The following is a 144,179-nucleotide window of genomic DNA, read 5'->3' as shown; positions in this document are numbered from 1 at the left end:
GTTGAAAAGCTTGATTGATTTATTGGTGCTTGCAGCCAAACAATAACCAAGTCCATGTTTCAAATCACTGTAGATGACCAGAATCTGGGGCTCATCATGACTCTATACTTTGCTATAAGACTGGTGCCAAGAAAATTTCTTTCCAGCTCAGTAATCCTTCTTCCTTTCTGGATAAATTCTACATAGCTTTCCCTTTGCTCCTGCCTTGGGGTAACATTTCTTGCAGCAGCCATGTAAAATGACTTCTGTCTTTGGAAGATTTCTTAGAAAACACAGTGTCCCTGATCCTCACCCTTTGAAAATTTCCACTTTTTACCCAAACAATACCTTTCACAGAAGTCTCAGCACAGCATCAATGCCCCCAGGAAGGCCTTGCAGATCCTTTCATCACTAGATAAGGTTAGGTTCTCCTGCCCTGTGTTCTTACAGTACTTTGTTTCCCCAATACAACATCTTCACACTTTATTTTTAATTTCTATTCAATTGTCTATCTTTCCAACTGGACTATAAGACTATGAGGAAACAGCAGGCCCTGGGTACCTGGTGATTGTTGAGTAAATGATGACTTCCAAATTTTATCAGGCCTTATATTTCCAATCTCATTCCTTCTCATGAGAGAGAGTGCAGAAGCCCCAGAACATGGCCACACAGCTAGAGATGTTTCCAGCTTCTCTTGCGGCTAGGCTCTGGCCAATTGGATGTGAGTTGAAGACATATTTGCAGCTTCCAGGTCGTGTCATTAAAAAGGAAGCTTCTTTTCCATTTGCTATTTCCCCCTTCCTAAAGGCTGCAAAGTAAACAAAACGGTGGTGAGCCAGCTTCAACAAGGGAGATGAGGACAGCAACCTAAGGCATGGCAGAACCACAAAACAAAAGAAATCTAGTTCCTGGGTAAACTTAGGGAGCAGGGCCACCTCTCCACTCTGGACTGCTCATCTGTCTATACACTGTTACATCAGAAAAACCTTTGTCACCAGCCACAGTGGCTCACACCTATAATCCCAGCACTTGGGGAAGCCAAGGCTGGCAGAACACTTGAGCCCAAGAGTTGGAGAAGAGCCTGACAAACATGACAAAACTCTGTCTCTACAAAAAAATACAAAAATTTGCTGGGTTTATTGTATGTGTCTGTAGTCCCAGCTACTCAGGAGACTGAGGTGGGAGGATGGCTTTAGCCCAGGAAGTGGAGGTTGCAGTGAGCCAAGATGGCATCACTGCACTCCAGCATTGGTGACAGAATGAGACCCTGCCTCAAAAAAAAAAAAAAAAAGAAAAGAAAGGAAAAGAAAAAAGAAAAAACATACATTTGTCTTTTGTTTATGCTTCTGAGTTTGGGGTCCTCTCTCATCTTTTTTTTTAGGTATGAACTTAAACCCTACCTAACAACTTACATCAATTGCAAATTCCTCTAACTTAACTTTGCCTACAGAGGGGACATTTTTAAGTTTCCTATTCAAGTGTCCAAGCATTTATCATTACAACCACAATGTATGTAGGAAACTTACACTTACAATTCATGTAGCTACTATCCAGCAGCAATAATGTAGTACAATATAACCATGTTTACCAACTGCACTGCAGTAAATGGTTTACTTTACTTAACTAATGGCTGGTGTTTTAGTTTGGAATTGCATAAAAAATTTGTACTACATAGTACAAACTGGCAAAGTGACAAATTGTCATTCTTGACATCATTTTGGAGCATGAAGAGTCCTTATTGTAAACAGCATCTTCAACTAGGTCTAAACATTGTACAATATCAGTTGTCCATCCCTAAGAACTTGTGAGGCTACAACTAGAAGCTGTACAACTTATTTTCATGGGGTACTTACGGGATCAGTCTTGGGCCTTCACACACTTCATACAAGTCACATCTTGTATATTTGGGTGTTTTAGAAAGTCAATATTTTGCTGTTAAAAATAATTAACCTCAGGGGACATTACAGACTTGGTCCTTCTCATCCATTTTCACAGTACTGAAACCCTGAAGTCAGACAGAATACTCGTAAGAGCTGGCAAGGATTGTCTCAGCTTTTAAAGCCACATTTAGCCTGTCATTGGCTATGAATTGGATTCAACCTTTACCATGACTAGTTTTCTGTAGATGCAGTGATTTGTAGAGTTTTCTAGCTGGCCCAGATGGACCAAGTGAAAATAAACCAAATTCCCTTCCAAACATAAAAGCTGCTACTTATAAGCCCGTAGAGTAGACAGAGAGCCTCTCCTCCATGAATAAGCTTTTCTCGCTTTTCACCCATTTTATGCATCCAGTTAGACCCAGAATGGATACCATGTTCCCATTAAGACTCACCTACATGAATAACTATATCACTTCCTTTGGGATGACATTTGAAAGCAATTTCATCTTCCCAGTGAGGCCTACTTTACCCACACTATTTAAAATTCCAAGTCTCCCTGATATTTCCTATTCCTGTAGCATTATCTAATATACTCTACATTTCACTGATTTCTCTTGTCTATTATCTGTCTCCCCTATCAGAATTTAAGTTTCCTGAGGGAAGGGCAGTGTGTCGTTTTTGATTAGTGTTGTATTCCCAGTGCCTAGAACAGTTCCTGACACATGGGGAGGAGAGGATTTCAGGAAATACCTGTTGAGTCAATGAATGAAAGGAGGCTCTTTCTAAAACCTTTACTGAGTACCTTAGCAATACATATGCTGACTCTGGTGCTTGCTCCCACATTCTGATGATGCCAGCCACGGGAACTCTCAGCAAAAAAGTGCCTCACTTGCTTCGGGTTTTTTTGTTTTGCTTCATTCATAAGCAAAGGTCAAGGAATTGGTATGCAAGATGTCACTGCAGGCAATGGGAAGTCTCCACCAAAATGCCTTTAAACCAAAAATAGATTTGCTCTCCTATCATGGTTAAATAGTTTTGGCTTCTGTGATGGGTTGAATTTTGTCCCCAAAACACATTTGTTGAAGTCCTACCTTTTAATACTTCATAAGGTGACCTTTTCTGGAAGTGAGGTCTTGATGGAGGTGATCAAGGTAAAATGAAGTCATTAGGGTGGACCCTAATTCAATCTGATTGGTGTCCTTATAAAAAGTGGAAACATGAGGCCAGGTGCGGTGACTCACGCCTACAATCCTAGCACTTTGAGAGGCCGAGGCGGGTGGATTGCCTGAGCTGAGGAGTTCGAGACCAGCCTGGGCAACACAGTGAAACCCCATCTCTAGTAAAATACAAAATAAATCAGCTGGGTGTGGTGGCACGCGCCTGTAATCCCAGCAACTCAGGAGGCTGAGGCATGAGAATTGCTTGAACCCAGGAGTCAGAGGTTGCAGTGAGCCGAGATCGCACCACAGCACTCTACAGCGGGGGTGAAAGAAAAAGACTGTTCCTTAAAAAAAAAAAAAAAAAAAAAAAGTGGAAACATGGACACAGAGACAGACAGACACAGAAGGAAGACAACTTGAAGATGCACCAGCAGAAGACAGCCATATGATTAGAACGATGCATCTACAAGCCAAGAAACTCCAAGGATCGCCAGCAAGCACCAGAAGTTGGAAGAGGCAGGAAGGTCTCTCCTAGGCCATCAGAGAGAGCATGGTTCTGACAACCCCCTGCCTCCACAACTGTGAGACAATAAATGCCTATTGTTTTAAGCCACCTAGTTTTGGGTACTGTGTTACAACAGCCCTGGGAAACAAAGCTCAAATTCTATGATTGGGACCATTTCTGTATCTCCAGTTTTGGCTACGAGTCAGCAGGCTCACGTGGTGCCTCTAGTGTGTTTCCAAGATGGCCACTAGCGATTTCCAGCCTCCATGCATCTTCATATCTAATGGGGAAGACAGAGATGACTTTTGGAAGACCACTTAAAGTCTGGGATTTGAGTGTCCTTCCTGATAGAGACTGATTTGAGTCACATGCCCAAATAACAAATCAGTGGCAGTGTTCAAGGGGATGGACTGAGCTGATTGCTTTAAGCCAATCGAAGTCAGCCCCTTGGGATGGGGGAGGAGTCGAGCACTGCAGCAGTAGCTGCTGGTGCCCACACATATCCTCACTGCACTCAATTTGCTCACCCAAGCAACATGTTTGGCCCATGAACAGGACAAGCTAGAAGTTCCAGAACCAATGCCCTCGGAGGCAATCCTCACTAATGCTTAACAGACATAAATATTTCAGCAATCTCACTCTTCAGCTGGGATAATTCTGAGGTGTATTCTACAGAGTATTCCAGAGTTTCCCCAGGGGCTCTGAGTTCCAGTGGCTCATAGAGGTTGGTTAACACACTAAGTCCGTTCAGACTGCTAGATCAAAATATCAAAGACTGGGTGGATTCTAAACAATAGAATTTTATTTTTCAAAGTTCTAGAGTTTGAGAAGACCAAAGCATGGGTGGATCCAGTGTCTCGCGAGGACCTGCTTCCTCATAGACAGCCGTCCTCTTGCTGTGTCCTCACATTCTGGGGCCTCTTTTATAAGGGCACTAACCCCATTTATGAGGACTCCACCATCATGACCTAATCACCTCCCAAAGGCCTACCTCCTAACTCCAACCCCTTGGGAGTTAGGATTTTCACATATGAATTTTGGAAGTACACAAATATTCAGACCATAGCACACACTCTTTATTGACTTTCTCCTCTCCCTGTCTCACTTCCCTAATCCCCACCAGTATTTCTGCCAAATAAACTACTTTTACTTGAATCCATGTGTCAGATTTGCTTCCAGAAGTATCCAGATCAGGACAAGACCAAGTAAGTTGCAAGGAAGGAAATTCAGAGTTCTGTTAGGAAAAAGAAAGGGTAAAACTAGAAAGTACTGTAAAATCAACCAATGAGTGTCCACTATAGTCAATTACTGTTCCCTCTTTCTCAGTTGGATAAGCCAACCATGTTTTTTTTCTACAGTATTGTTAAACAGACAGGAGCACAGAATTGCCTAACAAGCCAGGAAACATACACATTGAGTTTCATTTCTGCTGTTCCTTCTCCTACCTGCTGTGTTTCCATTTGCAGGTTATTTCTCTTCAATATATCTCAAGTTCCTACTTAAGGAATAATGAGAATGATGAGTCTTGTTCCCAAAATGTATGACCCCAGGAGAGCAGAGCACAGCATAAAGCAAGTCCACCTTAAACTTCTTTCCAAGTGAGTCTGTTGCTAAAAGTATCAGAAGGGCATAACACCATCATTCCCCATCACTTGGTTGCAGAGGACAGCATTAGAGGTTAGGGAAGACCGGAACAAAGATCCAAGTGAGTATTCTCCACTCTCTTGAAACCAGCTCCTCTTATTTTAATAAACTAACTTAAAAATATAATCTTTAACTATTCTGGAGGAGTTCAGAAATGGTTCCCTTCATGATGTCAATCTTGCTGAGCCCCCAGCCCAAGTGGCCTATGTTAAGCTTTTTCTGAACATTATGCCATTGTCCCTGGATGGCAGAAAAATAATCCTTGGGAAAATCCACCCTATGTCTCCAGCAAGTAAAGGCAATGTTTTGTAAGTGTTGCCGGATGCATCCTTCCATTTCTGCTTTGTTCTCTGAGTATAAGCAGATGTTAGGCATTCTTCTCATTATCTCAGGATGCTGTATAATATTATGGGGTCAGGCTGTTAGAGGCAACAAACGCTATACAACAACAGCCTTAATTGAGGCTTAGAGCTGAATTGTAAGTATGTAACCTTACTTCAGGGTGTTTGCAAATGCTTTCTGGAAACAGTTAAAAAAGATGTTTTCAATTGTTCAAACACTGTTCGCCCTGCCAAGATCAAGTAAAAACTTCTTAAGATATGGGCACAATAAACATATTTCTTAAGATTTCATATTTTTTTTCAGCCAGAAGCATAGCAAATCTGTGAGCCAGAAAGCCTCATGCATGCCACTTCCTGGACTATTCCAGGGGAAAACTAATGAAACGCTGCAAAAGTTGCACTCAGATCTACGGTGATCTCACAGCCACAGAATTCCACTCTATCTTTGAAGTTACTTTACTGTGATAATAATTGTCTGTCCATGAGTCTGGACCTGGCCACTAGCCTATCCCCAGGGATGGGGCTTTGGGTACATGCAACAACAGCTGATTCTCAGCAAGGAAGCTCCTAACATAGAAGGCTGTCCGTCAATCTTAGCAGAGACGTTTGTCACTGCACACGTGAAGTTACTGGTCTTGTGCTCCTGCGGTGGATTATAGCTCTCAGACGTTTGGTGGAGGCACGGTATGATTCTGATGTACATGATAAAAGACAGAAAAACCTGGGTCATTTAAGATTGGTTCCAGGCATGAACTGTTAAATGGCAGTTTGGTTCTCCTTTACTGGATAGAGTAAAAGAAAACAGAAACTGAACACTTTGAAAAGTACATTCAGAACAGAATCCGAAGTGTAGAGGCATATTACCCAGGCTACGTGTTATGCAGGCCACTTTTTCCAAAGTCTGCTCCCAAAGAATTGACTCCAGTGGGTTTTTGGGCTTTTTAATGACTTGTTACCATGTGTATCAGAAAGGGGCAAGCTTAACATGTTCGTTTTGTTGCTTGTTGGTGACTATTATCAACCAGTTGGATGGGAAAATCCGGATGAATGAAGGAATTGTAAAATCTCAGTAAAACGGATCCTAGAATTCAGAATTTAGGATTCATTCTATCATTGTTGTCTTTCCAAGGAACTTAACAATGAAAAAAACTAGAGGCTGGGTTTAAGCAATTTATTACATTATAATTCCATATACTTTAGCAGGGGATAGGGAAGAGGTAAAGGCTAAATATAACTTATTATCTTATATTTGCTCAGTAGGATTTATAAACAACAATTTTTGCCATGGAAATATTCTTTACCTAATAAAACTACATTTCTTTGAAAAATAAATCCATAGCAAATGCTGTAAGTTCAGTTAGGTTTTTTCCCCAACTTTATCCTTATACCCAATAATAAGTCTGGTTTAATAACATGTTTACTATATTAAATAAATGAGATTTAGCCATTACAGTTTCCCTTTATCTTCATTTCTCATGACCAAACTGATGCATATACACAGGATTTTAATGTCAAAGTACCTTTAGCAGGTAACAGGAGATACCCAGGACTTGACGCAGGCCACATTTTTTTCTCCACTACATCCTTTCCTGCCCTGCTAATATTATTTATATTTCTGAATTTATTTTTTTAAATTTACTTGAGGCAAAAGTTCAACTTAGGACAAAATCTCCAAAAGAAGGATAAAATGGCAAAGATGCTATGGCCGTGTAATAGAGTGATTATAAACATGGTCAGCTCTGGGTTCATAAAGTTGGCTCTGTCACTTACTAACTGTGATATTATGCAAGTTACTTAGCTTCTCTGAGCCTTGGTATTCATATCTACTAAATAGGTGTCATATGATCTACTTCACTGAGTTACTGAAGGGCTAGAGAGAGATCACTTGTGTATACACTTGCCACAGAACTGGCAACATAGCGTTTTATTTAACGTGCTTACAGTGCTTCCTAGTTGCCAGGCACTATTATTAAGTTAAAAGAGCTCAAAATTGGGGTTTGAATCTCAGGTAGTTTGGCTCCAGAGCCTAGAACCTAAACCACTATGCTGAAAAGCCTGAATGTGCACTCAAATGGGGAATCACAAGTAGTGAAAGTTATTATTGCAATTGAAGTTGTATCAGTTAGCTATTGCTATGTAACAAAACATCCCAAAGCATAGTGGCTTAAAACAACAACAATTTACTATTTCTCATTAGTCTATGGGTCAGCTAGGTAGTTCTTCTGATGTGGGCCTTGCTCAGCTCCATTATGTCTTTGCTCACTTTGTGTCTGGGGTCACCTGGCAGGGTGGCTGCAGGCTGACTCTTCTTGGATGGCCTCAAAGAACCTGAATCTTTTCCATGGGTCTTTCACAGTCTTTTAGCAGCTAGGCTGGTCATGTTTTTTAGGTTATGGCAAAGAAGCAATGGTGGCAAGAGGCTGAGTCCAGAGTGCGTGATTTGCACCACTTTTGTTAACATCCCACTTAGTGCAGGGGGCCCCTCACCAATGCTATCTTGTTGTTTAAGAGGACTGATCCAATTCAGTGACTGTCTGAATTAGAAAATATTATTGAAGGAATAATTTTATAGGAATATATACTAAGGTGTAGCAAAATATGGTCCCGATAACTACTTTAAATATAATTTGTAATTAGTCTATTGTTTATATGCAACAGGATTAAACTGATGTCACTGGAAGAATCCTTTAAAAGTTTGTTCTTTCAAATAATCTCAATGTCTCTCCCTGGGATCCATTTTTATATAGCATTTGCATAGAGTTCTGAGTGTCATGGTTATAGTTTGGTTGTTTGACATTTGTGTCTGTGTGGTTTGATAAGAAAGCAAAAGTAAACATAAGCCCAGCTCATGTCTATTATCCTGAATTCCTTTTCAGTGGGATCTGAGTTGAAGAGATTTTAGCTTAGTAAAAGGTACCTGATGATAATGCACAGATGTAGTTCTGAATAAAGGAAAAACAAAGAAAGTAGTGAGAAGGGAGGAGAAAAGCAGGGAAAGGGAATGGAGAAAGAAAAAGATTAAGTGATCCAATACTGAGTGTTCAGAGCTTTCCATCCAATGGATGGAGTTGAGTCATCCATTCCAGGAAAATGAAACTTCTAATTCCAAATATATAGGAAACATTTTAGTCATTAATTGACATTTAAGTAACATTTATTGAGAACCTAATATTCACCAAGTATTGTGCTAAGCACTGAAACAAAACCAAGAGCAGGATTATCAGGCCCCTTGTCCTCCAAGAGCCCTCGCTAGTGGGGAATATAAACACATAAAGCAGTAATGACGATCCACAATACGTCAGGTTACGCTGGCTGCTGTAACAAACCACCCCCCACCAGATCTCAGTGACTTAATGTAGTTAATGTTGATTTCTAGTGTACGTAACAAAATGATGCAGGCGTTTCTGATCAGTTGGTAGGTTTTTGCCAAAAGGTGATCCAAGGACCTAGGTTCATTGCATCTTGTGGCTTCAACATCTTCCGCACTTGGTTTCCAAAGTTACATTAAGAACACAACCAATCTCAGGAATGGAAGAAAGGTTATTACCACAGATTCTACAAACATCAAAAAACACAAAATGAAGTAAAAATTTTGAATAGCCTTGTAGCTATTAAGTAAATTAAATATATTATTTAAACCCTTCTCACAAACAAAACTCCAGGCCCAGAGGGTTTCACTGGTGAATTCTACCAAATATTTATGGAATAAATAATTCCAGTCTTAGACAAACTCTTTTAGAAAATAGAGGGAAAGGGAATACTTCTCAACTCATTTTATGAGACCAGCCTAACCTTAGTATCAAAACTAAATAAAGACATTTTAAAAAAAGAAAATTAAAAAATTTCATCAGGCATTTTATTCATTCCAGCCAGCTGGAAGAAAAGTGCACATATAATTTTACATGAGAGGTTTTCTTATGGGTCAGGCTGTATGTGGAATACACTACATCCACTCGTATTCCTTTTGACAGAACTCTAGCAAAAGAGGTAGTTAGTCTAGTTGTGTGCCCTCAAGAAGAAAAGCAATGAGATCTGGTGGAGCTAACAATATAATGTGATAAACACTGTTTAAGAAAAATATATACAGAATGCAGCTCTAGCACAAAGAAAAGACTGTGACTGGAGGAATGAATGAATTAATGAATCAGCAGTTAACTACTGATTCAAGCCCCCTTAAAATTGCCTCTACCTAGCTCCAGATGAGATAGTAACCGTACCAGTAGAAATACTGATTTACAAATCACTAATGGGCTGTTTCAGTGTTAACTTGTGGCTAAAACATTGGGTGTGCATTTGCTTTCTGTGGGACTTGGCAGCCAGCCTGGCCTAGAATTAAATGTCACAGTTCCAGTTCCCCGTTCAGTTAGTGGTATTCTTCTGTAGTCATGTTGCCTACCAGCCCCCAAATTTGGCTTCCTTTTTGTTTCTTTGAGAGGGTGGGAACAGGAGGAAGTGGGGATCTCCAGAAATACATTCTAGTTGAATTTTATAACAAACACTGTGTGGTCTCCTTGTATATATAAAAAGTTGGTAGAATTTGTCTTAAAAGCTAGAAAACTGTCTCATTTAAATGTATGCCACATGCCTCCCTGCTTATTAATCCTCTTCTATTTTCTGTAAATCTGTTTTCCCTTATTTCCATTCTCTGTGCTACTATTTTTCTTGCCTCAGTTCCTGACCTACCACCATATATTCTGTTGCCCTCTGCTGAACAGAAGGGAAGAAATGCCTGCTAGCAGTTTCCGAGCATGGCTCAATCCAGATTGCCATTCTCTGAAAATCAGAATTGTTGTTTCCTCCAAACACCAGCAGTACCATATCAAGAGAAAGTATATGATCGTGGTAAAGAAACCTGGCTATTTAAATAAAATGAAGTTCAATGACATCTGCCATGTCCTTACATCTCCTTTATAATTTCCTCAGTCATCTGATTGCATCTGCAAAAGCATAATGAGTTAGAAGTTTTACCAGTTTTCCCCATTCACCACCACTGCCACTTTTACCCTAAACATCTCTCAGTCACAGCTTCCCTGAGATCTTGCAACCATTCCTACTATACAAGCAGAACTAAGCATCTTGAAGGGACAAGGCTGGTGGCAGAAGAATAACCTTCCAGCTTTCCCTTATGTTTTTTCCTGGTGGTGAATCTACCTTGCTTCATGAGACGCCTTGTGTTCAAAATCAACAGTTTAGTTTTAAACTTGTATTTTGTTGCTCCATGGAGCAAAAGAGGTAGGGAAAGTTAGTCTAGCTGTGTGCCCTCAAGAAGAAAAGATATGAGATCTGGTGAATCTCCATGGAGCAAAAAAATACAGTTTAAAACTAAACTGTCGATTTTGAACACAGGGCATTCAAATATTAGGTTCTTCTATTCAGCTAAAATGTAAGTTCCTTGGGGACAAGTCACGTCTACTGCTGATTTCACATTTCTATAGCCCTCCTCACTGCCTTGCACATAATAGGTACTCAATAAATATATGTTGGTTTGACTTAGGTGAAACAAGGACATAGTCACTAGTTACAATACAAACATTCCTAAGAAAGAAAACACTATATACCTTTCGCATCACTGAATACCTGCATGTGAATGGTGTTTCTTGTTAGGATGTTTGGATTAGGACTAACAGAGAGAAGATCCAGAAGTAAGTTCAATACTGAGAAGAGGTGGTGGAGTAAAAGGGAACCCTTCCCCAAGTGGGGGAAATGGAAAGTTGAAGAAGGTTGGGAGTGTTCTTTGCACTGATTGTAAGACTATCAGAGTTCAAAGAACAAATTGGTCCTTAACGGCTAGAGTGGCCAGAAAAGGCTTTGTGGGAGGAGGAAAAGGGAAGCTAAACCTCGAGGAAATGTGATCTGATTAGGTGGAAAAGTCAAAGAGACTTTGCTGCTGTTGTTGTTGTTGTTGTTGTTGTTGTTGTTGTTGGAACAGCATAGCCAAGCAAAACAAGGAAGAATGCTGGAGTTTTGATAAATCGAGATCTTGAAGAGAATGGAGTTGGCTTAGGCCAAAAATGTTGAAAAATTTTGGGAAATATTGTGGGACAGTTATCATGAGGTCTATTTACGGGGAGCTTTGAAAGACAGGCATGGGAATAGGAAGCCATTATAGATTTTCATGTTCTGGAAGGTCCTAATGAAAGTGTTATTTGGGGAATATTCCCAGACATAAGGAACTGTGACTTCACCTCTAATATTGCTCACTATTTTCATATGCAGTTTTCTTGTGAGAGCAAGTGTAGTTTGATCTGTCAGGGTCCTGATCTTTGTAAGCTCAACCTGAGCCAGAGACCTTATTGACCTTTCTCTCCTCTTGACCTCCAGACTAACCTGTTCCACATAGTCCAGTGTAACTTTTAGAGCACTCCACAGCTTAACCTACTTATTCATTATTTGTGCGGGTTTTTTTTTTTTTTTCTCATTTTACAGTACCTGGGCAAGTAGATGAAGTCCAGGTTAAAACTTCTCATATAGCTATGAGAAGATTCCTTAACTATTGACATACTAGTGCTGTCCAAAAACTGCGCCAGCCACTGGGATAAAAGGACAGCTAACCTATCATAAGAATGTTCATCACAAAGAAGTGACATCTGGGCTTCAGAAGGTAGATCCTCAGAAACTTTACCATTCTACCGAGGCCTCTTAGAACATCTGCTCTGGGAACTCACCCACCATGCTCTGAGGAAGCCAAAGTCAAAGGGCCCATTTGGAGAGGAACCAAGGACAGTGAACGGCCCCAGCGGAGCACAAACCTGCCAGCCATGTGAGAGCAATTTTGGAAGCATATTCTCCAGCCTCATTTGGCCGACATAGCTGACACTATGTGATGAGCAGAGACAAGCTTTCCTCACCAAGCTCAGCCCAAGCAATAGACTTATGAGTAAAAATTAGTGATTGTTGTTTTAAGTTACCAAGTCTCGTGGTAGTTTGATATATAGCAACACATAACCATAATATATGTGTGAAAATCAACTTTGTCTACCCTCACACAATTTATACACAAACCACTAACTACCCTGAAATTTCTGCCAATGTGCTTATTCTGGGTGAATGTGCATGCATGCATGCGTGCGTGCGTGTGTGCATCTGTGTGTCTGTGTGAGCATGGTGCCATAGGTTGCCACTGTATATCAGGTAAGATCGGCAAGCCTTTTGCAGACTTCCCTAAGGAGCCCATATGTCACAGTCCCAAGATTCACTGTATGCTAATTTATTAATCAGATAACAATCAGTGCCTCAGTGTGACACCTAAATGTCTTACTCCTGTTAAAAACCTATGCTTCTTTTAAAAAGTGAAGCCAATGAGAACTTCAGGCATGATGGCAATCTTTAGAGAAGATATGTTTCTTTTAGTTGAGAAATCTTAAATTTCAGGACATGAACAGTTTTCTTTTGAATCCATACTTAAAGCTGACTCGAGACCCTGGAGTTTAGGCCACATAACCATCACTTGTCAACTAAAAACTGACCCTTCTTATCTTATATACAGCTAAGGGTTGAGATTCCCTCATGGGAGGAGTAGGGGCAGGAATATGGGGCCGCAAAGGCGACAGGTAAGTTTGTGGCTATTTCTCCTTTAGACCAGTGCTTTGGTAACTTTAATGTGCATACGAATCACCTGCGAATGTTGTTAAAATACATATTCTTCTTCAGTTGGTCTGAGATGGAGCCTGAGCTTTTATATTTCTAACTAAATCTTGGGTGGTGGCCAATGCCACTGGTCTGTGGGCCACACTTTAAACAGTAAGATTTTGACCATCATCACTAACAGCAGGCCTTCAGTGCCTCTTACATGTAACTCCCTCTAAAGACTGAGCCTGGAAAACTAGTCTCACCACCCCATCACCCCCTCTTCTACCACCATCCTTTCAACTATCACTACCATCCCCATGACTACCACTCTCATCACCACCTATATCAACACCATCATCAACACCTCTACCACCACCTTTAACACCATCATCAGCACCACCAGACCACTACCACCTCTAAACTCAAAATTGTTCACTGTAGACCATCAGAATTACTTAAGCAATAGATTTGTTACTTTTTCAAATAGACTTTCTTGGCGTTCAAGAGATGATTCAACCAACGGATGTGAGCACTGAAATCAAAGACTTTGATCTCCAATCAAACACTAACGATTATAATAACTGAAGGTTGGTAGTTCCTCAAGCAGTCATAATACTAGGGAGCACCAGCTCCTTCTGAAATATGGAGGCCCATTTGATCAAAACAGCTGAAGCACAGAATAGGATCCAAGAGCAAGACAAATCTTAATGAAAATACCCAGGCTACCAAGAGACATTTGCCAAAATAGCTGCCTTTACATATGCACATTTGGACCTGAAGATGAATTCATACGCTTGGAAGCGTTAAAAAAAAAATGTAACTAGGTGGGCTTAGCTTACAGCTGAAACAGGTAACTCCTCTGTTACCTAAAATTAGAAACAGAAAACTGGAATTTCCTTCTAATCATTCTTTCTTCTCTAAAAAGATCTGTGGGATAAGCTGCCAAATGTGTTTAACCTCTGTGTCCACCAAACTTGAATCCCTGGTGAATATAATTTTTATTTGAGAAACAAGAAATCCACCCAACCAGTAGCAGTATAAAGTTCAAAAACATCTGCACTGCTAGGTAAAGATGGTCTGTATACACAATGTGGGCAGCGACGATTTCCTTCACTAAGCTTCTGAAGTGGGAGAGGCTGGGAAGGCAGCATCTCAGCCGGTAGATGTGAACCTTCTGGGGTTTCAGAAGTGATTACAACGAAGTTCTCTAATTGCTTGTGTGTTGTATTAAGTAGATCCCATTTGAGTCTAAAATCACATGCAATGTTTAAATGTTATTTCTGTAAACGATACAAAACTATAATTTTCCAGTGAAGAAAAAAAAGAGGCTGTCAAATAAGAGATATGAAATGAGATCGTTCCCCTTCTTTGTGAGACAGATGTTATTTTTGGCTCTTCTGTATAATGCATTCCATATTATACTCTCTTTTTAACCAAATACTAGGACTAGTACACGCTTGCACACAGTGCACCAAAGCCATTCTCAGGAAAACTTATTTTTATTAACACTGACAACTTTTTCGGTCCCCAGTGCAAAAACCTCAAGTTGTAGGCTACAAACAGTACCCAGGATGCCAAGGCAGGACTTTTTTTTTCATCCAGCAAATATATTCCTGCCATAGAAATAAAGCTGTACATTCTCCCTCAGAACCTGCTCCGAGATTTGGCAAATGATTTTTTTTCTCTTATCTATCTTGTAAAGGTCTTGTCCTTTTATGCTGATAGATTTTTATAAGATTTGAGTTTTCTTTATCAGCCTCTGCAGAAAAATGTAATAAGAGAAGATAGTAAAGATGGCACAAACTTACACAGAAAAAAAACAGACTCCATCACACCAACTGGCTAGTCAACTTGTATTTATCTCCAAAAAGTTTGATGCTGAGTAAATATCAGCTGCAACTAATTAGCTCCAGGCCAAAAAAAAAAAAAAAATCCATATTGAACTGGGATGACAAGAATGCAACCAGAAATGAATAAAATGTCCTGGTTGGAAGCAGACGGAAGTTTTGCCAACCAGTATGTGCAGAGGGAGAAACAAATGGTTATTATTAGGCTGATTTAATTTTCAGTTCTTCCTCATGATGGAGAAGCTGATATTCGTTTAAATAATTTGACCTCTGCCAACTGCTACAGCTTTCTTGGTTTGCCGAGGTATTTCTTCTATTTTGTATTTTTTAAAGATGGCCTCTTGCCCTTCCATAGCCTGGGGCCATAGCAGGCTAAGATAAAAAGTTAGCAGCTATTCCTTGAAGAGAGGAAAGGCTGAACACGTGGCCTGCATCACTGCTGTCCATAAAGTTTGACGCTCTTCACTGTGGCTGACACAAGGTGTGAGGAAGGAGTTACAGTGGCAGCACTTGGGATTTAGTGAAGCCACAGGCGTCCCTGTTTCAAAGAACATGTGAAAGTCAGGAGATTTCTGAGACCACACTTGAATTACTCTTTCCCACAAAGCACAAGTGGTGGTAGTAAGGACCCAACAGGCAGACATTCTCTCCCAAATCCACTGGGAGCATAGTCAGAAAGGAAACAGAGCGAACTAGCCAAGAGCTTCATTACTATTTCCCTTCAGTCTCCCCCACCTTGGGGTCCAGTTCCCACCCATCTCAGTACAAGACTGAAGCAGGGTGGAGTGGGGTGCCAACCTCCTCCTCATTCCCTCCAGTACAACCCTGCCAGAAGGGGAGCCGATGGGCTTGCTGTGATCTTGGAAAGGCTCTGCTACTGCAAGCAAGCCAGCCTTTTTCACTGTGGGTCAGGCCCTGCCCATGTTCCTTCAGCCCATTTGAAGGTCATTTGAAGCTTCAGTGGACAGTTCCCAGACAGGCCCAAGCTTCCTTCCTCAAGCCCCTGCATTTCTCTGTGTGTAAGGTTTTTCTCCGGACTTAGGAGCACACTTGGTTTTCACAACCAGTGAGGCATGGAGGCTGGTGAATGAATACCTTGGTGTTCTTATTCCTTGATGGAAAACCTCAATCCTTGGTGTGTTCCACCCAGACCCTCAGAAGGCCTGCAAGAAGACTAACTGCGTAAGTGGCAACGCACCATTAATGTTCCTTTTATTTGCATTTCTCCCTTGTCTCTTCCCACTCCCTATCCTCTTGGGATGATCTCCCAAATAAACTAATGACACTGAAATCCTCGTCTCAGAGTTGCTTCACAGGGGAATCTAAAGTAAAACACCTGCTCTAAGCAATTCCCTGTTACATAAAGTTACTCAGCATGAGAATCCGGTATCCAGATCACGCCCAACCACATGGTAAAATGTTCCTGGAGTATCAGCAGTCTAGTGGCCTACTGAGGTCTCAGAGATCCTCTCTAACCACAGGGCTGATTTCCAAAGATTGGAAACATGTATTCATTAAACAAATATTTATCAAAGGCATTGTAAGTTGGCCTAAACAATTTTGCATGCACAACTATTATGTCCTTTTTGGTAGTTCTCAGTAGCAGGCCGTAGTTAGAAGGGGAAGGTTAGTTGTTCCCCCAACTTCTCTGCCTCCAGACTACTTATTACCTAGCCTTTTAGTTAAGCCTTATTTGGTTAAGCCACTGCATTTGTGCTTCTATTACATACTAAAATACAATCCCCCATACCGCACTATGTATCAGTGATTTCCCCCCAAGAGAACAGACCTGCTGAGAAAAGCACGTTGGAATCAGGGTAGGGGCACTCCTACATCCTCATTGTTTTATTTACAAACACTACAAAAAATAAAATTCTACAAAAGCCTCCTGACTAGTAGGACTGTTCCAAAGATGGAGGTGAGAAAGGTCTCTGTTTAAATTTAGTGTACAGATTTAAAGTAGTTGAAGACAGTGAATTTGATTATTTCTCAGGCTCCTTTAAAACCCAGGAATTCTACATTCAGATCATTTTAGCTAATTAGTTATCAGCACCTTGGAGATATAAGGTCATGAGACTATTAATTCAGATGGGGGAGGAAGTGGTAAGAATTTAAGTTCCCATCCTACATCAGTGGGATCAAAGTGGGAAGTGTTAGGTACTTCACTCGTACTAAAAGGGCTGGGAATGTGACCACATGCAACAGTGACCTTCACGAATGTTCCTAGGGCCTATTGTTTTATAGAGCAAGAAGTGGAGGTGAGACACAACATGCCTAGGAAAAAAATAAAAGCAAGAGTGCCCACCTCACCTCAGCACGTGTGGCCACACTGGCAGGGCTTCACAGACTGAAGCAATGCACATTCCTCCCTTGGGCCTCCCCCACAAAAGAAATGGGGAGCTTTGGGAGGCTGAGGCTGGCAGATCATGAGGTCAGGAGATTGAGACCATCTTGGTTAACACAGTGAAACCCCCAACTCTACTAAAAATACAAAAAATTAGCCAGGTGTGGTGGCATGCACCTGTAGTCCCAGCTACTCGGGAGGCTGAGGCAGCAGAATCGCTTGAACCTGAGAAGTGGAGGTTTTAGTGAGCCGAGATTGCGCCACGCCCCCCCCCCCGGGGGAAAGGGGGGAGCCCCCAAAAAAAAAAAAAAAAAAAAAAAAAAAAAGAAATGGGAAAGTCCATGGAATTCTTCTGTTTATAAGTACTGGATTTTTGATAATAGGTTCAGAAAGGGTCCAGATTGCTGAGATTTGTACACAATCTCTAGTGTGTACAGTTCCGCAGGCTGTATTCACATTTCCTAACGTGGCATGTGTAGCATTTAATAGAATAAACCAATAAATGCCACCTGCTACAAGCATATGAAATATGTTAAGTACAGGGCCTCTGAGCAGAGATGTAAAGGATATCCACTGCATTTCAGCATTAGTAACTGAGGTTGATGGGGTGGGGTTGGAAGGAGAAAGGATGGACACAGAGGGAAAGGCTGGAAGACAAAACCAGAATGCAAAGGCCTTTGCAAAAAAAAAAAAAAAAAAAAGGCTTTTGGTTGCACAGAGTAATTCCACTGTTACTTATTTTTAAATTTCTGCATTATTAATTCTTACTTTTATCTTTATTAATTCCATCACCCCACATTCTTTTAGTTTATTTTTCTCAGATGTATTCCAGTGTCTTGATTTCAAAGATTAGTTCATTTATTTTTTGTCTTCCTTGTTTTTCCTGATAAATATAATTATGATAATAAATATTTCTCCAAGTACTGTCCTGGCCATATCATTGGTTCTAACATGGTGTACTTGCTAAATTGTTTCTTATTTCCTCTTTAACCCAAGTGTTACAAAGAAGTGATTTTTTTTTTAATTTCTAAGAGTATAGTTGACTTTTGTTGACATATTGCCCATGTGATTTCTTTTTTAAAATTTGTTAACATATTATAATATATGATCATTTTCTGAAAGTTTAATGTGCTTTTGAAAAAAAATGGATGCTGTTTGTTGACTACATACGTATGTCAAATTTATCCATTGTGTATGCAAATCCCACACATCTGTATTTATCTTTTGTGTACTTGATTTATTAATTTTTAAAACATGTATGTTAAAGTTCATTGTGATAGTGGAGCTATCCATTTATCCTCATATTTTCTATGTGGTTTTGCTCTCTATATTTAGAAGCTATGTTGTCAGAGTAATGAAGGCTCATTTGATTGGCATAACCTTCTATCACTCTGAAACATTTTTCTTTGGCCTTCTTAATAATATCTGCCTTGAATTTCCTTTTGTCTGATAATAGTATTGCCAAATTTGTTCTATTTTGGTTAGCATTTTCCTTTTTATATGTTTTTCCATTCCTTTCATTTCAACCTCTGTATGGCTTCAGCCTACTTGGAGACAGCAGGACATGCTGTTCAGGGCAGTGTGACCCCTAGCCTGTCTACGGTGATTTGGGTAAGGAACAGAATGTGCTATTCCTCAGAGCAGGCATTCAGTCAGTCTCCTGATGTTGGGCTCATTGGTTCACCTGGTGTCACGGTCACCAAAGGCCCCATCTAGCCTCTGCTCACTGACTGTTCCTACCTAAAAGCAGACACATTGGTTGCTGATTGCTGGGCATGAAAGAAATAGAGGAGAGGGAGGGTGCAGATGGTCAGTGAACCTAGATTCTTCCACTGCAGAACACCAACTAATCACCCAGTCAGTTGCTCCAGGGGACTTCTTGCCAGACCTCTGGGAGACACAAATTTCTGAACTAGAAGCATCCCTGGAGCCCTGTACACTTGTAGATGTTCTCTCCTGTATGAGTATTAGGTTATGATTTCCTTCTTCAATCTGATCTCAACTATTTTCCAGCTTTCTGAAATTCATCAAATTTTTGGCCAACTGAGACTCCTTTATTGTTTTCCAACATGATTTTAAAGACAGTATTTTTCCAATTTCTAGGGATTTGGGGTGAGAGGGAGAGGTTGTACGGCTACCTATAATACTTGTTTTGTCTTTTCTATTATTTCTTTAGGCCAGATTGCCAAAAATTAGATTCTGGGGCAAAGCATATAAACATTTTTAGAGACCTTGACATATTGCCATATTCCTTTCTACAGGATTATAATAATTTACACCACTATCAGCAGTTCCCTCATTAGAAATTTTGCTCATTGTTTAGAACAGAAAGAGAAGTTATATTTCAAGTAGTCTAATGGTAAAAGGTTTTTTTGAACAGTTTTATAAAGGTATAATTGACGTACAACAAACTGTACCTATTTAAAGTATATGACTTGATACGTTTTGACATATGTTTACACCTGTGAAATCCTCAGCACAACCAAGAGAGTTAACATATTCAATAATCCTACAAGTTTCCTTATATCCTTTTACAGTTCCTCCTTCCCACTCCTGCCTGCCTCACTCTGTCAATTTCTAGGTGACCATTGATTTAATTTATGTCACTGTTGAATAATTTGTACTTTCTAGGATTTTGTATAAATTAAATACTATAGTATATACACTATTTTTCTGGTCTTTCACTCAGCACGATTGTTTTGAAATTTATCCATGTTGTTCCATGTATCAATTGTTATTCCTGCTTATTGATGAGTAGTATTTACTGTAAGGATATACCACAATTTATCTACTAACTCTTCTTTCTCTGACTTGGGTTCATTTCTTTTTTATTTAAAAATTTGTATTGTGGTAAAAAACACATAATATAAAATTTACCATCTTAAACATTTTTAAGTGTATAGCTCAGTATTGTTAAGTATATTTACATTGTTGTGAAATAGATCTCCAGAACTTCATCTTGCAAATGTGAAATTCTAAACCCATTAAAAAACAATCTCCCTTTTGTTCCCAGATCCTGGTGACCATCATTTTACCTTCTGTTTTTATAATCTGACTATTCTAGTGCCTCATATAAGTAGAATCATACAATATTTGCCCTTTTATGACTGGTTTATTTCACTTAGCACAGTGTCCTCAAGGTTCATCCATGTTGCAGCATGTGACAGGATTTCCTTCCTTTTTAAGACTGAATAATATTCTAATGTATGTGTGTGCTACATTCTGTTTATCCATTCATTTATCAATGGCTATTTAGGTTTCTTCATCTCTTGGCTATTGTGAATAATGTAGCTATAAACATGGCTGTGCAAATATCTCTTCAAGACTCTACTGTCATTTCTTTTGAATATATTCCCAGAAGTGGAATTGATGGATCATATGGTAATTATATTTTTAATTTTTGAGGAACCTCTATACTGTTTTCCATAGTAGTTGCACCATGTTACAATCACACAAACAAGGCACAAGTGTTCCAGTTTCTCCATATCCTCACCAACACTTGTTAGTTTCTATTTTTTTTTTGATAGTAGTCATATTGAGTGTGAGACAATATCTCACGATGGCTTATTTCTCTGATGATTAGTGATGTTGAGCATCTTTTCATATGCTCATTGGCTACTTACAAGTATCATTTTTCGAGAAATCTCTCTCCAAGTTCTTTGCCCAGAATGGGTAATTTCTTTTTAAGAATTTCAAACTTACAGAAAATTTGCCAGAATGAACAAAAAACACCCATATAACCTTTACCCAGATTGACCTACTATCCACATTTTGCTTGATTTGTTTTGTAATTTGTGTGCTCTCTTTACATATGTATTTTCCTTAACTCTTTGAGAGTAAGTTTCATGTACCCTTAAGTTTCACTCTCAAACACTCCAGCAATATCTTGTGAGTATAAGATCATTCTCCTATACAACTATTATACAGCCATCATCTTGGATTAATTATTTTTTATGATTCCATTTGACCTTCTTCATTGGATTTTTAGCTATAAATCTTTGGTTTATTATTTTAGTGGTTGCTTTAGGATATAGTGTACTTCTTTATCATAATCTACCTTCAAGTGATATTATACCATCTCAAGTACTGCATAAGAACCATAACAATGACATACTTCCATGTTTCACTTTTGGCCTTTGAGCTACTGCTGTCACATTACCTTTACATATTTTATGTGTAATGGCATTATTATTTTTCACAATTTTCTTTAGAAAAGATTAACAATAAGGAGAAATTCTTCCATATTTATTCATGTAATTACCACTGGTGCTCTTCACTCCCAGGTGTAGATCCATCTGGTATCACTTTCCATCTGAAGGACTTTAACATTTCTTGTTGTGAAGTTCTGCTGGTAATGAATGCTTTCAGCTTCCATCTGAAGATGTCTATTTGTTTTTATTTTCTGCTGAGACCAGCTCAGTCGGGGAGACCCTAACCCAGCAGTGCTAGAGGAATTAAAGACACACACACAGAAATATAGAGGTGTGGAGTGGAAAATCAGGGGTCTCACAGCCTTCAGAGTTGAGAGCCTCGAACAGAGATTTACCCACATATTTACTGACAGCAAGCCAGTGATAAGCATTGTTTCTATAGATTATAGATTAACTAAAAGTATTCCTTATGGGAAACAAAGGGATGGGCCAAAATAAAGGGATGGGTTTGGCTAGTTATCTGCAGCAGGAGCATGTCCTTAAGGCACAGATCGCTCATGCTATTGTTTGTGGTTTAAGAACACCTTTAAGCGATTTTCTGCCCTAGGTGGGCCAGGTGTTCCTTGCCCTCATTCTGGTAAACCCACAACCTTCCAGCATGGGCATCATGGCCACCATGAACATGTCACAGTGCTGCAGAGATTTTGTTTATGGCCAGTTTTGGGAACAGTTTATGGCCAGATTTTGGAGGACAATTCCCAACAATTTTCAAAGGGCATTTTTACTAGGTATAGAATTCAAGGTTGACAGCTTTTTTTTCAGTACTTTAAAGATGTTCCACTGTCTTCTCACTTGCATTGTTACTGACGAGAAATCAGCTGTTATTCTTCTTTGTTCCTCTGTATTTAGGCCTCTTTTCTCTGGCTGCTCTTATGATTTTTCTCTTTATTGATGATTTTTGACAATGTAATTCTGATGTGCCTTTGTGTAATTTTTTTTCAAATTTATGCTCTCGTAGTTCTGGAGGCTAGAACTACCAACATCAAGGGTGCTGGTGGGGCTAGGCTCCCACCGAAACCTCTAGGGTATGATCCTTCCTTGCCTCGTCCAGCTTCTGGTGGCACTTGGTATTCCTTGACTTTGGCAGCATAACTCCAACCTCTGCCACACTGCCATCTTCCCGTCTGTGTCTGTGTTTTCACATGGTATTCTCCTCTCTTTGTGTTTCCCTTCTCTCTCATAAGGACACCAGTCATATTGGATTAAGGATTCACTTTACTCCAGGTTGGCCTCATCTTAATTTACGTTAGTTGTATCTGCAAAGACCCTATTTCCAAATAAGGTCACATTCACAAGGGCCACAGGTTAGTGCTTCAACATATCCTTTTGTGAGGCACATTTCAACCCATAATATCTAAGAATACATTACCATACATCACAAAAGGGAGTTTTGTGGGTGTGGTTAGGTTAAGGATCTTGAGATGGGAAGAGTATCCAGCCTTATCTAGTGAAACCAGTGTAATCACAAGAGTCCTTCTAAGAGGGAGGCAAGAGGTCAGAGTCTGAAAAGGAGATGTGACAATAGAAAAAGAAATTAGAGCGATGCAGACACAAGCCAAGGATGGCACGCAGCCTTGAAAGGCTAGGATAGGCAAAGGACAGATTCTCCTCTAGAGCCTATAAAAGGGATGTAGCTATGCTGAACTTACATGCTGACTAGCTTGTAAGAACCATATCAGCCTTCTGAACTCCAGAACTATATGATAATGAATTTGTGTTGTTTTAAGTCACTACATTTTTGGTATAGCAACAACAGGAAACTAATACATGTGGGTTTATAGTCTGTATCAAATATGGAAATTTTTCAGCCATTATTTCTTCAAATACTTTCTGTTCTTCTCTCTTTTCTCTTCTAATAATACTCCAATTTCATACATATGAGGCCTCCAAGTTGTCCCATAGCTCACTGATCCTCGGCTTATTTTTTAAAATTCTTTTTTCTCTGTGTGTTTCACTTTTGGTAGTTTCTATTGCTATGTCTTCAAATTCACTAATCTTTTCTTCTGCAATGTCTAATTGCCATTAATCTCATGTAACATATTTTTCACCTTTGACATTATAGCTTTCACCTCTAGCAGTTTGATGTGAACTTTTTTTTCTCTTTTTAATATCTTCCATGTCTCTACTTTATTTTTTAAACATGTGGAATATAGTTATAATGAATGTCCTTGTTTACCAATTCTAACATCTGTATAAATTATAGGTTGACTTTAATTTTTTTTCCTCATTGTGGGTTATATTTTCCTGCTGTTTTGCAAGCCTGGTAATTTTTTATTGGATTGTAGTCATTATAAACTGCACCATGTTTGTTACTGGACATTTTTGTATTCCTATAAATATTTTAAGCTTTATTCTGAGATACAGTTAAACTACAAAGAAACAGTTTGGTCCTTTTTGTTCTTGCTTTCAAGTCTTGTTAGGCAGGACTAGAGCAGTGTTTAGCCTAGGGCTATTTCCCTCCACTGAGACAAGACTTTTCTAAGTAATCTACCCAATGCTTCATGAATTGTAAGGTTTTCCAGTCTGACTGACGGGAAGAGGCACTATTCCAGGCCCAGTGTGAGTACCAGCTGTCATTCTTTCTAACTCTTTTGGGTGGTTATTTCCCTAGCCTCTGTTCATTTCCTCATATGCATGGGCTAATGTCCACTGTCTTGAAAACTGTTACAGTCATGAGTGCTTAATAATAATGGAAATACCTTCTGAGAAATGAGCCATCAGGTGACTTCATCATTGTGTAAACATCATAGTGTACTTACACAAACCTAGGCAATATAGCCTACTACATACCTAGTCTCTGTGGTATAACCTATTGCTCCTAGGCTACAAACCTGTACAGTATGTCACCGTACTAAAGACTTCAGGCAATTGTAACACAGTGGTAAGTATTTATGTATCTAAACATATCTAACATAGAAAAGGTACTATGAAAACACTTTATAAAGATAAAAAAGGGCAAACCTGTTAGGACACTTACCATGAATGGAAATTGCATGACAAGAAGTTTCTCTGGTTTAGTCAGTGAGTGGTGAGTAAACGTAAAGGCCTCAGACACTACTGTACACTACCATCGACTTTAGAAACACTGTGCACTGAGGCTACACTAAGTTTATTTTTTAAATAGTTTTCATTTGTAATAATAAATTAACCTTGGCTTGTGGTAACTTTATTTCATAAACTTTTAAATTTTTTTAACTTCTTTTGTATTAACATGTAGCTTAAAACACAAACATTGTGCCAGGCATGGTGGCTCATGCCTGTAATCCCAGCACTTTGGGAGGTTGAGGTGGGTGGATCAGCTGAGTTCAGGAGTTTAAGACCAGCCTGACCAACATGGAGAAATCCTGTCTCCACTAAAAATACAAAATTAGCCAGGCATGGTGGCACATGCCTGCAATCCCAGCTACTCGGGAGGCTGAGGCAGGAGAATCACTTAAACCTGGGAGGCAGAGGTTGCAGTGAGCCGAGATCATGCCATTGCACTCCAGCCTGGGTGATAAGAGTGAAATTCCATCTCAAAAAAAAAAAAAAAAAATGACCACAAACGTTGTATAGCTATACTAAAATATTTTCTTTCTTTATATTCTTATTTTATAAGCTTTATTTACTTTAAAATTTTGGTATTGTTTTTACTTTTTAAATTTTTTATTAAAAACTAAGACACAAACACACATTAGCCTAGGCCTACACAGGGTCAGGATTATCAATATAACAGTCTTCAAATTCCACATCTTGTCCCACTAGAAAGTCTTCAAGGACAATTAACATGCATGGAACTGTCATCTCCTATGATAACAATGCCTTCTTCTGGAACACCTTCTAAAGGACCAGCTGTTTTACAGTTAATGAGTATAATACAATAAACCAGTAACATAGTTTATTATCAAGTATTATGTATTCTACATAACTTTATGTGCTAGACTTTTATGCAACTGGTAGTGCAGTAAGTTTGTTTACATCAGCATCAACACAAACCTGTGAGTAATACATTGTACTATGACATTACGAACGATGTCACCAGGTCATCGGAATTTTTCAGCTCTATTATATTCTATGAGACCACCGTCATATATGTGGTCCATCATTGACTGAAATGTCATTAGGTGGCTCACGACTGTATTTTGTATATTATGTGTTTGTTTTAGGTAGAAGGATAAATCTAGTCTCTTTTTATACCATCTTGACAGAAGTAAAGCTAAACTTTTTTAGCATGAGAAGCTTTTTTTTCAAATAACTCCACTATCTGACACAGATAAAAAGCAAAGCTTCTGTGATTGAGAGTAAGGGAAGGGATTGCTAGCTTGAGGAGACCTGCCTATGCAGCTGTTTCTTTGACGCACTCAGTAATTCCTAAGGGTTCTCCCCTGATCCTTAGAGATTCACAGGGCCCAATTTGAAAACCACTATATCTAGTCAAATCCCTCCTTTTTGATATTTGATAAAACTGAGAACCAGAGTGGTTATATAACTTGCCCAAGGTCACACAGTTAAAACCTAGATTGTAAGATGAAAGGGAGTAATGACTGCACACAAGTAAAGACCTCAAGAATGGCAGCAATTATTACTAGGTCTGTCCTTGTATTTCAAATTTCTAAAAGTCTGTGATAGTAACAGGAGAAGAGAGAAAAACTGTGTTTTTATAGAAAGGATCTGGCAATAAAGGACTCAGTTACACCTTCCCTTATAAGCCAGGGTCATTTCCTGAGGCCCCATCTCCTGAGGAAGGTCCTCATGTTCCCAACTCAGCTCCCAGGCAAAACTTATATAAGTGCCTCAGGGCTGAAGACTAGAACCCAGGTTCCTGAATTACAGGCAAGTGTCTAATCCACTGCACCCCATCACCTCCCTTCATTGGTAAAATTCAAAAATCCAGTGAAACATTATTCTTTGCTAACCACAAAATATTGTAAAAAGATTCACCTGGAACTGTATATTTGCAATTTTGGCAAAATTTCCTGGGAGCACAGAAAGAGGTCTCAATCTCTCACTAAAACAGCACAGATTCCACATTGCCTGGAACTTCGTGTAGTGGAGTGTGGTGTGGTGGTGTTTTGGAAGCAAGCTAGAAAGAAGAGATTGATCAAATAGGAGTCTAGGCTCCCACTGAAAACCACAAAACAGGAAGGACATGGGTGCCAAGAGTGTCTAACTCAGATGCTGACACACTGGATGAGTCTGGATTTGCCACTCAAAGAATCTCAAACTCCTTGAGTTAAGTAGTATTCATAGAACTTGTTCCTGCTTGCTTTCTAGAGAATCTGCGAGCTATAACCATATTTAAAAACAATTTGTAAATTACTAAGAGCTCCTTGGAGATAGGATGATATATAAATATATGTATTACTGTTATGTTAACCACACTTAAGTATGGTTAACCATACTTAAGAATGCTAACCATACTTAAATATTTACAATATTACTTTAAGAGAGATTATCTGCAAAATTCTTAGTGTTTTCTCCAATTAATTTTCCAAACTATAGAGAAGTTAATTACCCTGTGGTCTTGATATATTTCAATCTACTAGAGTTCAAAACTTGTAATACATTTAGAACTATTTTCATATCAGTGAGAACTGAAAGAATTTCAACATAGCATCGCTATTCTTACACCATCACATCACAGCATGTCCTCTGAGGCAACACCAATAAGGAGAATTAAGTATCTTTCCTCAGGATTCAGTCTTGTCATTTTGCCTAATTCTAGAAGAAAAAATTACCAATTAGTTTGATTCATATTTTTGATCCAATTGGTATATATATACACACACATATATGTGTATACATACACACACACACACACACACACACATTTGCAAGTTCAGCCCTCAAAAGATGGTTCATTTTGCCTAAAGCTACCCTTTCAGATTAGGACAGCAAGATGCCATCAGATGAATGGTAGCTTCGTGATTTGAACTGCAAGGCTGCTGTGCATGGCTGCAGAGGTAGAAATGAGTCCTTGAAAATTGCGCTGTGTACACCCTGCTCCACAATACATGGTTGCCTTTATTCTACTTTAATACTAGAAGAAAACAATGAATCAGGAAAGGGAATATGGAAATTGAGCACATATGGGAATATAAAGAAGCCAGACAACAGAATGCCTCCAAAATATATGTCTATACAAAAACAAATCTGTTATATATTCTAAATTTGTGTATCTACATACCAAATAGATTACATTTACCTATATAAACATATTACATTTACCCATATTAATAATAAATATTTAACACAAACACGTTATATGGGTAAATTTATTGAACCCCTAGTACTAGTCATATAACAGACTATCCATAAATATTTCAAATACATGAATGAAAATATACGTACTCTCATAGCTGCATGCTGTGGCAATTAAATTAAGATGAACTGCTGCTAATTTTCATCAGGTTGAACATGGACTTTTGCTAATTTTCATCCAGTCAGAAATGCCCGGCAGGCTCAGAAGACTCCAGAAGAACCCATAACCTAGAGTCACAAGCATAGGTGTGACCTAAGTGTTTTCTAACCAGGACAAATCAACTGAATTCCCTATGACATGTACCTGAAACTATTTAGTTCTAAAAAGTCTGTTCCTGAAACTCAAAGACAATTGTTTTGCTTTGTCCCTATTGTTACAGGTAAGATCACGTTCTAAGAATGGTCATTATGGAATGGAGGAATGAATTATTTGTCTAAGAATCAGAAGGAAGAACTGCTTTTCCCACCCAGCTTTGGAACTAACAAGCTGATGACACTTAGTCCAGTCCCTTCTCTGCAGACCTTAACTGCTTAATCTGTAAACTACATAGTTGGATTTCACAATCCACAAGGTTCCTTCAAGCTATGCAGAAATTCATTTATTGTATAATAAATAATACTTATTATTTATTTAGATTTGACCCTGACTGTCAAATCAGTAAGGTTAATAAAATTAAAAATTGTGACCAAAAGAAAATATGTTAAAAATAAGTGCTAACATACTTGCCAATTAAATTTTATATTTAGTTCTGAGTACTCAGGGAAAAGTGAGAAATGTAAGTTTCACTACTTTCATTTTTGGAAAGGGAGAAGCTTTCCTTTTTCTTGACGAATGACCTTCTGTGGTACTAATCCGTGCCCTAATTGAGAAGATAAAATGTGACCCCAGCTTCACAGGATCATTCCCAGGCAAAAAACCCCCCCTCATACTTCTAGGTAAAGACTAAACATTCAGATGGCGCCATTTTTCGTAGGTAGTGTAATGTCATCATGAGGTCACTGGGTACCACACAACTGAGGAAATCAGAACCCAGAGACATTAAGTAATATTTCAGAGGCCACCCAGGTAGCCATGAACGGCAGAGAGATTAAATACTCAAGAGTTCCTGACCTGGAGGTCAGCGCGTGGTTTTAGGTAACACGCCCCGGGACAGACGCGGCCCTCTGTGCATGTGCGCAGAGCTGAGTGTCCTTGGAATGTGACACGAGCTGCACAAAGCGCAAAAGAAGCTGAAAGGCAGCGATGCCCTGGGGTCTTCTGGGGCATGTGGGTGTTCCTTTCACTCCGCCCCATTCCTTTCACCACAGCTCAGTTTGAACTTGATGAATTAAGTGTGAAGTTTCCTTCCACTTCAGTGTGGAGCGCTCTTCCAGGCTGGGCGCCCGCGGTCCGGAAACATCAGCGCGTCTACAAGATGGCGCTGGGTGTGTGGAAAAGTCGCACTGGAGACGTTGAGCTAAGAAACCACAGCAGGTTAAGGACTGGGAAAACATCTGGCTCCAATGGAGACAGCGATGGCCTCCCACGAGCCCAGACACAACACAGGGCTGTCAGTTCCCCCTCTGAAGGCATTCTATCGCCCCCAGGAGGAGCCTCCAGGGACTGAGGTCACCAAAACACATATTAAGAATACATTTTGACAGCAATTTGTAGGAACAGGTCCCTCATTTCCTGGTCTGAGGAGAGTCTTCAGGCTCTTTGCTGCAAGAATGAATTCGGGGGCCCTTCCTCTGATGTCCTGAGGGGGAGTGTGGGGGGAGTCTGAGAAAGGTGATGGAACACAGGTTCCAGAGAAAATCTGGGAATAGTACATCACCCAGAAGAGCGATTTTTGTTTTAAAAACACAAAATAACTTGCCAATCAGTGCTCCCTACTCCCACCCAAGTCTTTTCCCCATTCACCAGCATGAACAAGACTTCCAATAAGCATCCAAAAATCATCACTTTACTTTTGCAATATCTGCACAGGGTTTTAGAAATGAAAGAATCCTGAGCTGGGCATGGTGGCTGACGTCTGCAATCCCAACTACTCCAAAGCTGAGGCAGGAGTATCGCCTGAACCCGACAGTTCAAGACTAGCCTGGGCAACATAGCAAGACCCTCCCCCGTTTCAAAAAAGCAAAGAAATCTTAAGAATCATTTATGCACTTTGGGAGCCCAAGGCTGGCAGATCACTTGAGGTCAGGAATTCCAGACCAGCCTGGCCAATTTGGTGAAACAAGGTCTCTACTAAAAATATAAAAATTAGCCAGGTATGGTAGTGTGTGCCCGTAATCCCAGCTACTTGGGAGGCTGAGGCAGGAGAATCGCTTGAACCCGGGAGGTGGAGGTTGCAGTGAGCAGAGACTGTGCCACTGCACTCCAGCCTGGGTGACAGAGGGAGACTCCATTTCAAAATAACAAAGAACCATTTATGGCCAGTAGAGTAGCAAAATGATTATGCCACAGCTAGTTAGTGGAAACTCTGGGAATAGGCCTTAGCTAACCCAGCTCCTAATTGGGGCTCTTTCCTTTTATTCATCTTTTTTCAACAAACATTTATTGCATGCCTACAAAGGCAAGAGAAAACATGGCCAACCATGCAAGGCTCTGAAAACTTTTGGCTCAGAAGTGACACATATCCTTTCTGCTCACATTTTATTAGACAACCAAGCAAGTCATTGTCCGTGCCCAATTTCAACAGGCAGGGATAGATTATCTTCCCATGGAAGAGGCAAAGTATTTGTGAACAGGAAAACAGTCCTCCACAAAAGCCCAGGGTCTAGGACAAGGGTTGGTTTCCCTATATTAGCTAAGAAGTTAGGAGCTCAGCAGATGACTCAGCCAATAAAAGGAGACAACCACAGTTCCTCATTCCTCAACCAAAACTAGAGACATCCAAGAGACATGGACACTGATGAGGAGCATAGGCTAGAAGCACTATTTGGAAGTTCTTTGGGGGAGAAAATAGTTTTTTCCATCCCTGGGAAGTCAAGGACATATATTCATGAGCTCCTTTTAACAAATGACCTAAAATTTTCCATATATACACAAATATTTGACCAGATGGGTCTCAGGTCCTGAAGATGAAACACATCACCAAGATGGCGTCTGTTCTTGGCTCCTTCCAGCATTCCAGACCCTGAAACCAGATGATCTTTTTAAAACAAAAATCTGGTTGTGTTTTCCACTCTTCTTCTACCTTCCCATGTACAACTTTCCATTGCTTAAAACATATCAATGGCTTTCTGTTGTTTTTACTCTGAAGCTTAAAATCCTAACTAATGGCTCCAGGCTCTCTCTGTTCCATGTACACAGACCTGCTTTTAGTTATTTAGGATCTCTATGCTTCTTCCTATCCACAGAGCCATTCCACATGCTATTCCTGCTATCTAGAATGCTTTTCCTTAACCCCTTCATCCAGGTAATTCCTTCTGTCTTTAGATCTTGGCTTATTGCTATTGCCTTAAGAAAGTTTTCCCTGACCTCACCAAGTCAATCTCTCTCGATTACTCATACATCAAGTATTTATCGAATACCTACTAAGTTCCAGGCATTGACCTAGTTGGTAGGAACATAAAGGCAATGAGACAATTGACATGCCAGGGAGGGACAAAAAATAAACAATAAAAATACCTTTGTCAGGTATGACAGGTGCTATGAACAAGAAATGAACAAAGTAAAGGGTGAAAGGGCCAAGCACAATTTTAGATAAAGTGGTCAAAGTTAAGTGGTTTCTGAAGCTCCTCTGAAGAGGGGACCATGTAACTACACCCTAAATACAGAGAAAAACTAAGCTGTGCTACCTGTAAGAAAAATTTTCCTGATAGAGGGAATGACAATTCCCAATGCCCTGAAGACAGGGTGTTGGAAGAATAGCCAATGTATTATGACTTATTTCAGTACTTTGTAGCTTATCATAGCATTATCACTATATGATTTAAAAATTCATTTCTGTTACTTGATTAATGTTCATTGCTCCTCTAGACTATTACTTCAAAAGGCATAAAGGCAGGAGCTGTATCCACTTTTTGCTCATCATTGGACATTGAATCTCCTATGTTGTGCCTGGCACCTAGCACACAGTAGGTCCTTAATAAACATTTGTAGAATGGTGAAGAAATGATGGCTAAATCAATGAATGATAAAGCAGATCCCCAAATGACTACAATCTTAGGTGTTTTCTCTGCCCCACTCATATACATTCAGAACTCTCCTCTAAATGCCAAGAGCTGTTTTCCTGAAAATCTTGACCTGAATACTTTTCTTCTGATGAAAATAGCATGCCTGGTCAATGAATTCCAGAGGGTCAGTGCCCCCAAGAAATAGCCTGCTACCAGTGGCAGACAGGGAGTCAGAGGATAAATATGCCCCAGCATCCTTGTCCCTTAAATGGGATAACTCTAAGGCAGTGGTTTCTCAGTCCTTCACAAATGATTCCCCCAGGGGACATTTGACAATGTTCAGAGACCTTTTAGGTTGTCACAACAGGTGGGAGGAGGGGTGGGGAGGAGATGCGACTTGCATCTAATGGGTACGGTTCCAGATGCTACTAACCATCTGACAGCACAAAGGACAATCCCCTAAACCAAGAATTATCCAGCCCCAGATATCAACAGTGCCAAGTTTGTGAAACCCTGCTCTAAGGTATCTGTTCCACATGGTCTCCTTAAATTCCCTAGCAGAACCGAGGTTCAGTTGCCCATGGTGGTGACTGGTTTGATAACACATCATTTATTGGTTTCCTCCCTCCTCTTCCCTGTCTCACTTTCCAGGTGGTGTTTCCTAGGATCACCTACCAAATAAACGACTTTCCCTCAATTCCTCATTTCAGATTCTGCTTCGAGGGAAATCTAAACCACAAACTATCCCTCAAATCTTATATTTCTCAGCAACTAGTCTCTCCAACTCTTGGCCTGGCTGTGTAATAAACTACGGGACTGGCCTAGGAGACCCCAAGGAGTAAGCAGCTACCACTGGCATCTGAAACTGGCTCGTGAGCTACAGCTCTTAAGGAAAGGCTGTACCACCTGAAAAAGTGTCTGGTTTGGGGAAAAGAAGCTTACTTCCCACTGGTACCCTTGGAGAGTCATTCAATTTGGAATAGAGACAGGAGAAAGAATGGCTAGGTTGGAAATGGAAAACCTGTTCAAATCCTTCCTCTGTTGCTAACTGGATCCTTTTTCCTGGTCAAGTCTCTAACTTGTTGTATACTCCATTTTCCCATATTTCAAATGAGTTTGTTGGGTTGGAAGATCTCTGAGGACTCTTGGAGGCCTACCATTCTAGAATTATAAGAAGAAAACACTCACCTTCTATGTCCCCTCCACCATAATCCAAGCATTGTCTTCTTTGTTCAGAGGCCTCTTCTCCTGGGGTCACCTGGGACTCCTCCACCCCCGAGCTGACACACCTCCCACCATAGCACTTCATGGCAGGTCTCTCTTCTCTGTCTGCCTCTGTTAACACTTACATGATCCACATGCTTGCAGCTCAGTTCAACTCTTAAAAATCATCTCGTCTCTGGGCTTTCATTTCCTAGAGACAAAGGCATGAAGAAGTTGGCTCTCTTTCTCAAGATTGCAAAGTTGCAAAACCCAGCTCCAAGTCCGTGACCTTCCCACCCACCACACTTGAACAGGTGGACAAATACACCTCAGCATGCACTGGCTATATACTGGGTATGGATTTCAAGTGCAAAGGAAAAAGAAAAAATTTAACTCTTTCTCCTATTTAACAAAAATAATTAAGAAATGGAATGTTCTGATTGAAAATTACCAAGCATATGATGTATGGATGATCAATTTTTGAAGAAGTGGAAACAATTAGAAATTAGAAAACAGAAGCCCACATCCTTTGAAACCCATCCTGCAGGTAAGTGAATACTTTCTTCATGGTGCCTAAGGCATTTTGGAATGGCAAAGATAACAAGAATACCTGGCATTGGTTTATCTCCATGTCATTTGCTGTTCCGGTTTATTTTCAAAGGTTTGTGTAGCAATCAAAAGAACTAGGCAATAATTTAAGTGAGGCTGAAAGCATCAGCCAAGGGTGTGGAATTTGGGAAAATAGATTATTGCTGTGCCTCTTCCTGATAAGAAAATAAGGATGATTGTTTGCCTTTTATTTGTTTTTGACAAAACAGAGTTTTTTAATAAGTGAACATACATCAAAGGTAAATATGGTTTTATAAAGAAGTTCTGAATATTTTATTATTAAAGTAACAAACTCATTTAACTAATTTAAAAATTCTAAAGTTATAAACAGTAAGTAAAACAAATAGCATGAAAATAAAATTATAATTGCCTTTAATTTCACACTTAGAGACCACCATTATTTGTTTCATGTATTGCTATCTAATATTTTCAGACTTTTTTTTTTTTTTGAGACAGAGTCTCGCTCTGTCGCCAGGGTGGAGTGCAGTGGCATCATCTCGGCTCACTGCAACCTCCACCTCCCAGGTTCAAGTGATTCTCCTGTCTCAGCCTCCTGAGTAGTTGGGACTACAGGCACACACCATCACACCCGGCTAATTTCTGTACTTTCAGTAGAAATGGGGTTTCACCATGTTGGCCAGGATGGTCTCCATCTCTTGACCTTGTGCTCTGCCCACCTCGGCCTCCCAAAGTGCTGGGATTACAGGCATGAGCCACCATGCCCGATCCAGACATTTTTAACAAAAATAAAATTCATATTGCCTAATATGTGTACAATTCTTATATCTTTCCATTTCACTTTTCACTGTGTCATGAACATTTAAGCATGGGTTCTGATTTTTTAACAATTGTGTAATATTCCATTTATCTATCAGTCAGTGGAAAACAGATTTAACCAAGCCCTCATTGCTGGGTACTTAGGTTGAATCCAATTTCTGTCTCCCACCGAAATCTCTGAATCTCCGCTAGACTCCAAAAAACAAAATCACTGGGTCGAAGGATATAAACATTATTTAAGGTTTAGAGAAGGTTTTAAAGCAATAAAGGCAAGGAAATATTTAGTACTTGTTTCATTTATTCCTAACTTGCCTAACAAAGATTAATGACCCTGGCCTTATCCACAGATTTGACTATAATTTTTCATTTTCACCTTGAGACCTGATTTTGGAATTATCTCTTTAGACACTGGCTCTTTAGGCAGAGTCTAGCATCAAAGTTTTTAGAGGATGATGTTTTCTGGGGTACTGGAAATATTCTACTTCTTTATCTGGATGGGAGTTACATAGATATATTCAGTTTGTGAAGATTCATTGAACTGTACACTTATGATTTATGCACTTTTCTGTATGTTTGCTTCACTTAATAAAAATTATGCTTACAAAAATAGTGCTTCATTAAATCATGAAATGTAAATTTCCTCAAGTAAGCCCTAAACAGCCATGAAGTCCTTGTGGTTTTGGAGATCAAATAATATGAGTATTTGAAACCACTAGATGTTTTACAAATAATTGTTATCATCATCATCTGAATGAAGTCATTCTTGCTAAATATATGATAAGGTAACACTCTCAGAAGGCATTTTTATTTTACAATCCAATTAATTCTGAAATTGGTGAGTTGACAGGTATGGAGAGGGTGTCTTTGGACAGGCAGTTTTTCCCCATGCATACTTCCTCTGATTCCCTCGCCCAGGGAGTAAGGTACATGTAGCATGGGTAGTCAGGCCACTCAGACTCTAATTTTAGAATCTAGGATTCCCAATTAAAGATTACCCAGGACACACAATTCAGCAAGTTCATCAATATCCAGGCTCAGGTTCTCATCTAAGAAATGTGGCTTGGCTCTCTCTGGATAAGGCCAACACGTACAGCTGGGAGGGCTGTTCGCTGCACGAGGACACCTGGCTAAGGTATTTTAGGGGGATGATGTCCAGGGCTCGCCAAGTCATACATCCTGGCTGGGGATTAATCCACTCAGAAGAAGGGGGGCCTTTTAAAAATATAGACAAAGATGCCAAATGGAGCTCCCATGCTCCATCTCTCCCACTTTTAGGCCAAGCCCCATGGATTAACTAGGCTGATCCACCATGACAGTGGGCATTATTTAGGCAAGAAGTCATCATCAGGCAGGGTATGCTCCCACAACTGCACAACATGGGTTTGCCTTTAGTTCTAAAACAGACCCTGTCAGCCCTCTGCTCTGGATGAAATCCCCAGAAACTCCTGGGCTCCTGACACCTGTGATGGCTCATTCATTTGTGAAAGTGGCTGAGCTATGGTGCCCAATTATTTGGTCAACCACTAATCTAAATGTTGCTGTGAAGGTATTTGGTAGACATAATTAACATTTACAATCAATAGACTTTAAGTGAAGTAGATTACCCTTAATTATGATTGGACCTTATCTAATAAGTTGAAGGATTTAAGAGCAAAGACTCAAGTTTCTCAAAGAAGAAATTCTGACTCAAAACTTCAACATGGAAACCCTGCCTGAGATTCCAGCCTGCTGGCCTGCCCTACAGGTTTCAAACTTGCTGGCCACCATGATATCATGAGACAATTCCTTAATAAATCTCTTCTGTCTCTTTCTCTCTCTCCTTTTTTTTTTTTTTTTTTTTCCTAGACGGAGGAGTCTCGCTCTTGTTGCCTAGGCTAGAGTGCAGTGGCACGATCTCGATTCACTGCAACGTCTACCTCCCAGGTTCAAGTGATTCTCCTGCCTCCTGAGTAGCTGGGATTACAGACACCCACCACCACGCCCAGCTAATTTTTGTACTTTTAGTAGAGACAGGTTTTCACCATGTTGGCCAGGCTGGTCTCGAATTCCTGACCTCAGGTGATCCATCTGCCTCAGCCTCCCAAAGTGATGGGATTACAGGTGTGAGCCACCATGGCCAGCCTCTCTCCTCTCTGTCTCTCTCTCTCTCTCTCTGTGTGTGTGTGTGTGTGTGTGTGTGTGTGTGTGTAGGTGTACATGGAGAGATACATATATATCCCGCTATGTATACATATTATACCCTATCGATGTATATATACATAGATATCTTCTGGACTCTGTTCTCATCTGAGAACTGCAGCCCCTGCAGTGGAACAGAAGCTTATGAGAAGCTTCTGGATTCTCATGAGGCCTTGCACTGGAAGAAGCATCCAGGAACACAGTGGTTCAAGCCAATCCTCAAAAGCAAAAACCTACAAATGCAGAAATCCCATTTAGCCCTCATTTTAGAAGTCTTTGTAAAGCTTCTACTTACAAATACATGCTCATAGCAGACAATTTTAAGAAAATAATTAAACAGGATAAGATTTCAGGTATCAGGATCTTAAAGTGACTTCAAGTTTTCATCATTTAGAATGGGCTTTTCCATGCATGATTTCACTTGATCTGGCCGTACCTCTCATGGAATCCAATTCCATTAAATTCTGGACACGTGAAATAAATGGCATAAAACATGGGAAGAGCCAGGTTGTGTTCTGCCACTGAAGCCCATATGACTGCAGAGGGGTTTTTCTAGGTCCCTTGGGCATTGTGTTTTTTAAATAAACTACGTCATTCAACGGATATTAAAAGCAAAGTGAATGTCTAAAAGTAGTTCAAACAAGGACATCTCCCCTGGATTTTCATGAGCAGGCCCCAAGTCTGAAATGACATATAATGTCTACTAAAAAAAAAAAAAAATCTACTTAGAAATTGCAATCAATCATTTTCTTTCCTCCCCTCCTTATTTTCCTTTATCTCTTTGGTAGATTAATCTGAAGAACTTGGCCCAATCACCTCTTTTCCTGTGTGCACACACCCTTTAGACACCTACAAGCAGATCACTATCACCCTGGGAATGATCATGGACTGAACACCATTTTCCCCTTCACCAGCTTTGCACTTTCTCATTCGGAAGCCTCTGGCTGTCAGTCAGTCTACATCTTGCTCATGTTTTTTTGTTTGTTTGTTTTGTTTTGTTTTGTTTTTTGGCACTATTTCCTTTCAGGTCTGCCTTTCTTCTGTCAGAATTCCTCTGACTAGGACATAGTTGCCTTCTAGCTTTTTCCACCTTCAGCAGGTAGTGTTCACTGGAAGGAAAAATTCTTAAGAAGCCTTGGTAGAGTAGCCCCAGTCATCTGCTATGTGTGCCAATGATGATGAAAATAAGGGGGAGAGGGGTAAGAGAAAGAAGAGGTGGAGAAAGTTGAGATGAAGCAAAGATACTTGCAAATTTCTTGCAGATAGGATCTGAGTCTTGCTCATCTTCAAATCCTTACCACTTAACATCTATGTGCCTAGCACATAGCAAGTGCTTACTCAATGGCTGGAGAATCTAATAATAGAAAAAAAGAATGAATAGACATGGAAAAGAACAAAGTCTGTAGGGAGGAAGACAGGGAGGGAAAGAAAAGAAGGAAGGAAGGAAGGAAGGAAGGAAGGAAGGAAGGAAGGAAGGAAGGAAGGAAGGAAGGAAGGAAGGAAGGAAAGAAAGGAGGGAGGGAGGGAGGGAGGCAGGCAGGGAGGGAGGTGGGCAGGGAGGGAGGGAGAGAGGGAAAGAAAGAAAGAAGGAAGAAAATAGGTGACGATTCCTGGCAGTATAAGAAAACTAAATAAGGCTGGCACGGTGGCCATGCTGGTAATCCCAACACTTTGGGAGGCCAATGTGGGTGGATCCCTTGAGCCCAGGGGTTCAAGACCAGCCTAGGTATTATGGTGAAACTCTGTCTCTACAAAAAATACAAAAATTAGCTGGGCATGGTGGCACACGTCTGTAGTCCCAGCTACTAAGAAGGCTGAGGTGGGAGGATAGCTTGAGCCTGGAAAGCAAAGGTTGCAGTGAGCCGAGATTGCCCCACTGTACTCCAGCCTGGGCAACAGAGCCAGACCCTGATTCAGAAAATAATAATAAAATAAAAATAAAGAAAACTAAATAAGGTACAGTTTCTTGAATGATTGGTGGTTTGAATCTCAATTTTGGAACTCACTAGCTGGGTCACCTTGGGCAAGTTTGTTAAGCTTTCTAAGCCCCAGTTTCCTGATTAGTATAATGAGGACTATTATAGCACCTACCTCATTGGGTTGTCATGAGGATTAAAGGTGGTAATATGTGTATATAACGCTCCATAAATGTGAATTATTTTATTTTCTTTATCATCATCATATCATCATAGCAGAGTGAGGACACCATCTCACAATGTTACTACTCCCTATTGATCTTTAAACTGGGTCTCTTGTTCTAGAAATATCCTGATTTAGTAACCAGTGAAATATTAAGAAGCCTATTTTGAGGATGTTTGTTGGCTGTTACTCAGGAGGCGATTTAACATGTCAATTTTGTGTTCTGACAGTGCTTAAGGACATGGTGGAGTACATTAAGAACTGTTAAATTTTTATATTTTCATCAATGAATTTAACATTTCTTCTGAACGTTCGAAGTATCAACTAAGAATATGAAGGAAATGCATCTTTCATCACTGTATTAATCACACTATAGTGAATTTTCACTCCCCGGGTTAACAGAGGAATGTTCCCTTACATCCCGCAATATTTCCAACAGCCCAAACCCACACAAGTTTGGCAGGGGCCCAGGGCTCACGGGTGCTCACTCACCTGACAAGCAATCACACTTCATTTGCAACAAGGAGGAATTCCCTTTCTGATGACAGATGCACTTTAGGGACACACCTGCTGGGCTGGGCACTGTCTCATGACCACTCAGGGGAACTGACCCAACAAGCTTTCCAAACAGGCAGGTAAACATCAGTCCCAGCCTATCCATCCACAGCCTCAAGAAAATGAATGCAGAGAGCTCAGGGAGTTTTCCAGGGATGACAGGTGATAGGAAAGATTAGAAGGTGTAAGGGTCTATGTCTTAATCCCATGTTCATTCACTGTTTTCCCTCTCATTCACCCAACAGTAAATTAAATACTTGCTTAAAAAAAAATATGGGCTGAATCACCATCTAGTCATACATTTGTTTTACAAAATCAGTACCCTCAGGCTATAATTTTTCATAGGTCTCTGCCCCTCTTCTTGCTTCTCCTATCCCATGGACCTAATCTAATCATATAACCTTTCACCCAGACCAGATTCAGCCATATGATTATTTTCTTTAAAGTAAAAGAAATGACCACCTGTGTCATGGTACACAAGGTTTACAGATTGCAGAGAACACACTGCTATTAATGTCTGATTTAAAAAAAAAAAAAACCTTCTTCCTAAATCCTGGTTCTCATTATCCAAGAGTCTCTTTCCTTAAAACTCCAGGAAAGAAGCTGTGAACGACAGCAGCTCATCTCAGTTGCACATAATAATTAAAATGACAGCATTTATATTTGACAAGTTAAACTCCTAAGCAAGGAACTCTAGTTTCATTTACGAGAGGCTTCTTTTTTTCTTTTTTTTTTTTTTTAAGCTACCCAATAAAGAGCACCATAACAAGAGAGAATTGCCCTTGGACATAGACGGACAAGAAAAGAACTTAAAGAGAAAGTCAGGTCCTCCAGAGGATATGCTGCTCACCTGAGGCCAAGACTTGGTCAGTTAACCAGGAACTCACCAGCTGGGAGTTCCCCTGAAATGCCCATCTTTCATCCAAGCTGGACAAGCTTGGATTCAGACTCACGGCACTACAGGCTGAGTCCCCAGACCTATGAGTGCCGGGTGAACCTGAGCAGCTCATTCAAACTTGCTGTGGCCTTGTTCTCTCTATGAAATGGACAGATTGCCCACCTCATGGCACTGTTATGGGAACCAAATGATTTCATGTGTGAGAATATCTAGTAAACTGGCAAACAAGATAATTTTCAAGTGGAGCAATCAGAGAAGGCATCATGGCCACGAGAGGAGTCAAACCAAAGGGGCAGGGTCTCACTAGGTAAAGAGCAAGAGAACAATATGGCAGGTAGTGACCATCACAAGAGCAAAGCCAATCAGGTGCGGGTGGTGAATGAGACTGATGGGGGACGACAGAAGGGCAGCGTGCTAGAGTCGTGAGAAATCGGCCTTTGGTCCTTCAGTTTGGATATCCACAAGGATCTTGGGATTAACATTTTACAAAGTAGTATTTTCCATAATAGTTTGATAAAATCTTAAACTATACAAAATGCCAATTTTCCATAAGACATTCACTTTCTTGCTCACTTTTATTGACAAACAATTCTCCCAATAACTATGCACCCTCTAGGCAGTCCCTCATATCACTAAACCAGAGGTCCTCAGTGTGTGGTTCCTAGACCTTTAACATCAGTATCACCTGGTGTGACAGGCACAATAATGACCCTTGCCAAAAGATGTCCTCATCGTAATCCCTGGAATTTGTGAATATATTGTTACATGACAAGGAGGAATTAAGTTTGCAGATGACATTAAGGCTGTTAGTAATTTTGCTTTAAAATAAAGATAGTATTCTGTATTATCCAGGTGAGCCCAGTGTAAAGATAAGGATTGTTAAATGAGGAAGAGGGAGGCAGACAGTCTGAACCAGAGAGACGGCATCTGAAAAAGACTCAGTCAGCCTTTGCTGGTTTTGAAGATGAAAAGGGGCCATGAGCCAAAGAATTCAGGCAGCGTCTAGAAGCCAGCAAATGTAAGGAAATGGATTCTCCCCTAGAGCCTCCAGAAAGGAATTCTGTCCAGCCAACACCTTGATTTTAGCCCGGTGAGACCCATTTTGGACTTCTGCCCTCCTCCGGAACTGTAGAATAATAAATTTGTGTTGTTTTAAACCACAGAGTTTGTGGTAATTTGTTTCAGCAGTAATTGAAAACTAATATACCTGGAAATCTGCTAAAAAGGTAAATTATCTGGCTGCACCCCAGACCCACTGAATCAGAAAATCTGAGGGTGGAGCCCAGCAGTCTGTCTTGAAACAAGCCCTCAGGGCGATTCTTATGCCTGCAAAAGTTTGAGAACCACTCACTAGACTAAGCAATCACAGTTATTCCCCTGAAGCAAACACATTCAGACACAGATGGCCAAGAAAACTCAACACTGACAGTTAATGACTTGATTAACCATGATAAAATCTACCAGGCCCATGTCCTGCCTTGACAAGCACACAGTAGGAAACCAACCAAGTCACTGGTGATTCAGACTCCTCTGGGCTTAGGGTCCTCGCTGAGAACATCAGTGGTGAGTATGCCCTAGTCCCAAAACCTATTCTGGAAGCTCCTTTTTGAACTCCTATCTGATTCCAGCTAGACTTTTGGCAATGGGAGTCGTTTGCCTCTTTCTCACTAAACTTGAGTAGCAGGAGAAATGTGAGTAGGTGAGAGTCCAAGTAAATCAGAGATTTCTGATGGCCCATTCCAGAAAGGAGAGGCAGAATTGACTTTATAGACTCAGACATGGAGGGTAAGAGTTCTCATAGATCATAAACTGGTTCCCCTATCTCACATGTGGGTCCTGCTCGCCCCCACCACTGCAGCATTGCCACCAAGTGGTGAGTCAGCCTCAGCTTGAGTCTCTCCAAGAATGAGGACCTCACTACCTCCAGTGGTAAACTGTTCCATTTTGAGAAGGCTCCAATTACTAGACCTGAGGTCCCTTCATTGGGCATCTGGTTTTCTTTGGTGCTCATGCTTAATTTCCTTCTGGCCTCTGCTGACTTCTCTGAAGTCTCAGGTGCACACTCACATGCAAGACTGAAATACAACAAGGTTGCAGCCTCTACTACCACTACATGCACTCACTTGTTTTCTCAGCACTATTAGCCTCCACTGACCTCAAAGGGAAGCATGTGTATAAGCTGGGCAGGAGGTAGGCATGGGCCCTGTTAAAGGCAAAGTGCTTTAAAAGCCTTTGATGAAAGGCATTAAGGCTTGAAAGGGTTGTTTCTGAAATACTACACCTCCCTTTTAAGAACTCTTAAGATCTGGAGGGTGATACTCTCTCACCCCAGAAGAATTCAAGCATGAACGTTCTTAGAGCATCCAATTAGGAATCCAATTCCATCTCCCCAGATGCTCATTTCCACCAAAACTACCTAGTTGAATCTGCATTTTTGTTTCTTCCAAGGAAGAGACCAAGCTATGCTAAACAATTTATCAGAGTTAAATAACCATTGGTGGTATTGACAAGGAAGATATAAAGCCCAATAGCTCCACTTAATACACATAGCCATAAATAGAAAGAAAACTCCAAGGCACTCTTTTAGTACATAATAATTTAGTAATCCAATTATTTTGTGCATCTACTATGTGCCAGGCACTAAGCTAAATACCAGAGAGCATGACGAAGAACTAGAAAGACATAGTAGCTACCCTCCTGGGGCCTAGAGATTTCTTTTAAACATCAACTTGGCTGTATTTATAGGCTCTTGTGGCTTCAAACATTTGTAAAATAATTTACAGAAATTTGTTTGTTGGATTGGAATGCACCTGGATCCCTAATTCAGATGGCTAAGTGATGTATGTGTTTTTAGAGAATGAAGCTGGAAATCCAAGACAAAATATTCCCTGGATTTTCAGACATTGCATATTAAACATATAAAATAATCTTATTCATTGATATATTGGGTTTTTTATGGAAACAACTGAACTGGTGTGCAAGAAGGGATTTTTTAATCGAATGCATGGGGGGGGTTATTCTTTCTTACTCTATGTCTTGATGTTTATTTCATCCAGAGTTCAAACTTGGTGGCCAGTGTCACTTGGCTAGCAGCAGTGATTTGTGAGCCCACAGTATTCCCTGTAACCTCCACCAACCATGAGAAACTGGCTCCCTCATTCCACTTATTAGCAAAAAAGGATGAACTACCCACTGCTGTCATCATCACCACAAGAATAGTTTAGATTTTACCAAAAATTCAAGACCTTTATATATCTTCAACAAGAAAATGAAGAAAAGTTATGACTTGCATCATGTTACACCCTAAAGTGGAATCTAGGCTAAGAGAAATAATGGCTGAACCCCTCAATAAAACTGTCATGTAATGAAGACATTCAATAGCCCTGTGGGGAAGCCCACATGGAGAGAGGCCCGCATGGAGAGGAAGGAACTTGCCAGCCCTTGCCAGCCCCACCTTGCCAGCCATGTGAGTAAGCCACTTTGGCAGTGGATCCTACAGCTTCAGTCAGGCCTTCAGATGAGACCTCAGATATTGTGGAGCAAAGACAAGCAACCCAAATGTCCCTTCTCTGAATTCCTGACCCACAGACACTATAAGATAATAAGTGATCATTGTCATTTTAAGCTGCTAAGGCTTAATTTGTTAACATCATAATTACCACATACATATTACCACATACATCTATGTGAAAATAACTCTTTTTTAAGAAAAAATGATGAGATTCAGGATAGTGGTTACCTCCACTGAGGAAGCAAAAGCATAAGATGACACAAATAATTATTAAGTAATTGGTAAAGATCTATTCTTGGTTGAATGGTATGTTCACTAAGAAAGAAAGAAAGAAAGAAAGAAAGAAAGAAAGAAAGAAAGAAAGAAAGAAAGAAAGAAAGAAAGAAAGACAGACCAACCGACCTTGCCTGTTCCACTGATGATAGTGTGTCTAGAGCCAAGGGTTGCATTTAATGTAATTGGATTGTGTTAATCCAATTCTAAGCACACGACATCAAATAAATAGGGAGTTAGTTATTACCCGGTAAAATTTGAACATGTTCCCACGCTTTACCCAGCATGTCTACTCCTGAGTGTAAACCTTAGAGAAGTTCTTGCACCAGAAGACAGGTACACTATTAACAGAAGTATTTTGTTGGAGTAAAAAAAAGTATTTTGTTGGAGTATTTTGTTGGATAAAAAAGACAGGTACACTATTAACAGAAGTATTTTGTTGGAGTAACAGAAGTATTTTGTTGGAGTATGTTGTTGGTTATTTAACTCTGAGAAATTGTTTAGCATAGCTTGGTCCGTTCCTTGAAAAAAACAAAAATGCAGATTCAACTAGGTAATTTTAGTGGAAATGAGCATCTGGGGAGATGGAATTGGATTCCTAATTGGATGCTCTAATGGTATATTTGGATATACCAAATATCCAGCAATTATAAAATGAATAAATGCATTGTGGTTATTCAAACAGTAGAACATTATACAGCAATACATGCTAATGATCAACATCGTGGATAAATCTCCACTGAACATCACAGACGACTATCTAGAGGTATGCAGCCCAACAGAACTTTCTACAATGATATAAATGTTCTAGAATATGAAGTTGACCAAAAGAAGCAAGATAAGTGATTCCACTTCTGTGAAGTTAAATACAGACAAAACTAAACAACAGATTGATTAGAGATGCAGATATGGCGTTAAAACTATTGTGAAAAGCAAATATATATACATGCAAAATTCATCATAGTGGCTAGAGGAGGCAAGAGGATTTAATAGGACCAGGGCACACACAGGGATATTCAATATTATTGGAAATATTGTCATTCTTCAGCAGGGTGGGGGTAGATACATGGATGTTCATACTTTTATTCTTAAACTGTACACCAATGTTGCCCACACTCTTTAATATGTACAAAAAGTATAAAACATTATGAGTACCAACCAACAAAAATGAAACATCACCATTATATGAAAGCATTTCTTGTCCTCTCAATGTCCCCAGAATCAGGTCTAGAAGAAAACTCCCCATCCTAGGTTTCATCTTTCCCTCCTCTGTATACAAAAACACATACTGACTAAATATTCTGTAGCTTTACAATAGTAACACCATACTAAACCTTCACACCAGCAGTTCTCCAGCTCAGACTTGTGGACTGTTTGTCAGTTCACTATTTAATACCACATGGTGCCGTGAACACAGTGTTGAATTGAGCAGCAGCATCCATGATTCTGGGGGCTGCTGAATCACTCCCTAGGCAAATCATTTCATCCTCTTTTCTCAACTACTTCAGAAGAACCACTGGGGTTAACCACAGCTGCTCCATTTTCTAATGACTTTATGTTGGACTTTTTCATTTGGTTTCTTTTTGAAGCAAAGCTTCCACTGCTTTAAAAAGAAAAAAAAAGAAAACACTTCAAAAACCTCTGGGCCAGATGATGACTAAGAATTTTCTTTCTGTAACATTTTAGAATTCTGTGTTTTGTGAAAGCTATGTTGCTGGGCCTGGAATATTATTAGATGGGTCAATTAAAAAGGACTTAAAACTAGATCACAAACTTGGCATCTTATAGGAAAAGTCTAAAAGTGTATTACCAAGAATAACAGATTATTCTAGAAGTCCTCTAGCAAAACAATTCAGATTTTCCTTCTTTGCTCCTACTTCAGAACCCACCTAGGAATCTGATGATATTTGTGGCTAACACATTTAATCACTATTAAAGAGAAATCACGGAAGAGGGGCTGCGGTCAGGGGCGTTTTCTGCAAGGGGCAGAATCAGAAGGTAACTTTCACAAGAGCTCCTGGTGGCCCACAGCTCCCTCCTCTGACCCTGCTAGCCCTCCTGTGTGTCTAAAACTCAGGGAAGGGTTGCCCAGTCTCTCGGCCATGCTGTCCCCAGGGTCTTTCTCCTCTGCCCTCCACTCATTCTACTTGGGTTTGTCTTGCACTCTGCTTGGTCAATTATATGTCAAGTGTTCTAGATCAAACATCATCATGAAATCCCTATCTCCTGAGCATGAAGAATTCCAGGCACCAGGTAGAGTTGCCTGCATGGCCACAACCTTCTGTCTATCTGTATATAAAGTCACCCTCGCCTGTGGTCACTGAGCCTGTTACACCCAGGACTGCCTGACAGGACAGCTTGAGAGATCCATCCTGTGGCCAAGATCTCAAAATTACTGTCTTAAAGAATTAGTCATTGAATCTTCATCACACTTTGGGGCGAAAGAAGCCCTACTTTGGGCTTTGCTCCCTGCCTCAACTCATTCTAATTTTCAAATAAAACATGCCAATTGCTGCTCCAAAGAATAATAGAAGAAAATAGTAATTTTAAAAATATATGTAGGCTTGATCAAACTGATCATACTAATGAGAAACTTAAGATTCAAAATCACAAAGAGTTCTGCAAGGTGCAATTCTGATGTGCACTCATGATGAGTGCACTACTGAAATTAAAGCTGTCATTCTTTTGTATCTTTTCCCTCCTGTACTTCATCTAGGGGATCTGAACTCCCAAGAGAATCACACAGCCACATGTCAATTTCCAGCTATTCATACTGAGTTTGAAATGAGAATATTTTTAAAGTATTATCAGTAAAGGTAAGTAATATTCTCCTTGGGGGATAAAATCACCATAGGAGGATGTAAACTGTTTTGCATCAGCCAGCCCAGAAATAAGCAGTTTCTTCAAATCACACAAATAATTTCACTCCATTTGTTCCTATTGCAAAAAGCTTCATTTTTTTTTTTTTAATGGGATGGCTACTAAACATACTGGCTTGTCCCACCCATTGTCTGGAAAATAATTCTCCCGAAATTTTAAAGACAAAATTGAGTGTAAGAGGCTCAAAGCAATCCTCTCTCTCTCACAGAAGTTATACTCAGGCCCTAAACTCCAGGATGCATGAACTCAGTGGCCAAAGAATTCAAGCTAATCCATCCCATTCTTGGCAGTTGGGTCTGGTGATCCAGATGCACATGCTGAGATTTGAAGGAAACGGGCACCATCCCATTAGAAAGCTGGGTCTATACAGAGTGGAAGACTTCCATTTATCATGTTACCTTTTTTAAAAAAGAAAAAAAAGCAACAAGCAGTATTTGATGTTTCTAATTATATGGAGAACTTCAGTCCGTTCTCCTTCACCCAGCATTCCACACTCTTAAAGCAGACCTTAGCCATCCAGCCTGATCTCCCACTGCCCCCGAGGCATTTTGCCAGGACTAAGATGTTTTTAACCTCTAACTCCAAGTGCGTTTTGTGCATAATGCTGACCCTGAGAACCCTCAGAAATCCTCAAATTTAAGATTACCCAAGATGACTTTATCCATATAAACCCAAAGGGCAGAGAAGAAGCAGAACTGTCCCTCCCATCTACCAATATCTTCAGAATCCAAGGCTAGACCATACTTGATTTGCAGATGTTCAATGAGTGGCCCAGTCTCATACACCTCCTTGATGGCTTTCAAATTTGTTGCTTCATATGCCAAACAATGAATAATCTATATCCACATAATAAGTAGACAATCAATAAGTGGTGCCTATGATTATTACCTAATTTTTTTCTTTGCTATTTTAATCAGAAGCAGGGCTGATTAAAAATGATTTTGGACTCAGATGAGAGCCTCAAGATTCAAGTTCTCCAATACCCAGCATGGATATATGCCAAAGACATATCCAAAGGTATAAAATATAGATGGATATCAATATATTTATCAATAGATATCAATAGAAAGTTGCTATCTCTGTTCTTAGAAAATTACTAATTTTTATATTAAAATATTTTTCTCTTAATAAAACATTAGTCGTAGGGGATAGTAGCCATTGACTTATTTGACAAAATAAGAAGTCTGGAAGTCCTATATCAGTCTTCAAAATTATTTGAAAATGCACTCACCTATGAAATTCAAAGTCTAGGAACCACTGACTAGAGATGGGAGACCTCACCAACTTCAGCACCGCATGACGTCCTCTCTTGCCCTTTCTATTCATTCATTCATACCTTCATACCTTTCTTTTTTTTAACCATCATTTATGGAAGCACTGATTCAGTGCCTGGCACTATGCCAGAGACTGGAATTACAGGCGTGGAATATAGTTTTGGTCCTCAGGGAGCCTACAGTCTGGGAAGCGGTAGACAGGCCAATAGTTATTCTACAAAAAGTCACTGTTTTTATGTTCTAACCATGATAGATTCTAGAAAAGGAATGTCTGCTCCTCCAGAACGCAACCTCTCACCCTTTTAAAGGGCTCCTTCTATATACAAGGCATTTCTCACATTTTTTATATTCTAGAAGCCTTAAAAAAATAGAATTGGCCTTGACCTCTCTCCACCTCTGAGAGGTTCTCTTTGGATGCTCAATAAACAAGTGTTCCAGGCTCATTTTGACCTTTCAGTTGTTTCCTTCAGACCCAGTTAACATTCAATAAACCAAAACATGTCTTCCTTGGTGTCCCACGATTCACCCTGGCATATGTTAATTTTAATTGTGGTACGTTGTTCCTAAAATATTTCTCTTATTATAAAACACATCATCTTTCCCAAAGGGGAAGGAAACAATTACAGGGTTATTTAAACAAGAAATACATGGCAGGTCATAATCACAAATTAAAGTCATAAAAAGAATCATAAAATTTAATGAAGACAAAAGGTAAAAACGATAAAAGCACTTCTTGTCCACACAGGAGGTAAGAAGTTCTTCCACTTCAATTTCCAACTCACACCCCGCACCCTGTAGCTGGTGAAATTTGTTTGTGACACTTCACTTCGACACTTTATAGCCCATGAGGAGTTAGTGCAGTGATATATTGGTAAGCTCGCTCTCTGAATTAAAAATAAAGCTCTGATTTGTGGTATTTACCAATTTCCAAGGGGACAAATATTCTCACAATGAATAATTTCAAATGACCAACAGTTTAATGACCAACTCACAAAATTTCTGAATATTTAACTACCAGTTCTCATAAGCCCATGGGAGGTAGCTCCTGCACACCAGTGGATGACTGGAATTTGCGAGGTGACAGCTCCCATCCTAGATCTCCATTAGGAAGTAAGTAAGGACCAAGGGTTTTCCCATCCTAGATCTCCATTAGGAAGTAAGTAAGGACCAAGGGTTTTTAATGGGGCTAGGTAACTGCTTGAATTAGATGAAGGAAGCTAGCACATTAGCAGTGGTGTATTTATACATTACTGTGATGAATCCAGTCAAAGGCTTTGGGGCTAGAGTCAAGAAAAGATTGACGGTTCAAGGAGGAAATGGGGGAGGAGAGGATTGTCCAGACATTGGTGGGTATAGAGGGGCTGATTACAGCAAGCTGAAGGAGCAAAAGGGCATGTCGGGGGGCCTTAGGGAAGAGAGAAGGGGAGGGCCTGAGGGGAGAGCTGAGAGAAAGATGGCACCCAGAGAGGAGGCAGGTACAAAATTGACCCAATTCCCAACGGTACCTTCAACTGCTACATGTTTGCAGAACAGAGTCCCCTGAAAATTTCCACTTGATTTCCAAGGAAAATTGCCATAAATATTTTGTTTTCTGTCCTGTGGTTTGTCCCCCCAGGAATGTGATCACGAGAATGTGAACTCAAGTTGATAGCTCCTTGATACACATATGGAACAGCTTTGGGATGGGAAAAGACTTTTTTAAACTGAAAAACAAATCCCTGAAGAGCAACTTGGCTTTTGGTTAATAGATCTGATGATTTAAGGGGAACGAGAAGTGTGGCAAAAGGAGGTTTTTGAAAAACTAAGTGGCTCTTTCTTTAGAGCAGGGCTTTATCATTCTGTAGCCAGAGCACACACCTCCCATCCCTCTTCTTTCCCTAGGCTCCAGGAGCTGGGCTCTGCTTCCCCAAAGGCCCTCTTCAGAAAAGCTAGACTCCTGATTTCTTCCCAAGTGACTGTGTCCAAAATATGCACACATATCTCTTGGTTTTTTTAAAGAGGTTTACTGAATAAGAACAGAAGCATTGCTAAAAACAGGCATTGAGAAGATTGCAGAAAATATTTTTTAATTACAGAAATATGATATATATTTGTTATATATTTATAATTATAGAAATATATATTATATATTAATTTCTGTAATTAAAAATATATAAACAGAAAGAGAGTTTTTTTTTTTAATTATCCCTAGGAACCCTCATGTTCGCTCTTACGGCCTTCAACTGATTAGATGAGGTCCACCCACATTATCAAGAGTAATCTTCTTTACTTAAAGTGAAGTGATTGTATACATTAAGTACATCTACAAAAATACCTTCACAGCAACATCTGGACTGGTGTTTGACCTAACAACTGGAACTGGGCACCATACCCAGAATGAGACATAAAATTAGCCACTCCAGGTAGAACCCTAGCTCACCCTCTCTGACCCAAGGCTGAAATTTCTTCTCCAACACTTCTGTAATCTTCCCTTGGGTCCTACCCCAGAGTCTGCAGTTAGTCATGTGGTCATTACCACTTTGGTCCACATCAAGTCTGTTCCCTGTGGCTTCTGGGAACCCACTATTACCCTTGGGTTACCTTCTTTCTGGTGGGTTCTATTGTGAACAATGGCTCTAGCCTCTTTTGAGGCTCAGTCTCTTCCGTCTTTTGTCTTGAATTAATATTTGGGTCCACAGGACCAAATACCATTACCAGAGTGCCCATCTATATCAAGTCAGCTCCCTATAAGAACCCACAAGTATATGCTGCCTCCTTCAAAGGAAAGGTGTCTGTTACAGGTCAGTTATGGACTCTGGTCTGTGTCGTCCTTGCTCTGGGACCCAAAGATGTCTGCCACCTCTGGGGCCTTACCAAACACAGTGGCAGAGGGAACATGGGAAGCCCTGTACCAGCTCTTAAAGCTTCCACTTAAGAGTCATGCACTTCCACTCATACTGCACTGGCCAGAACATGCCACAGGGCCATATAAACCACAAGGCAGCCAGGAGCCACCACCCCACCATGTGCCTGGAAGTAGATCTGGAATATTTGGTGACCAGCACTGACTGTCACCACACATTCTCTCAGCTTACCTGCACAGCTGAGGGGCATGCCTCAAGCCCAGTGAGCTGTCAGTCCCTCTTGAATCAGACCCCCAGCCCCCTTCTCCCACCTCCCAGGTCCTTGTGGGTCTCCATCAGGCACACTCACAACCTTCCTTCTCTGTTTCTTTCTGTTTCTTTGCCTTTCCCACCCTGCCCACAATCAGAAATGACCTTCCAAAATCAATGCTGGAATTTTATCATGGAAACATGCATTGCACAAACAGTGTTAATTTTTTTCTAGATTTTATTTTCTTTAAGTAATAACATTAATCTTTTAATTTAAAATTTGATTTATTAAATAGACTAGATTTGCCTCAGTCCACTGAAGAGAAAAAGGATGATTTCCACACAGGTTTCCTGATCCATTACCCTGACTCCATGCTGCAAACCCATGCAAGACCAGGACCTATCTGCCCTCATACTTACCATGCTCCTGTATTTCTAAAAATATTAATAACAAGAGAGAATTCTTACGAGATAACATGTAAGCAAGACAATTTCTGTAATACAGAATAATCCCAATTTTTTGAAAAATACATATTCATATGTGCAACTTTTAATAAGTCTAAAAAGCACTTCAAAATATTAGAAGATTGTTTCTGGAATGTGGAAGGACAGTTGACTGATATTTTCCTATATTTTCAAAATAGAACTGTATGTATATTCTTCTAATTAGGAAAACTTTTTTTTTTTTTTTTTGAGATTTTTTTGAGATAGAGTCTCGCTCTGTCGCCCAGGCTGGAGTGCAGTGGTGCAATCTCAGCTAATTGCAACCTCTGCCTTCTGGGTTCAAGCAGTTCTTCTGCCTCAGCCTCCTGAGTAGCTGGGATTACAGGCACATGCCACCATGCCTGGCTAAGGAAAACTATTTTTTTTAAAGGTTCTAAAGTCATGGATGGAGACTTTTCACCCTCTCATTACCTTTTAGTCACTTTTATAGACAAGAATATTTCCTTACGTGTAATTACACTCTTTTATGTGGTCACATAAATCTGTTTCACCCTCTTAGGGTAATTGAAGGGAGAAAAATGTCGGGGTTAGGGATGGGCTAAGAGATGTAAAGTGTTCACTTAGATTATGGGAACAAGCCTAGAAAATTAGCCAGGCTCATTGCCTCCATTCCCATCTCCTCCTTTGGTTGCACAGAATCCACCCAGAGGAAGTTTTCTGCTCTTCTCCTCCCTGGGGGACCATCATTGTGCCCTCCAAGCTTCAGTGGCACTGAGAGGTAGGGGCAGGCTAGAATGGAATAGACACAGCACAAACAATAAGCCCAGCTGAGAGAAGAAGCCTCCTCAGCGCCCAGGCGCTGTCACAGGTCAGCCACCCAAGGTCCCACCAGGGCTCCTGCATGTTCACAGCTCTTGATTTATCCTGTCATATGCGAGGCCTCAGGCTCAGTGGGGAGTGAGACTGTGCAGGGAGAGAATCCATCAGAGGTTTACCAAGGTCAGAAGGTACAGTGGACATTAATACAGCTACTATATGCTCTAGGATTTTTTTTTCTAAATTTAGCTAAGAATATAAGCCCTCGGGTTCGTCTCACTTTCTATAGCCCCAGAGAAGGAGCACGAGGAAAAACAACCAATACAAAAAAGTGGAGGACACAGCAGCTTATAATGAATAATAAAAGCTAACACTTACTGAACACTTAGTCTGTGTCAAACCCGTTCTACATGCTATCCCAATACATCCCTCGGCAACCCCATGCAGCAAGGGTTATTATAACATGCATGTCTCAGATGAGGAAATGAACATGCTGCAAGCTCAAGTGCAATAGGAAAGTGTAGTGGTTGTGGTTAAGCCATGGACACAGAGGCCAGACTGCAGGAAGGAATCTGAATACTGGTTCTGCCATTTATTAGGGTCTGGCTTTTGCATGTTATGTAATCTCCTCTGCCTCAGTTTCTTTTTCAGTAAATGGAGGCAATACTCCACCTTCCTTAGAGTTGATTTTGAGGACTAGACAAGTTATTCTATGTAAAGGGCTTTGCAGATCTGTCGAGTGTTAGTTCTTATTAAGTCATTTGCCTGAGGTCACAGTCAGGAAGTGGCGATGGTAAGATTGGAAGGCCCATGGTCTAGCTCCAGAGTCCCCACACACTTCCAATCTACTTTCCTCTGGACACTGTGGCTGGTCTTGCTCCCAAAGAGCAGTCTCCCTTGGCTGGCCCTTGTTACATGACTTAAAGGCATCCTACTTGGAATGGAAGGGTGCCACTGGGCAGTCATTGAAGCAACATTATATTTTCAGCAATTCTGCTTTCAACACGCAATCTAAAATAGATAGGTAGCAAAGTTTTAAGTCTCTGGTGTATCACCCATGCACAGGAAGATGAGGGAACTGTCCATGTGGGGAAGGAAAGAAACACAGAATCAAACTGTGCTCACCCCCTCTCAAGCCAACCACACTCCTTGCCAGGGGCTGACTCCCCACTCCTGGGACCACTCTCCACTGGGTTTGGCTTGAGTGTCCAGCTACAGACACATGTCAATGGGTACAGCCTGGCCACCCCCATAACCTTGACATTGGCCTGTCAAGCAGCCTCAAGCAGCTACAAACATGTTAAATTCACAGACACACAAGGTTTCAGGCCTCGCCTTGGATTGTGATGTATGTTCAAATTGGAAGCTTAGCTTAAGATAAAAAAGTCAACCCTTCCTGCTGACACCCAGCTGAATAAAGGAAGTGCAGGGCCTGTGAGCACTAGCCCAGACATGAACTTCCTTTTCTTTGCTCAGCCTGGTCCTAAACTCAGAGACCTAATTACTGCCATTCACATTCCAAGGGCCTTAACGTCAATGCTGCCTCAAGCAGCAGATGGAGCCAAACTATCTTCTCTGTGTGCTTTAATAAACCTCAAGGTGCAGTGGCGGAACTGGAGATTAAGCCCCTAATCCCTCAGCTGCCAGCTGGCTGATTTGGGCAAGGAGGTTCAGTTTCTTCCTCTGTAAAATGGGGATAAAACCCACTTCATAGTATTGCTGGGAAGAGTAAACCAGGACTTGGTACAGGTGAAAAGCCTCTCAGAATTTTCTAGTCCAGTCTCTATAGAAATAAGTTTTTGTATTAATCATGTTTCTTATTATCTGTATTTTATGATGCTTTGATATCTTGGGGACCTTGCTGGCTGGGGGGAGACTGCCCCTGCCAGGATTAGCTAATTCCTACAGATACCAAACAACTTGTCTTTGAGCACATGTTTCTTGTGCAAACCAAGAAATCCAAAGTCCATATTCCCATCCATCTACTTTATCCAACTCTCACACACAAAGCCAATCTTTCACTGCCCTAAATCACCCCAGGGCCAGGTACCAGATAACTAAAAACCACCAAAACTATAGCTCAGAACCAGCCAATCCTAAATACTCTGCCTTGCCTGCCTTTCCTGCAGAAACCGTGATAAAGGCTGTGCTCATGCTTTCTGCCTCCTGACCGACCCTGGTGCTTCCCCAGGTGGCTCTGTATGGCAGAGTGTGTCTCCTCCTCCTGGAAACTGAAAATAATAAACTCTTCTTTCAACGGCATTGACCCATCTGTGCTGTCACTCAGTCACCTCTATAAATTAAACCCCTGTACAATTGAAACACCCTTGCTATCTTAACTCTACCAAAACACAGGAAACAACTTTGGAAAATTTGCTGTTCAAACCAGGATCTAAATGATCTAAAAATGAGCAAAGGATTATTGTATTACATATTCTGGTTCCTTAATACCCTCAGAATCAAAGATGCTGTTGGTCACTAACAGCTGTTTCACCAAAGAAGTGGCACAAATTGGGTCAGATAACAGAGCTGGAAATGTGTGAAGCTCCACACTAGATGCCTGCCCAAAGTATATAAGCCCCACTCTGTCTTCAAAAAACATATAAACTGATTGTGCAAATGACATTCAACTTCCCCAAATATGTATATGTATTATATTAAATATAATAATACATGAAAAACACCAAATGCATGTTATACACTATCAAAGTTCAGAGTAGAAAGAATGCACAAATAATGCAAATAAAATTCAATGGAGTGGCAAGAATAACAGTTAAAAGGAAATGAGAATTTTCTAGGGCCAAGCCCAACTCTGAGGGTCACATCAACCAGGAAGCCATCCCTTGAGATGCTCTCTCAAAACTTACTCCCTCCACACATGGGAAAACCCTCCATGGGGCACTTAGTGGCATGCAGCCACTTATCTCTCAGGCTGCTATTCCCTCCTTCTTGGAAGCTCTCTCTAGCCTGAGTACCAGCCCCTTAGTGGAGGTTTTTCCTTCAAAGGGTCAGGGTACTCAAAGCTATAGTTCCATGAGGCTTAGAGTATGTCTTCATTCCACTGTCAGTCTACTTCAACCCATCATCTAACAGCTGCCTAAGGACCCAGCTGACACACTCTTGAGGAAATATGTTCTGAGAATGCCATACCAGGCTAGAGGCTGGACTGTGTGACCATGCCTTGTCATTGATTGTTAGTACATGTTCACCAAGGAAATGGCTCCAGAAGTCAGCCACACCAACCAGAACAGGGCCGAACAGGCAATGCTCTGAAATTGACTTCTATACTGGGCCACAGACGGGATTCTCACTGAACACACAGGATGTGACTAGCTTTTCCTTAAGAACTGAAAAGTTATAGAAAGGATTCTCCATTTCCCATTAGATCCTAAAAATGTTTCCAATTTTTTTATTCACTTACTTGACACTCGGATTTGTTTGATGCTTGTTTAGTTGTCCAGTACAAGGTTTAGGACAGGTATGTCTGCGTGGATGGGAACCTCCTCACAGATAGCACATACTTCATCTGTTACTCCCAGGGCAGCGTGTAGCGGAATGAGTGTGAGCGGAAGAATCAGAACTACTTGGTTGGTGGCTGATTCTGTTTCTCACCAGTGGTGTGACATTGAGAAAGTCACCTCAACCCCCCTGAGCTTCTTTCTCTGTCAGTAAAATGGGAATCATGCCTACCCATAGGGTTGTTGAGGATTAAATAACATGAGTAAAATCCTTAGTACAGTGCCAGGCACATCGCAGGTGTCCAAAAATATTTTTTCTAGCATTGTACTAACAAATATTTTAAGTGCCTAATCTAAAAAGAAATGTAATAATATTGCCTTGACCTCAGAGAAATGGTAAACTGCTATTATTAAGAGATAGGGTAATGACTATGTGGAAGTATGTTTGTCAGGATAGATTAGGTTATACTGCAGTAATAAACAATCTCAACATCTCAATAGCTTAAAACAAAAAAGATTTGTTTCTTGCTCATATTATATGTCCATCATGCACAGGTCGGGGATTCTGCTCAACTTCATCCACATTTGGAGACACAGACTAACAGAGACTCCATTACATAGAATGTAACTGATTATCTTGGAAGATGGCAGAAGAAATGGAGAATTGCACTCCCACTTATAAGTATGCTTCAGCACAACAACTCCACTTATATTTTGCTGGCCAGATAAAGCCACATGGCTCTACATAATTTCAAAGAGACAAAAAAGTATGATCTTCCTGCATACCCAAAAGTAGAGTGAAACCAGAGATTGATGAAAGTACTTATGATAAAAGTACTTAAGGAGGTACAAAATGTGTAATAAGATCATAAAGAAAGGAAAGCCTAAGGTTGCCTCAAGCGTCCAGAAGAACCTCTTTCAGGAAAGTAACTCGTGATAAAATTTTAAAAATGAATAGTAACTTGTCAGGCAAAGGAACAGGAAGGTGTCCCAGGCAGAGGGACTCTAGCATATGCAAAGGCTTGCAGTCCTGATAAATTATAGCGCTCTCTGTGAACAAGTTATTCAGTGCTAATCAGTGTTAATAGGAAAAGAAAATATATCAGGTGAGTTGGGAAGAGGTAGAAAATGAAGTTGGACCAGTGCTAGATCATGTCATGATAGAGTTCAGCTTTTATTAAGCAGGTGATGAGGGAGAGGAGTAAAAACACTGAAAGGTCACAAGTAAGAAAGCGACAGGGTCAGATTTATTTGGTCATCTATTTAGTGGACAAATATTTATTGAGGGCCCACTGATATGGTTTGGCTGTGTCACCACTCAAATCTCATCTTGAATTGTAATAATCCCCACGTGTCAAGGGTGGGGCCAGGTGGAGATAATTGAATCATGAGGGCAGTTTCCCCCATACTTTTCTCATATGTGAATAAGTCTCACAAGATTTGATGGTTTTATAAATGGGAGTTCCCCTGCACAGGCTCTCTTACCTGCCTCCACGTAAGGCGTGACTTTGCTCCTCATTCACCTTCCGCCATGATTTTGAGGCCTCCCCAGCCATATGGAACTGTGAATCAATTAAACCTCTTTCCTTTATATATTACCCAGTCTTGGGTATGTCTTTATTAGCACTGTGAGAACAGAGTAATACACCTACTAAGAGCAAAGTACTGTTTTAGGAGTCGGAGATATATTGGTGAATAAAGACAAAGTTCCTGCCCTCATGGAGTTCAAATACTAATGTCAGGAAAGGCACTGTGGAAAAGTATGGAGAATGGGTTAGAAGAGATTGGTTGAGAGGAGAAGCAAAGAAATTAGGAAAGAAATTATTGCAATTGTATAGATGAGTAATAATACAGAACTAAACCACTCAGTGAGAGTGAAGAGGAAGGGACAGATAAAAGAGGCATTTGAAAGAATCAACAGAACTTGGAGATAATTCAATGTGAGAGTGAAGAAACAAGAGAAGTTAAAAATGATCCTTGTTTTTTCTGCCACTTACTGAGACTGATAACTCAGAAGGAAGAAGGGGGTAAGTAGAGATGACGCATTTTGTCATTGATGTAATTACTTGGAGGTAGTGTTTTTCCCACAGGAATTTTGATGTATCTGGAATTTAAGAGCTGGTTATACCCGGAAAAAATTAACTTGGGAATAAACAGAGGGAGCAGAAACCATGGGAGAGATTCTAGGTTAATGGCAAGTATGTCTCCTCTCCCTCCCAAGACCACACCAGCAGGATATTAAGGTATTTAATAAGATGTGAACACACAACAACAAAAAGTAGAGAGCAGTGAACAACACATTCAGAAGAAAGTGGCTGAGGGAAAACTGATTTTTAAATGAAAAGGCTCAATATAAAGTGCTTGCAGAGGAGCTGACCTGGCCCCCCAAAGAAACACTTAAGAAACTAAAATGCTCTTGGAAATTAAAAATGATAACTAATAAAACAATCAATAGGAAAGAAGTACAGTGATGTTGAAGAAATCTTCTAGAAAGTGTAGCACAAGTCAGATGGAAAACAAGAACGGAAAGGTTAAAGACTTGGACAATCAATCCTGGAGATCCAACTGCAGGCTAACAGGAATTCTAGAAACAAAACAGGGTAAGAGGATGAAGGAACTTATCAAGAAATAATACCCCCCAAAATGTTCCAGAATTGCAGAACCAGTTTTCGAATTGAAAAAACCCTCCAAGTATGTACCCAGTGACCAAATCCTGACCTATATCAAAGCTTGTAAGAGTGAAATTTCAAAACACCTAGATTAGGTTAAACACATAACCACAATCTCTCAGGGCGGGGGGGGAGGACAATGCACTTCATATACAAAGGAATGAAAATAATAATGATATCAGAAGGTGGATTATAGACCTAAATATAAAAGTAATAAAATAAGGATTCCAGAGGAAAACACAAAATATCTTTGTGACTTTGACATAACCAAAGATTTCTTAAACAGAGCACCAAATGCACTCAATATCATAAAAATGAATAAACTGGACTTAGGTAAAATTAAATTCACCACTAACAAAGTGAATAAGCAAATCATAGCCTATGAGAGGATAGTCTCCACACATATATCAAAATGACTTGCATCCAGAATATATATGAAAAGTTCTTTCAAATTAATAAGAAAAACAAGTCAATATTTTTAGTGGGCAAAACACTTGAATAGGCACTTCACAAAAGAGGATAACTTCCCAGTAAACATATGAAAAGTGTTTAACATAATTACGCATTAGGAAAATGCAAATGACAACTTAAGTGAGACATCCCTACTCACCCACAAGAATGGCTAAAATTAAACAGGCTGGTGATACCACATGTTGGGAGGAAATGGAGCAACCAGAACTCTAATACATTGTGAAAAGTGGCTCATCTACTTTGAGAAACTGCCCAACTCTCTGATAGTATCTCTGACTCTAGTATATAGCAATTCCACTCCCAGGTACTTACTTGAGAGAAACGAGTGTGTCTTCCAAAAAACATGTACAAGGGTGTTCATAGCTGCTGTATTCATAGTAGCCAAAACCTGGAAACAACCCAAAAGTCCATCAAGAGAAGAACAGATAAACTCTAGAATGGTACATGGTAAAAGAACAAATGAACAGCTAATACACACAATGATATGAATGAATCTCATAGGTACTTTATGGAGCAGAAGAAGCCAGGCACAAAAAAGTATGGCTCCATAGTTGAAGTTCAAGAACAGGTAAAGCTAATCTGTGGTGATAGAAGCCAGATAAGTGGTTATCTTTAGGATGGGGGTGGGGTGATATTGACAGGAAACAGGCACAAAGGAACCTTCTGGGTTGCTGACCTGAATGGGGTTACATGGGCAAATACATCTGTAAAAGTCCATCAAGTTATAATTTAATATTAATTGGTTTACATTTTGACCTTTTTAAAAAGATTATGCCTTTTTTAAAAAAGAAAAATAAGAAAAAAGCAAAGAGTTGCATTAGACTTGTTAAGTGCCACACTGGAACTTAAAACACCATGAAGGAATGCCTTGAAAATTCCAAGAAAAAAATGGCTTTGATTCTCGAATTTCAGATCCATCCAAACTTCCAATCAATTATGAAGGCAAATTAAAGACATTTTCAGATGAACAGGACTCAAATAATTTTAACTCCCGTGCACCTTTTCTTTGGAAGCTTTCAGACGGTATTCTTTACCAAACTTGGGAATACCCTTGCCAATGGATTCTGAGAACAAGGGATCTGGCCAGAGTAAGAGAAGGGAGGGCTATGGTGAAAGGGACTGAGGAAAAGGGGAAGAACTGAAATATAAGCAGATATGAGCAACGATTTAGAAAAAACTACTGATAGGTTTGTGACAGATATTATACAGCATTCAGAAAAAAAAAGAGGAATAATGAATAACTACCTTGAAGAATCCATGAGAATTAGAAGTGACTATTGATTGGCTCCAGGAGACATAAAAAAGATACTGGAAAGTAAATATTATCATAGTCCTCTACTTGAATTTAAAGTGAATAGTATGAATATAGTTGTGATATTATAAATGCTGATATTTGGTTTAACAAAAATATAAGCGAGATCCAAGACAGCGAAATCCTCCTCTACATTAGAAGAATTTTGTTAATTTCAGAAGTTGTCTGAAATTGATAAATAAAAAATTCACAGTAGAAAATATTATATAAATAAAGAGACAAACTATCAAAAGAAACAACCAAAATAATTAAAAATCATTATCTCCACTGAGTGAGAATAGACACAGGATAGGAGTAGTTGGTGTAGGAGACCGGTTTTCACATTTTAAGTCTTTCAGGACTATATTTAATAGAGTTTTTTAAGAAACAGGAAAAAACATAGACAAGATTATACAGGGAGGGGAAGAATGAGAAGAGAAGAGAAGAGAAGAGAAGGATACTAAGAATTCTGAGGAACATCAACATTTAAAAGGGAAATGAAGAGAAGCCTGCAAAGAAGACCGCAAAGGTAACACCAAAGTAGTAGCAGGAGAAGCAGAGAAGAGCAATGCATGGAAACCAGGGAGTGGGTGTTTACTGAGTTCTTGTTTGCAGTGGACTCAAATGTGTGTGGAGACTTTAATTATAATTGAATTATAACACAAGCTTATATCCATCTATCCTTTACACAGGTAAGCCGAGACCTAAAGGTGGTTCTGGAATGATTCGATATTGGGCAGCTGGTAAGTACACACCTGGCCCTTGGAACATGGCTTGAGCCAACAAGGTCTCAGAAATTACTCACTGCATCACCCATTCACTGACCACCTGCACTATATCTGCCTTGCCACTCCTACCCTGTAGGCAGTGACCTTGGGCTCCTGTTTCAAGGGTACAGTTCTGGGACTCTACTTCCTGGCTTTCTGTGGCTTCCATTCAGATGTCCTAATGCTTACTTAATCCTGAGCCTCTGGCCTTTCTTTGCCTCTTGGACTGGATCTGACATTCTCTAGGTGGTTGTCCACGTGCCCTCCACCTGGTCCTGGGGTTGCTACCGTGTACTGCTCCCACCTCCTGTCATAAGTGACAGGAATAGTTCACGAAGCATATGTGGCTTCACCTTTCCTGAGAGAATACCAGTCCAACACTTGTAGGGCTTGTCAATTAGCAGTCTCTAATTAAACTGCTTTACAGCTAGAAAACATGGCCATGGGTATGTTTATAAATAGGTTAATTGTCTAATTAGAAGTTAAAAACCCTTAGTTCTTTAGAATAGGAAGGAAGGTGATGAGATAGTTCATGACAGTACTTCCAGGCTGTTACTGAATGAACCAGAAAGTTCTGGAAGTACAGAAAGAGTGTCACTCAAGGAAAATGCCATCATATAAATGAAGATGAAGAACATGACCATGTGGATGATCCAACCCAATAGATGATTTGAACAGACATGTAATTATCTTGGAGAAGCAGATAGTACTGGGAGAGTCATTGATGATCAAGGGAATCTGTTTAAATGTAGGTATGGTGGGATAGTACAATCATAATGATATTTGTTGAGTGTTTGCTATGTGTTGGGTTGTAAATCCTTTACCTTTATTGGCTTACTTAATCCCAAAAAAACCCTGCGAGATCAGCAGTATTATTACTGTTCTTATTTTACAGAGGAGGAAACTGGAGCAAGGAGAGGATTTTGCTCCAAAGTCTAATGGCTAACAGAGCTGAGGTTTGAATCCAGGCAGTAGTCACCAGAGCTGCACTCACAAGCTCAAACTGTAGTGTGAGGAAGGTGGATCACATGCTTTGGAAGTATTTTAGGCTGGGAATTCTTCCAGTTTCTGTAAGAAAGATATGATAAAACCCATAACAGAGGATATGGGAGTTGACCAAGGAAGTGAAGCCATACACACGTTCCCAGCTTCTACAGAGGACCAAATCCCGATAGGAAATTCTTTACGTGTGTGGGTGCGCACGTGCGCGCGTGTGTGTATGTGTGTATGTGTGTGTAATTTTAAGTTCTGGGATACATGTGCAGTATATGCAATTTTGTTACATAGGTAAACATGTGCCATGGTGGTTTGCTGCACCTCTGATAGGAAATTATGTAGCCACACACACAGGTATAGACATGGCTACTGAGTAAGACTTATGAAAATCTAACTCTTAGTACAACTGTAAGCACCGAATGAATTTAGCAAAACTTTTCCACATCTCTGCAGACAGAGCCCTGGGTTTTTAGTACAGACAACCTGAAAGGTTACTTATCCCAATGTCAGGTGTAGCCTTGAGAAGTCCAATGATCCAACATTCAGGAAGAAAATGTGTGAAATGTATCTCAACACATTGAGCCTGCCATTTAGGAGGCTTTGCATCCATTTTTAAGGAAAATTATTCATAACTACTCAAACCCAAGCATGCAAGTCTGTAGCTAAAGAATTCCAAGGGCAAAGGGCTCTCCAGGTGAAGCCAAATGTAACCTTTAAATAATTCAGAGTAACAATATCACAGAAAAAGAACTTCAAGTTTTGTTGCTATTGTTTAGTGTCAGCATGAAAGTTTTCACCCTGAATTGCTCTTAAATCCTGATTCATTTGAAAATCAATCCAAATGTCTTCTCACCAGCTCTTCTTCCTTCTGGTAAATTTTATTAAGCAATAAATTCACATCAAACATTATTTATTGGGAAACATCAGATGAAACCATTCAAATTTTACTATACAGTAGATACACCAAAGAAGTCAGCATTCCCCCCTCAAATTTTTTCATGAGGAGGGCCACTGAGATCTTTTCTCCTCAAGACATGACTCCCAGGAAGGGGTCTTGGCACCAACATGGAGGAGGATGCTTGCAGAGCTGGGACTTGGGGATTTTAAAAGCCACGTGGCTCTAGGCGTGCTCCAAGTGTTCCTAGCTCAAGTCTTATAGTTAAGTCCAGATTTCTCAGCTGAAGTCACTGAGCTGCAACCTTCCTTGCCAAAGGCCCAAAGCAGTAAGCAGAAGGTGCCTCCTGGCCCTGACTCAACTGGTGCAGAAGGACACTCTATTGATGGTGATGCAGAAGTAGCTCTGAGCCTTCTCTGAGTGCTCCGGAAAGCACTATCCTACCCAAAGGGGAGGAAAGTCTCTTTGAAAGCGTTTCTCCTAGCCTCTCAGAGACGAAGACAAAAATCATAATGGGAAGGACAATATCCCAAACATCACGGATATTATCTGGGTGTTCTGCTTGCAAAAACATTTTGCTTATAAAAGGAAAATGTGATCCCATCACTAACTGTCCCTAAAGCAAGTCATCTGCCCTTTCATGGTCTCAAGGGGCTCATCTGTAAAATGAAGAGATGAACTAAATGATGGTTGAGGTTCCATACTGTCTAGTAATAACATACTGGAGGTTCCATACTGTTCCATACTGTCAAATGTTGAGGTTCCACACTGTCAAAAGTGGTCACATACTGTCAATTTCATATGGCGTGATGCACACACATGCACACTCACTGTGCATACACCCTCACAAACATTTATTCATTCAATAACTATTGCTACTATACACCAAGCATTCTTCTAGGCACTGAAGATATAGCAGCAAACAAAGCAAAGCCCTGCTCACTTGGAGCTTATGTTCTAGGAGTGGTAAAAGAAAAAAAAAAAAAAAAGCAAATTCACTAGTATGGCCAAGGGGGTGAAAGGGGAAAGGGAGAGAGTGAGAGAGAGAGACACCAAGTGGGGACAGTAGAAGGAGATAGAATCAGAAGGATCACCAGGGTCTGGCAAAGCCTTGCTTTTACTCTGAGATGGGAAGGCATTGGAGGGTTCTGAGCAACGTAATAGGATACACATGCTTAGAAAATGATCCTCACTGCTCTCTGTGGCAGACAGACTTGTAGGGACAAGAGTAGAAACAGTGAGACCAGTCAGGAGGCCGTTGCAATCACCCAGATGAGGGATGACGGTGGCTTGGACCTAGTGGCAATGGTAGAACTGAAAGTCCTGGCTGTTCTGTATTCTGAAGGCAAAGTCAATAGGATTTGCTACTGGATAGCATGTGGAGCATGAGTGAAAGATGACACCAAGATTTTTCACTGGAATAAGTGGAAGGATGAAGTTCTCATTTACTGATCTGGTAAAGACTATGGAAGGAACATATTTGGAGCTGGGGGGAGATAGGAATCTGGATGTTTGATTTTAAGCATGAAATATTTGAACTGGCTTTTAGATACTTTATGAAAGTGTGATGTTAATACCACAGGCATCCAGAATCTTCTTTGGAGAAAAATTTGAAATATAATCCGTCGTAAAAACACTCATATCTTTTATTTGGGAACTCCCCAGAGAATACCTGTGACATGTGGTATGGTGGTAAACATTTAACAACACGTTCTTCAAGGAGGAAAAAAAATCCTGAATTAGTAGCATTTGCTGATTTCCATGCTGTCAATACTCCCACCATGGCTAACTTCAGGCTACCAGTGTGAAGCCACTGAGGGGAAGAGGTGCTGTCCCAAACCAGCCTGAGCAGCAGTTCCAGTATGTCCCACAGCGACCTCTCCCCAAGCCCCCCACTTTCCCCTCAACAGAGAAAGAGGGGGAATCAGGAACAATCCTAGAAGGGGGGGCGGTGTGTGTGACGACCTTAGTTGTTATCCTTTAGACACCTTTGCAGGATTTTGAAAAAACAGGTTGTATGAGAAAGCCTGAGCTGTTTCTATTATAAACAGCTGCTTATTGTAACAACTAGATCCAGGATCTGACATTAATTATCGCTAATATAAAACAAATTTACTCTCAAATTTCAGTGGGGGTAGAGCAGGACACAGGAGGATGGGATCTCTAGCGCTCCTGATGGTCCTCCAAGTCACTTTTGAAAAAAAGGAAAACCTCTGTATTTCTGTTGGGTTTCTGAGCCCCATGTTCCTTTCTAAATTAGTCGGGGAAGATTTGAATCACTTGCAAATCTGTAGTAAGAAAAACAATGCTTGCTTTAGGCTTTAACACGCCCCTGGAGAGAACTGTCTTCTCAGGTCAAGGAATGACATTAGGTTTGCCTTAGCAAAATCTGTTGTCCAGTCAGCAAATTAAGAATTCTTAGGAAAGTCTCTATTTCCTCCTCCACACTGGAACAAGGGTTCTTAATCCTTTCCGCATTTTAGAATTAGATCACAAACTTGTTTAAGATATTCATACTGGGGCCCCACACCCAGAGACTCAAGTTCTGGAGTGATACCTGGGCGTGGGTATGTTTGAAACACTTGCTGATTCTAATGCGTAGCCAGGGTTGAGAACCACTGCACCAGAAATTCAAATAATGTGGTTAGAATCAACCTAATCAATTTGGTGGTGGTTAAAGGAATATTCACATACACAGAAAGTGGCTCAGTGAAGAAGAAATAGCACAGGGCTAAAAATGAACAAGTCCAGGGTTCTAGTCCTACTTCTGCCATTTGGCATACATCGTCAGAAAAGCCATTGAACAATCTGGACGTCAGAGGGTTAGAACAGATGGCCTCTGGGCTCATTCATCCCCCTGACATTCTGTGTCTACTAAAATAGGGGAGCTATGTCATAGGATTTTCATTTTGGCACCCAGTAAGGAAACCACCTGTAGGGCCTGAGGGTGTGTTTTCATAAGAATGGCAGCATGGCTGTTGTTGCTTGCAACTAACCAAAGAGCTGGTAAATATCTTGATAAGGAATGCCTAAGCAAAACAAGCCTGGGCCAAATGATTTGCCCAAAATAAAGCCTGTGTCTGGGATGGTCAGGTTGATATGCAATCCTAGCCTTTTCCAGCTCTCCCACCTGACTTCAGCTTCCTGATTTTCTCACCTCACAATAATGCAGCAGAACTAATGTTCTTTAAAACCCTGAGATTTCTCATGGTTCCTGACCAAACAATAAAGCAATCAAAGGTCAATTAAGAAATGTATTCTAAAATCAGCTGGGAGTGGTGGCTCACTCCTGTAATCCCAGCACTTTGGGAGGCTGAGGCAGGTGAATCACTTGAGGTCAAGGGTTCCAGGCCAGCCTGGCCAACATGATGAAACCCCGTCTCTACTAAAAATACAAAAATTAGCTGGACGTGATGGTGCATGCTTGTAATCCCAGCTACTCAGGAGGCTGAGGCACAAGAATCACTTGAACCCGGGAGGCAGAGGTTGCAGTGAGCTAAGATCACACCACTGTACTCCAGCTTGGGCAACAGAGTGAGACTCTGTCTCAAAAAATAAATAAATAAAAAGTATTTTAAAATCAAATAATGCTTAACCGCCTGATCTTTTGAGTTATTAACAGTAGGGGTACCTACCAAGAAGACTGACAATTAGTGGTCAGTGGCATCAAAACTCTCATTATATTGTAAGTCTATATTTTCTTCCTGTCCAGGCCCCCAATTCCAAACAACCCCATCCTCTCCCTCTGACCCCCACCTCACTCTCTACTCACACACAGACACCGGATCAGGGATCCAAAGGAACAGAGATAACACAATGGAAAACAATACATCGTGGATGAAGAATGGATGGCGTGGGCTGGCGGTCCAAGGGGAAAAAAAAGCCCAGAGAATGTCTGTCCTTCCAAAGAGAACACATTTACAGAAAAATCTTCCCAAAGAGCAAAGCCCAGACAAGCGTTCATCCTGATGGACCTCAAGGGGCAAGGCCACTAAAGGAGTCAGAACTGGCTGCAGAGGCAATCGTGGTCTCCGTGGATTGCACAAGAGACACTTCCAGCCCATCTCCCATCTCCAAGTGTGCCTCTGGGGGAAACTGGAGAGGAAGAAATGTGGAACTGCCAGTGACAGCAGAGGCTTTTGATTAAGGAAAACAAATGAAGTGGAAGCTTTGTCTTTCACATTCCCCAAAACAGTTTTCCAAAAGAATAATGTATATTAAAAAAAAAAAAAAAAGGAGTAGAAATGTTCAGTGCTTCAGCTTGGAAGGCCAGATGGGGAAGGCAAATAAATCGTGCTTTCAACAAGAAGGGCAGGGCTGTCAAGCTAGACAGGGAATGGGATTCGCTATTGTCCTTATCTCTTCTCATTCAATGACATAAGTTACAAACTGTATGGAAATAGATGGTAGAATGAATCAATTACCTCCACTTGTTAATCCTTTTCCAAATACATACCATAGCTGGTTTAGCAAATCTGGTCTCTTGCCTATGCTGGTGCCATCTGATAAGCGCCTTCTTGTTCCTCAGGGTCCAGTTCAAATGCCCCCTCCTCTGTGAGGCCTCCCTGGACTCCCCCAGGTAGTGCCTACAGCCCCTTCTCCTTTGTTCCCATGGCCTTCATCCATACTCTCCATATTGTCATCTAGTTATGTCATCTTGTCATCTAGTTATGTCATCTAGTCATCTTGTCATCTAATTATGTCATCTTGTCATCTAGTTATGTCATCTAGTCATCTTGTCATCTAGTTATGTCATCTAGTCATCTTGTCATCTAGTTATGTCATCTAGTCATCTTGTCATCTAGTTATGTCATCTTGTCATCTAGTTATGTATCTGTCTCAAGTAAACTGGAACTCCTGGAAGGTAAAAGCCAGATCTTGCTGATTTTCTCATCTATAGTACCTAAAAAAATGCCTACAAGGAAACAGGTGGATGGACAGATGCACAGATGCCAGAGGGAGCCAGAGGGGCCACTGTTCTGAAAAGGAATCTTTGTCAACAAGAGAGCTGCCCACCCATGAGACAGACTCCTATAGGCAGAGTCATCCTTTCTGGAAGCTTGGAAGGGCTGTCAGCAAGATCTCTGCCAGTCTCCTCTGTGTCTCTATTTATACCTCGGGGCCAGGAGACAGGATGAGACTGTCTGAACTCAAGGATAATGATCAGCAAATAATAGCCCCTCCATTTATTCTTGGCAAAGATCCCCCAGAGGTTAGGTTTCCTCTAGAAAGTAGCCACTGACAGAGGGAAATTCTACTTTTTAAATTCTGTTATTTTCAAAGAAATTGACAGAAGCTTTAAATATCTTCTTGGTAGTCTTTAAGTCTCCAAAACTCACCCATAAGCAAAAAGACTACAGGCACTGCAAAAGCTGCTGACTCAAAAAATTTCAGGAGGTTAATGGAAAGGAAACACCAAAACAAAAAGAAAAACTAAAGGGGTACAAGAGCGTGGATTTTTTTTTTTAATCAGGAGAGAGGATGTAAAATCATCAGCCTATTCAAGTATTTTATTTTTTGCAGGGATTTTGCTTTGTGTTTTAATTTCTAATTTTTGCGGGTATATAGGTGTATATATATTTATGGCGTACATGAGATGTTTTGATACAGGATTACAATGTCTAATAATCACATCATGAAAGATGAGGTATCCATTCCCTTAAGCATTTATCCTTGTGTTACAAACAATCCAATTATACTTTGTTATTTTTAAATGTGCAATTAAATTTTTGACTAGTCACCCTGTTGTGCTATCTAATACTAGGCCTTATTCAATTATTTTGTACCCATTAACCATCCTGCCCACCCCCACCAACTACCCTGCCCAGTCCCTGGTAACCATCCTTCTACTCTCTATCTCCACAGGTTCAATTATTTTGATTTTTAGATGCCACAAATAAGTGAGAACATGCTACATTTGTCTTTCTGTGCCTGACTTGTTCACTTAATATAATGATCTCCATTTCCATCCATGTTGTTGCAAATGACTGAATAGCCTTCTTTTTTATGGCTGAATAGTACTCCATTATGCATAAGCATATTTTCTTTATCCATTCACCTGTGGATGGACAGTTAGGTGGCTTCCAAATCTTGGCTATTATGAACAATGCTGCAACAAACATGGGAGTGCAAATCTCTCTTTAATATATTGATTTCCTTTCTTTGGGGTATGTAGACAGCAGTAGTTTGCTGGATCATATGGTAGCTCTATTTTTGGTTTTTTGAGGAATCTCCAAACTGTTCTCCATAGTGGTTGTACTAATTTACATTCCCACCAACAGTGTATGAGGGTTCCCTTCTCTCCACATCCTCACCAGCATTTATTATTGCCTGTCTTTTGGATAAAAGCTGTTTTAAGTGGGGTGAGATGATATCTCATTGCAGTTTGATCCGGAGCCAGTTCTGACTCCTTTAGTGGCCTTGCCCCTTGAGGTCCATCAGGATGAACCCTTGTCTGGGCTTTGCTCTTTGGTAAGATTTTTCTGTAAATGTGTTCTCTTTGGAAGGACAGACATTTTCTCGGGTTTTTTTTTCCCTTGGACCACCAGCCCACGCCATCTCATTTCTCTGATGATCAGTGATGTTCAGCACCTTTTCATATACCTGTTTGCTATTTGCATGTCTTTTGAGAAATGTCTATTCAAATCTTTTGCCAATTTTTTAATCAGATTATTAGATTTTTTTCTATAGAGTTGTTTGAGCTCCTTATATATCCTGGTTATTAATCCTTGTCAGACAGGTAGTTTGCAAACATTTTCTCCCATTCTGTGGGTTGTCTCTTCACTTTGTTGATTGTTTTCTTTGCAGTGCAGGGTTTTTTATTTTTTAACATGATATGATCCCTTTTGTTCATTTTTGCTTTGGTTCCCTGTGTTTTTGGGATATTACTCAAGAAATCTTTGCCCAGACCAATGTCCTGGTGAGTTTCACCAATATTTCTTATAGTAGTTTCATAGTTTGAGGTCTTAGATTTAATTATTTAATCCATTTTATTTGATTTTTTTGTATATGGTGAGAGATAGGGGTCTAGTTTCATTCTTCTGCATATGGATATTACATTTTCCCAGCGCTATTTATTGAAGAAACTGTCTTTTCCCCAGTGTATGTTCTTGGCACCTTTGTGAAAAATGAGTTCACTGTAGGTGGGTGGATTTGTTTCAATGTTCTCTATTCTGTTTCTTCAGTCTATGTGTCTCTTTTTATGCCTGTACCATGCTGTTTTGGTTACTGTAGCTCTGTTCAAGTATTTTAATTCTGTGATGGGGCAAGTAAAAAAAAGTTTAGTAAATACTTGGGCTTATATTTAATGGATCTAAATATATACACATACACATACACACATACATACACACACACACAGAGTATAAAGCAGCTCTTAACCTAAATTGCTAAAACCTCAATATGCTCCCTTTTGGGAAAAGAAGCAAAAGCTCCAATAATTAAGAGCACATGTCAGACAGACCTGAATTGATTTGCACTCCACAGCCTGCTAACTGTGAGACCCTGAGCAAGTTACTCAACCTCTCTGAGCTTCAGTTTCTTTAGCGATAAAAGGGGTTGTTGTGAGGCTTACTGAGGTGCTGCATGTAAAAGATCTCAGCACAGTGCCAGGCACGGAGAAGACATTTAGTGGTGTCAGTTTTAGTAGTAGAAGTCTTCAAATTCATTATCATCATCCTCACCATAATAGGAAAGCAAATGGATATCAGGAATTTACGAAGAAAGGAAAAAGTCCCAGTTGCATGAAGAATCTCCTTTCTTCTATAGCTTCATCTTCTGTTTATCAGATGTATTGGTCTTTCTTTTTATAGGATCCTCAATAATAAAGATCCAAGTGTGGTCACGGAATTTACCAGAAAGGGTAACACATTTGATCAAGCTTTTCAACCAAATGGTTGAGACAGGAAGGGTTTCTCTTTGAAGTATCAGTTACCAGTAAAAACCCCAAACTCTAGTAGGAGCTGAGTTCTGCAAGGTTAAATTGTTCATTGGCTTCGGGAGGCCTGAGAGACTGCTTAATCACAAGTTCCTTTCCAGAAGTCACATCGGAGAGTTCCCACTTGTTATGTCTCCTACCGTCTGGAGGGATAGAATACACACCCCAAAAGGAGACCTTTTTTGGCATTAAAAATGAAGTGCCAACCTCAATCACGAGCCCCAGTTCATGGACTTAATAGAATCCCTTACAGTACTCTGCCACCAGAGAAAACATCCTCCTCAATTTTGTTATAGGTTTTCAAGGGCTAAAAATCACACATTTAAACAGAGTGTATAGTGTGTGTGCGTGCGTGCGTGTATGCAGACACACACACAGCAAAAGTGGGTATGAGGATTATAAGCCATGACCCACACCTGACTCTGCCTGTTAGGTCAAGGATACTCCCAACTTGCCCAAGTCAGTTCATCTATGCCAGGGAAAAAAAACAACAAGAAGAATGAAACCCAGCCAACCTACAAGTATTAGTACCAATCATCAAGAAGATGCAAATAAACCAAATGACACATTTCTACAACCTTTGTTTTTATCTGACTTTAAAATGAATAATATAGGTTGACATGGGGTCAGTTGTTTTTGTTCTTTCCTTTCACAGTTAATCAATTTTTAGCACTTTGTTGGGGAGGGGGGTAAATGACAATTACAATATAATTGCATTTCATAAGCACAGATCAACTGATGATTGCTGAATTATACTTGGTAAGAAAAAGGAGCCATTCTCAGGTGAAAAACATGTTGGATAAAAAGAGGGGATAATGGTAGATAATTTGGAGTTGTCTTCTGCCTCCATATTACACGTGTGAATGTATATATACATATAAACATGTTTATGTAGCAAAGGAACTCCAATATTATGTGTGTCGAGGTACAACATTCATGTGTTAATATAAGAGTGGTCTATAATGTCTATATACAAGGAGGTTGTGTTAGTCTGTTTGTGTTGCTACATAAATATCTGAAGCTGGGTAATTTGTAAAGGAAGGTGGTTTATTTGGCTCACAGTTCTGCAGGCTGTACAAGCATGGCACTCCTATCTGCCTGGCTTCTGGCGAGGCCTCAGGAAGCTCACAACCATAGAAGCAGCAGAAAGGGAAGCCAGCATATCACATGGCGAGAGAGGGAGCAAGAGAGAAAGTGAGGAGGTGCCAGGCTCTTCTAAACAACCAGATCTCATGTGAACTCACAGAGAGCTCACTCATGACCTTGAGGATAGCACCAAGCCATTCATAAGGGATCCTCTCACAACACCCAGACACCTCCCACCAGGCACCATATTGGAAGTCACATTTCAACATACGATTTGAAGGGAACAAAACATCCAAACCATATCAGATGTATCCGTGTGGCCCTGTGCATGTCTGTGGGCACGGAGCAGTTCATGTGTGTGTACGGTACACGCATGTACTCTTGGGAAGCTTCATCCTCACAAAAGAATTTCTCATGAGCCCTATGTGCTGCTGACATACAGCCTTGTTTTAAGAAACATGTTTTCCATTTATATGGTTTATTATCCCCTTGTTTCCTTTCTCAAGTAAAGAAATGCCAAACCTTCAGCTCCTTCCCCACTCCCCACCAGATCACCTGCCATTGCTGGGAAAGGGCAGTTCTTCTGACTCTTGCAGAACCATGACTCAAACCATCCTCCTCTGGAGACATCCAAAGGCAGCCCTGTCCCAGGCCTGCATGACTGTCTCTATGGATCCAAATCCTTTCTCCTGAGGGCCCTTGTCTGCCCTAGTAGAGGGGAGATTTTGGTGGGAAGTCTCATGCAGGCAGCCTCCATGGGACGTGTGACATCTGGATCCAATAATGCCTTGTAATAAAGTACCTCCTGCAGCCAGGGATCAAGTCACAGCCCCTGTATTTGTGGTGGAAGTCATCTGTCTCCCTACATTACTGAGTCTCTTAAGAGGATATGGATTTAAGGTCTGACTTTTCTATAAACATGGCCCCGCTGCCCTTGAGAAAATGTGGGGAATTCTGCATCTGGTGACGGATTTGTGTCCTCTATATGCCCACTCTCCTGAAGCCAGGGGTGCAGTCCGCGTTGTCCTGATTCTCCATCTCTCTTTAGCCTGCAGAAGCTCTCCTGAGCACAGGGCAGAATGTTCTCTCCACCCTCTGCTTCCTTGGTTTCTTGAGAGACAAGGGGAAGAATGACTTTCCCACTGACAGTGTCACTACCTCTTTCCCAGCCACACTGAGTAAACATCAGCAGGGTACACTCTAGTCATGCCCTAGGTGGTTGTTCTTAAACGTCTCCACTGTTCCAGCTGCACTCCTGAATTTCTCCTAGGGCCCTCCCTCACACACTCAATCTCCCACCTTCAGCCCAGAGGCACTCCCCATGCTCAGTGGAGCCCCAACATCATGAATTCTCCTGAAATCTTCTCTACTCTCACTACACACATGCCAGTCTTTTCAGTCCTATGTCCCTAGAGGTGATGGGCAATGATACGTGACTCAGTTAATGTAATTATCACCTGATGCATTTGCTAGCTAAAAGGTTATCTTTTATCAAGAATAAAACCCAGCAGGGCGTGGTGGCTCAAGCTGGTGGCTCCCAGCACTTTGGGAGGCCGAGACGGGCGGATCATGAGGTCTGGAGATCGAGACTATCCTGGCTAACACAGTGAAACCCCGTCTCTACTAAAAAAATACAAAAAACTAGCCGGGTGAGGTGGCGGGCGCCTGTAGTCCCAGCTACTTGGGAGGCTGAGGCAGGAGAATGGTGTAAACCCGGGAGGCGGAGCTTGCAGTGAGCTGAGATCCGGCCACTGCACTCCAGCCTGGGCGATAGAGCGAGACTCCATCTCAACAAAAAAAAAAAAGAATAAAACCCATACAAGGTAAAATTAGAGGTGAGGTTCTAAGAATTCAGTGTAGGCCAAAAAGGAGCCATTATAGGGTACAGTAATATTTCAGTTGTCTTATGCTATCCTGTGCAAAGGGTCACCAACTCCCTCCCCAACAAAGCAGGGGGGGGATAGATGACCACAGGGACATGCTTCTCCAAAAAGGTTGAGTGTTCCTGATCCTCACCCCAACCCCTGACCCCGCTCAAAACCACACATGGAGCCTCTCTCACTCCCACATGGAGGGTGGCCTTCCTCACCCTGTGGTCAGGGAGTCCAGCAGACAAACAGCACTCCAGGGGCCAGTAAGCCTCATGTGCTTCCCCCAGGGCGCCACCAAGGAGTCAGGGTGCAGGAACTTGGAGGCCAAGCAATCAAAAACACTTTTGGCAGCAATACAAGGGCCATCAAGAAGCTAATTTAGATCCCGCCTGGCTGTATAGGGTCTGGAAGGAACAGAGAACAAGAAAATTATGCAGTGAATTGTCAGAAGGCAGCAAAGACCTGAGGCCTTGGTCTTAATCATATTCCATGTAAAGAAGTTCTGGCATGGTGCATGCATGAGACCTGCCAAATCTTGAGTAATGGGAACAACAAGGGAGGAAAGAAAAGGAGGGCTGAGATCAACTGATGGGGAGAGGGAAGTCAGTGTCTAGGTGGTGCCAAACATCTGGGTAAACTGCAAAATGTTTAAGCCAATAACCAGCCATTTTGTCTGTAGAATAGAAAATGTCTAGGTCACATCATTGTGATTTTGTTTTATTTTGTTTCAGTGTTTGTGCAGATGTTTGAACTTTCCTTGAGGGCATAACCAGGTTTGTTTATTTTCAGGTGTCTCCATCTTCCAGCACTTAATACATCTCGGGTCCCTAGTATGTACTCTTCATACGTTTAAGGAAGGAAGAGAGGGAGGGGAAAGCCACGTACAGATTATGGCAAACTCTTATATGATGACCAAAAAATTTATTATCTAAACTGGGACGACCTTGAGAGTCAAAGGGAGTGCTAATATTGGCCCACGAAAATCAGGTCAAATGGTCACCCTTCTTAATGACCAATTATGTATGAAGGAAAGGAGGCATTAGAAAGGAAATTTCCTTGTTATTTTCTAAACACTGTAAGTTAGATAAGCTTAGAGTGCAGATGGAATGGCAAGAAGGTCAATGCGGCTAGAGCAGAGAGAAGAAGGTAGAGAGTGGGAAAATGAAGTAGAAGGGTCAATAGGAACTTGGACTTCATTCTAGGTGTGATGTGGAACCATTAGGGTGTGGGGGGTTAACTGGGTGAGTGACAAATTTGATTTACATTTTAAAAGATCTGTCTGGGCCGCACGTGGTGGCTCATGCCTGTAATCCCACCACTTTGGAAGGCTCAGGCATGTGGATCACCTGAGGTCAGGAGTTCAAGATCAGCCTGACCAACATGGTGAAACCCCGTCTCCACTAAAAATACAAAAAAATTAGCTGGGCATGGTGGTGCACACCTGTAATCCCAGCTACTCAGGAGGCTGAGGCAGGAGAATTGCTTGAATCCTGGAGGCGGAGGTTGCAGTGAGCCGAGATCATCCCATTGCACTCCAGCCTGGGCAACAAGAATGAGACTCTGTCTCAAAAACAAATAAATATGTCTGGCTACAGTGTGGAGAATGAGTTGGAGGGACAAGGGTAGCATCAAACCATGTGGTTGTCCAAGTGAGAGAGGATGGTGACTTGGGCTGGTGGGTAGCAGGGAGAGTGTTGTAGAGGAGGTGGAACGAAGGGGATGGTTTCACAATAATTGGTCTAAGTTGAGTTGCAGGTCTTTGCTCATGCAATGGACATAGGTGGTAAGGTAAAGAGAGGCATCGAGGATGAGTCCTAGGTTTAGAGCCTGAGCCACCAGCTGGGTAGAAGGTGGTATCTCTTACCTACCTGGGAAAACCATGGGAGGTTGATAAGCCGGGGAGGCCTTTACTGACCTTCTTCTAAAAAAGAATTGTAGAGTTGTAACACTATCTACAAGAGCTCTGCAGAATCATGCCTTGTGTCATGGGTTAAGCCATGTCCAAAGGAAAGTCCCTGAAAGCCAGGACAGAGACCAGAGGCACAGCTTGACTCTCATAGTCCAGATGTACTGCTTGCTGATGGCTCCACTCTGTTGTTTCTCCAAACCTTGGATCCTAAACCCTGTGTCATGTCTAAAGACTAGGACTCCTCTTTTGCTCCACCTTCCTATATTCCGGACTTTTGGCTGCCAGTCTCTGGCCATACTCTGCATCTGTCCCTTGCCTGACACAGACCTTCATCTACTGCAGGCCTATGGAATCAAGGAAACCCAACCTTCACAAGCCTACCAGCTCCTTCCTGTTTACATTTTTCTCCACCTTCCCAAATGTGCAGCTTGTAACCTACCTTAGGCCCTCTCTTGACCTTTCTTAGGCTAGTTTGAATCTAGAGTTTCTTCTCATGGAACTCCTGTACCAAGGTTCTGTTGGAAGTTTGGTAAGCAGCCACACTGGTGACTGTTTTCTCTGCCAAACACATTCTCTTGGTTCCTCTGCTGCTCCTAAAGCTATTAGTATCCACCCATAAGGTCTATGCAGGCCACTCCATTTACAATTTTAACCTCCATCTAGCCATCCAATCCCCTGAACCTTGCCCTTTTGTTTTCTAAATGACATTCTAACTACTATATCATATATTTATCTAGTATACTATTTCTTTATTTCTGCCTCCTCCAATAGAATTTAACTTCCAAGAAAGCAGGAATTTTTGCCTGTCTTGTTTTTTTGATCACTCCTCAATGCCCGGAACAGTGTCTGACACATAATATTATTGAATGGATCGATTAATTAATAAGAAATTCATTGGTAGTTAAGAATCTAGTCTGTGGTCTTAGTACTAGGTTTGAATTTCAGCTTCACCTTTTACTAGCTATGTGACTTAGAGCAAGTTTATTAACTTTTTATACCTCATTTCTATCTGTAAAAACAGAAAAAAATGGCAACTACTTCACAGGATTGTGGATGAGAAAATGCATGGAATGTGCTTAGCATAGTAGCTAGAATACAGAAAGTACTGTCTGGATGGCATCTATTACCTTCAACCTTGGTGGATGAATTACACTTTGAAATAATCAAAATGCCACCTGGACCAAAAACTGGTAAATAAAGTGGTTGTAATATGTATGATTCTCTTTTGTGGTTCATAGACCAGCTTTACAAAAACAATTCTGGAAAGAAAAAAAAATAGCTACATTTATGTTTTAATCAATTCCAACATGGCCACCTGGACGGGCAACACCCACTTGGCAGCATAAATTGACATATTTGTTAAACCAATAGAGTCCCAGTAGTAGAGATAAAAAGCCCTTGGAAGTCCTCTGCTGGACCTCCTGTTTTACCAACTCACTTTGTTGCTTTTCTGCCAAGAAGAACCAAGTATTCTCTGAGTATCTGGGTCAAGAGCCTCTGGAGGGAGTGTCGAAGAGGCTTTACAGAGAGGATGTCTCAGAAAGTGATACCCTGAACCAGACCATGCAGTAACCTGAGTGCCATGAAGGTCTAGAAACCCAACCTGGGGAGCAGCAATCAGACACGGGACAGCTCATTTGCAGAACAGACTTTCTGGGGCCCAGAGGAGGAGGAAGGGCAGATTCACCCTGGATGGGCTGACCACCAGCCACCACATTAGACCTCTGCAGCCTTAATTCCTCTCCCTTCTCCTTTGACACTTCAGGGAAGAGAGGGTGAGGATAAAGCAAGGCCCAGAGTGACACATTCTACCCTACCACCCTGAAAAGATACAAAGCGCAGGATTCTTCCATTCTAGTTGTGCCCACTGTCCTTCTCCAGGGCCAAGAATATTCTTCAAACTGTATTAGAGGATCAAAAGGGACTTGGAGACTGTCCTTCCTCATTTTAGAGGGAGGGAGATGAAGCCCAGAAAGAAGGGTGTAGGGTGGCCCACCCATATCCCCTCAACTCACCCAGAAGCCTCCTGCAGACAGTTCTCATACCCACCAACGACCTCCTGCACCCTCTGCCTGAGGGTGTCCTCTGGCCCTGCAAGCATGTTCAGCCTACAGGCAGAACAGGCCAGATGTGCCTGCGAGTTAATACCCCAGAAGTGACCCTCAATCTACCAGGGAGATAATTTAAGATCCATTCCACAGAGTTTCTTAGAGGGTCCCAGCAGGACTGAGTCACAGTTTTCTGCACAAGCAAATCTGCACAGTTACATCCCCTTCATCAGCCTTCCTCCCTTCCCTTGCCCACCTCCCCAGTCCTTCACCAGTCTATCATTTGGCTATTGCCGCAACATGCTGTGTAACCAGGGGTATGCTGGAGCCAGCAGAGACCACACCCAAGAGTCAATTGTTTAAAAAGCCAATTTTATGAGCCTGTTAAGCACAGCTCCTATTAAAAATTAAATTCTATAAACTTACAAATTATATTTAAAACAAAGATACTCACTTATCACATCCTAATTATATTTTTCCGTTGTTTATGCTTTTTATGTTATTTACGTGTCTTGTGTTATGTAGGTCAAGCATCCCTAATCTGAAAATCCAAAATCCAAAATGTGCCAAGGTTCAAAACTTTTTGGAACTGGGAAGAGATGCTCCTCAGTACACAATGCTTCCATCATATACAATTCCACATTCTATGACATCACATTGGTAGCCAGAAGTCAGCTATAGTGGGAATATTATCACCATTTACACCATAGAAATCAGCGTCAGGGCTTGAGATACTGCCGTGTTAAAGTGATGGACACAATATTAGTAACATAGATTAAACTTTGTGTCATGTTTATAACCCTTACATTATAAATACCACAATGTAATAGGAAAATATTTTTTCAGTTTGTAAAAACTGTTATCTGATTCTGCAAAGAAGTCACTCACATGATTGACAAATACATCTTAGTTGTTTCATTTTCATCATACTTATTAACAAAAATAGCAATGAACATTTATGTCAGCCAGGAGGTTCTGCTGATTTGGGCCAGGCTTGGCTGATCTGTGCTGGACTGGTCATGCATCTGTGCTCAGCTGGTGGGTCTGTGCCAGCAGGGTCAGCTGGGAGTAAGAGCGTCTAGAATGGGCTCGCCAAGGTTGACTGGTTCCCCTCTAGGTGGCCTCTCACATCCACTTGTCTCCCATCTCCCTCCATCAGGCCAGCCTGGGCATATTGTCAGGGAACTCTCTAAGTACCAAGAAAGGAATCAAAAACATACAAGTGCCAGCAACTACTCCCTCCATTTGGTGCAACAAGGAAATTGTAAAAACAATAAGATATTATCTGTCACTTGTTGAGGACTTACTACATACCAAGCACAGTGCTAAGCAGTTTAAACATTTCACAGGAGATTAATTCGGGAATTTTCTGACCTAGTTCAGGCACAAAATTTTAAAATAATAGGGAGAAATACCTTCCTATTCCAAAGAGAACTGCTAAACCGGAGGCTGTAATCATGTCTGTTTCCTTGAACCCCTTTGGCAATTTAGTGAAGACTGGGGACCTCTTCTCAGGATAATTATTTTTAATGCACACAACAAAACACATAGGATTATAAAGGACATTAAATATGTTGAAGATCATTATTAAAATAATTTAATGTTGCAATGTCATCATATGCAGACTTATTAGCACAATAAAAAGATCTAAGGAAGAATCTCACAACTACCATAATGTTAAAGTTGTGATGCACATAAATAATAGTTTCTGCAGCAAGTGATATGAAAATGTGTGTGATTTCTGTTGTTGACAAAGTCACAGGCACTGCTAATACTGTGGTTTATTCCCTACATTCATAATTAAAGGAAATGGTAAGATTCAGGGGAAGTTAGAAAAAGTAAACATGTAATTTATTTCCCATCCAAGCTCGCAGATCTCCGGAATTTTATGCAATCTTTGGGGTCTGTAAACACCAGACAGATTAAGTACCCTTATGCTAGAATATTGAGGTGAGGCTTGCTAACAGGTGACTCAAAACTGGTTTAAGAGATCCTTAGTATTTTCCTTCTCTTCCTAAACAATTCAGCCCTAACATCATTAGCTGGGGTAGAGCAAGTTTAGTTCTGCAGTGGGGATGGAGGAATCCACAGGGGCTCAGGGCGGGGCATCAGATTTCATGCAGAGTGAGGAAGGTGGCCCTGTAGAAGAGCCGGTGGCACCAGATATATACAAGGGCACTGATGAAATCAATATATTAGGAATAATGGAAGCCAGGTTTCTCACTGTTGGAAAAGAGAATTACAAATACAGAAAGGGGGTGATACATCATAATTTGTGATCCTAATGTCTTTTTTTTTTTTTTTTTTTTTTTTTAGACGGAGTTTCACTCTTACTGCCTAGGCTGGAGTGCAATGGCGCGATCTCAGCTCACCACAACCTCTGCCTCTCGGGTTCAAGCAATTCTCCTGCCTCAACTTCCCAAGTAGCTGGGATTACAGGCATGCACCACCATGCCTGACTAATTTTGTGTTTTTAGTAGAGGCAGGATTTCTCCATGTTGGTCATGCTGGTCTCAAAATCCTGACCTCAGGTGATCCACCTGACTCAGCCTCCCAAAGTGCTGGGATTACAGACGTAAGCCATACTGTACCCGGTCCCTAATGTCTTAAAATGGAGTCACTCATGTCAAGTAACATTGAGCCAACAGTAAAGCTGCCCCCTTCAAAGTGATAAATATATATGTAATAGACTGAAGTGATAACACCTGCTGCTGCACAATACCACGCAAGACCTGCAGCGAACAAATAGGAAGTGAAAGGTGGCTGAGATCATGAGAACAGACCCATCTGGAAGGATCATAAAAGCAGCCAGGGGGCGAGGTGGCGGGCGCCTGTAGTCCCAGCTACTCGGGAGGCTGAGGCAGGAGAATGGCGTAAACCCGGGAGGCGGAGCTTGCAGTGAGCTGAGATCCGGCCACTGCACTCTAGCCTGGGCGACAGAGCGAGACTCCGTCTCAAAAAAAAAAAAAAAAAACAGCAGCCAGGACCCGGCTTTCTTCAAGACATCCTTGCAGGCTCTTCCTGTGAGAACACTGAGGCCTTCTCCTGACTGGAAGCTGCCAACAGAGGCTCTGCGATAGGGATGATAGGGTAGAGAGAGAGAAAAACAACAAAGCCACACCCATGTCCCCCTCCAACCCCCACCCATCTCACCTCACTCTCCCCCTACACCATGACTAGCATCCAAAAGGACCTCCAGACCCACTTGACTTGTCTGTTAGTGTGGTGGTCTCCCAAGCCATAGCTTTTCTTCATTACCCCCCTTTTACTACTGCCTGTGTGAGTATTAACTACATGATTGATGGGCCTCACAATGTACCATGAATTTGAGGATATATAATTGGCTACTGTGTCACTGTGAAACTTCACTGACTTCTATGAGAGTTAACACACCTAAGCAGCGCCAAACTAATTAACATAACAGGGAAAAGGCTCAATGAGCCCTGGGGTTGGATTAGAACTGGAGACTTGTGTGAACTCAAAGTTTTCAATAGAGAAGTTAACACATGTGTATATACATATGTATATATACACACACACACACACATACATCCCCTAGCTCTGACCATTGAATGAGCCCAAGAATAGCAACAGCTCACTAGCAACAAGCACACCTAGCACTCAAATATTGGCTCCTAAATACTACTTTCTACTAAAACAGACCAGGGCTCCTTGGAGAAATGGCTGATTCAAGGGCTGGAGTACAGAAAGTACAGATGAGCTTAGAGCCTCTTATTGTGCCAGAAAGGCAGGAAATGCTCATAAAATGATAGGGTTCATATTCACACAAAAGGAATACAGAAGCCAGCTTGAATGGGATCCCACTGGCCAAACCAGTGACAAATTTGAGCATCAAAATAATAAGAATTTAAATTCATTCAGTATAATAGGAAAACATGAGTCTGAACAGATATAAATAAATAGGTAAGTTGAATGTTTGATACTGAATGAGATGTTTATAGAGTTTCAAAATACCTCCCCATGAAATACATATCAATTACACAGGGAAAGAGTAGCTTTACAGTGGGAAAACCTAGAAGATACCAGCTTAATCAAGTAATCAAAGCTAACACCACCAGCAGTGGCATAAAGAGACATTTGTACCACTTGATAGGATGCAATGAAAAGAACATTACCTAACCTCTGTGATAATCACTGCCAAAAATGCATAATCTGAACATAACTGTGAGGAAACATCAGACAAATCTAAACTGAGGGATGTGCTACAAAATAATCAGCCTGTAAACTTCAAAGAGTCAAGGTGATAAAAATCAAAGAATGTTTCAGACTGAAGGATACCTAAGAGACATGACATCTAAATACAGTAGGTGATTCTGCAATATATCCTTTGTGCTCCAAGGATGTTATTAGGACAATTTTGCAAAACTTGAATGGGGTAGTAAGGATGAGATGATAGCAAGGTGTCAATGTTAATTTCCTGATTTTGATGATTATATTGTGGTTACACAGGAAATATCCTATACTCCCTACAGTGTTCTAGGGTGATAGAATACAGGTTAGAAATTTACTCTCAGAAGGTACAGGGGGAAACAGTTCTTTGTACTGTTTTTCCTTTTTTTTTTTTTAAGTTTGGGATTGTTTCAAAGGCTGTTTCTGTGACCTATGGTCTATCACTTACTTTTAGCCAATAAATAAAGGGAAAAATTTTGAGGGAAAATTGGGGAATAAAGATTTCTCCAAAGAGAATTGTGAGCTGGTATTTAGAGAATCCTGCTCATTTCAGTTGAGAGCAGGGACGCATGTCCCCACCTGCACATAAGCCTAGAGAATGGGTGTATCTGCCTGAAAGAGAGAGTGACATTTTGCCCCCAAGCTCGATGCCCGTGAAGGAGCAGAAACTCATACAACCACTTAGCACTGCAACCAGAGCAGGGCATATAAAGCTTTGAGCACAGCCTGCCTTCCAGAGTGGGGTGAACAGAGATACAAAATACCTCCCAGAACAGTGGGCACCGTGAAAGGCAGCTATACTTGGGTCACCTTGAAAGGATTCAATCCCAAAGAATTTTCTGGTGGGCAAAGTAACCCCAGCAGCAAGAAGCATGGGCTGCAGGATGGGGGGATGAGAAGCAGGGAGAGGAGAATTGTAAGTGGTCAGCAGGAGACTATACCCCACCCCCCAAGTCAGGGAACAGGGCAGTGGGCAGTGCCTGACATTCCTTTCAGGAAAGATGATATTCTAAGAACCTATGAAAGCACCCCAAGAGAAAGAAAGCCCGCGTTTGGCTATCTGAAACCCAGGGGGTACCAGCACCAGAGAACAAATGCTGTACCATCAGACCAAAACCACAGAGAACCCGCAGCAGCAGCACAGTCATGGGCAGAAGAGGAACAAAGGAGCAAGGAAGAGAAAGCGTAGAACAAAGCACGCCCTACCCTCGCCCATAGCAAGTCCCAAGCCTGGAAGTTTTGAGTTGGAAGAGAAAACTCCAAATTTTAATTCATATCAGTTTTTTTAAAAACCTTAAAGCGTAACTAAAATGGCTGAAAGTCACCAGACACCTGTGGACTATGCCAGGAATAGGAAAAGAGCCTGTTTAAAAAGTCATGCTGAAGAAGAAGAATGTGACTTGCTGCTTTTCCCCACCCCCTCCGGCTCATTTGATGCCCTGGTTGCACATGCATTGTCCTGTTTATTCCTCACAACACCCTAGAAATTTGGCCCCCACCATGAGTCTCTTTCATTCAGACTCATGGTGCAAGGCTATCAGCTCCCAGTCACAGCACCCAGGGTGCTGGCCTTCCAGAACAAGGCATTGCTCCTCCCCCAGCTTCACTTGGGTGGTAAACAAGTGGAGGCCCACAGGAAAGCCACTAGGTGGGCAGCAGAAACCAATAGAGGGTAATGCAAAGCACAGTTGCAGGGAATTTGTTTTGCTTGTCGTGGCTTCACAGGAAAACCACAGCTACAGGGAGGATTAGCAATCAGAGGAGGGTGGTTCTTCCGTGCAGAGGCATTGGCAGAGAACACACTGGGAAAGCGAAAAGCCCAACAAAGAAAATGCTCACACCAGGATAATCAAAAACTAAGATTCTGTTCGTGCACCCATTGCGGTGGTCCTTAACCTTGGCTGCACACACCTAGGACTTTTTAAAAATCCTCATGTGTGGGCCCCAACCTCAGTGATTGCAGGCACAGGGATTTTTTTTTTCCAAGTTCCCTAGGTGACTCAAATGTAGCCCAGGTAGAGAACCATAGCTTCATTCAAGGAACTTTGCTGCCTATCAGTTTGGGGACAAAATTTAAAAAAACGATAAAAGAAAAATATTCTATATCAATTACAAATATCAACTCCAGAATAGGTTTGACTGAGCATGAGCCTCAACCCTGAAAAGTGACTAGTATGAAATTTAAACATACTAATGAATATTCAAGCATAGCCTAATTTGCTAGATACAAGTATAGCTATACAGATATAGACACAGAGATAATAATGTAGCCATATACCTTGTGCTAGTGGTAAGATATACAATTAAAAGTGTTTTTCCTGCAGTAGAGATGATCACCAGTCCATCTTATCCACACTTACTTACCTGGTCCTCCTTGCAAAGAAACACACACTCGGGATTTAAGAAGTCACAGAAAAGAGCAAAGCCATTCGACTCACCAGAAGATTAAAATGGCAGGGGCGGGGCTGGGGGTGTGGATGGGGTTGTTTCATGTAAACTGTTCTTGAGTCAAATGAATCCCCACACTAACAGCATTTCCATCTGCTCACTGACAACACTGTTTCAATAAATGTAGAAAGCATGCAAGCAGACAAGGATTCTTTCATTTACAAGACTTTCACATTATGTAACTCCGATGGCACTTTCAACTTCCATCCCTGTTTTCAGATTATTTTTAATATTTTCCCATCACTCACATGAAAAGAAAAAGATCTGATCCCTCTGCTTGGAAGTCAGGGTCCTTCACAATCTGTTTCCGTCCTAACTTTTACCCTTATTTCCCTCTCTCCATGCCTCTCTAGAACAAATTACCTTTCACTAAGCTAGGAAGTCCACTCACTATCCCAAAACTTTCTAAAGCCACCTTTTTTTCTTCCATATCTTTTTTCTTCATTAAAAAGTATTCATTCAGGCCAGGTGCAGTGGCTCACGCCTGTAATTCCAGCACTTTGGGAGGTCGAGGTGGGTGGATCACGGGGTCAAAAGATTGAAACCATCCTGGCCAACATGGTGAAACCCCCTCTACTAAAAATACAAAAATTAGCTGGGCGTGGTGGCACGTGCCTGTAGTCCCAGCTACTTGGGAGGCTGAGGCAGGAGAATCGGTTGAACCCAGGAGGTAGAGGTTGCAGTGAGCCAAGATCATGCCACTGCACTCCAGCCTGGCGACAGAGTAACACTCCATCTCAAAAAAAAAAGTATTCATTCAAAAAGTATTTATTGGCTATTTTTCCTAGTTAGGACAATAATTAGTATTTAGTCCTCATTAAAACAATAATATATTTAAATAAACACATACAATTGTCTTTTCTACAAATAAAAAGAAAATGCCACCCATATCATCAAGTACCGTGATAGACCGATGACACCAATGGCTCCAATCTTTTATCCCTCTCTGGATCCTCAGGCTTTATAATGTGACTTGGCAGCTTCACCTATCAAAACATAGGGTATCTATCCCCACTCTTTGACTCTCAGTTTGCAACTTGCTTTGACCAGTGGGCAAGTTCGACAGAAGCCAAAGCATAAAAGGAAGCACTCAAGTGTTTCTACTTTTGCTCGTCTGTGATTGCTATGTGAACATGCCCAAGCTAGCCTACCAGAGGACGAGCAACTCATGGCCCAGTGACTCTACCCCACTCATCAGCCAGTCAACTGCCAGACTCATTTGAAGCCAGAAGAACCTCCAGCTGAGTCCATCCTAATTCAGCCAATCCTGGTGACTATCAGGCATACTAATGGGCCCAATCAAGACCAGAAGAACTTCCTAGACAGGCCAACCTAAAGTGCCCACCTGAGACCATAGCCTTAGTAAATACTCATTGCTTTCAGTCACTGCATTTCTGGGTGGTTTGTTACACAGTATTATTGTGGTAATAGATAAATGATACAAGTGTTAAAATAACCGTATAGCAATAATTTAGATGAGGTAAAAACAACTGGACAAAGACTAGACTACAAGGTCTAGTAGTAGGACAGAAACTATGTTGGATGATTCACGACTGTGTCCCCTTTGCACAGCACAGGGACAGTCACAGGTGCTCAATAACATACGCTGCCGGATGAAGGAAACATCTGGTCATGACAGATCCTGGGCTGTAACAGTCCTCAGAATGGATCATTAAATCATTAACTTCCAAACTTTTACAAATATAACTGACCGACTGCTATCATTTACTTACCTTTTTTCTTTTCCAAGTCAAAATCCTTAGCCAGTATACATAAACCACACAAGGAAAAAAATGTTTCTGTAAATGGCTTCCCCAAACACTCAGATGGCTCCTTGCCCCCACACAGAAAGCCATTTCTCTGCAGCTGCCAGGTTACTTCTGCAAGAGCTCAAGCCTAGCCAGTTACAGTAGCTGGTGTAAAAGCTAATCTTAGAAAACACACATCATTTCTCCAACCCGGTAATTAAGACCAGAAATCTGTAACCGAGACATTCATAAAACTGGGGTTTCCAAGTGCCAGCTTTCCCTTAGAGTTCTCCAGAATGGGTCACACTGGGAGAAGCCTGCCCAAAACAATTTGATGGGCAGGAGAATGGGTTCTGGATGGGCAAAGGCCAGTGGGAACAGGCCCAATCCAGTACCTTTCAAAGTCTCCTCTCCTTCTAGCTTCATGCCTCAGTACTTCTCTGTCCACCTTTGACCACTATTCAAGTGCCAGAGCTAACCAACCATTAACAAATCTACAATAAAAGAATAAACTTCTGTGGGCAAGATTAGTAATGTGTTGGTATTTTGGAGCTCTGCCTTTATTAATGTCTCCACTGGCCAGTTGTAAACAAGAAGGCTTTTAACTTCTCAGAAGGACATTGCTATTTCCCCCATTTTATCTTTCACAGAAGGGAAATAGCAGTTTCAACCAACTTTTTCCAGTCCTGACACTTGGATTCAAGTCAGAGACAGTTATTAAACTCATTTAGCCACTGCTTATTACTGAGTCCTGATTTATTCAAGTGCTTATTTACACATAGGACCAGGAACGTACAGCCTCTCCTTTTCAAAATGCAAACTTTACTTCCGACTCCAGGCCTTGCAATTTATCTGGACGAAGTGCTGATATTGGCAGGGTACCCTTGAATACACTTTAGGAGTCTGTTTCTTTGATATAGCCAGGAGGGTAAAACTGCCATATCCACAGATGTCTTCAATTGCTGGGATATTCTCTTCCCACTGTGGAGACTTTTTCAATCTCTTCAATACTAGGGAGGAGCCAGGTTGCTATTTTGGGTTTAACTATGAAATATTTATTGAGCTCTAATTTACCAAGAGTTATTTGAAACTCCGGAGCCTTAGGAATTCGATTTTTTTTTTTTTTTTACAATAAAAATGAGCCTAGAAACTGATCAAGTAACGGTAGGAGAAACAGGAAAGGCCAATCTGATTTGAAAAGGATTGGCAGACCAAGAGACTTGGATTATAAACACCTAGAGGACAGGAAGGACAGCCTTTGAGTGTTGCAAATGCTTCTGTGGGTACAGAATGAGAATGCTACACAATACCTTACAGATCATGTATTGCAAACTTTGCATTTTATATGAGGAAGCTGAGGTCCAGAGAGTGTAAGTGACCTACCTGAGATCACACAGCTAGTCAATAGCAGAATCAGAATTGATTTCTGTTTTCATTCTTTTGAAAGTTACAGGAAATGACCATGAACACCATCTGTAATGACAGGGCAGTATAAAGAACTTGGTGCTATAGCTACACACACGTCAGAGGGAAGGGTCTCTGATCTTCCTGCCTCCACTCCGGGCCCAAGCTCAGCACACTCATGTCAGTAACATTTCCCATTGTACATAAGCTCTCAAAAGTGGAGAATCTATTGTTTAGAGAAAGCTTTCTAAAACTCAGAACTATTGACATTTTGGTGCAGGAAGTTCTTTGTTGGGGGATTCTTTTTTCACAGGATTCTTGGTTCCTACACACTAGGTGCCAGTAGCATCTAGTTGGTTCTCCAGACATTGCCAAATGTCCCCTGGGTTGCAAAATTACCCTAGTTTAGAACATTGATTTAAAGCAAAGTTCATCTGATACCAACTCAAGACTCTACATAAGCATCATTGAGCTGCATGATTATTTGTCATAACCGTGAGAAAGGTGGAAGACCTAGAGATTTAAAGAGAAATAATGGATATCTGTTTAATTCATTGTTGTATTCTCTAGCACCTAGCACATTCATTAGTACAAAAAAAGTTGCCCTCTATCTTCTTAGAAATTAACATAACTAAAACATCATTTATTACTAATAAGTGTTCATTTATTAATTCATAAAAGTTTGAATGCTTTGGGTTTGCAATCAAATAACTTTCTTTCATGTTTATTCTAGTATACAGTAGGTATTCTTTCCCTAATGATCATTGTAGTCCTTCTTTTAAAAATTCACAGCCTGAAGAGTACACAAAGGACACAAATGTAGAATAAAAAGAACTCCCCCAAATAAAAAAGTTAATTTAAAAAAACAAACCTCATTCACATTTGATGCTTTACCAAATTTAAATTCGTCCTGATGAATGCACAAACATCCCAAAGTGGATTCGCCTGGATTAGCACAATCAGATTGCTTTCCTAGCACCCAGCAGTGGCTAGTGGAGAAGAAAGTGTTTGGGTGGGGTAGACAGGAGCAATAGGCCCTCAGTGCTCAGCAATCCCAGTTTCATTTCATGGCAAACTCTCATTCTGAAGCAATTCCAAAGGTCTAGGGAATGTAGCAATTTGTAATTTTGTTAAGGTACCAGGTTCCATTGTTCTCTACTTGCCGAAGATGTGTACAAAGTAGCTCTGACAAATAATTTGTTGTTGTTGTTGTTGTTGTTGTTGTCTTTGAGACAGAGTCTTGCCCAGGCTAGAGTGCAGTGGTACGATTTCAGCTCACTGCAACCTCTGCCTCCCGGGTTCAAGTGATTCTCGTGCCTCAAGCCTCCCAAGTAGCTGGGATTACAGGCACGCACCATAATGCCCAGGTGATTTTTGTATTTTTAGTAGAGACAGGGTTTCACCATGTTTGCCAGGCTGGTCTCAAACTTCTGGCCTCAAGTGATCTGCCCACCTTGGCCTCCCAAAGTGCTGGGATTACAGGCGTGAACCACCATGACTGGCCTGACAAATGATCTTTTAAAATTTGTTTCTGTGTAAAAAATAGCCATCAAATGAGGGATAAAACTTCAGGGGAAGTTGGAAAGGTAGTGAACTGTAGTTAATGAGCAAAATGAAGGTAAACACAGAGGCATTCAACTCAGTGGAAATGTGAATTAGGAGGAAACACGAACTCATGCATACATTCTCTTATTCTTTATTCTCAAGTCTTGGAGGGGTCAGAAAGATCTGAAAAGTACAGTCTTCTGGGATGTCAAAATTCTATTGTAAACTCTTGCTTATTCAGAAACATATCCAGGAAGGGGTCTGCTGAGTGAGGGTCTAGAGCAAGGGAATTTTGAGCAGCCTGAGGCTACAGGCTTGGGGAGGAAAGTGGGAAGAAGTGGAAGCCAGGCAGGGTTCAGGGCTGCCTTTCCAGGTGGCTTTCATTTAACTTCAGAGCGGGCTCCTGCCACACTGAGCTCACTCTGGGGTGGTAGGTATAAAAGAGCAGCCTAGGGTCAGAGCTGGACCTCAGGACCTCTGCCTCCTCTCAGACCTGTCGGAGTACATTGGCTATAGAAGGATGCTAAAATGTCAGGAAAACAGATCAGGCCCGGGGAGGCCCAGGCAGTGCCCTTCCAGGGGACTGCAGGAGGCTGAAAGATACCTGTTCTCCTGCAGAGTCACTGGCTGGGGGAATGGGTGTGTTTTCCGAGACTCCCCAAGCTGCTCTCATTGTCTTCCCTGCTAGAGCCACCATCAACGCCCAAAGAACCCAGACTCAGTAATGCCTTGGGCTATGCAGTTTCCTGTCACATGGCCCTTCCCTAAAACCTGGCTGAAAAGACCAGCTGTGTATCTTATTTCAAAGGGTGCCTGGGGGGTGGATCGCCTGCTTGGCTACCTTCCCAGCAGCCCCAAATCTCTGACTAACCATGACTCTGACTATCCAGCAGAAAGGTACTCACACTTGGTTCTACAACCATCCACTAAGCTGGAGAGAATCCTACAACTATCCTTCTTCAGAAAGAGTCTTTGTCCCATTATGTGCCAGGTGCTTTACACAGCTTTATTTAGACTTTGTAACAACCTTCCTCATAATAACATAGCAAAGTGCGTATTTACAAACGAGGAAACTAGGGTTTGGAGAAGTTAAGTAATTTGCCCAATGTTGCACAATCTGTAAGTGATCTGGCTGGAAGAGAATCCTGTGTTGTCTCTATGACAGCAAGGGATATCCAAAACCCAAGAAAGATACAATATTTAGGCCAAGTCCAAACAAGAGGCTCCTCTTCTGCCTGAGTTGTTACTTAGTCGGACCTGGCAAGCTTTGCCAAGGCTGTATCTCTTCATCCGCCCGCCATATTGACACTTGGGATTCTGTGGCATCCTGAGAGCCTCTCTGCAAGTGCCTATGAGCACTCCTGCCCCTGAATCTGAACTTCCTGCTACATCCAACCTAGGACCTTCTGAGATTCAGTGCAGCCAATCTCTCAAAGAAGTCAGTCCCCACATCCCGACCCAGGACCTCAGGTACAGAGACAGCAGGACACTTCTTGGAGTTGGAGACAAATGGCTAGTCTTGGTCTGACCACAGGTCCAGAGCTTCATTTACTACTTTCCAGGGGCAATTACAACAAATTCACGAATTTAGTGACTTAAACCAACACAAATGTATTATCTCTCAATTCTGTAGGTTAGAAGTCTGATAAGGTTCCTGTTGGGCTAGAATCAAGGGGTCAGCAGGGGGGCGTTCCTTGCTGGAGGCTCTAGTAGAGAATCCATTTCCTTGACTTTCCAGCTCCTAGAGGCCACCTGCATTCCTTCCTCTTGGCCCCCTCCCTCTATCTCCAGAGGCAGTTACAGCAGGTTGAACCTTGCAGGCATCACTCTTTGTCCATAGTCCCATCTTCCTCCCACTGTCTTCTGCCTCCTTTTCCACTTTTCAGAACTCTTGTGATTCACGGGGTCCTCTCAGATAATCCAGCATGAACAACCCATCTCAAGGTCCTTAACTTAATCCATCTGCAAAACTCCTTTTGCCATGATAAGTAACATAATCAGAGGTTCTAGGAATTAAGATGTGAACAACTTTGGAGGGGGTTGGGGGGCACACCCCATAAGGCCAAAAACTTTCCTCAGATCATTCTTGCACACAGAAGCACAGGCATTTTCCAGCTCTAGCCTGGAGCTGTCTTGGACTGTGAGCAAGCTGAAGGCAGGACCGCCCCTGTCTTCTTAACAAATGTCTGACGCATGGCAGGCAGTCAGTGGGAAGTGACAAATGAATATGTGCCCAAGAAATGGGCCTCTTCCAACTGCCTGGAACTCAGTGACCTGAGATTACTCACATCTGCCTTCTGCCTGATGGTTTACTCTCAAACATAACCCTCCTGGTCACGAGTGTCCACTCTTTATACCCACCCTCAGCATAGAGCGTGAGCTGCCTTTACTCACCACATTGTTCCTTGGCCTTCAGCAGGTGGTGATGAGTTTGCAAGTATGGAGCTATTGCCATAGAAGACTCTGGAAAAGCCCGAGGGATGTGACTGTGCTGACCAACCCCCTCATGCCAGGAGTTGAAACCTACAGAAGTATCCGGTTGGTGCAAAAGTAATTGAGGTTTTTTGGTTTATTTTGAGACGGAGTCTCGCTCTGTCGCCCAGGCTGGAGTTCAGTGGCGCAATCTTGACTCACTACAAGCTCTGCCTCCCAGGTTCACGCCATTCTCCTGCCTCAGCCTCCCAAGTAGTTGAGACTACAGGCACCCACCACTACGCCCGGCTAATTTTTTCGTATTTTTAGTACAGACAGGGTTTCACCGTGTTAGCCAGGATGGTCTCGATCTCCTGACCTTGTGATCCGCCACCTCAGCCTCCCAAAGTGCTGGGATTATAGGTGTAAGCCACCCCCAGCCGAGGTTTTTGCAATGGAAAGTAGATTTCCTTTGCAGAAACTGCAATTACTACTGCACCAACCTAATATCTCCCTACTCTGTGAAGCATTTGGGTGACTCTACATGTGGACGTTCTTAGAGTAAAATTCAAACTGTTCAAAATACAAAATAACTCTGGCTGACGGCTTTGTAAAGGGAGGTATATGATGCCCCTCAACATCTGGCTCCTGCCCACCTCTCTAGCATCCTCTGCAGCACATGCCCCTGCCTTCTGGTTTTAAGGCACAATGACATCACACCCTCACCTTCAACATTTGGTACAACCCTCTGGAGAGTTTACCCCAATTTTGAGATGAGCAAACTTAGAGTAGATAAAGAACTTGCTCAGCATCACAGAGCTCACACACGGGAGAGCCAAGTTTTAATCCAGCCTCTTAAAAATGAAATACTTTCTGCCTCACTACACAGCCTCCCAAAGAGTGCAATGACACAGTCCCAGGACCTTACCAGGTGACCAGAAGTGTCTACTAAACACAGGGCTGCCTGGGCCCAGCTAATGGGACGTTAATTCTGGCAGCCCTTTCCCTCCTATTTCCCGTTCTTTCTATGAACTTTGGGATCAAAAACTTTGTGATGAAAGTTATCATTTCTAAGACAGATTTCCCTCTAGGTTTGCACGTACAGTAAAAGGGATTTAGGTTAGACAGTTGGAGAACTTGCCCACACATTAAGGATTGGCTTAAATAATTGGATTAAATTTCCCAAACATAAGAAGAATGAGACACTGGAGCAGGGTTATTGAATTGTCTTTCCTAAGAATATTTCACAATGCAGGCAGCAGACCCAGTAATTAACTAATGTTATTCACAGACTTCTCTAGAAATTAAAAAAAAAGAAAAACGAAAAAAAGAAGAAGAAGAAGTAAAAAGACCGGGTCTTACTCTGTCGCCCAGGCTGGAGTGTGATGGTGCCATCACAACTCACTGCAGCCTTGACCTCCTGGACTCAAGCAATCGTCTCCCCTCAGCCTGTCCAGTAGCTGGGAGTACAGGTGTGCACCACCACGCCTGGCATTTTTTATTTATTTTTATTTTTTGTAGAGACAGGGTCTTGCCATGTTGCCCACGACGGTCTCAAGCTCCTGGGCTCAGGCAATCCTCCCGCCCTAACCTCCCAAAGTGCTGGGATTACAGGCATGACACACCACGCCCAGCCAGCCTGTGTCTTTTGCAATGACAGCACCATCATAGCACTTTGCAGACCCGAAAGCCCCGGGTGCCTGGAATGGAGGAGAGCAGAGGGAGTTCACGCTGCCACCTTTCAGAGGGAACCAAATCCCAGAGTTCACTCTGGATTTGGCTCTCAAACTTTTATGGGCATCAGAGTCATCAGGAAGGCTGATGAAAACACAGATTGCGGGCCCCACCCCAAGTTTCTGATTCAGTAGGTCTGGGGTAGGATCTGAGAATTTGCATTTCTAACAAGTTCCCATGTGATGCTGATGCTGCTGGTCTAAACTTTAGTGGCCTCAGTCCCATCTAAACACTAGGATTTAGAAGGGATCTGGGTTTCCTCCCTTCCCATAGCCTGTGAAGTGCCCCCAGGGTTGCAGGACAGCCATGTGTTTTTAGAACATCGTCTCAAGATCTTGCTGGGGCTGTGATCTTTCACAAAAGAGGAGTTAGCCCTCTCTCCCCACCACAGCTCAGATTAAGTCTTTTCTTTTCTCTGAAAAGACACTAATCCTGAGCATTCGCCAAGGATGGGAGCCGTCTGCTGACCGAGCTGCCACCAGCTTGGCACCAATATTTGCTTAACCTCTGCTCAGCCGTCTTCTGAGCATTTTCTTGTCCCGCCCTTGGTGGGGCTCATGTTTTTCAAGTTCAGTCCTGAGAAACCTCTTACTTACCAGTGTGAGGAATCCGGGTTTTCTTCCTGCACTTGCTCCTTCTGGATCCCCTACTTGGGCTGTTTGCCATCTCACAGCCTGGCCAGACTAGGGGATGGGGACGGCCCAAACCATCTGCCCCAGCAGGGAGGGGTAGTTTATCACTGACCGTTGGCACACCAGTGATAATAAAAAGCATTTTGTTTTACTTTATTTTATTAGTATTTTTAAATGTAGCCTGCACCTGGGTCAGACAGCTCCTCCCCACCCCCACCTTGGTTCTCCAAGGCCACACAAGGTTCCTATTCTAGAGGCCTTTAAGTTAAGTACCATTCCCAAAAGGGGCATAGCCGCAGGGTCTCCTGGGAGCAGGATTCAGAGTCTAGAGAATACCCCCCAGTTGTCCTAAAAGACTTCAGGCTGCAGAAGGCTTCCTCCCACCACCTGCCCACCGCCTCCCAGTCTCCAAGCCCCAGCATCACTCTCCTGTGTGCTCACTGTTCCCTTCTCCACCCATTAATCAAAACCTGCCCAGCCTCCTCCCTCAACAGATCAATGATCCGTCAAAATCATTCTCCTTAAGGTCTTCGTGGAAGAGCAAGACTTCTCCCAGACCTTGCTGCACCTAAAAAATCAAGGCCCCTAGATTGTCTGTTTGCAAAAGATCATATTGCTAATGGTGGCAATGCAGCCATTTCAGGCCCCAAAAGTGGTCAATTTGGAACAGGTAGCTTCTGACCCCTCGGATCCCCCTCTGTAGGTGAACCCTGAATATTCTATGACACCAGCCTTCTTTTAATAACCAAACAAAATGGCCCAAGCCCCTGTATTAGGTCATTCTTGCATTGCTATAAATACCTGAGAGTCAGTAATTTATAAAGAAAAGTTTCAGGCTCACAGTGCTGCAAGCTGTACAGGAAGCATGGTGCTGGCATCTGCTTAGCTTCTAGGGAGGCCTCAGGGAGCTTTTACTTATGGCAGAAGGCAAAGTGGGAGCTTGCACATCACATGGTGAAACCAAGAGCAAGACAGAGACGGGTGGGGGCAGGTGCCACACACTATTAAATGGCCAGATCTTCTGTGAACTCAGAGCCAGAGCTCACTTATTACCAAGGGGATCGCCCAAGCCATTCATGAGGGATCCACCCCCATGATCCCAACACCTTCCACCAGGCCCCACCTCCAACATCAGGGATTACATTCAACAAAGGTGGGGACATCCAAACCATATCAGCCCCTATCCCATGGGAGTACAGTGTCCTCCTGGAGACTCCTGAGGGAAGGCAAGAGTAGGGAGACATATGGTCTCCTGGGACAGGAAATCTCTTAAAATTGAGTATTAGTTATCAGTGTTCTTCAAGTTGCTATTGTGGCCTCATCTCTTCCAACCTCTTTAGGAAACCTCTTTCCTTTCTCATCTACTTCCAGTTCCCCAGGCTCTGAATCTCTGTTTCTCCCTTCTATCCCCAAATTGCTGAGGGAAAATGGAAATCTTCCATACTTTATTATACAAAGACGTTTAAGTCTGAACTCTCCCCTTTCCAGAGGCTTCAGGGCCTCTTTTACTCATCTGCTTAATAGGTTTTCCTTAACAAAGAACTAACATCCTTGGCATGAATTTCATGCTTCCAGTGCACTGTGGAACTGCAACAGTCATTTTTGGTTTGAAATAGCAATTTTTCCTTCCTTGCTACCTAGGCAATTTCCTCTTTTGCCTCTAAGCCTTACTTTGATTCCTAAACCATAAGAAACTTCTCTTAGGGCCAGTTCATTTTTTTCAATTATTTATGCATATGCATATATATATATGTACATATATATAATTTTCTTCCATAATGTAAAACCATTTCAAACATTACTGAAAAACAAAAAACATGATTCCATCACTCTAACAACCATTTGTATTTTCAAATGCTCCATTCTAGTCTCTGTCCACCCACATATATATTTTAAGGCATCTATGTTTTCCTCTTCTGCTTTTTGATTTTACATGACACAACAAACAACTTCCCATGTCTTCATTGCTATTGCTTTAATAGCTGTATAACACTCCATTGAATTATTGCCCCATAGTTTAGCTACCCATTCTCCATCACAAAAACAGGGATCTTTGTCTCTCTTATTCAGTGATGTACCCCAAACAGTGAGATACAGTGCCTGGCACACAATAGGACTTCAAAAAATATTTGTTAAATTGGCTGAATGAATGAGACACTTAGATTGTTTCTAATTTCTCACTGCTATAGACAGGATGCAATACACATTTTTATAGATATAACTTTTTTGGCTTTTTTCCCTGATATAAATTCCCAGGACTAGATTAATAAAAACAGCAGCAGCAGCAATGATGATGATAGCTAACATATATGAGCAGATACGACATTCCAGGCTATGTGCTGAGCACTCTACAACCATTATATCTTTGACTCTTCACAGTATCCCTATGAGAAAAGTACTAATTATCCCCATGTTACAGATGAAGAAACAAAGAACTGGTTATTTGCCCAAGGTTACACAGTTTGTACAGGGCAGAGATGGCCTCTGAATTAAGGTTTATACCAGTCCAGATTCTAAGTTCTTTATTATTATTATTTTTTCTTTTTTTTTGAGATGGAATCTCACTGTGTCGCCCAGGATGGAATGCAATGGCACGATCTCTGCTCACTGCAACCTCTGCCTCCCAGGTTCAAGTGATTCTCCCACCTCAGCCCCCCGAGTAGGTGGGATTACAGGTGCACGCCACCACACCCAGCTAACTTTTTGTATTTTTAGTAGAAATGGGGTTTCACCGTGTTAGCCAGGATGATCTCTATCTCCTGACCTTGTGATCTGCCCGCCTCAGCCTCCCAAAGTGCTGGGATTACAGGCATGAGCCACTGCGCCTGGCCTCTGGCTCTAAAATATTAATGGTTCCTGTTGTCCTCAAAGGAGCTCAATCTAGTACAAGCAAGTGAATCACTTGATACCCAAATTCTGATGGCCATCAGTGTAGGGACACAACCTGAGCACAGGCTGATGGCAGAGATAGCCTCAAACTCAGCTCCTGCCATACACAAAGCTCAGCCTGCCTCGTGTTGGCCTCCCAAGCCCCAGAAAGACACTCTTCTGATAAATAAAACCAGGCTTCCATGATCTGACCTAAAGTGCTCATTGTTGAAGAGAATACCTTTACACATGATATAGTAACCTTTAATTATTCATTGGAATAGAGGGCATCTAAATATCTCTTATTCTTGGCCTTTGATCAATGGTTTTATATTTATATTTGAGATGATCTCAAAACTTATAAGCATAAAATAAAACCATGTTGCAAAGTGCTGGAGCAAAAAAGGTCTTGAAAATAGCCAAAGACCTTCCTCAGCCTTCCTTCCTTCCTCCCTCTCTTCATCCTACAATGAATATATCCAGACTTTGGGGTTGGGTACCAGTTGCATAAGACCCCAGGGTATCTGTGCATGCACATCAGCAGTAAAGTACTCCAGGAATTCCTAAAAATTACCTCCCTAGCATCTCATTTGTGACCAAGGACACAAATAATGAGAATGGAAAACATCCTTGGCCAAGGAAGTCAGCTGTTTCTGTTCCCTGATTTTGAATCTGTGAGCAAAGCTTTGCTGTCTTGTCTGGAATCAGAAAGGTCAGTTTAAGGTTAAGCCTAAGTGAACGGTCCATCATGAAGTAAACACAGCACAACCCAGGGCTATGTGCAATGTTATTCTTTCACCTTCTTCCTGGAATTTCAGAGGTTGTACAAATGGAACACAAAAGTGAACAAAATAATGTAACAGTGCAAAACAATGTCAGTGGAGAAATGTTTACTTGAGGATTCAAAAAAGAAACAAAACATACTTTAACTATGAATGTGCCTATCTCTCCACCCAGCTCCCTAAATCCCTCTTTCCTCAAAAGAAAAAATTATCTTTTCTTTCTTTCTACAAGACTATATTGTTTCCAAAACCCTTTCTTTCTCCCTCTCTCTCCTAAATACACAAAGAGGAAAAACAGGACAATAGAAGTGGATGGGAAAGCTGAAAACTCAGCAAACTCAGTGCTTTTCAAACTTTTTTAAACCAAAAAATCTGATTATGGACAAAACTTCTTTGTAAGCTGTATTAGACAGCTATAGCTGTGTAACAAAACACAACAGCTCATGGCAGCATGTGTTCTTGTACTAACAGATCAACAGGTTGACTATAAGTGAATCTAGGCTGGACTCGGCTCTGTTTCAGGCTATAGGTTGCATTTAGGTCTGTTCTACACCCCTCCCCTTCTCCTTGGACCAGTGGCTCTCTATAGCATATTCTCACAGTAAACAGAAGAGTACGAGAGGTAGGCCAAACAATGCAAGTACATTTAAAGCCTCTATTCACATCACATCCTCCCACATTTCATTGGCCAAAGTTAGTCACATAGCCAAGCCCAAAGTCAGTAGAACAGGGGAGTTATGGTTTGCTCCAAGAGGAAGAAGGAAGGGAGTAATTTTTATTGCTGACCAATAATCCAATCTATCATAGAAACCAAATATATAACACAGAATAAGTGGCTTTTTGCTAGCTGAATGAGGGATGAGGCCCTCTAGACACATGCTCTTCCCCATCCCCAAATTCCCAATGAGTCCTCTGGCAACCTGGCAATCCCACAGGGCATCAAAGAACACAGAATGAAATGCAAGGCAACCTTCCCATTTTACAGATAAGAAAACTGAGGTGCAAATCATCCTAATAACTCCTCCACCATCTGAAAAGCATCAGGTGTGAGGCCACAAGTAAGGAGATCCTTTCTATGCTTTTCCGAATGTAATGACAACTGGTCATTTTCCAGTCTCTAGTCATAGTTACAGGGATTATAATGGATAAAGAGTTTACAGTTTGTGTAAATTGCTTGCAGCTGGAGAAAATGTTCACAAACCAGGTAGCATAGTAAATAAAGAAAAGGAGGAAGTGAAGAATATCATTCTGACTACTCACTGAATCTCAAACTACTCATTTCACAGTAAATAAGTGAGAACTAACTACTTCAGTCCCTGCCACCCAACTGTGATTCCATGTAAGTTACAGCAGTGACTGACAAAATAGAAGAGAACACAGTTGAGTTAAATTCTAAATGCATATCTGATGAGGAAAATTGTCAAATGAAAGAGTAAGAATAGCATCAATCACAATTCTATTTGTGGATAAATGAAGGCTTCAGAAGCCAGAGAACCAGGAAAAGGGCAGAAACTGTCGCAAGGTGGCACTTTGTCAGCACTAGAGGCACTAGGGGAGTCCCCTGGTCTAAGGAGGTCAGTCACCAGGGAGACCTGAGAAGTCCAGCTGGATAATGTAGCAGGCAGATATTAGAAACAGAGAGTAGGGTCAACACTACGAAAGACAGCCACTTGAAGAGACACCAAAGTGAGACTAGGGGCATACCAGGGTCCCAAAGATGGCCAGATGTTTCAGCCTTACTCAGCCCATGATTCCAAAGTCAAGGATTGGTAGAAGAGAGGGTCTCTTTCAGTGGTTAGAGGTTAGAGGGGAAGACCAATGTACTCCAGCATCCAGGGATGAGATGAAATGGCGAGGCTATTCCCTGACTTGAGAGTGCCAAGGCCTTCCTTGTCCAGTTCCCTGGCGTGGCCCTCAGCTCAGATCTTGTCCCCCTTGCCTCTCCAGGCTTGAAATGTCAGAGTGAGTAGACAGCACAGGCCACTACAGGTGCTGAAGCTTTTAACCTGTCCAATCCACATGGGGACCCCTCAGCAGTGACTTGTGCTGTGCCACCAGAACTAAGCAGGAACCACATTTCCCAGAGTTCCTTCCTCTACGGTTCCAGATTAAAGCTGGCAACAAGAGAAATCTGTGAGAGGATTGGAAGGCAGAAGGGAAGCAGTAGCCATTCCACTCAGGAGGTTTAATTAGGGACCCAGCGCAGCGGCAGCTCACACGCATCTCAGACCTGCTGCCTCACCTTGACGGAGCAGGGCTCCAGGATCTCTGACTCCCTGGGTCTCCTCCAGCCCAGAGCCCTGAGCCAGGTGCATGTCCAGCCCTGTGATGAGAGGCATCGGCTTTTCCTGCAGGTCACTGTGTTACCACTGCAGGAGTCAGAGACATGGTACAGTTCATTCTTGCTCTCCTGCTTCCATCCAGCTTTCTGTCCCATCTGCAAGCCCTGCTGACCTGAAGAAATGTCAAACTCAACTCCAGATACAGAGGCAACAGCCTTGCCTAGACATTTTTACTAGTTTTCATAATGGGTAAGTCTAATCCCTATGATTAATCCCCTATTCCATGTCATACAGAGTAGCTCTGATTTCCTGATCAAATGCTAATTGATACAACAAGTTACTCCCATGGCCTTAGCAAATGCAAAGACCTTCTATCTCTGCTTCCCGTGTGGTTCCTCTGATCAGAACACTGATGCTTCCTCCAGCCTTCTGCTTTCTTGATGGAACTTTTACCACTAAACCACTGCCACCATCACCACCACTGCCACCAAATCATTATCATCATTACTACAACCACCCGACTGTCATGTTCACCACCATCAAACCACCGTCATTACCATCATTACCATCATCACTACCATTACTGCTATCACCAGTATCATCACCACCACCACCACAGTCACCATTACAACTACCACCACCATCATCACCACCACCCCTATCACTATAGCCATCACCTGCCACCAAAATCAGCACTACCACCACATCAATACCCTCACCTCACCTCAACACCGCCATTACCATTATCATCATTCTCATTATCACCATCACTCCTGGTCATTCTCACCAGGCCACCGCTACCACACCATCACCCCTCCTTTATCTCTGTTCATCTGCACAGCAGTCTCACCCAGGTCAGATTATTCCTAGCTGACAAATGAGGAGAGGTTAAGTAACTTGTCAGCAATCAAGGATAGAGTTAAACCCAGGTCCAACCTCAAATTCCCTATTCTTTCACTACACTACACAGCCTCCAAAACTATGTTTGACAGAGCAAAGGGCAGTCAATGGTTAGTGGAAAAAAGGACTGAAAGCAGCAGAACTGTGCTGATCAAGAAAGGAGGGGCAGAAGAATAGTAGCTAGAAGGCATAAGGCAGGCAAAGAAGGGATGGATTCAGACAAGATCCCCCAGAGCAGAGGGGCAGAAGGGGGTTCCACATGGGTGGCAGTTCTGACCCAAAGCCTGTGTCTAGGATTCAGAGAGGAAGTGGCCTTGCTCCTGCAGACCTCACGGCAAGCCCCAGAGGAAAGCTCACCTACGCATGAAGGGCAGAAATCAGAGTCCGAGGGGCCAGTGAGTTAAAAGGGGTGAGTCAGAAACGACCAAGGGAGGCACCTGCAATGCCACTGAATGTCTTAGCCAGGGTGGTTCTCAGTCCTGGCTGCACAATAGAAGCAGCTGGAGAGTTAAAAAATGTACTAATACCCAAGCCCCACACACAACACTTCTATGATTTTTGTAATGCTTCTCAATTCATTCGAATGTGCAGGAAGGGTTCAGAAGCAATGCTTTAACCCAACGAAACCCTGAAATCATGCTTTCCTTCCACCTGAGCCCTCAGAATTCCCTCACGCTCCAGTACAAGCTAGCTGGCCTCTTAAACCAAGTGTCTCTGGGTGCTAGATGGTGGTAAACTAGAAGGGAGAAACGGATCCTTCCTAGGATAGGGAAAAGATCAGTCTAATTTTAGACCAAGGAATCTACCTTTTATTTTTGGGTCACAAAATTAGATAATTAATCTATAAGTTGAAACAATAAGAAAAAGAAGGTAAGCTGAAGGAGACTCTCACAGTTTGGGTAAGGGGCTATTCCTCTCCCCAGCCTGGAGGTGAACTTGCCTTATTTTCTACTATATTCATATACTTAATAGAACAAGAGAAATTATAAACAACAAGAGCCACTGTTAGCATTTGCTGAATACTTATTGTGTGCTGGGCACTGGGTTAAATTGTATAATTCTCAAGGTAACCCTATGTGGTGGATGCTAACATATTCCTCATTATACAGATGAAGAAACAAAAGCCCGGGGAGGCTGAAGAACTTGCCCAAGCTCACACCAGCAGCAGAGCTGGAATATGCACAGATATATGCCTCCAGGGTCCACACTCCCAACTCCACACCACACAGCATCCCAATTGCCATGGGTTCTGGGATAAGTATTACTGTCCCTATTTTACAGGTGGGGAGACTGAGGCTGCTGCATCTCACTAGCACAGCCTGGATTTGGAACCTCCACAGGTAGAATATACCAGAAGAGCTGAGCAGCAGTTTGGCCCACAGGCAGAGAGGTTGCTAAATGCCCAGTTCTTCCCCTCCACTACCCCACCCTTTATGCTCAGAGGCTACACAGAAATCACATGGCGTGACCTTTCAAAATAACTGCATTTTTAAAAATCGACTCAAGACCCAAACCAGTATTGGTATATGAGCCGAGTCTGAAAATGACACGTAAATAGATGGAAAGGGCGAATCCAACCGCGCTGTAGGTTGGGCAAAACATCTCAAATTATTTGTTTCAAATATTTTGCAATTGGCAAGACCCAAACCACATTTTTCCAAGCATTCCCTTCTCCACCCCACCCCCACGCTACCCGGTTTTACATTGTAAGCCCATGTGTATTTCCCAAAAAATGTAATCCATATGTCTCTGAGCCGTTTACACTTAACTCATCAAATTATTGTTTGCTAAGAGTTGTTTGCTGCCCATGAAGCCTTCTGAGACTGTCTGTGAGGCCTTCAAAAGCCCCTTTCTGCCTCTTTTCTTAGAAACAGGAAGCTGCATTTAGCCAAGGGCAAATGAAATTGACCATGTTGGCACTGGGAGGGAAGAGGTTCCAGGGCCAAAAAGTTTGTTCTTGTTCTCAACATGGCAGAATATCAAGGAAGGTCCCTCTGAGGTGGCATTTCAAGGCCCAGAAAACCTGCTCTCAGTGGAATACCAAGCTCGAGATTGAGTCCAGTTTTGTTTTCACCCCTCTTCACCATCCCTCTGTCTGCCATGGTCCCTATGATGGTTCAAGAAAGTCATAGAAAGCAAGCAACAAATCTGTGACCTGCTGGTGAGACTGATGGTATCAACTGCTGTGGTGGAAGTATTACCGACTTTCCACCTCAGCAGCTAAGGTCTTGCAAGTTCTGCTTTTCTATCTGCCTTTTAAAAAAGCATGCATGTACATAGGCAACAAACCAAACACTTTTCAAAACAAACCATTCCATCTGATATGGTTTAACTCATCCATGTTTTTTGGCTTTAGCAAAAGGTTTTAGTTTTTTTTTTTTTAATTGCTTAAGTTCAGCTAACTTATGTCTCTTGGGAAAACTGATCTATGTAAATGTGATTTAACTAAAGGGGTTTGAGCCACTCACATGTGTTTTACATTTTCTAATCATCCTGAGCTCTGTACATGGTGAGCAGACTGAAAAATGATGGTGGTCTCATTTCAACATCAATTTTTATCCATTCTATTTCCCAAGAATGCCAAATGATGGCTGGAGAGAATCTCACTTCCTGTTTCCAGATGATCAGAAGCTGGTATTTATGAAAAGTTGGAAGTGTGTGAAGTTGATTGCATGGCTAGAAGATCCAAAGGAAGATGGCAATTCTTTAAGATATCTACATTCATTAAATTGGCTAAAACTTTAGAAGATATTCCTTTTAAATATTATATTTCCCTGATTAAAGTAAGTTCAGCAAACATTTAAGATGCCTACTGTATTAGGCATTGTTGCATAACAAATTACCACAACCTTACCGGCTTAAAGTAATATACATTTGTTATCTCAGTTTCCACAAGTCAGGAGTCCAGGAGTCCAGGCATGGCTGAAGCAGGTCCTCTGCTCAGCTGTTCATATGTTACAGTTAAAGTGTTCATCTGGAGGCTTGACTATGGAAAAAATCCACTTCCAAGCTCATTTGGATTGTTGGTAGAATTCACTTCCTTGTGGCTATGTGGCTGAGCCACCTGTTTTCTCGCTAGCCGGTGGCTGGGAACTGCTGTCAACTTCTAAAGGCCACCCTCAGGTCCTTGCCACATGGGCCCCTCCATAGGCTCCCTTAAAACACAGCTGCTTACTGCTTCAAAGCCAGCAGTGGACTGTCTTCCTTCAGGAAGGGCACAGTCCTCTTTTAAGGGCTTTTCCCTGGTTAAGGTAGGGCCACCCAGTATAATCTCCTTTGTGAGTAACTCAAGATCAACTGATCTGGGACCTTAATTATAGCTGCAGAAGTCCTTCACCTTAGCCATATAATGTAATCTAATCAGAGAGTGACAGCCATCATATTCACAGGTCCCATTCATATTTAAGAAGAAGAGATTTTCTAGGATATGGATGCCAGAGGGGTTGGGAGTGATCTTAGAATTCTGCATACCATACCTTCTATGTGCTAGGACATGGCAATACATTAGTTATGAATCCTACCTACAAGAAACTACCAGGCTTTAAGCCAGGAGTGGTAATATGTGCCTGTAGTCCCAGCTACTCCAGAGACTGAGGCAGGAGGAGCGCTTGAGCCTGAGAAATCGAGGCTGCAGTGAGCTATGATCATACCATTGCACTTCAGCCTGGGTGACAGAGTGACACCAAAAAAAATAAAAAAGAAAAAAAAGAAAAAGAGAGAGAGAAGGAAGGAAGGAAGGAAGGGAGAGGGAGAAGGAGAGGGAGAGGGAGAGAGAGAGAGAGAAGGAAAGAAAGAAAGAGAAAGAAAGAGAGAAAGAAAGAGAAAGGAAGGAAGGAAGGAAGGAAGGAAGGAAGGAAGGAAGGAAGGAAGGAAGGAAGGAAGGAAACAAAAAAAAAAGAAAGCTCACTCACAGCCTAACAAGGGCAATGGATATGTGATAATAACTATTCCATGAGATATGTTCTACAACAGAAGTACATTTAATGTTCAGAAATAGCACAAAAGTAGTAACATAAACACTGATCTTTGTAACATAAATAGGAGTTTACCAGGGAGGCAGGCATGAGGAAGATGGAGGATGGGTTAAGTACGATTGGCTCAAAACAGGTATAGTGTGATTAACAAATTACTAGTAATTTGATTTTGCTAAGATTTCAGCAAATGTGCTGAGCATTTTTATCTGCTGTATCTTGACTTGTCTTCTTCTTTAAAACAAAGAAAGAAAAGAAATCTAGTTGTCCTAAGGACTGGTCGATGGACCTCATGTATGTGTGTGAAAATGTTGTCCATGACTCATCCACTTACAATATGATGACAACGCTAAGGGGAAAGACGCATAGTCAGTCAATGCTTCAGGCCTATGAGAAAATGTGCTCCCAGTTTCCTTCTGAATGTGTGGACCTTTTACAATGAGAAGCTTTCCTTGAAATAATGTTTCATTCCAGAATGGTAGAAGTGAGTCCATACCTACAGACATAACAACAGCAAAAGCTATGGCAATTGCAGAATTCCTGAGCATGAAGAACAGCAACCAAAGTTGGATGAAGCCAGGGAAATCACAGCGCCTGGGGTGACACATGCTGAGAGCTGCACCCCACAGGGTGGTGCTTTCGTAAGTTGCAACAAGATTCACTTTTGAAGCTTGAAGTCTTCTGACTCTTCTACCACAATATGTAAATACAAGCCAGAAAGCAAAAAGCCTCTAAAAATTACAGTAGCCTTCATGTCAACTCCAAAATACCTCTTGAGCCATGAGGAAGATGACAACATTGCAAATGAAAATGCAAGCATCTTGCACGCGGTTCAGCTCTGAGTGTTCCACTCCCACTGCCAACAGTCTGATGTGGGATTGTTTCTGGTTACTCAGACCTGCTCGAGTTAGTTTACCTCCCTGTGGCCTTCCTGACAAGCCCTATGGATAGGAACTACAAAGTACTGGGAGACCCGGATACTAGTCTCAGTTCAATTCGTTCTTTCATTTATCCAGAATTGTTGGAGGGCAAGTGAGTTCTCCACTTATTGGATAAATAAGTTTTCCAAACAACTGAAAATTTTCGCTAGCCACAAGATTTTTGCACTTTTATTGTTTAAATAGGAGAAATTCTCCTAAGATATGGAATATATTAAGAGCATCGCCCCTGGACCCTGAATGCCTGGGTTTGAATCTCAGCTCCAACGCATGCTTGCGGTGTGATGTTGGGAAAGGGACTGAACTTCTCTCCGCTTCCAGTGATAATGATAGTCCCTGCTTCAGAAAGTAGAAAGAGTAAATAAATTAACCACACAAAACAGAACAGTATCTAGCACATAAAAATTGTTTCAGTAAGTATTATTGTTATTACTGTAAACAGAATGACTAACAGAAAATATGAGGCTTTTCTTCTCAGAATCATCACTATAACCACTAAGCAAAATATTGTATATGTATATATGCATATTATTTACATATATAATATATATTTATAAGTATACAAACATTTCATGTATTTATGTATACACATACTTTATACAACCACACACTCACTAAATCTATATATATACACATATATATTTATGCATCTATACATGCATATATATGTATACACACACACTCTCTAGATGTAAATATATAAAATCATGCCCTCATAACCCTCGGGAATACATTAGGGAACTACATTTACCTTAAACGACCTCAGAAGTTTTAGCTTCTAGTTTTTCACACTTTGTGTTTGCCTGTTTTAAACATCCTGGTCTCCTCTTTCATTGGTGGAACTGCTAGCAGCCATGTCTGGCTATGTCTGACTTCTTCCCCCCCTGAGTTGTTCTTCTATTCTTCCATGACTGAGAAACCAGATTGCAAAGCTTGTTAGAATTGTGGCTAACATAAGAGCACAGAGTTCTGAATGAGAATCTCAGAGGCTCCTCTATGAATAAAACGGATAGGCTTTAATATTTGTACACCGGATCACCTGCTATGGCTGATCTGATCACCGTGTTTAGCTTGCTTTCTGATTCGTGAACTTGTTCTTAATCTGTGCTTTTCAGCTGTGCTCACAGGACCATCAGGCTGTGTGAGCAGATTTCAGGGGCTACCATGGTGTAGAAAGGGGTGGCCAAGGTGGGGTTTAATCTAGGAAGGCTCCAAGCCCTCCATTTTTGCTTCAACCAGAGAAGCTCTGAGATGTTTTATATACTGGGCTTCTGCATAGGATGCCATTTGCAAAAAGGCTTCCGCTGCTACATTAATAAATAAAGTTGGCAACTACTGTTCTACAGAGTTATGTTTGCTAGATAAATGGCATCTGGACATACACTCTTTTATGTATGTTTGAAATATTTCAAATAAAAAATGAGAGTCACAAGCCAAACCAACACTAGGGATTAAACATAACAAAAATTCATATGTAATAAATGAGACTGGGCATCTACAGAAAACATTTCCAAATAAACCACCGTAACTATGATTTGTAAATTTTGTAATGATGTTAGGTTAACCCCACATCCCACCACAGAGCCTCCACATTAAAAGTCAATAAATGTAAAATAAGTGTAATTTTAAGAAGTCTAAAATGTTAATGATGGCTACAAATAGACGGGGCTTGAGTTACATGATTGGGAAAAGGGGAATTTTAAGAATGGTTTGTCAGGGTTTTTCCAGAACTCATGAAAAGAGATTCTAACAGTTGATACTAGGTTTCTAGTCAGTAACATCCATACACTGGAAATGGACATATTAGCATGATGGAAACGATCTTCCAGTAACATTAAGCTCCCTCTTGTTCTAACTAACTCCATCTTACTAACTGTATCAGTTAGAATTGTTTTGTCTGCAAGAAACAAACAAAAACCCCCACAAAAACAGCAGTGGTTTAAACAAGACCAAAATTTATTTAGTTAGTTAGTTATTTGTTTGTTTGTTTGTTTGTTTGTTTTTTGAGATGGAGTCTTGCTCTGTATCCCAGGCTGGAGTGCAGTGGCATGATCTCGGATCACTGCAACCTCCGCCTCCCAGATTCAAGCAATTCTCCTACCTCAGCCTCCCGAGTAGCTGGGATTACAGGTGTGTGGCACCACACTCAGCTAATTTTTGTATTTCTAGTAGAGACGGGGTTTCGCCATACTGGCCATGCTGGTCTTGAACTTCTGACCTCAAGTGATCCACCTGCCTCGACCTCCCAAAGTGCTGGGAATACAGGCATCCCAGCCAAGATCAAAATTTATATTTATCAGTTGAGAAGCCTGGAGGGAGGTAGTCCAGGTCTGCCATGGCACTCAATGGTGTCAGGGGCCCAGACCTGCTCTACTTTATTGCTCTGTTATGAGCATCTGCCATTCTCAAGGTCTCTTCTGGTCCAAAATGGCTGCCAGAGTTCCAGACATTGCAGCCACTTTCCAGACAACAGGGAACAGGAAGAAGAAGAGGAAATCCCTCTTCCTTCAAGGAGACTTTTAAGAAGTTTTACAGACCCCTTCTGCTTACCTCATATTGACAACAACTTAGTCACATGGCCACACAGAACTGCACAGAAGGCTGGGAACTGTAGTCTGTATTCCAGACAGTTCTGTGCCCAGCCAAAACTCAGGTACTCCAGTACTAACAAAGAAGGAAAAATAGATATTGAATGACAACAAAAGTCTCTACCATGCCAAATTATCTCCTGATTCCTATTTCCACTTCCTGAGTGAACCCACTCACCAAGAATAGAGTGGTATCCCATTGTCTGCTTTTCTCCCAATTATATTCTTAAAAATTAATTTTCAAATCAATGTAAAGCCACAAACACTTGTTAGATGCCTATTATGATTTATACAATGGAATACTATTCAGCAATGAAATGTAGCAAATTATTAATATACAGAACTTCAATGAATCTTGAGAAAATTATGCTGAGTAAAAACAGCCAGAAAGAAAAACAGAGTACATGTTGTATGATTCCATTTATATAAAATTCCAGAAAAACACAAACTCATCTGTAGTGACAGGAAGCAGAATAGTGGTTGTTTGAGAACAATGGGAGGAAGGGGGGCGACTTGCAAAGGGACGTGAGAAACTTTAGGGCTGATGAATGTGTTCATTGTCTTGATTGCAGTGACGGTTTCATGGGTATAGACATATATCAAAACTCATCAAGTGGAAAACTTTAAACACATGCAGTTGATCCTACATCATGTATGCCTTGATAAAGCTGTAAAATACTTTTTTAAGAAGAACTTATTACATGCCTGGTGCTATACTAGGCATGGGAGGCACAAGATAAAGGTATAAGGTCCTGTCCTCAAAGGTCTCACAGCCCAGTAAGTCATCCTGATTAATGAATTAGGCTTGTGAGTATAGATAGGGTAAATAGATCCTGAGTCCCAACACACTAAGAAGGCACTCAGCCTACAGACTGAGGGTCAGACTTTGTCCCATAAGTACTCCCAGCCCCCAAACCCAGCCTGAAACAGGCTTCAGTATTTGACAATGAGGAGCACCATGTATACATGCACTGCTCTTTCAACCTACTTCTACTAAAGCTCTGGATACACATGGTGAACAATATGCTAATATCTTAAACATCCCATGGTAAATTGTATGTTTTCCACTCTTAGAAATGGGATCCAATGACATGTTCTCTTCACTTTCCACATCTGTGTTGCAGAACCAGGAAGGACCCATGACAAAGAAGTAGTTGGCACAAATGAATCTTCTGATGGAACAGTCTGGTGAGGCAGCTACTTGGAATCTGCTGTTTCCGGTGACCAATACCACTCATGTTTGACATCTCTTGGTATTGCTCCTGTGGTGTGTGCAACAGTGCAAGGGTGCAGTGTTAAGCTCTGAAGGCCCCAGATGGCAGCTCAGGGGGAAAATACTATAGAGCAAATTATTTTCTCTATTTCCTCCTCAATCTTGCCCCCCTAGTTCCTAGAGCTTATGAAGGTCCACAGAATGTATCCTTAGAACTGAAAGCTGTTGCTCCTACCTTTTTCACCTTGAGGAAAAAAAAAAATCATTAGTTGCAGTGCAGATAGTTTCATCACAAAAAAGTAACAAAACTGATCAACTGAAAATCCTTGCGGAAGAAGAGATTTTTTTGTCGTCTCCCTTAAGCCCTTTCCATGTTGGTCTGTGGAGCCTGAACATCACTGAGTAGGGAATGTCATACAGGATTGCATTAAGTGCTCCCCACAACCCAAAATACCTCCCCTTTAGCCTAGTATAACATCTGACACCCTTGCATGAATCCTTTCAGACTAAGATGCTGAGGCTGAATTGTCCTCTGAGAAAAGAAAGCAAAAACCCAACTGGCCTACATCACTAAGGAGACCTTGAAAGATTGATGTAAGATAGCCCCTGATGGAAGAGAATGGGCAGGGCCCACAGGGATGACCTGCAGAATCACTGTGGACCTGCTGGGGGGGTGACAAAGGACAATGGGAGGAGGAGGAGGTAGTGAAAATAAACTTTGGTTGTGCCAAATTTTCTGAAGAGCCAGCACTTCTTACTGTGAAAAACTGATCTGGAGCGAAGTGATGAATTATCCCATCCAAAATTACCAATTCTTTTCAAGCACTCCTTTCACTTTTATTCAATCCCCTAATAAAAGCAGACTTGCTGTCCTCATTAAGCCCAACGTATTGGCATCTGAAGTGTACTGATGTACTCATATGTTATTTCCCTAATTACACTGGAACTTGCAATGCCCAAGAACTCTGTTGATGAAAATAATCCTTCTGTAATATTTCCTTTTTGACTGGGCACCTCTGGGCATTAAAAACACATTTTCAATGAAAACTAGGAAGGGCTTTCTTAGTTCTTATCACATTAATCTTGTCATCTAAACTTTTCTACTGGAAAGCTAGCTTCTTCCATAAATCCTTTTCTCAAATTATTTTGGAAGTAACCTGAGATACTACACCAATGAGAAGGCCCAGAGCAGATGTGGGAGGAAAGAAAGAGGAATTAATGACAACCTTCAGCATTTATTCTTTGAAGACTAGCAGCTTAAACCCCCTAAATAGAACATGTGAATAATCAACTCACTCCTGAAGCTGAAGGGAATAGTTTTATCCGAAACAGAAGTCCCTCATTATAATATGGTTTTCATGATCAGATATTTCCAAAGGGGCAGAGAGGTAGGGGACAGGGAGACATCAAAATATATCCATCCAAACCCAACATTGAAAAGCCCACAAAACACATTTGGCTACAAGTTGGAGTCAGTTCTAAATCCCAGTATGTCACACAGGCGTCTCACAGCATTCACCACAACACCCCTGTGACTGTCCCAAGCACATCCACATCTTGCCCTTGGACAAGTCACACCTTGTCTCTGAGTCTCATTTCTCACCCATACAAAGGAAAGGTTTGCCTAAGGGACCTCTGCAGTCTGTCAAAATCCATCCTATAATGGATGTAGGATATATCCTACAGTGGAATTACACTGATGCTCTCCTGGTGGCCCTGCTGTGTCTTAATTTTTTGGTGCCTTAAGTCCTTACAGCATGACACTTCTCAAGACTACCCAAGGAAGCACACCTTCAGTGTTTTGCAATACCACATGTTATGGTTTGGCTGTATCCCCACCCAAATCTCATCTTCCATTGTAGCTCCCACAATTCCCATGTGTCATGGGAGGGACCCAGTGGGGGGTGACTGAATCATGGGGGCAGGACTTTCCCGTGTTGTTCTCATGATAGTGAATAAGTCTCATGAGAGCTGATGATTTTAAAAAGGGGAGTTCTCCTGCACAAGCTCTCTTGCCTGCTGCCATGTAAGATGTCCCTTTGCTCTTCCTTCATCTTCTGCCACAATTGTGAGGCCTCCCCAGCCATGTGGAACTGTGAGTCCATTAAATCTCTTTTCTTTATAAATTATCCAGTCTCGGGTATGTCTTTATTAGCAGCATGAGAACAGACCAATGCACCACATTCAAAATGCCAAGAGAGAACCTGTTTGGGTGCATATTCAGAGTGGTTCATGGAAAAGCTACCAATGGAGGCCTACTGCCTGCTGAATGGACCTTCTAAGCACTACCAATGCAGAATAGCCTAGAACTAAGGGAGATTTTGCCCCTCAGGAGACATCTAGCAAAATCTGGAGACAATTTTGGTTGTTACAACTTAGTGGGAAGGGGTTGCTCCTGGCATCTAGTGAGTAGAAACCACAGGTGCTGCTAAACATCCTACAATACACAGGACAGCCACCAATAACCAACAACCATTCTGCCCAAAATGTCAATAGTGCTGAAGTTGAGAAACCAGGCCTAAGTCCACAGAACCAGCGGTGTGGGGCAGCCAGCTCTTACTAGTGCATGAGAGTTAAATGTGTTCATCTCCTTCCAGTTCCACGTTCATGAGGTCACTCTGGCAAAAAGAAATCTGCCATGGTGGGAGGATTTACACCACAGAAATCAGCAAATCAGCTCTACAAATCAAAGCAATTTTATGTCTGCGAGCAAGTTATTAAACATTTAACAACACATCGCTAATCCAAACTTCTGAAGTAACTCGGAAGCCCAAAGTTCTTTCAGCAAGAAGGCTATCATGTAGTGAGATGACTTTACCTATGGGCAAGAAGTGGGACTTCCTAACATTACCACAACAACCATGACAAAAAGGAAGGACACAGAATGAGGGACATCGTGGGCAGGTATTGGAAGAGTCTCCTGTTCTTTGGTTCCATTTTCTTACTTATATATATGCACTGCCTTCTTCCAAAGAGCACTTGAGAGGACAATTAGGAAATACACAACAGGCTTGTTTACTAAACTGCTCAGAGGAAAAGCATAATGAAAAAATAATAACTCAATACACTTAATTTTGAAACATTGACATACAAAAATAAAGATCAACACACAACAGGTGCCAAGCCCGAGGAGCAGGCAAGCTGATCCTTCTGCCCCTAGCCTGAAAGACACATTTCCTAGTGGGTCCTGGATGCTGGTAAAGCTGGACTCTACCAGACCCCCAACGAGGAACCGCAGGGCCCCCTCTTGCCTTCCAGGGTTCCACACGGAGGATGGAATGCCCTACAGAAACTCAAGCCACATTGTAGGGAAACCCTTTTCCAGCTTGCTCTTTATTGCTGTCTTGATATTTGCCTCTGGTTGCTATGGCAAAATCTGGCATTGGAATTTTTCTGGGAACAAATAGGAAATAGTTGTGGGGGAAGTTCAAGATCCTACATACATTTAGGTTTGGTTATAAACACTCATAGTAAAATAAAGTGTTGACTCATTAAACCCAAAATAAACCAAAAAAGAATTTTTTAAAATCCTCTTTCAAAAACTCTTACTTTGTTGCAAAGGTGACCAGCTAGAAAGTTCTTTGCTCTTATGGACAAGATCGTCAGCAAAATGAACTAACAGGGTAGAAGACTGATCAGTTGGGAAACCGGTCACCCCATGCCAAGTCACACTCTGCCTTTAGCATGTTTCATTTCTGGAGCTGGAAGTGTTCACCCTACGCAGAAGAAATTTTCCATTTGCAGGAGTGGATTATTTTGTCCAGTCTCACTGAGGAATATGCCAGGACTGCAGCCATTTGAACTCTGGCACCAAGGGTCTGGAAAAACTTAGGAGGACATGCAGGCCTGTGGCACACCTTGAACCCAGATGGACCGGGTGTCTCTTTGTTAGTGTCTAGTGATATAGTTTGGATGTGTGTCCCCACCCAGATCTCATGTTGAATTGTAATCCCTAATGCTGGAGGAGGGGCCTGGTGGGAGGTGTTTGGATCATGGGGGCAGATCCCTCACGGCTTGGTGCCATCTTCACAATAGTGAGTGAGATGTTATGAGACCTGCTCATTTAAAAGTCTGTAACACCTACCCTCTTCCCCAATCTCCCTTGCTTGCTCCTGCTTTCAACTTGTGGCATGCCTGTTCCCCATTCCCCTTCCGCCATGATTAAAAGCTCCCTGAGGTTTCACCAGAAGCTGAGTAGATGCCAGCACTATGCTTCCTGTATAGCCTGCAGAACTATGAGCCAATTTAACCTCTTTTCTTTATAAATTACCCAGTCTCAGGTATTTCTTTATAGCAATGTAAGAATAGTCTAATACATCTATCTTTCCCTAAGGCCACTATATCTGAAGAGTTCCTGAATCTCCACTTTTCACCTAAGCCCCAACTGTTCTCTCAGTTCACATCCACAGCTCACATCGCCTGACTTGTCTCCTAGGGCCAGCCACATATGTGGGAAGAAACATTGCCATCCATACACAGTGAATTGAAGAGGGTGAAAGTCCTCTCCACCCTGTATGGGCTAACTGGTGTGATGTCCCTAGCATTCAAGGCTATCATCAAAATACAAAGTCTCTTAAGAGATGTATGGAGAGGTATCACATCATAGACTTTACTGAAGATTTCAAAGGGGAGATTCTTCAAGTGCCATCTGTCTCCAACCTATCTTTTTTCCATCCCATCTCCTAATGTTCCCCAAAAACCTAGCTCGGCTCCAGTCAAGTTCATACCTTACTATCTCTTGCATCTACCATAGATGCATCAGAAATAATGATAAAAATATGTTACTACATACAGCAATCTTTACTTATCAGAGTATCTCTAAAAGACAACATATTTGTTTGGAGTAAATACTTAGGTAAGCCATTTGGGAAGGAGAAGAGAGATCTCAAAGTTGTGTTCAAATAGCAAACAGTGGTCACTGAAGTATTATTTATAAAATAAGGGAGGAAAGAAAAAGCAACAGGTAAAAGGAGGCAGGGCCTGTGTGGGAGGGGACTAAAGAGATAACACGTGTAAGAACAACTATTTTTCTAGAAGTCACCACCACCTGACAGTGTTCCAATTTCTTTATATGAATCAACTCATTCAACTCTTACTACAGTCTGATGAAGTAGTTAGTAATATTATCCCCATTGCACAGGTGGGGAAACAAAGCCCCGAACCCTTCAGTAACTTGCCCAGGGTTACCTGGCTTGTGAATGGTGGAGATAGCGAGTGATGGTCGGACTCCAGACTGTACTTTCCTCAGTGGGGAAGCCTCTGCTTGCAGTTGAGGAAGGACTGCAAAGCAGTAGACTTAAAAGATTTTAACAAATATAAGAAGTCACCAACATAAGACACACCATTGTCTTATGTATTGTTACCAAAGGAAACGTGCTGCCAATTAGACTATGACACACCAACACAGCAAGACAGAGTCTGGTTTCCAAGATATCAAATACTCAACTAGGAAAAACATACATATTGGAAATGATGAACACAGTATCAAAGTGGAATATGAATCTGTTTGTTGTGGGGGTTACAGTGAAACCTCCATCACCTTCCCTTTGAAACTCCACAGTAAACTCCACATTTCTCACAAATGCTTTCGTGAGCATTGATTCTTGAGAGGAGGTGGTGGCAAGGAAGAACTCCTAGAAGTGCCATTTGTGTGTGTGCGCGGGTGCCCACATGTGTGCAGAGGCAGAGCAAAGACAATTTTAGCAAATGCAAAATGTACTTACCCTATATTTAGTTACGCAAAGAAAATGTACCTTCATTATTTTCTATAATTGATCAAATCTTTCTCCAGACTCCTTCACTTTACTAAGTAAAGAAGGAAAATTACATGTCATCTAGTCCAATAATTTTAAATGCCTTCTGGATATTTTGGTATTGCAGCACCTCGTCGCCTACCACGCTCCACTTTCCCATTTTTCTCCAAGATGACCCCTGGGGGAAGGGTCTGCTTCATGTTGGTAGGAAAGGGGAGGAAGGTCCTTGGCCCACATGATTTATATGTGCAGGTTCCTGGCCTGTCCTCCAGTTCATCTAGTTCCCACCCTAGAAGGTCTCAATACTGAAGTCTGTGGCTGATCAATGCCTGCTGTGTGCTCACCAGGGCCATGCTGACTCAGCTCCACTTAGGTCCTCACAGGAGCTGCATATCCTTCTGAGGTCTGGCTATGTCTCCCATTACATCTCCCCCTGGGCAGTCCCCCCACTGGCAACCCCCTGATAAGCTCATCAGCTGGAACTACTTACTCATGGCACTCATGGCATGCTTGTTCAATGAGCTTCGGTGTGACTTCCAGTTCCTTCCAATTGCAGCTCCTTGCCAGCTGTCATGAGGCTGTCATATTAAAGAAGCTAATTGCCATCCTAGATACACCCGTGATCTCCTGAGGGGCTCACCTATTGGCAGCTACCTGTGCCCAGGAGACAACAGTCACCTGAAGGGGAAACATAAACATTATACAATGTTGCAATTAGTGTTAATGGAATAAATAAAGATCAAGATCACCTACTGAGCACATTAGCATGCGGATAGCATGTTCTAGTCCTAGTGGATACTCAGTATATTTCCAGCTTAGTCCATGATTGCAGACTGGAGTTCCATGAAGACAGAGACAATGCTTATCTTGTTCATCATTGTATTTACATGCATACTGGGCACTGAATATTTGTCAGATGCATGTTAAAGTTTAAAAAGGGAAGAATAACAAGTCATTTACATTAAAGAATAATGTTGTCTAGGCCAGTGGTTCTTAAGTGGAGATAACTTTATCCCCCAGAAGACATTTGGCAACATCTGGAGACATTTTTGGTTGTCACAACTGGGGAGGGGAAGCTACTAGCATCCAGAGATGCTGCTCAACATTCCACTATGCATGTGACACCCCCCAAAAAGCAAAGAATTATTTGGCCTAAAATGTCAATAGTGCTAGAACTGAGAAACTCTGATCTAAGGATTTGAGAGCTACAGATCACGGTGTGCTGGTAAATGTTAACAACAGGCTCTCTGGGTAAGGGAGGGACTCCTGATTCATAATGTTTACCAATTTACATGAAATAAATACTACAACCATGGTTGATTTCAAGCTCCAACAAGACATCATGAAACACACAGTTGGGAAAAGGGCATAGCAGAGCACACTGTTATATAATATTTCCACCCTGCAGTTACAATAGACAGAAATAACGCCAACAGCATAGACAATAGTAACATATAGTAAAACAATTTGAAAGTAATGAATTTCGAGTATCATTATTACTAACTTTGTTTTTAATGAAATTTATTTAAATGTCAGTTTAGGCCATTTCACTTTTATAATGGCTGTATTTAATAAGTGGCTCACAACATTCCTGAAATTTTAACATTGGCCCTTGTGAGTCTGTATGAGCAACATACCTAGTCAGGGATAATGCAAATGGGAAGAGATAAGTTGAAGGGTTGAAGGGAGGCAAGAGGACAAGCTGCAAACATCAAACAGTGCCCTTGGCCCGTGTAGCAAGAGGAGGCTAAAGAGCAGGGGAGACATCCTGAAGCACGGAGCACCTTGTGAGATATGAACATGGGAGCCGTTCAGAGGAGAAAAGGTGTTGGGATGTGTTACCTAATGGGTGACCCCAGTTGCTCTACTTTGAAACATTAAAAATCCAGCTTCCAGCTGGTTGCGGTGGCTCACACCTGTAATCCCAGCACTTTGAGAGGCTGATGCAGAAAATCACTTGAGGTCAGCAGTTCGATATCAGCCTGGGCAATGTAGCAAGACCCCACCCATCTCTACAAAATAAAAATTAAACAAATTAGTCAGTCACAGTGGTGTGTATCTATAGTTCCAGCGACTCAGGAGGCTGAGGCTGGAGGATCGTTTGAGCCCAGGAGTTTGAGGCTTGCAGTGAGCTATGATTGTGCCACTGTACTCCAGCCTGGGTGACAGAGGGAGATCCTGTCTCAAAAAAAAAAACACTTACAAAATCCTCTCTCATATATCTATCTATAGATAGATTAGATAGGTAGATAGATAGATAATATAGATGGATAGATAATTGATAGATAGATAGATAGATAGATAGATAGATAGATAGATAGATAGATAGACAGATATGGATATAGGTGATATAGATACAGATGTAGATACAGATATATTAATAGATATACCCTAGTGGTTCTGAGTAACACCACACTAAAAGTAAAAGCAAATGAAAACAGCAGTCCTCAGTACCTCCCCTAACACAAAGTGAGAAGTGAATAGAATTTAAAGGAAGGGAAATGTATATACACTTTCCTATTTTCTTAAGAATAAAACATCGAGGACTGTCTCCCATAGTGTTCTATCACATTGTGCAGGCTTAAAAAATAAAGAATTTAAACCACCTACCTTCCCCAAGGGAGACAGGCAAATGCACACTGGCATGAGAACGTACTGCTCACGTTGGAAGGCTTCTGTCTGCTCCCCCAGGAGAATCTGGCCCAGTAAAGGAAGCACTGCTTTCGTGTGTGCTTTAGACGTCTATCCAGAGCTGCCGTCCTCATGGCTGGAGAAGTGAACAGCAAGCAGAGCTGATCCTGCTAAACTGCAGCCACTCCCTGAGGTTTGGGATGAACCCATCAAGGTCTCAAGACGAGGGCCGGGACAGCATAGCTTCTCCCCCTGTAGACTAGAGCTGCTGAATGCAGGGAAGTCCATGCAGCCCCAGAGAGCCCAGCAGGTCTCTCCACAGTCCCACTCCTCCACTTCCGGTGACACCTACCATCTGTCCACCTCAATGGACCTGCTCTCTGTTCAACAAGTAGAGTGTTTGATTTCCACATTTTCCTTTATAAAAATCCTCAGAAGGCCACATCTCAAAAACATATCCACATGTGAAAGTGGGATTTGGCAGAGAAAATAGAATGGGGAGAGTTATTCTTAGGCCCAGGAAAGGGGGGACCCTAGTATTCCTCTGGTTGTGCCCTTTCCTATGGGGTGAAGAGTTCAGGGGCACAGAGATGTACCCACCTGGAGCCTGCAGCCTGCATCTCCTCTTTTGGACTATGTCTTGGGTACCAGAGACCCTGAATCCCCTGTCCAAGTGATCTTAATTCCACTTCCAGAGCTTTCTCCAGGCCTTTTCTCTCAAGGCAGGTCACACCACCAGTGCACACACCCCTAAGCTAAGGGGTGCTGTTTGTGGGGATACAGCTTGGATGTGTAGGCTAGGATGTCCACACACATATGTGTACCGCTCCCTTATGTGGGACTGCCAGGGTGGGAAGAGATGAGGGACAGGCCACAGGCCATGGGCTAGGTGTTCACACCCTCTGAGCCACCACATTCCTGCATGGTGCTCCAAGACCCCACAGATTTTCAGTGCACAGCAGCCCTTGTGCACAAGTGTCTTTATCAAGGCAGGAGGATGGAGCATCTTTTATTTAACACTTTGCCAGCTTGATTTATCACTTTTAAATATTGAGGTATGGTATATGAGCCTCCGTTTTTACACTTGCAGGGCCCCACAAAAGTTAGGGAAGGACCTGGGGAAGGAAAAACGTTTAAGGGAGGGATGGGGGATTATCAGGATTGAAAAGGACCAAAATTGTTTCTTTGCTATGTGGTGCTTAAAATAGTGCCCAGAACATAGTAAGTATTCAAATCTTTGTTGAAACAGAATAGTTGGAGGGGGGAGGGAGAGAGAAAAAGAGAATTCAAATCCTGTCTTTACCATTCCACTTGTGCATCCTTGGGCAAGTATTTCAACATCCCTGATCCTCAATGTCTTCATCTGGAAAAAGGAGAAGCCACGCTTATCACACAGAAGAACAAATTAGTGTTAACTGCTTACACTGTTCTCAATACCATCACCATTTTCATTAAATGCTCCCCCCTCAATCCCATTTAATCTATAAGATGTAATTTGAGTATCGATTTATTTCAAATAACCTCAGGGAGGCTATTTCTCCTGATATGCCCAATGCAGAGAGAGAAATATTTCATGATCAGCCCCACCAACATCCTCAAATGCCCCCCTACCACCATAGCAGGTACTGCTGGTGTCCGCCCATACCCCTAGGCACTCATCACTTCAGTACTCAGTAGTCTGAATTCCAGTTGCCAAACCAGCATTTCTTTGCATAAAGGCATCCCCAGACCTCCAGAGCCCATTTAGCCACTTGCATGCCAGGACTGCCTTCAACCAGTGATGGGCAGGAGTTGGTAGGAATACCCTGGCTCTCTTACTCCTAGAGTAAGATAACTCTGCCGTGCATGTTCTACACTGAATCCCAGCAGGATCATGTTCTAGTTACCCTTAGTGATAACTTGCTTGTAATAGACACTTTGGTTGCTACACAACAAGTATGCCTGAGTATGGCCATGCCGGTTACTACGGCCAGTATTCCTTCTAATTGCTCAGTGCTCATGCCTTATCACTTGTTAAATATTTTCCAAATCACCCCTTCACATTTAACCAACAAGTTGTTCCCCCAAGTGATTCTTAAGAAACATGAATATTGTATAAAACTAGATCCAATAGCAATTTCACCTAATAAACTATTATTTATTAGTCTCCCCCTTGTTTCTGTGATGTATGGCATTAAAAGGCAATAGTTAAACGAAGAAGAAATGGACAATAAAAGATCATTCAGTGCTTCCAGCAAACACCACAGATTTTTTGTTGCTGTTGGAAACTTTCCCACGTGTGTGAGTGAAATGCCATGACTACACACAGTGTATCAAATAGGCATCTGCTCTCAAGTGCTTTTGTACTTGGCAGTGACCTCAGGGCTTGACAAATATGTTGTCTCTGTGTTTTTATTTATTATCTCATAATCCTTTGGATGGTGACAAATTCTAAGATTATAACAAATATATTACGATACCAATATGAATGTAATGTAACAAAAAGATGACCTAGATCTATGGTAGGTGAATGCCAACCCAAACAGTGGCTAAACTGAGCAGCTGTTCGCAATTAGGTCCAATTAACAAGTTTTAAACACGGCATCACTGGGAACCTCTTTGAAGTGTGTTGCTCCATGAAGGTTTTGCTTGAAAGGGGTTTCCCAATGGGAACCAGTCAAAACCCTCACCTGAACAGCTTCACTTCCTCTTTAGACTTCAGTGCCATGTAGAGTTCACACTTTTAATTCATCTTCCCCAGTTTTGTGTATAAATATTTCAGACATGTAAAGAAATGTCTGGAAAGGCATCTTTGCTGAAAAAGACATTGTGAAACGAGGAAGGAGGAAAGCAGGGGGCAGGGCTCCTGGGCTCTACTTGGCAATCTGTTGAAACGATGATCCCTACAGAAAAGGAAATTACAAAACAACATCTAGGTATTCAATAGGCATATGAGAGCATCATCTACTCTGAAATAGAAGCTCCATGAGGGCAAGAACTTGGTCTGGCTCATCATTGTATCCCTAGTACCTACTAACTAGACTGGCACACAGCAGACCTACTATAGATATTAGATGAATGAATGAATGGCTTTTTACTGAATGAATAAACAAATGCTTGAATGAACTAATAAAATAAATAAAGTATATACATACGCTTGGAAAACACAAGCTATTTTATAAAATCTAACTCACATGAGTACGTGTGACACAAAAGCACACAGAGGCACACATACAACACACACAAGCACACACAGAAAAAGCCAGAAATTTGTCTTGATTCTCCTAATAATTTTGCTGGTCCTGCCTATTTGGTGATCATTTGGGACTTACATTTCAGCTTCATTTTTTGTATCTGACAAAAAGAAGGGAAATGCAAGGTTGGACAGAATGCTTACCATGTGTCTGGCACATGGTAAGCACATAATAAATATTTGAGGACTAATGCATGAAAAAACTACATGGTTCTCCACCATCCCTGGCCAGAAGAGGCTCTGACATCTCTGTGTTTCACTCCTTGTGCATTTCCTAAGTCTTGTTCACTGGCTTTCCTGCAAGTCCCTCTCATTCGAGGACAACAGGCCCAGCTCCAAAGGAGAGTTTTGGAAGAAGAGAGAGGGAGCCACCTTCCTTCCCTCCAGGCCTTGTGGAGACAGTGGAGTCAGAGGCTTTGTTGTAGGTGAAGTGAGATGCTTATTTAGGAGATGCTCTGCAGACAGTGAGAGATCTGCCAGGAGGCAGGGCTTCAAAACCTGGGTTGCCTGTTACAATGCTGATTCCTGGGTCCCAGCCCTAAAAGGCTCACACTCAGTGGATCTCGGGTATAACCCAAGAATCTGCACAATAACCACGACTCTGGTGATTCTGATGCAGACGATAAACTACCAGAGCCACTGGGCTAGAAGGAAAGCCTTCCAGAAGGAGAAAGATGTTCATCCCAGAGTGCCTACATCTGGTGGGTTGGTGCCATCCTGAGGCATCCTTCAGGGAAGTCCTCAAGCATTCTCTAAACATGACTTTAACTGACATTAAAAGAGAAAGAACACACATTCTTTCTTTTCTGTGATGGTAGGGGACACACACAATTCAGCAACCAAAAGGTTTCAGTTCCCCAAAAGCCTAAAAGCACACTAATAAAGAAAAGGCTCTGGAGTGCAACTGGGGAAGACAAGCACGCTTCCCAAGCAAAAGACCCACTTTTCCCTTAAGGGAAAATCCCAGGTTTGAAAGTATCACAGAAACAAAAAGAAAGATAACTAGAAAACAGGAGGTGGAAATGTTGATCCTAATGAAAAGCAAGGAAGCGGGGCAGAGACACCGACATCTGAATTACCCGTGTGACAAAGTCTCAGGACAGAGGGAGGGCTGACACAGAGCTAGACTCCATTAAAGTGTTAGAATGACAAGTTCCTGCAACATGATAATTTAGAGACTTGTAATATATCTGTCCACACAATAGCTAATTTCAGAGTCAATGGTGTACTCCTTGAAGACAATCTGGAAACCTGGAAAATCCAAGACAAATGGTCTGTTAGCATAAAGGATCTCAATGGTTTAAAGCCTCCATATATCATGGCAGCATGAAAGGATTCCTCTGTAAACAGCGGAGCAAGACCACACTGCCTTATATCAAGACATTTTCAGCTTGTTTAAAAGGGGGCATTATTTTCCACTGGCAAATAGTTTCTTCACAATCTCTCTCTCTCTCTCTCTCTCTCTCTCTCTCACACACACACACACACACACACACACCCTGCCTATCTGTGCACATGGAGGAAAACTCTTTTGACAGGTTTTTAAGTTATAAAGGCCTAAGCCTTTTTGTACTACTTTGGGAAGCTTAAAGCTACAGACTAGACCAGCTACAGCCCAGCCTGGTGAGACATCAGTCTCTGTGAGCTGGCCAGCATCACCTACTCCCTGCCCTCTGCCTTCCTGTCCTGCAACCAACAGTCTAATTGCTTTTGTACCTTTCTGAATAAACAAAAGTAGTTATTTTTTGTTTAATGTCATATATAGTTTATAAAATTAAGTGGTAAGTGTAGATAATAAGCATTTTATGTCAGCTATGTAATATATGAGCTTCAAGTCTATTTCTGTTGACTCTCAACCATCAGGCTCATGGCAAAGTCTTTATGACTATAGGATAGATAGGGGTGTATTAGCCACATATGTTGGAAGGAAGGGAAACAGGAGAAGGAATAACAGTCAGAACAGGCTGGCTTGTGCTGAGGTAATAACCATTCCCAAAATCTCAATGGCAAAAAAAAAAAAAAGGCATCTTTCTCACTCTACTACATATCCATCTCAGGTCAGTGGGGGGGTGAGATGGAGGGTGGGACCACTCCTTACTCCTCACTCCAAAACCCAGGCTGAGAAAGTGGCCACCAATTCCTACATTGCCAGGCATATGGCGGAGGGAAAGAAAGTTCTGCACAGCCTTGAACTGGCAATTAAATGCTTGATCTAATGGTGACACACAGCATCTCCACTCATATCTTATTGCCCTGAACTGGTCACATGGCCCAGTCACCAGTCACCCAATGACAAGGGGGCCAGGAAGTGAAATCCTACTCTCTGCCTGAAAGTCAAAGATCCAGAAAGATTTAGAGAACAGCACTAATGACCACTAAGAAGGGAGGATGGGAGAAGACCTACCAACTGACTATTGCTGACAAAGACACACTAAAAAATCCTACTACTGTCACTGACTGTACCCAGATCCTGACTCAACAGCATCTACCACTGCCTGTAAAACCTGCAAAGTAGAGGGCATGTCCCAAAAGATAATCCAGCTTTCATCCCAACATCTAAAGAAATAATCATGCACTTCTATTAAGATTGAATTTTGGCAACAGACAGGTGATAGGTGTTGCTTTGTAATTTTAAAAAATAAAGATTTTTTTGTTAACTATACAATATTTTCAAAATGTTTTCATTTCCCATGAAATAGGCATTCTCATACATTAATTTTAAGAACAAAGTTGGTTGGGCTTTTCTGAAATGTTATTGGCTAGGTGGCAAAGAACATTTAAAACATTCATCACCCTTTGACTCAGAAATTCTACATCTAGAAATTAATCCTAAGAAAATAAGCAGAAATGCAAATAAAGGTTTATGTAAAAGCACATCGTCTTCCTTTTTTTTTTTTTTTAAGACAGGGTCTTGCTCTGTAGGCCAAGCTGCAGTGCCGTAGCCTGATGACAACTTGGCAGCCTCAACCTCCTAGGTTCAAGTGTAGCCCACTTCAGCCTCTCAAGTAGCTGGGACTACAGGTGCCTGCCACCACACATGGCTAATTTTTGTATTTTTTTGTAGACATGGAGTTTTGCCATGTTGACCCAGGATATTCCCAAACTCCTGGGCTCCAATAATCCTCCTGCCTCAGACTTCCAAAGCACAGCGATTACAGGAGTGAGCCACCATCCCCAGCCTAAAATGTTTTTATGTTTTATAGATGTTTTCTGTAGCATTATTATTAATACTCCAAACAGGAAGTAACATAAATGTCTAATAAAAGGGAATGGGTCAAATAAATATGGCTACCTTCATACAACAGAATATTGCATATTAGTTTGGTGAAATGGCTCAGCAGGCTGATGTGATAATACAATGAAGTACTCTATTGCCATTAGGAATCACAATTATTAGGGTTATCTAGAAATATGGAAAGAACTACATGAAGTAATAATAACAAGACAAAGTAGAACTCAATAATATACATATTAAAATTCTATATGATATAAATCAGTTCTACATTAAATTCAGAAAAGATTAGGGCATATATCAATGTTCCAGAAATTTGTGTTTTTCTGATGATTTCGTACGTGTTCAGATGTTTTGTTAAACTCTTGTTCAGCTGATGAAAGAAGAACAAGGATGAAGAAATGAAAAGGGAGGGGAGGAAAAAAAGAAGAGAGAAAAACGGAAGAAGGGGAAAGTAGAAATAGAAAGTAGAAAGGGGACCAGAAAGACAGAAAGATTTAGAAAGTTTATTGTAGCAACTACCATAACATCTCCATGCTGTCCATCCCAGGCAAAGTCCTGAGTAGGCTTTTCCTCTGTGAGCTACAAAACAACAATGTGATTTTAGTTTACCAAAATGTAAGAATTTTTGCTGTTCATTAAATACATGGGAAGTATAGGAAAGATCTTCAATACCTCTACATACATTCACAGATACATTTGCCACTTAGGAGAATTGAGCTTTGGCCTCTAAGCAGTGGCCTCTAAACCACCTGGGAGGTTCAATAAATACCCAGTGAACTGGCTGGGTGTTTCTGGGCTATGTGGTACCTGGTCTGACTAATTCCAATTGGTAGCGTAGACCAGGAAGGCTGAGTGACAAGACTGGGTCTGGGCTTAGTCAAACTTTGTGCAGCCCTCCTTCAGGGTGAAACAGAGGACCTAGAAGCTAGTATTAGAAATCTTCAAATAAACAAGAAACTTTTTTCAACTCAGTGGGCTACCAACAATGAGATACCATCAAACACCCACCACAGTGGATAAAATTAAAAAGACTGACAATATTAAGCACTGCTGAGGATGTAAGCAACTGGGCCCCTCATACATTGCTGGTGAGAGTACAGAATAGTACAACCACTTTGGAAAACCGTTTGGCCCCTTTTAATGTAATTCCACTCCTAGGTTAATACTTGAAGAAAATGAATGCATATGTCCACAAAAAAAAGACTTGTTCAAGAATGTTCATGGTGACATCAGTCATAATAGTTCAGATTTGTTTCATGTCTCTTTTCTCTAAGATGAGTGACTTCCCAGGACGTGCTTGAGTCCAGGAGCACCAAAGGGCAGAAGAAACTTGCCATGCCTATTGAAGTCTCACTCAGAACTGACACACAGTCACTTCCATCCTTCCTATTGATCAAAGCAAGACACATGGCAAAGCACTTACTGAGCATTTACTGCAAGCGTGGCTCTTCTCACGCATTTTAATCTTCATAACAATACAGTGAGAGGGGTACAATTATTATCCTCTTTTATAGATGATAAAACTGTAGATAATTTTTCCAGTCACAAGACTAGTAAATGGCAGGGATTTGAGTGCAGAGAATTACACTCCAAAGCCCCTTATACTGAACGTAGAGTTAGAAGATCCTAGATACAGAGTTTACTTATACAGCCATCACAAAAGTCTATGGAGTGAATTGGGACATAAATTTTTAAGTGGCTTGAATAAGTCACTTAACCTATTTGGCTTTCAATTTCTTCTTGTGTAAAATGAGAGTTATACTAGATTGACCTCTAAGCTCAATTCCACTTATAAATTTAATGCCAAGATTCTGTGAACTCATTGGAACATTTACCATTAACCTGATAACAAATGTAAATGGATAATTTGCTAATCACTACAAGTGAGCCCCAACTACCCCGATTTCAATATAAGCAACCATATTCAGGGAAGTCACAACGAGATGATTAAGTCTATATAGAATAGATACTAATTTAAATCCCATTTTAAAAAATGAATTTTGCTTTTTGGTTAATCCTAAAAGCACTAGAAAAAAAGTAATTCATTGTCAAATTAAACAAATTCCTTTGTTAATGCAAGATTTTTGTTCATTTTTTTAATAACAAATTGCAGTTCCCATGGAAGCATGGTTATGCTGCTAGCAACTGAGTCTTATCCTCTACACTCTGTACCTTTCTCATGGGGAAAAAGTAGAGTGAGGTCGATGCCCAGGAGAGCTGCAAATCCCATTCCCATAAGAACAAGAGCAACTGCTGAAATTGTCTCACATCTACTGTTACTTAAAATAACCTCTGAACATTTTCTAAGAATTTTTTTACCAGTGTACTTCTCTAGTCTTTCCAAATGGACTTACAGACTTAGAAAACACAGATGATTTCTATTTGTTTGCATCTTTATGATCACTTGGTACTGTACTGTTTTGTAAAACTGGATGGATTGATGGGTGGATGGATGGATGGATGGACGCACAGATGCACAGATGCATGGATGGACAGATGGATGGACGAGTGGGCTACCACACACACTGTACCTCTCTTAGGAATGCTCTTTCCAATTCACTTAGACTGTTTCACCTAATTAACTCCTATTCATATGTTGGCTCTCAGCTCAAGCATTGCTTCCTCCGAGAAGCTTTCTCTGATCCCCAGTCAAGATCAGGTTCCTTCATTATGTCCTTACCTAGTGTAGTGTTCCTTTCTTCAGATCACTAAGCTACATGGGGTTATGTATTCATCAGTATGATTACACACAAGTTTAATGTTCATCTCTTCTAGGCCATAAATTCCATGAGAGTGGGATCACATATGGGCTTTAAAAATGAATGAACAAATAAATGAATAGGTGAATGAACGAACTGTGAGCTATGAGCCTGGAACTTGGATATAAAGATAATTCTACCATAATCATAAAGTTGTAGTATTTAAGAAAAGCAGGAAACTTCAAGGTCAAATGGCACTTACATAATAAAAGAATCTTAGAGCTTTGAGGGACCTTTGGTTCAATATCCTACACAATGTGGGAATATGCGCACTGAATATTTGACCTGTATGAACAAAGTGTATAATTTGTGTATGACTTGATTTTTGGAATAGGCATTTAATTCCTTGGGAAATGTCATTTGCTATGGTACCCTAAAACTCAGATGTTTAATTAAGTTCATATTAGTGTAAATTTTATTCTAAAGGATTATTTTATTCATGATTTTTCAATTAATCAATTTATAGGTCTACCTAACTCAATACAATGCAATAGGTGTGGGCGTGTGTGTGTATACACACACAGTATATAAACTAAATTATATGGAAATCATATATTCATCAATGAAATCATTTAAAGTGTACCAATTATGTTACTATTTAAACAAATGTTAAGATAAATTATTTCATAAAATGAATAATAGTTTAAACTTCAGACTATTTGACCTCTAATCTGTGTTTTGCAAGTCTAGATTTTTAATCCGAACTTTCTGAAAATGAGACCCACCTATATAGGCACCTACAGTTCTGGATTTTACAATGACGAGATTCCCCAGAAAAATGACTGTGGAGCATGTTATCATCATGTGTAATAGTTGAGGATTAAACTGGTTCTCTCTAGTATGTTCCAGAAGCCACATCCAGATGACCTTCAGATTCCTCCCTTCTTCTGCTTCCTTCTGAGATGGGTACTGGTTGATTGTCAATTCCATCCTGATGCAGCCTCAACTCGCAGCCTGACCCTGCCAGCCGACTACCATGGTCTTTGCCTATTATGTGCCCATGTGGACACCTTGTATGGCACCTGGAGTATTCACAGAAAATTAGCTCATCAACTCTTCACCCAACCTGATGCCAGACATACAATTTGTAATGGGAAAAAAAATAATAATGTGATCACACTATTAGCTTCTCCTCCCTCTTCCTCGCTAGCAGAACCCCGACTGTCTAGGCAGCATTGTACCCCAGTCCCAGAAGCTGATTCACGGTTAGTCTACAAGCCAGGCACATCAATCCTCCTTCCTTTCGCCAGTGATTGGTCTAGGACAGGTACATGAACCAGTTTTGACCAATGAGATGTGAAGGGAAGGCTACTAGGGAGATGCTAGGAAAGACTTTCCTATCTGATTAAAGAGAGGCCTAGGCTGGGCGCGGTGGCTCACGCCTGTAATCCCAGCGCTCTGGGAGGCCAAGGCAAGTGGATCACGAGCTCAGGAGATCAAGACCATCCTGGCTAACACGGTGAAACCCTGTCTCCACTAAAAATACAAAAAAATTAGCCGGGCATGGTGGCAGGCGCTGGTAGTCCCAGCTACTCGGGAAGCTGAGGCAGGAGAATGGCGCGAACCCAGGAGGCAGAGCTTGCAACGAGCTGAGAACACGCCACTGCACTCCAGCCTGGGTGACAGAGCGAGACTCGGTCTCAAAAAAAAAAAAGAGAGAGAGAGAGAGGCCTGGAAGGAGATCTCTTTTCACTCCATTCCCTGCTTCCTTCTTGTTTGGGACATCGTACTGTAAGCACATGACTCTTGAGAGTTATGACATCCATCTTGCACTATGAAAAGAGGCATCACCAACACAGGGACATCAGCAGAATGTAAAGAGCAAGCGTCAGGTCTTTAATGACATCATCAAGCCACTACACTAACCCTGGGAACTGGTACATCCAGGTAAGTGAACTACAAATGTCTTTATGGCTTAAGCCGTTGTTAATCGAGCTCTGGGCTACTTATACTAAACACATTCCTGACACAAATAATAATACAACCAGTATCTTATGTCAGCACGGCACTTCACATTCTTCGAAATACTTTTAAATCCATTACTTTATGTAATCCTGCAACAATCCTGGAAAGGGATGGTGCAACTATTATTATCCGCCATTTTTACAAATACAGAAACAGATTTAGAAAGAATCAATCTCATGTAAAAAAAAATCAAAAGAACCAGACCTAGCACTGATTCAAGACTCTTTGCTTTAGTCCAGGAGTTGGCAAACTATGGTCCAAATGTGCAGCGATGAACTAAGAACATGTTTTGCATTTTTTAAATAGCTAAAAATAAATTAAAAGAGCACTATTTCATGACACATAAAAATGTCAAATTCAAATTTTAGTGTCCATAAGTAAAGATGCACTGGAATACAGCTATGCTCATTTGTTAACATGTTGTCTATGACTGCTTTAGTGCTGAAATTACAGCACTATTTGACCTCTAATCTGTGTTTTGCAAGTCTAAATTTTTAATCCGACCTTTCTGAAAATGAGACCCATCTATACAGGTGCTGCAATTACAGCACTAAAGCAGTCAGTAGCTGTTCATACTACCATATGGCCCACAAAGCCTAAAACAGCTACTACTTGCCCCTTTGCAGAAAAAGTTTGCCAACCTCTGCCTTAGTCCTATCACACCCACTCATAAAAACTTATGCTCCAATAAAAAACTACGCAGAGTGGTTAGAACACCGTATTTTACACCCTAGCTTGGTGAGCTGAGGTTTAGTTGCTGTTTGTCATTTTTTTCCATTGTCTGACTATAACCTACTGACAGCTTCATACTCTCCAGACTACCCAGATAGGAGCAGCGAAATGGCTTGACTAACTGCTAATTAATCAGTCTGGCTTGAATTCTCCCTTCAGTAAACACTAGAACACATCTGTTTGAAACAATGTTTTGATGAAACAGTCCCTCAATCAAAAAGAAAAAAACTCACATCCCATGCATGCTCCGCTGCAGTCTTTCTTCTCTGAGATTTGCCATCATCTGAATGTAAATGAATCATGCTAAATCTGGTATCAAACCCACAAAAGACATCTAGGGAGATTATGAGCAACCATGTTACACAAACTAAGATTATGCAAACCATGTAGCAGATATAAAACAAGTCATTCCATATCTTAATCATTTTCTTGCTTTGATCTTTGTAACATAATATTTAATGAACACTACATTTCACTAGATGAGAAATATATATGCGAATATTTAATAGAGTACCTAGTACATATTTTGCACTTGTTAAAAATTAGTTGAACCTGAAATTCAATGAACCATGAGGAAGAATATTTTTAAACCACTTAATTGTCGAAAAGAATAAAGTATGCATCTTTAGCACATAAATTCTAGGAGTCGGCAGTCTATGAAGATTTATCTCAAAACAAATTTTTTCTTGTTCTTGTGGCTTTGGTTTAAACCACTTCATAGAACCCTCAAAACATGCCTTAAAAGATACAATGCCAGCTTTATTCCAGAGCAGGCCAACATGGTTTCACCGGTTTATAAATCTCTGCATTGTTGTAAAACAGAAACAACATGCCAGTCTGCAAAGATTCTTTCACAAGTCGTAAATTTAAGTTATACTCACCCCACTATAGTCATCAAATAGAGGGCCTGAGTTCTCCATGATAGAGTTTTTTTCTAGGGGTTCAGAACTCCTGATCCCTGTCACCTGGAGAGCCCAATGTTTCAAGTTTATCTGCTCCCTCTGCTGCCTGGCTCTGTGGTCATTACCAGGCTCCCAGGGCTGGCCTAACAGCTCATGATAGAAGTACACAGGCAAAGAAACAAACAGCTGCGTGAATTCTAGCAGCATTCAAACCTTAAACAACCTGAGAAAAGTTGCTGAATCAAAAATGGAATCTAAAAAACTCAAACTCATATAGGTTGAATTTCTAGAATGGTGGTTACCAGGGGCCAGGGTGGGAGGGGTGGCAGGGGGAGGGAGGAAAAAGGTGGGAAAAGGGAGACGTTGGTCAAAGCACTCAAAGTTTTGGTTGGACCTAAGGAATAGGCTCTGGTGATCTATTACACAGCATGGTGACTACCATTAATAATAATGAGGTATTGTAGATTTCAAAATAGCTAAAAGAACTATTTTAAATGCTCCCATCACAAAGAAATGGTAAGTATCTGAGGTGATGGGCATGTTATTTAGCCTAATTTGATCAGTCTACAATGTATACATGTATCAAAACATCATGTTGTACCCCACAGATCCATACAATTATCATTTGTCGATTAAAAGTAAAAAAAAAAAATTTTTTTTTAAGGAACAAACTTGGGGAAACAGCTCTCAAAACATTCTAGCAAAGAACATAAGGGCTACATCCAATTGGCCCAGCCTCCAAAAGAAAAGGAATTGTAAAATGTGCAAACTTATAAAAAAGTAATGGCTGAAAATGTTATTTCTTTCCTAGACAAAAGCTTTATTTCAATGATTACACATTCTCTGGGAGAATTGATAAGACACTGGTAATTGTGTTACCAGAGAAGTGAATGGCTTAAAGATGGCATGAGAGAAAGAATCACTTATCAATGAAAATACCTTTGCACCTTTTGAAAGGTATAATGTGCATATATAATCTCGTCAAGTAATTGCATTAAGTTTTTAAGATTACATATTACACACCCAACACATATCATGAGTAGACCAAAGTTACTAAAAGCACACAATGCAAGGTGTGACTTCCAATGAGAGTCTTCATTCTTTCATTCATTTAACAAGTAGTTATGTGCTAGATACTAAGGAGATGAACATTTAAAATGTGGTTCCTGCCCTTACAGAACATTTGGTCTAATGTAGCCATGGCTATGCATACAAGCAATTTCATACAATAAGTATGAACTGCAGTAGAACAGAGAAAGGATGCCCAATAAACATTGAGACATTTATTTCTTCAAACATACGTTACAGCCTCCTGGTAGTCACCTGGAGACACCAATCACTTAGTCCAGAAATGTTGTGATTGTTTAGCATTGAGAGTTCCTCTTCTGGAATCAGTTTAAAAGCTATATGAGTGATCTACTGCCATAACGATGCTGCATAACAACCACAAAATCCCACGGGTATACAATAAGCCTTCCTTGCTTATTCCAGACTGGTTGGAGAAGTAGTGCTTCTCCAACCAGTTGATCTTTACAGGCTCATTTACATGTCTGGGGATGAAGAGTGGAGGGGAAATCAGTTGGCTCTCAGTTCATCTAAACTGACCTTGCCTGTGACAAACGGAGCAACACTGCTCTGTTCCACACGACTCTCATCCTCCAGCAAGCTAGCCCAGGCATGTTCTCCTGGCAATGGCATAGCTTTGAAAGAGGAAGTGGAAACATGTTTACCTTGTGAGTCTTGGCTCAAAACTGGCACACTCTCACTACCATTGCATTCTACTGCCTAAGACAAGTCACAATGCCACTTCAGATTCAGACAAGGGGGAAATAGACACCATCACTTTAGCAAAAGGAACTGCAGAGTCACATAGCAAAGAGCATAGATACAGAGAAGGGTGTAGAACTGAGGCCATGATTGCAATTTACCACTGAGCCATGAACAGTCTCTAAATTATCTTCTCTTGGTTTTAACCCTCCTCTTTCACTAGAATTGATTTCAGATGTTTTGATCTTTGCTCAAAATTCAACCCACCCTCAAAACCCAGAGAACTGCCATCCCTGAATATAGAGATGCTGTCTCATGACTTGTTTTTGTCCCTCAGCAACTGCCAACACAGGGCCTTATGAAGGGAGATGCCTAAATGATATCTGTTGGATGGATGAACAATTGTGTTTGCAGGTTATAAAAGTGTTTCGAGTGATAGGTGCATGTTAGGATATACAGATAGTCTTCTCAGATGACCACTTTGAAACAGATGCCACATTCTAATATGTTGGTGTCCCTGAGTTTGTATAAAAAATTGACCCATTAGATTTAGGTCACATTCCTACTATTCAAGATTGTAAAGCAGATACTTATTACATTTATCTTAACTTTAGCTTTTGTTTTTTACTCAGATTTCTAAAATGTACCTCCCAATCTTTCACCCATTATTTTTCAAATAGTGAAGTCATTCTACAAATAGGTATTCCCTACTCTCATGCTGGGTATATTATCTGCTGACTTACCATTGGCTAGAGAGTGCCTCTGGAAAGGATAACAATGACCTACCTTACAGGCCTCTTCTGGGAAGTTACATGATAAACTGCTCGAAGAAATGTCTGCAAATTCGCCTTGTGTAATATTAATTCTTTACATTTCTAGAGCTGCCTTTCTCTCAAAGAATTCCAAGTGCTTCACATATGGTCCGCCAGATCCTCTTAGAGTGTAAATTATGCCCCAGGAGTAAGTTAATTGCTTGCAGGGAGGCATTTAACTCTTTCAGGTCACTAGGGTTCCACTTACAGCATTGCAGGAGGGCAGTAATTTACCAAATAATACCCCAGTGACTGGAAAGTATTTGTGCAATATAAATTATTCCCAGGGAGTAACTTATGAACTCAGAAAACCTGGTTTATTATCTCATCTATTCACATAGATTCCCAGGGAGGGAGAGAAGGAGCAAGAAAAGAAAAATGGGTAGAAAAATAGGTGAGGCTACAAGTTTCCCAAGCTCCCACAGCTTGTCGGGGCAGAGCTCCAACTTGAGTTGCCTGATCACTGGCATGCCTTCCTCTCAACTCGAGGCTGTGGGACTTGGGGGTGTCAACCTGAAGTTTCTGCTAATCAGGGCCAGGACTAGGGTGAGGTGAGAGAGGTGCCTCAGTGGCTTCACCTGAGTCCTGGCCCTGCTGCTACATCAGTGAGATATGTATTAGCTTGAAACACTCAAGGGACCATAAAATCCACACTCGCATGCACTGCTTGCTTCTATTAAATCCATAAATAATTGTTGAGGATTCATGAATTGATTGATTAGTGTTCCCACATGGAGGAAAAATGGAGAAGGCAATGGAGGAGGCGGTGTAAGAGTAAAGAGGAATGGGTGTCATGTTGCTCTGTTGCCATTCTTGGAAAGAGTCAAACAATTCATGTATTTTAGGTAAGAGCAGAAGAGACTAGACTGAAGTTTGTTTATTACGTAATTAATATATGGCATGGAGGTCTCTTGGAAAATTTTGGCTTAAAGATCCAAATACTGGCCAGAGGCAGCAGCTCATGTCTGTTATCCCAGCACTTTGGGAGACCAGGTGGAAAGATAGCTTGAGCCCAGGAGTTCCAGACCAGCCTAGGCAATGTAGGGAGACTACATCTCTATTTTCTTTTTGCTCTTTTTTTTCTTTTTTTTTTTTTTTTTGAGATGGAGTCTCACTCTGTCGCCCAGGCTGGAGTGCAGTGGCACGATCCCAGCTCACTGCAACCTCCACCTTCCTAGTTCAAGCAATTCCCCTGTCTCAGCCTCCCGAGTAGCTGGGATTAGAGCTGCACGCCATCACGTGTGGCTAATTGTTTTGTATTTTCAGTAGAGACGGGATTTCACCATGTCGGGCAGGCTGGTCTCAAACTCCTGACCTCAGGCAATCCACCCGCCTCGGCCTCCCAAGGTGCTGGGATTACAGGTATAAGCCACCACGTCCAGCCTATTTTCTTTACAAAAATAAATAAATAAATAAACAAAGGTCCAAATACTGAGTCCTTGTCAGAATCAACTGACCACTATGAATTCCCATTCTTTAGGAAGGTTCCAAAAGTGTACAACAGGAACTAGGTGGTCCACAGAAGAATTAGGATACTGGTATCTCGACTCCCCACTCAAATCTCTCTCTTCCGCCCAACCCCCACCTATCTCTGTGCCTTTGTGATGGCTGTCTAAAAGCCAATTACAAAAATATCATGGCCTCTTAAGGGGGAAAAAAATGTATTTAGTGCTCTGCTCTCTGCCTGGGAGTTTTGCTGTTCCAAAACGCAGCAATCAACTTCTTTTCAAAGTTCTGCTACCCATTCAACCTGACATTAACCTCTGCCCCCAATAGAGATCCCAGTTGATTTACCTGAATTTTGATTTACTTCTTGCCTCAATAAAATACACTAAATCACAATTTGAAAGGTGACAGAACACTCCCTATGTGCCCCCTTCCATACACACACACACACACACACACACATAAAACCAGTGAAATAACTGTATAGCACACTTACTTGGATGGTAAGACTGTCAAAGAGTGGCATTGGGTAGCCACTTAACCACTCTCTGCCTCCATTTTCTCCCCTTGTAAGATGAGGAGCTTGGACTAGAAGTCTCAGGTCCCTTCCAATTCTGGAGCTGATAAGTCTCATCAAAGTGATAACTTTAACCTATACTGGAGTCGGCAAATCATAGCCCTTGGGTCATATCTCGTCCACTGCCTGCTTTTGTATAGTCCATGAGCTAAGAATGGTTTTTACATTTAAAAATCAAAAAAGTATTACATGACATGGAAAAAAATATATTATCATTTACATATCATCTGTGGGTGCTCTTGCAACACAAGGCTAGAGTTGAGAAGTTGCAACATAGACAGTATGCCTGCAAAGCCTAAAATATTTAGGGTCTTTACAGAAAACGTTTGCTAACCCCAGACCTAAGCCATCAGACCATTTGCATAGTAAGAAAGTCTGCTGCAACACTCTCGCCTGACTGAAGTTTTATCTCTGGAAACGAGGAATCTCACAAAGTAATTTCAAGAGCCAAAAACAAAATTAGTGGACAATTAGAAAATTTGATCCTTATGAAAGAAACTGCTGGAAATCACCGATAAATCTCCAACGTCAGGATTGATTTCTTACGAGAAACGATTTACTCCAAAGAATTTGTCACTTCCCACTACTTGCAAAAAGGCCATTACAGTGAATTTTTCCCCTTTCCTTTTTTTTTTCTTTTCACTTTTTTTAAGTGGTCTGAAGGCAAATCTATCTTTCCTTCATGAGTAATAGGATCATTCGTGAAAATGGCTGTTAAAAGCAAGCAAGCATGGAACAAATTGCGGTCCAATAAAGCAGTGACTTTGAAAAGGAAATTGCCCTGCTTAAGTGATGGATTCTGTTTCAGTCCTCACGACCCAAGTTATGAGGCAGTCCAGGGACCGGGGTCCTGGCCCTTATAGTCAAAGTAGCTGCAAAGCTCCACTGGGAACTGGCCAAGGACTCTGTGAATGGCCAAAAGCGAACCCACCCACCCCACCACTTCTACAGACTGCAGGCCTACAGGGATACAGAGGCTTAGCAAGAATGTGGCAGCACCTAGCATCTAGTCTCCTCCAGCGACCCTTTCAGCCAGCCTGGAGTGTCCCCTCACCCCTGCCTTCTCTCTGCTTACTTACTCCAATCAAGGCCTACTTTGAGTTCCATAACCTTATAATACCCTGTATTATTTTTCATCATTTTATGATTATGTTTTCTCTTCCCAAGGACTGTAAGATCCTTGAGCACAAATTGCACCGATCATTTAGACAACTTTCAGTTAGAGACAAGAAATCCTGGCGAAGAGGACGATAGCAATGAAACAGGAGATTGTAGGGCTTCGAACCTTTTTTCTCAAAGAGGAGATGGGAGGCTTGAACAATGTTTGCTCTCTCTGATTCTCAGGCAGGTTTCCTAGATAAAAAGCTGAGATCTGGGGACAATGTGAGAATCCTTAGCAGTATGCTGTTGTTGCTTTATCAGAAGATGTTCTGCCTATTGAGAGCAGAGTTGGTGCTGCAAATTCTTCCCTTCTGGACTTCGCTGAGGAACAGCTTCAAATCAAACTGTTCCATTTCCTTCAGAATAGAGAAGATGGAGCCTCAAAGCTGTAGGGCTCCCTACTTTCAGCTTATGGGGGCGTGAGACTGCGACATCAGGCCATCCCCTTGTTCCCAAGACACCAAATGTTTGCTTCCCATCTTAACTCTATTCAAGGCAGTCACTTCAGAAGGAACGTTTGCTGAATTCATCTGTATGCTGTAGCCATGTAAATAAATGTTCTTTCAAAATTAGAAATATTTGCTTTAATTCTAAATTAAATTTAACATTTTCCTTTATATTACTGTTTTAAGATACTTTGTATTTTGAAAGGAATTTAATGTTTTAGAAGAGTCTTAGTCCTAGAACCTATCAAAGCAGGGCTTCTTCATTTTGCTTTCAAAAAGAATCATAAGATGATTGTAACCACTGGGAAAAGATAAAGCCAATTCATTAACCTGGTGGTATCTAAAAAATCAACCACTGAGCTCCACCCCTCAAGAGATTCTGATTTAATTGCCCTGAATGGGGCCTAGGCGTGGGACTTTTTTTTTTTTTTTTTTTTTTTTTTGAGACAGTCTCACTCTGTCATCCAGGCTGGAGTACAGCGGTGCAATCACTACTCACTGTAATCTCCACCTCCCAAGTTCAAGCAATTCTCATGCCTCAGCCTCCCAAGTAGCTGAGATTACAGGTGCCCACCACCACAACCAGCTCATTTTTCTATTTTTAGTAGAGAGTGGGTTTCGCCATGTTGGCCAGACTGACCTCAAACTCCTGACCCCAAGTGATCCACCTGCCTCAGCCTCCCAAAGTGCTGGGATTACAGGTGTGAGCCACCACGCCTAGCCTACAGGTCTGGGTATTTTTTGAAATCTCCCCAGTGTTTCACTGGCCATGTGAAAATCAGACTCCAGGACATGAGTCTCATACATACTTCTGTTGGAGTATTTATCACTTTATACCATCAATACTCATGTGCATATCTCCCTCTCTGTAGTAATAGTTTCTGAAGGGCTGGGAGAGGACTGTCAAAACCCAAAGTGCCTACCATTAACCCAGATCCTTCTGAAGGACCATCTGCTGTGGAGGGAAGGTGGGGAGGAACTCTAGGAAGTATCTCAAGCAGAGGTGGCCAGGCTCTGTACTCCATGATGCCAACAACCTGGACACGGATGATTGGCCCAGGATAGGCACCTGCCCCCAGGTCTGCGGCTATACAGGGTGTTTTGCAACCTGTAAGGAGCCTGATACAAAGGCTCAGTCCAACTCTCACCCCTGGTGAATCCCCAGCGGGGCCAACTAGATCCTTTCACTAAAGGAGTTTAAATGTGAGATCAACTGAGAGCTGAGCAGTTGGTAGCAGGAGCAGAAGCCAAAGGACACCCAGGGAAAAACAGCGAGAGAGGAGCTGAATCACCTTGGCGGCTAAGCCTGTTAGTAGGAATCGGCAGATGCCTGCTGCTGAGGGGGCAGCGAGATAACCCAGTCACAGAGCTGTATCCTGAATGACCTTCCAGTTCCTGAACTTCAATCCAGTTTTCGTGAGGCCTGGCTGGGTGGCCTTTCCGGAAGGCTTTTCGGAGACACGTGGCTGAATGGTGGAGATTCCGGTCAGCCTTCCTTCCACAGTAAACTCCCATTACTTAGAAACTCAGTGGTATCTGTTCCTTGCAAACCCCCCCCCGCTGCCCCCCAAAAAAGTCCAATCAGCACAATGCCCAGGGTCTAGCACTTTGCCTGGCACACAGCAAGTGCTAAATATTTGCAGGTGCTTGGACGGCCTGATCATCCCCAGCAAAAAGCCTTCTGAAAATAAAGAAATCATTCAGAGTAAGAACATTGATGAGGATCGTCTTCAAATTCCGAAAACAACGCTAAAAGGCAATAAAAAATTAAGCTTATTCTGCCCTCCAATTTCTGAATCTATCTACATTTCTACCACAAATCTATCAAAGAGCGAAATGTCATTTTCTGCAGAACTGCAAAGAGCATCCTAATTTCAGCTAAGGTATGTTTGGATGACTTGATTTTCACTTCGCTTAATCTTAAATCACAGCAACATTAGTAAGAACAATTTTCCTCCCACACTCGCTTCACTGACAAACCTGCAAAGTAGCTGATCTTTGACTTTTAAGAAGTTTAATAATACATGATCTTCCCCCCCACATTGCCACACGCATTTCCCCTGCCTATTGTCTGTATCAGCTACTTGAAGAACACATACTCCCCAACAACCGGATGAGTCATAAAACAAGAGGTACATGGAAGTAAACTGAGCCTGTTTACACTTTCCCTGGCCCCAGCTAATAAAATAAAAGAGGTCCCACTGAATTCAGGTCCACTGGCTTCCGGAAAGCAGGTTTCTGCTTAGCAAAGACATGCCCTATTTAGTACATTATTTTAGAGGTAGAGCCAATTCCATGCCCCATGTGAATGAAATGTATTTATGGTTATAACCATGCACAGGGTGTGTAAGGACTTGCCCTCCTCCTGTCCTCTACAAAAGAAGGCTCAGGCAGCTTCTGGTGGTGAGCTAACCAACAAAACCAATGCCTAGAAGGTCTCACCTCTCCCATCCACAGAGCTCTGGAATGGGGGCCGGACCCCTGGTCGCTGGAAACTCAGCACCCAAGGGGGTGCTTGCTGAAGTTTCCCATCTGCATTTTTGAAAATCTGGATAAAGGTAGGTTTAGCTCAACCTCCCCGGACCCGTTCCCGATAAAGTGATCTTATGCCTCTGGAATTGGGATTTTGAATGTATGTGCCTACCCCATGTCTGGTGTTAGATTACAACAGCATGAAAATGGAGCCTAGGACTGAGGAACCGGCCAGCCTCAGAAGCCTTCTTCATTGCCTGCCATGTAATACATGATATGCAAAGCCTCTGACTTCAGCCAGCAGATATTTGGAGACCGTGTTGGCCTTAGCATGGGGACTAAACTAATGTGTGTTTAGGTCAGAAAGCGAATCAGAAAAGCCACTGGAGGGCACGTCACGGAGTGAGAGCTCTATAAATTCATCCCCACTCGCAGCGTCTCCTGGCAAACACTCGGCTTCCCTCACCCGGCCGCTCCGCATCTCTCCTTCTCGGTGCTAGAACTCCAGCTGCCCGGCAGCTCCTTTTCTCGCCGCTGCCTCCTGCCCTGCGGAGAAGCGAGAGGACGAGACAACCGAGCGGGAAGGCCGGCCTTCGACAGGCGCGAGGAAAGCCCGGCGCGGCTCTGCACCGGCAAAGCGCCTCCCTCCCAGTGCGGCGCGCGGGGGCGAAGCCCGGCGCGGGCGCCGCGGTCAAGTTCGGATTGCCCCCTTCGGCTGGCCCGCGCACAGCGGCGCACATTCCTGCCGATTTTTGATCCACCCGGAGGAGAAGGCGCAAGCCCCGCGGCGTCTCCACGCTCTCAGCGCTCTCCCTGCAGCCCAGGGAGGGGCGCCTCGCGTAGCCCACTCGCACCCCGGACCCCCGCCTCGGGAACTCCAGCGCCTCCTTGCTGCTCGCCTCTCCTCCCCCACAGCCCGGCCCAGCCGACGCCTCCCGACCCCTCCCTCCCGGGGGCCCTGCACCTCCCCTCCCCCACCCCGGCTCCCGGCCCCCCAGCCCCGGCTCTAGAAGACCAGCCTGCGCTCCTGGCGCCCTCATGTCTTCACGGGACTCCTCGCGCCGGTTGACGTGGTGTCTCATTCGGATCTCCAGGCAAGACCTCAGCTCCCGCGGCAGCATCAGACAAGCCCGTCTTGTGCTCCCAGGCAGTGCGCCCAGAGGAGGCGCAGAGCGCCGCAGCTGCAGCTGAGCAGCCCGCAGCGCCCCGGGCCCGCGCAGCCCCAGCCAAGAGCGCGGCGCGCGCAGCCCTGTCACCTCCCCCCCACCCAAAGCAGCGGCGGCTGCTCGGACCTCGGCTTCTAGGGGTGCGGGGGGCAGGCGAGAGAGTTGTCGGCAGCCCTCGCGCTGTTCGCGGCGGCCGCGGCTGGAGTCTTGGCTGCCGCCTCCAGGGCGCTCTTGCTGCCCCGCGCGACCCCAGGATTGCGAACTCTTGCCCCTGACCTGTTGGGCGGGGCTCCGCGCTCCAGCCATCAGCCCGGATGGGTCTCCTGGCTGGGACTTGGGGCACCTGGAGTTAATGTCCAACCTGGGGTCTGCGGAGACCCGATCCGAGGTAAGTGAGGGAGCGGGCCGGGGAGGAGGGAGCGGGTGGTGCCTGCGTAGCGGGCGGGTGCGGCTGGCTGAAGGGTGCCCTAGTCAGAGGGGTGCGTCTGAGAGTAGAAAGTGGAAAGACTAGAGGGAGGCTAAGCTATGCGAGGAGAGAGAAAAGTAGAACCGGAGAGAGGCCGGCCTTTCGGAGGAGCATGTTGCCCTTTCCACGTGGGCAAAGATCTCTGGAGCCCCAGATGCCCCTGGACCCCGAATGCCCAAGAGAGGCAGTTTCCTTCCCGGACTCGGCGAGGCGCTCTTCCGTCAGGTCACAGAACGATTCAGGGCTTGGGTCATCTTCGAACCCACCGCCGTCGAAAGTATCCTCTCTGGACGTGCAGAGATACTATCATTGCCAAGGGTGCAACTTACTATTGAGCTTGTTTTGATCTGTTCCAAGGCAAAGCGCAGGCCCGGGGAGGGGCTGCTGCAAAGGTGTTGAGAACCTAAAAATGGAGGGCTCACCTCCTCCGGGCGAGGTCTGGCAAAGCTACATTCCTCACCCGGCTGCCTGCACGTTCCTAACGCCCTCCACCCCAACTAACCATCCCCGTCGAGGTTAGGAGAGGGGCTTTCTTGGCAGTACTGGAGTCAAATCTCAGTCTCGAACATATTCTTGAGACTCCACTAGGCCACTGAGGTTATTATTTTAATGGCTCCTTTTTCTCCTGTACTCTGTGTCGCCTTCCAATAACACCCCACCACCACTGCCACTACTTTACACCATCTCGAGGCTAATTCCGCGCTGGTGGTTTGTTTCCTGCCCCAACCAAGAAAAACCAACCCTCTTCGGGCTGGAAATGGACTTTCGCGGGTTCCCGCCAGCCTCCTGGTTCCCAGCTAGTTTCGGCTTTGGTAGAATCAGCCGCCAGGACTGATGTGCGCGCCTCCGGAGGCTTACCCATCCGTGAGCTCGCAACACTTTTGCTCATAGGCGGGGACAAAGGCAACTCTTCCGGCCCCTGCTGCGATGTTAGAACGCGCTCGACTCTTGCTCAGTATTTGGAATATATGCTTAGGTATTTCAAGAAAGAGATGTTTCTTCCAACCTCTCTCACGCACCCGGTCCCGCAAAGCCGTCAAAGTCGGCCACGACCAAACTCTTACTGGTTTCGCTGCGCCTTCGCTTTGGCAGGGAAGGTGGCGCCTTTTCAACAAGCAACAAGTGTCCGATCTCTGGGAAGTCCGCCGTGTCCCTAGCAATTCGGGTGCTCTCGGACCTGGAACTGGCATTTTAAACAGTCAGACCCCCTTCCCAGTTGGCCTGCGAGAAGTGTCCCAAATTCTTTTTCCCTCCCTCATCTTGGGCCCCGCAGTTATGGGGGATTAAGGGGAGAATAAGTCCTCTGTCAGTCAAGGACGCGAAGCATAGTTAAGAAAAGCAATAGATCTTCCAGCAATTTCTGTCTCTACCTCCCCACGTCAAAAAAAAAACAAAAAACAAAAAAACAAAAAAAAAAACTCGAGTTTATAGCAAACCCGTCTCCCCGCCCCACCGCCTCCTCTTTCTCTCTCTGAGACCTGGATCTTGAAGGCAAAGCCCAAACAAACCTCCCAGCCTGCCAGGCACAAGAAGGTGCGGGGGCACTGACGGCGGGAGCGCTGCCTCCTGCGAAGCTGTCACGGTGACGCGGGGAAGGGGTGGGGGATGGTCTAAAAGCAGGTTGCCAAGAAACCCGCTCAGGTGAAGTGGGGAGAGGAAAACCAGCGAGAATCGAGGGGTGGGAGCCTGAAAAGCAGAGATGCCGGTAAGGACCTTCCCAGGTCCCCGGGCTAATAGGATTTCGGGAGGCTTGTAGAGGGAGTGATGGTTCTCCGGTTTTATAACTAAAATGATAACACAGCCTCCGGGCCGCGTGGGCGTGACACGGCTCAGACGGTTTCTGGTGCCCCCTGCTGCGGGGAACTCAGAAATGCCTCGCAGCGAGCGGCTGCTTCTGGGAGCACTTCTGTGGCTTTCCTGGGCGTCCTTGCCTCCCCAGGCCCGGGGACCCACCAGGTGCCGGCGCCCGCAGCCTGCTGCTTTTGCCCTGCCGGAGCGTGGTGGTCCCGGACCCAGAAGGGGACCAGCCTGCCAGGCACGAGAAACGGTGCGGGGTTACCTGGCAGAGCAGAGCCCCCATCACTTCAGGAGCAGAGCTTGGTTCTCGCACGTGGCGGCGCGTGAAGCAGTTCGCACCGCGGGCAAGGGCCCATGGTTGAGGAGAAACGCGTCGGGCAGATGTAGATGTGTTCTGGGAAAGCGATAGAGAGACAAACTGAGAAGCCGAGGGGTGGAGTCCACACAGACTCTGAGAAACACGTCCTAGTAGACGCTGTGTGCCGAGTCCCCAGAACCTCCCCCGTTTTCCCCCGCCCAGCAAATACCGGGAACTAAAGAGCCGCTCGGACTGGAGCCGGTCCCGGCGGCGCTCAGAGGGAAGAATGCGCCCTCCCTGTCCGGGGGGAAGAGGGGGAGCTCGATCGGGGCGCTGGCGGCGCTCGGCCGAGGGCGGGAACCGCAGCCGGGAGCCTCCTCTGGCTAGGCGGGGAGTTTTCCACTGTGTAGTCTTTTGCCAACTTCGCCACACTTCTAATTGAGGATCTCCACGTCCAATTTAAAAAGCCCTCCGTCGGCCAGGCAGGAAAAAAGGGAAAACCCTCTTAAGACGGAAGGGAAATCTAGTGCCTCTGTGGCTTCCTGCTGGCGGGCACCGCGATTTGGAATGGCGCATTAACCCCGCGCCTCCATGCTCCTGCGGTCCGACCGCCAGCCATTTCGCACGCACCCGGGAGCTGGCACCGGCGAGGGGATGGGGGCGGGGGGGCGGCTCGCGTTCCTTAGGTCCTAGCTGCCAAAGTACCTTTCTGGGCTCATTTTGCACGGCCTGGTGCAGTTTTCCTGTGTCTGCGCGTCGCGACCCGGAACCTAGCTTTTCCGGAGTTTGCAAACCAGCCCACGAGGCAAGAGGCGCTGGGTGCTGCAGGTCACTAGGAGTTTCTAGTCCCTACACCCGGTCGAGCCCAACAGCTGTATAGCGAACAAACGGACGCTCAGGGGCTGAAAAATGCATTCGTCTCTGCAGAGGTGGGAGGTGGCGGCCGAATTAAAGGCTTCCCCGGGTTGCCTACACCGGGACAGGGGCTGGGATTCCGGGTAGAGATGAGGACTGGAACCCTGGAATGGAGACGGGG

The 144,179-nt window shown here is 42.1% G+C and overlaps 1 protein-coding gene across 1 annotated transcript in view; it reads left to right on the top strand.

Moving 5' to 3' along the window:
• The first annotated feature begins 140,802 nt into the window (after nucleotides 1-140,802).
• The window catches only part of GDNF (glial cell derived neurotrophic factor), a 27,591-nt gene continuing 24,214 nt past the window's right edge, over nucleotides 140,803-144,179 (top strand). Inside the window, exon 1 of the mRNA XM_025389453.1 lies at nucleotides 140,803-140,970. The gene's annotated coding sequence lies outside the window, so the exon portion shown is untranslated. The remainder of the gene's footprint in view (nucleotides 140,971-144,179) is intronic.

This window comes from Theropithecus gelada, chromosome 6, assembly GCF_003255815.1.
Source record: "Theropithecus gelada isolate Dixy chromosome 6, Tgel_1.0, whole genome shotgun sequence".
Taxonomy (NCBI): domain Eukaryota; kingdom Metazoa; phylum Chordata; class Mammalia; order Primates; family Cercopithecidae; genus Theropithecus; species Theropithecus gelada.
Note: the sequence above shows the minus strand (reverse complement) of the source record. Positions and strands in the feature narration are given on the sequence as shown.